The 144,179-nt window shown below is 39.2% G+C and overlaps 1 protein-coding gene and 1 non-coding gene across 3 annotated transcripts; both read right to left on the bottom strand.

The window, feature by feature from the left end:
- Positions 1-37,868: 37,868 nt before the first annotated feature.
- Positions 37,869-103,289, bottom strand: Rb1cc1 (RB1 inducible coiled-coil 1). Of its 2 annotated transcripts, XM_032906458.1 has the most exons (24): positions 102,986-103,289; positions 82,811-82,917; positions 81,004-81,118; positions 77,350-77,476; positions 77,033-77,203; positions 73,499-73,701; positions 71,617-72,043; positions 65,115-65,285; positions 64,385-64,569; positions 64,012-64,198; positions 63,851-63,932; positions 63,698-63,759; positions 61,636-61,739; positions 61,271-61,397; positions 59,298-61,189; positions 50,683-50,848; positions 48,994-49,102; positions 48,666-48,906; positions 47,341-47,389; positions 46,387-46,434; positions 44,349-44,407; positions 42,639-42,775; positions 40,746-40,816; positions 37,869-39,943 (listed from the first exon to the last, which is right to left on the bottom strand). In XM_032906458.1, the coding sequence occupies exons 3-24, from the start codon at positions 81,072-81,074 to the stop codon at positions 39,866-39,868; spliced, it is 4,767 nt and encodes a 1,588-aa protein (XP_032762349.1). In that variant the 5' UTR covers positions 81,075-81,118; positions 82,811-82,917; positions 102,986-103,289; the 3' UTR covers positions 37,869-39,865. The 2 variants fall into 2 exon arrangements, with proteins under 2 accessions (XP_032762349.1, XP_032762357.1); XM_032906466.1 differs by lacking the exons at positions 77,033-77,203; positions 77,350-77,476; positions 81,004-81,118; positions 82,811-82,917; positions 102,986-103,289 and having other exon boundaries at positions 73,554-73,663.
- Positions 93,160-93,299, bottom strand: LOC116890465. Its single transcript, XR_004386656.1, has one exon. It is a non-coding gene; the product is annotated as a small nucleolar RNA SNORA8 (small nucleolar RNA).
- Positions 103,290-144,179: the final 40,890 nt, after the last annotated feature.

The following is a 144,179-nucleotide window of genomic DNA, read 5'->3' as shown; positions in this document are numbered from 1 at the left end:
ACACACATACGTGACTGTAACTTCACTGTCAACCAGAAAGCTAGCAGAGATGCAGATGAGTGCATACTGTTCTGGCTTCTCCTCCTTCTGGTGTGGCACTGAGCCAAAATGCAGAGCTATTGTCACAAGAAGAGTAGGCCTTAGACAGACTCCACGGTAGGCAAATAGATAGGAAGAGGAGGGCCATGGCTAGGTACTAAACGTGAATTTTCAAGAAGGCTAGTTTCTTTCTCACCCTCCTAACTTGAGACAAAGCCTGCCTGACTGCTTAAAACAGAGCATTGCAGGTTTTTGTCTCTCACCAGAAAGCTCAACAAGTTAAAGGCTTACTCAAGACTGTTACAGTCCTAAGTTCTGACAATTTTGGGCTAATCAATCATTCTAGCTTCCTTCAAGCTGATGAACCCTAAATGAGGGGAGGACAACTCATCGGGGACTTTAGAGCCCCAGCCATGGAGGTTATTTTGGCTTTTCTAGTGCCCCATCTGCTTTGCAGAGTATCTTTTTCTCTGTGTGCCTAGATGGGTGTGTGTGTGTGTGTGTGTGTGTGTGTGTGTGTGTGTGTGTGGTGTTGTTGTTGTTGCTGTTGTTGTTGTTGTTGTTGCTGTTGTTGTTTCCTCATTCCCAATAAATGCCTTTCTTGAATTTCTGATTCTGTCTGTGGTGTCTGGGATTTCTCTGTTGCCACCATTTATGCTCCAGCTTTTTACCCCTGCCTTTTAATTCTTTAAAAATTTATTTATTTATTTTATGTACAGCATTCTGCCTGCATATGTGACTGCAGGCCAGAAGAGGGCACCAGATCTCATTACAGATGATTGTGAGCCACCATGTGGTTGCTGGGAATTGAACTCATGACCTCTGGAAGAGCAGTCAGTGCTCTTAACCACTGAGCCATCTCTCCAGCCCAACCTTTTAATTCTTTAACTGGCAGAGAAATCCAATCAAAACCTCTGGATGTATGAATGCTGCCCAGCCTCTCCCTCCTTCCATCCTGCTGTCCAGAGGCTACTCATTTGTTATCCACCCCTTATCTTTATTTCTTTTTTAGAAATATCCCATAAATAGAATCATATAGTATGTCACCTTTTGCTATTTTCCCCTTTCAATCAACAGAATGGTTTTAGAGTGGGTCTAGGTTACATTTATCAATCATTTTCTTCTGTTTTTAAAGCTTCTGAATATGAGTCCATGGTATGAATAAATGTACCTATTTCATTAACTGCTCTGCTAAATATATTATGGTGGTTTTAATAGTGTCTCTAAATATTCATGTACAGATTTTTTTGAACTGAATTTTTCATTTCTCTAGTATAAACATCCTTAAGTGTAGTTGCTAGATATTTCTATACCATTAGCTTCTAAATGAATGAGACTCAGACTATGATTTATTAATCAAGCTATGACACAATTACTGGAGGAATTACCCTTAATCTCTTTTTTCTAGCACTAGACTATTAATTCCCTAACTGTACTTCCCAAGTATTTCAGTTTTGCGTTCTCCTGGGTTATTTCTATTCCATCAGAATGTCCTCAGGGCCCATTGCACTTCAGGTTCCTGGTCCATCACATCTAATGGAGACCTTCTGTTCTCTCCATCTTCCCTCTCCTACCCTCCTTTCTCCTTCTTCTCCTCTTTCTTTCTCCTCAGGGTCCATTTGTAGTTTTTCAACAACTAAATGCTGAACGTGTTTGTTAAGCTTTTCCTCTATATATCTATTTATGATATTCACTGTATATGGCAATGTACTTTTAATTTTGCTTTCAGAATGCTAATTGCAGATAGATAAAAATACAACTGCCTTTTGTATTCTGATATGGTGCCTTGTGTTTCCACTAAACAAGTTCCAGTTTTCTGTGGTTCTTGGTTTCTTGGGATTTATCTATGGTCATAGTCCCATCATGTACAAACTAAAATAATTTTATTTTTCCTGCTGATCTATGTCTTATATATACATTTCTTGTGTGTATCTGTGTAGTTTATATACATGCTGAGCTGTGTAAATGCACATGTCTGGGGGACTCTGGGTTTGTTCCTCAGAAGCTGTTCACATTGATTTTTTGAGACAGGGTTTTTAGTGGCCTATAGGTTGCCTATTACTCCAGGTTGTCTGCACCATGAGCCTTGGAACTAGGATGTGGGAACACACAAGCCTCTTACATAGGATCTAAGACTGAGCTTGGTTTCTCTTGCTCATAAGTAGTTTACTGGCTGAATTGTATAAGGAGCCTTAGAAATCCTTTTATAAATTTTTTCTTTTCTTTTTGTTTTTACTTTTAAAAAGCTTTTTTGCCTCTTTTTTATTGGATACTTTTATTTATATTTCAAATTTCCCCTTTACTGGTTTCCCATCCATAAACCCCCTATACCATCTCCTCTCTCACCTGGGGATCCATCCCATATGCTGCTAACAAACCCAGTCACTATTGCTGATGCCAAGAAGTGCTTGTTGTCAGGAGACAGATATGGATGTCTCCTGAGATGTTCTGCCAGAGCCCTACTGATACAGATGAGGATACTTGCAACTAACCATTGGGACTGAGCATGGGACCACAGTGGATGAGTTAGAGAAAAGACTGAAAGAGCTGAAGGGCTTTGCAACCCTATAGGAAGAACAACAATATCAACCAACCAGACCACACCAGAGCTCCCAGGGATTAAACCACCAACCAAAGAATACACATGGGAGGGACCCATGACTCCAGCCACATATGTAGCAGAGGATGGCATTGTCCAGCATCAATAGGAGGAAAAACCCTTGGTCCTGTGAAAGCTCATTTCCCAAATGTAGGAGAATACCAGGGCGTTGAGGTGGGAGTGGGTGGGTGGGAGTGGGAACATCCTCATAGAAGCAGGGAGAGGAAGGAGGGGTTATGGGAGAAAGGGAAAGGGGAATAACATTTGAAGTGTAAATACATAAACTATCCAAAAAAATAAAATTTAACAAAAAGAATGTTGAGAGAAGTGCAGAAGACAGAGGTCTGGCTTATGACTTTTAGAGGGAAGCAAAGATTCTACAGGCCATTTTATGTGAGGAATCCGTGGTTCTTGTTAGCTGGAACTGAAGAATCAACTCTGATTACAAAGATACCAGAACTATTAAATTGCTTTACTAGAATACTTATGCTGGTTGACTGGAGCTGAGAATTTAGTGGTGATTAAAAGAGACCAGCATCATTAGGGTGAAATCTTCTGGGAAGTGTTTCCTGAAAGTCAGCACATAGAAGCTGTGTTCCAGAAGCAACCAGCTGTCAGCTGAAATTGACATGTAAAAGTCACCAAGGTGGTACTTTTAAATGCATGAAAAGTCGAGGAGAGCAGCTGAGGCTTACCACTGTGAGAGACCAGAAGAAGCCATTAGTGAAGGTGCAGTCCCAGTAGCAGTTGGAGGCCTAGAGCTAAAGGGGTTACACAATGAAGTTGAGGTTTAGCACCATGAAGAGAGCCTATGAGAGGCTATTGGGGAAAGTACAGCCCAGTTGTATCAAGGGACTCCAACAGTTTTGGAGATGCCAGAACCATGGGATGATCACAAGGACCAGCAGCAGCAGTGGAATGAAGCCAGCTTGTGCCTAGAAGACAAGCTCTGTATGCTGCAGTGGGCAGAACTGGAAAAGTGATTCAGGCTCCTTGGAGGAACCTAGACCATGAGTGAATCCCAGATTATTAGACATTGAATTACTTATACTTTTGGAGTTTGGTTTTGCTTTGTTTAGATTGTGACTGTACGCTGGTTCTTCCTGCTTGATTAAGAAATTTAATATAATTTTGTATGGTTTGGCTTAGTTTGGTTTTTGGAGACAGGGTTTCTTTATGTTGCCCTGGCTTACCTGGAACTAGCTCTGGAGACTGGGCTGGCCTAGAACTTACAGAGATGTTCCTGCCTCTGCCTCCCGAGTGCTAATTTTGATTTTTGTAGAAGCCCATAGTTGAAAGACTAAACTTTTACAAGAGATTTTGGATTTTTAGGAAGATAGAATATCTTAAAGTGACTGAAATTTTAATGTGCTTGAATTTATAATAACTGGTACTTTTTAAATTATTTTAGTGTGAGATCTTAGGGATGGATAAGAAAGGAAGAATTGTGGCTTAGCGGTGATATGTTGGTGTGTCAAGGTGACAAAAGGTCAGTTGTACTGGGTTTGTGTCAATTTGTTGCAAGGTAGAGTCATCAGAGTGGAATGAGCCTCAGTTGAGGAAATGCCTTCATGAGATCTAGTGGTGAGGCATTTTTCTCAATTAGTGATCAATAGGGGAGGGACCAGCCTATTTGTGTAATACCATTCCTGGGCTGGTGGTCCTGGGGTCTAAAAGAAAATGGACAGAACAAGTCAGTAAGTAGCACCATACCATGACCTCTGTATCAACTCCTGCCTCCAGAATCCTCCCCCGAGTTCCTGTCCTGATTTCCTTCAATGATGAACAGTGCTATGGAAGTGTAAGCCAAATACACTCTTTCCTTTCAAACTTGCTTCTTGGTCATGTTTTTGGCAGCAATAGAAATCTCGACTAAAGACACTTAGATTCATGGCCTATCTAGTTTCAGGTTGTTGGACAGTGTCAGACATGGGTTCCATCTCATAGTGCAGGCATTAATTCCAATAATTGTTGGTTACTTCCACAACTTTTATGCCATGATCACACCTGTGGGCAGGATACCATTGTAGATCACAGGTTTATTGTTAGATTGGTGTTCACCTTTCTCCTTTGGTAGTGTGCAGAGTACCTTCTATTACTATGAATACTAGTCAGTATGGGTGAAGACTCCAGCCAGGCTCAATTTTGACTTCCTAGTGTTCAATGAGTCAATTGGGTGTTCTCTTCAGCAATAGGACCATAGCATCAGTTTGTGAAGATCAACCAACAGCCTTGGCAATAGCCTGGTTTGTTTGTGGATTTCTATCAGGGGCCTTTGGTCACCACTCAGTCAGATGTAACCCATTCCCATTATAGTAAATTTTGTTTGATGATGAGAGATGTTTAATTGGGACTTCTTTCTCCCCTGTTATTTGAAGATTCCATTTAGATATCCTTCAAATATGCTTATATATATTTATTGGATATTTTTTATTTACATTTCAAATGCTATCCCCTTTCCCTCACCCAACCACCCACCCCTTCCCACCTCTCCGGCCTGACATTCTGGTACACTGGGGCATCGAGCCTTTGCAGGACCAAAGGCTTCTCCTCCCACTGATGCCCAACAAGGCCATCCTCTGATACATATTCAGCTGGAGCCATAAGTCTGTTCATGTATACTCTTTGGATGATGGTTTAGTTCTTAGGAGCTCTGGTATTGTTTTTTATATGGGGTTGCAAACCCTTCCAGCTCCTTCAATCTTTCTCTAACTCCTCCAATGGGGACTCCATTCTCAGTTCAATGGTTAGCTGCGAGTATTTGCCTCTGTATTTGTCATGCTCTGGCAGAGCCTCTCAGGAGACAGCTATATCAGGCTTCTGTCAGCATGCACTTCTTGGCATCAGCAATATTGGCTGGGTTTGGTGGCTGTATGTATATGGGCTGGATCCCCAGGTGGGGCAGGCTCTGAATGGCCTTTCCTTCAGTCTCTGCTTCAAACTTTGTTTCCATATTCCCTCCTATGAATATTTTTGTTCCCCCTTCTAAGAAGGACTGGAGCATCTACACTTTGTTCATCCTGCTTCTTGAGCTTCATGTGGTCTGTAAATTGTATCTTGGGTAATCTGAGCTTTGGGGCTAATATCCACTTATCAGTGAGTATATGCTTATATTTTAAGAAGACTTTACTATATTAGATTTCCATATGACCCCTAAAATAACCCTTAGTTTTGGCTTTCCCTCCCCACAGTCCCTGGTTTTTCCCTCTTTCCTCCTCATTTAGTCCTCTTGTTCCAGTCCAAAGTCCCCAGACCCCTGCTCTGTCCATTCATAATTATCTAACCTACTTTCTGTTTCTAGAGGCATCTTTCCTTCCACCCTAGTCCCTTACTCTGTACCTACATGCTGGGGGTGTAGTGCTCATAACCTGGTTATTGAAGACTTAACAACTAATATTCACACATAAGCAAAGACATACCATATTTGTTTTTTAGATCTGACTTACCTCACTTAGGTTATTTTTTCTAGTTTCATTAGTTTACCTGCAAATTTCATATTTTTGTGACAGCTGAGTAACATTCTGTTTTGTAAATGGGTCAGATTTACTTTATTGGTTCATCTATTAACAAATGTCTAGGCTATTTCCAATTTCAGGCTATTATGAATAGTGTAGCAGTGAGCTAGCTCAGTTGAGTGAGTGTCTCTATAATAGTATGTAAAATACCTTGGGTATATGCTTGAGAGTGGTATAGCTATATCTTGAGGTAGCTTCCTGAGAAATTGCCACACTGATTTTCACAGTGACTGTACAAATTTGCAACCTCACAAACAATGAACTACTGTTTCCTGACCCCAAATCCATCTCAGCATGAGCTGTCATTTGCTTTATTGCTTTTGATCAATCTACTAGTATTAAATGAAATCTTAAAGTAGTTTTGATTTGCATCTCCCTGATGGCTAAGGATGTTAAATGTATCTTTGTGAGTTTCTCAGCCATTTGTGTTTCCTCTATTGAACATTTTCTGTTTAGATTTGTACCCCGTTTTTAACTGGATTATTTACTTTCTTTATGTCCAGGCAATTTTAGATTTTTTTTATATTTTAGATGTTAATCTTCTATCAGACATGTAGTTGGTAAAAATATTTTTCTATTCTGTGGAATTCCACTTTTTTTCTAAATGGTGTTCTTTGCCAACACAAGGTTTTCATGAAATCCCATTTATTGATTGTTTGTAGTACCTGTGATAACAATGTTCTATTTAGGCAATCTCTTTTGGTTCCAAAGAGTTAAAGATTATTCTGAAATTTCTCTGTGATTATATTCACTGTATTTGCCCTCATGTTGAGGTTAGAGTTGAGTTTTCTGCAGTGTGAATAGTATGGATCTGTTGGCATTCTTCTATATCCAGTACAACCAGTACCACTAGCTAAAGATGCTGTCTCTCTTTCCAATGTGAATTCCTGGCTCAAAAATTAAAATGTTTTTGAACTATTCCTACATCTTTTGGATAAAGCCTACTTGATCATGGTGGATGATCTTTTGGATTTAGTGTATGTAGTTGGCTTTGTGTGTCAACTTGAAACAAGCTGGAGTTATCACAGAAAAGGAGCCTCCCTGGAGGAAATGCCTCCATGAGATCCAGCTTTAAGGCAGTTTCTTACTTAGTGATCAAGGGTGAGAGGAGCCCATTGTGGGTGGTGCCATCCCTGGGCTGGTAGTCCTGGGTTCTATAAGAAAGCAAGCTGAGCAAGCCAGGGGAAGCAAGCCAGTAAGCAGCATCCCTCCATGGCCTCTGCATCAGCTCCTGCCCAGGTTCCTGTCCTGGGTGGATTCCTGTCCTGATTTCCTTTGGTGATGAACAGAAATGTGGAAATGTAAGCTAAATAAATCCTTTCCTCCCCAACTTGTTTCTTGGTCATGATGCTTTGTGCAGGAATATAAACCCTGACTAAGATAGTGTGAAAGTATTTTATTGAGTATTTTTATATCTATATTCATAAGGAAAATTGATTTGTAATTCTTTGTTTTTGTTTGGGTATCAGGGTAAATATGGCTTCATAAAGAGAATTAGGCAGTGTTCCTTTTGTTTCTATTGTGTGGAATAATTTGAGGAGTATTGGTGGTAATTCTTCTCTGAAAGTCTGACAGAATTCTCTGCTAAAAACATCTGGCCCTGGGATTTTTATTGTTGGGAAACTTTTAATGATTGCTTCTATTTAACTAGGATTAGCTTTGTTTTAATTGATTATCTGAATTTGATATAACATTTATAAGTGGTGTGTATTGAGAGTCTTACCCATTTTCTCTTAGATTTTCCAGTTTGATGGTATAGATATTTTAAAAGTATTACGGTTTCTGAATTTTCTTGGTGTTTGTTATGACCCTGCTTTTATATCTAAATTTATTAATCTGGATCCTCTGTCTCCACCTTTTAGTTAACTTGGCTAAGGGTTTATCAATCAAAAAGTAAATTCTGTTGAATTGTTTTTATTATTTTTTGTTTGCTTTTGTTTTTATTAATTTCAGTCTTGACTTTATTTTTTGCCACGTTCTCTATTTTGATGTTCTTCTTTTTGCTCTAGAACTTCCAGGTGTGACATTATGTTACTCATATGAAATCTCTCCACTTTTTTTCATGTGGGCATACAGTTCTGTAATATCTGCTAGATCCATTTGATTTGTGACAATTAGCTCCAACATTGATCTGTTTAGTTCTTGTCAGAATGGCCTATCTACTAGTGAGCATAGTGAGGACTGAAGTCATACACTATCATGGTTTGTGTCAATATGTGATTTTGGCTGGAGCAATGTTTCTTTTATGAACTGGAGTTCCCCTGTATTTGGAGTATAAATGTTTAGAATGACATCCTCTTGATGTTTTTTCCCTGGGTGCATATATATTATATTGTGTTTCATATCTTTTTTGATTAGTTTTACAGTCCATTTTATCAGATACTAAAATGCCTACACTGGCTTGCTCCTTGGGTCCATTTGCTTGGATTATTATTTTCCATTTTTTGTGCCTTGAGTGGATGTATTTGCTTGATGTTAATGCATATTTCTTGGATGCAGTAGAGGGATGGGTACTGTTTTCCAGCCCAATGTGTTAGTTTCCGTTTTTTTATTAAAAAAATTGAAACCACTGATGTTGAGAGTGTTTATTTGTTCCTATTATTTTGTTATAGTTTTGTTCTCCTCCTTCCCCCTTTTGATTTAGTGGTCTGGGATGATTTATTCTCTGGGTTTTCTTAGTTGTGGTTAACTTCTTTAACTTAATGTTTTCTTTCTAGCACCTTGTAGAGAGCTGGATTTGTAGCTAGATACTACTTAAATCAGATTTTATTCCAGAATGTTTTTCTTTCTCCATCTATTGTGATTGAAAGTTTTCCTGGCTATAGTTGTCTGGGATGGCATCTGTAGTCTCTTAAAGCTTATAGTCCTGGGTTCAGTCCTCAGCTCGGAAAAAAAAAAAAAACAAAAACAAAACAAAAAAAAAAAACATAAAGCTTATAGTCTCTCTTCCATCCCTGTATTCTGTTGATGAGGCTTACCTCCAAGGTTTTTGTTTGACTTTCTAAATTTTTCATTTCCCATTTTTCCTCAGTTTGGGTTTTCTTTAGTGATTCCATTTCCACTTTAATGTCTTGAACTATGTTTCTCATTTCATTCTACTGTTTGTGTTCTCATAGACTTCGTTAATGGATTCATTTATATCATCTTTACGGTCCTTGAGTATACTTAGGATAGCTGTTCTGAAGTTCTTGTCTTGGGCTTCAGCTACGTTACATTTTTCAGGACTTATTACAACAGTGCTGCTGGAGACATATTATACTGGCAGTTACTGATTGTATTTTATGTTAATGTGTAAGCATCTGGGTTTGAAATTATTGTGCTTCTACATAATAATATTCTGTCTTTTGACATGGTGTTTCATTCCTTTTTTTCTGATGCCCCCTCTGGATCTTAAGTGCGTGGTAGGTGTGGGTTGCTTGGTAGAAAATATGTTTGAATTCCTGTGAGGTGTGGCCAGTGGAGATCCAGGGTAGAATGTGTTTCTAGGCATTACTGACAGGAAGGTATGGGGGTGGGCTTGGAGAGAGGAGCTGAGAGGAGCCACAGAAAGGTAGAAAGCTGAACCTGCCAGCGATCTGTGAAATCCACATGGAGTGGAGTCATTGAGGAAGGATGGGCCCTTGCAATTGGTTTGCTACAGAGATGGAGATGAGATTGCAGAATTTGTGATAGAGGGCAAGAAGGAGAGTAAAAATTGACTACATGATTTCTAAGCTTCCCAAGTAGAGAATGCATTTGAGCATTAGCACAAATACCTGGCATGATGGGGTAAACAGGGTCCAAAGAAGATCTGAGGTTTCTCCAGCAAATGGAGGCAGAGAAGGACAACAGGGTTCTGCACGCGGTCTACTACCAGAGTGGGAATGAGACTGGGGAATCAGAGATAGAGGACAGGCAAGATTTTTTTCAATGTTTTTAACCGTGGTGTGTGTGTGTGTGTGTGTGTGTGTGTGTGTGTGTGTGTGTGTGTGTGCCTCATGTGTGCAGATGCTTGAGGAGGCCAGAAGTGTTGAGTCCCTGAAGCTGCAGGTGGTATGGATCATTTGATGTGGATGCTAGGAATCAAACCCAGGTCCTCTAGAAGAATGATATACACCACTGAACCATCTCTCTGACCCTTTGATTTTAAAAATAATTGGGTCTCATTGGACATCCCTTAAATTAGGCTGACCATAAACTTGTGGCAATCATCCTACTTACCATGTACCAGATTATTAGGTTTATGCAGCTGGCTTCCTCCCCGCTGTTGGCATCTACACTATGCAAACTGTACTGGTATAGAAGATATCCTCACTTAGGCCTACATTCTGGGAGGTGAGTGTTGAATCCTTCACCCTATGCATCGCTGTAGTAATGCTCTAGTTTCCTATGAGTTTTTATCATGCATGTGTGTTGAGTTTTGACAAATACTGTCAGAATCAACTGATATGACTATATTTTTTTAAATATATTGCTCACAATGCACGGTTTTTTGATACATTGCAGAATTGCTTTTGTTAACACTTAGTTAAGTGTGGAGTGCTCACAGATAAGCACTGGAGAAACCAGAAATGTTAATCAAGCATGGATGTCTCCTCAATAATGGAAATCTCTATCTGTTTTCCACCCAGAAGGCTGGAAATGGATGTTGTTAAAAACCTGGTAATATTTGTTATCTATATGGCCATACCACATTCAAATCCCTTGGAATGTTTATCCTAAACTCTTCCTTCCTAGACTTTTATCTTTAGCTTTGTTTCCCAGTCAATAAAATTTATCTTTAGGGGGAGATATTACATGTACTTTATTGCCTGATAACCTCCAAGTTATTTCTGTCAGAGGGCACACCAGATTCTGGGCCCTTACGCTACACAATCAATCCTTCTACATGCTAGAGGTCTCATGTACTTTGCAAAAGAATTTCAATGAAGTCATGCCTGAAGCTTCATTGTGCATGTGATCATCATATTTGTTATTGTACAACATCATGTACATGATTGTACATGTTTATTATCAGGAAACATTTTTTCAAAATTGTCTTGGACTTTAATACGTCTAAGATAAACTGGCTTGATGTCAGACTTCAGAAGTTTGAACCAGTGCTGGCTAAGTGCTGTCAAAATGAGTTTCCTTCTTACCTCATATGGATCATTTCACTGCTGGCTGTGACATTTGCAAGGACCTCACAGTTAAGAACATCATTATCTTGCCAGGCTTGGTAGGCCAGGCCTATAATCTTAGCACTCAAGAAGCAGCTGCACGGGCAGAGATAGAAGGATCATAAATTTGAAATATGCAGATAAGGATCCTCTCAAAACCCAAAACCAAACCAAATGAAAAAGAAATAACTATGAAACTATAAAAAACAAAAAAGATTAAGAATAATAGGGGGAAGAAATAAATCTTTGGATACTCATTAGGGACTCTTCATCATTCCTCCTATTCTTGAACCCTCTTCTTAGGGAGCCAAGGTAATACTGGTTTTATTACAAAATATGGAGGATATTAGGAATGATGCATTCTTGTCTATTTTTTGAAGAAATTATATTTCTCTCTTCTTAATTATTTTGTAAGATCTTGTAGCAACACTAACTGAGCTTAGATATTTCTTTATGCGAAACTCATTTCTTCACATATATTTCATTTCTATGTGACTCTTATGTGGATACATATACTTCAATGCTAGTGGAAAATTTAACTATTTGTTTTATACTGGGAGCATTGTGGTAGTTTATGTTTTTAAAGGAATTGCTCCATTAAATCTAAGTTGACAAGTTCATGGTCTAGAACTGTTCACAGCATTCCCTTATTGTCCCTTTAATGTCTTCAAAGTCTGTAGTGATAGCCCTGAGTTTCTATTATTTATGTTAGAATTTTCTCCTTTTCCAAGGTAAACATTTATCATAATTAATTTCTGCCTTAGCAATAATTTAGCTGCACCAGAATTCAATATGTATTTTCATTCAGTTCAGTGTGTTTTAATTTTTTTCCTTAAGACTTCCTATAAAAATTCTACACTGTAAATGATATTAGTCCCTTTTTATGTGGTCTTTAAGAATTATTACAACATGGGCAAGGAAATTATTTACACTCGGAGATACATATGAAATTAGAAAATGTATTACACTGTGGATTCTAGGAAGAGACAGCTATGCAGGAGCCCTATGGGAAAGGCTCTGAGGCTGAAGTCTCTACAAAGCAGGTGAGGAAACAGAGTGAGGAACCGGGGCAGATGTCTTTATTCCAGATCAAAGCGGGATATAGAAGCATAGTGCATACTGGGATTTTACCAGTGATTCTCAATGTCAATAGGCTTTAGGAAAATGTAAGAATTTGAGGCAGAAGTCATCTTGATTACACTGGTGATCTGGTCAGGATATGTATTCCTTCTACTTACATTAAGGTATGAAAGAAAAGTAAGTTGAAATTGATAATACAGCCTCATGCTCGTCTTGTAAGCTAATGATTAAAGCAATGGTTGCTTTTGTAGCCAGTGCTCATAGGTTTCGGATTGAAGAGAGAAAATAGAATATCATAAACTTTATTATCACTTATTGAAACCTACTACACTTGTAAGGGAGAGGGGGCTAAACTACTTTACATACAACACTTACTTTAGAATGAGAATTATTGTCTTCAGTGGGACCATACTCTGACAATCATGAGATTTTACCTAGACTCATCTCTGCCACTAGGAAACAGGTCCAGGCATATCTGAGAGTACCAGTTGGGCAGTAATGATGCCTGCTACCTAAATGTGTCCCCCAGAATTGTTGTTGTAAAAATATATAAAATTGAAAAGAGTAACAGTGTCTTTTACCCCGCTAGCTCTGTACCGCGGTGCCCCAAGATATCTGCTAGATGTCTTGGCGGAAACACAGCCCAGCCGCACACTTTCTTACACTCAAACCCTCACATAAAAGAACACACAACCCAATAATCTTAGATCCAATTGGTAAGATATAATTGCCCACTTAAACATACAAAGCCCGGTACTATCCATCCCTTGAGAACATTAATAACAACCTGTAAATACACAGAGCAGAATTTTAACATCACCTGCCATCTTCTCCTGCCATGGCTTCTCCCCTCTCTCCTTCTTCTCCTCTCTCCCTTAGTCTCCTCCTCTTCCTTCAAACTTCTCTCCCGCCCATCCTTCCTTCTCCTCCAATGACAGGCCTCCTTCTATCTTGTGCCTGCCTCACCTGTGACATCATCCTACAAGAATCTCCATTCTCTTTCACTTGTATATTTCCTCATCATCCTGCTGGAGGAGTTGAGATACCGGAAACATTCCTATTTCCTCAAACAACTTTCACTGAAAACATATCTCATCCATGAGGCGATGTTGCAGATGCTAGACTCTCAGTTGCGTTTCCTGATAGTTAATAATTGACACTGATGCCTTTTTACACATCTCTGCTATCATAATTCAAAATGCATATTTAAGGACTGTTTGTAAAGTGGCTTCAAGACCTTTTGAAGAAATTAAAATGAAAATATCTTAAAAGGTACTTCCTATTATCTAAAAATAGTAACTTATCTCTGAAAAGAGTATTCTTTTATTGTTAACCATTTACTGTTCCCACCAAGGGAACCCTTGGTTCTTAGCTTGCACCAATACTATTTTGGAAAGTTTAGTAGCAGGACCTCTCTTGGAAGAAGCAAGACATTGAGGAAAGGTCCTTTGATGTATCTTTGCCCGGACCTTTCCTATCTACAATAAGATGAAGATTCTCCTTTCCTATATGCTTGGGCTGATATGATATTCCTCCCAAGTACCTATATATGACCCCAAATCTTTCAGCAAAACAAAGCATTCCATCCATAGGTTTTATCAAGTATTTTAGTCAAAGCAATGCAATGCAAAAATAATTTGTATAACTTTATTGGTGATAAGATCATTTTAAATGAAAAGAAAGAATAAATCCATGAGAATGTGTCTATGAATACAAGCATGAATGAAAACCACCAGTCTATAACTTATATTCTAGAACAACCTTAGAATCATCAGGTATATAATTTTATTGAGTCAATGGTGATCGTTTAGACCATTTAAAATTCAACTTTTTGAAGGTGTTAAGTTTAATTGACAAAAACTTCCTTTCAGGCACATTACAAATAATCAGGCTTTCAAATTAATCGTTTCCAATGCTCTGTGAATATGCAGGTTACACAGAAATACATCATAATCCCTCTGCTACTAATCTATAGACATCTAAGGGCAACATGAATTATAAGTTAGATATAAAACATGCTGAAATGTGTACCCTTTGCCTGTACAAAGGAGGATCATGCAGGGTTCTGCTCTGACAGACCTTGCCAGCTAACAAGTCATGCCAGAGACATTGTGAATACCACATATGGTAAGCCCTCACCCTCAAAGCTGCCCTTCAAGCTGCTGGTTTAATGTTTCCATTTCCATTCAACAGGTAAAGAGACTGAATCATGGATCAAGTCACTGGCTCAAAGTCAGCACTGGTGAACAGCAGAAGCAGAATTTGTTCCTGGCAGGCTTCTTTCCACTTCGTGCTCTGAACACACTGTTCATAGCCTGCTAGTTCCCTTACCCAGCATTCATCTGTTTACTGAGCCTCATGATCTAAAGAAATCAGATTTTACCCGTTTTGCATGTTAGATGCCCCCATCCCCCAACGATGCTGTGGACCACACTTAAGAGATGTTGATTCTCTTGACTTTCCTTGTCTACAAAATGAGTAATTAGTTCTTTAGTGTGGCTGCACTCATTCTCACACAGCAGTTAAGATAATAAAGTACTCCTACTGTCTTAGTCAGGGTTCCTATTCCTGCACAAATATCATGACAAAGAAGCAAGTTGGGAAGGAAAGGGTTTATTCAGCTCACTTCCATGCTGTTCATCACCAAAGGAAGTCAGGACTGGAACTCAAGCAGGTCAGGAAGCAGGAGCTGATGCAGAGGTCGTGGAGGGATGTTACTTCCTGGCTTGCTTTCCCTGGTTTGCTCAGCTTGCTCTCTTATAGAACCCAAGACCACCAGTCCAGGAATGGCATCACCCACAAAGGGATGGGTCCTCCCCCTTGACCATTAGTTGAGAAAAAACCTTACAGCTGGTCCCATGGAGGTATTTCCTCAACTGAGGCTCCTTTCTCTATGATCAGCTTATGTCAAGTTGACCCACAAAACCAGCCTGTACACCTACTTTACAGCAAGCAGAGTAAGCTATTAGGCAGCAGTAGCCACAGAAGTGCCACCATTTTCTGGTCAGTGATTATCTGAGGCACAATACTAGGAACATACTCCTACAGCGTTCCTGTACTCAGCTGTCATGGTGCTGGAGCCTCCAAACCTCCAGGGGACACAAGTGCCCTTTGCTACAAATCACATACTAGTTAGTGTCTAGATGACAATTATAACCCAACTAGACAGGAGCTCAATTAGTGGTTTGTGTTTCCTGTGCTGAGATGCTCACGAGGCTAGCACTTTTTTTTTCTTTATGGAATGATTTATTAGTTTAAGACAATTAAAATTTTAAATCTTAGTATGCTGCTTTAGAATTGTTCAAAAATTATATAGAACGGGTGTAAGACACGCGTTCCTTTGGTGCTTTCGTTATTGCTTGTACAGAGCGCCCTTTCCTGGCATTAGCTATGAGGACTGACTTCAGCTTCCTGAAATGCTTTTCTGGGAGTTTCCTGGCTGCTGTAAGCTGGTCTCTGAGTGATAGATAGCAGAGCGCTTTTGTTTTCCAGATTTTTCCTACTTGATGGTGGCAATGAGTTTTGAATGTGAATTCAATAAGACAAGCTGAAAGGAGACAGGCAGGACAAAATTTCCAAAGATAGGAAACAGAAGAGGCTGCCTGGGGAGTCTCACTCAGGCTTCCCAGAGCCCTGCCTGCTGCAGGAATGAAAAGCCCTTGAGCTGTTCTAAAGCCTGTAAGTGCGGGTACTTGGAACCCTTGAAGAGACAGTTCCCAAAACTCTTCAATGACTATGATTGAACAACTCATGCAACACATACTAACTCAGATTGGACGAGACAGTAAACACCATTAACTTTATTACAACATGTGTCATTTTGCTCTCCAAGCAAAGGTCATGATATAACTCAGTTTCTATTTACCTGGTAGGTCAAACCTACTGTCTCCCCTATACTAGTGGAGAGCCTCACAGATGAGATGGGAAATGGGAAATAATAAAATAAAAACAGCTGAGGGGCAGGCAACAGGCTAAATACGAGTTACCAAGGGTTCTGGTAAATGCCAGTTACCAAAGTTTCCAAAGCCACAAGCAGAAAGTAGACTAAAGATGTTGCTGTAATAACTTCCGTGCATTAAAGCTGAAGTTCAGCCCAGATAATAGTTTTACACCCCTAAAGAGGATGGTGACTGTATCCTGTCTCATTCATAGCTCAGAGTAAGTTAATAGCTTTCTTACACAGGCTCACACAATGAAGCAAATAATTTCCTTTTAATCAATGGCTTAAAGCTGCCAAAGATAACAAAACATAGCACCAGATGTATTCCCACGTTGAACTTGTATTTGCTGAGCCTGACTGTAAACATCACCTCACGTTTTGTTTGCTTTAGTAATAAAAATGAGAAATGCTTCTTTGTTGTTGCACTTCTCTTGAGCTCACAGGCCTGAAGCTCCCTGGTTATCCTACACAGATTTTGGGGGTATCCTCAATGGAGACAGCCTTGCTGGCTCAGACAGGTCAATACTTCATTGAAATTCACTCTTTTCTAGAAACAAAACAACCCAAAACAAAAACAGACCAAAACAAAAAACCCAGTGGATCAGTGAGATGGCTCAGGGGAAAACTACTTGAAGCCTGAAGACCTGAATTCTAAGTTGGATTCTGGGGATGGATCTGCATGGTGGAAGGAGAGAACCAGCTCTCACAAGTTGTCCTCAAACCTTCGTTCATTCACCATGGTGTCATGCAGCTGCACATCCATGACTGTACATATCCGCACAAACTCACACCACAAACCAATAAATGTAATAAAAGTATAAAAATAATTTACAAAAACAGTTTCTAGGGTTTTTAGATTGCTTGAGGTCTTTGTATGCCTGTGGTGGGCAGTCTGCTCTCCTACCCCCAGCAGTTAGCTGGCCAAGCTGCTTGGGGACGGTCCCCTAAGGGCACAATTGCCTTTCCCCATGGAGTCAGGTACCCTGTGCTTGCTTGTGTGCTGTTTTGTGCCTCTGGACTCTTCTGCTGACCCCGTCCAATAATTTACTTCTCCAGCCTGGTAACTCTTCTGATAGACTCTTCTGATAGAGCCCTACTCCCAGACAGAGATTGTTTGTGGGGGAAGGGCAGGCATGAAGACCAGTATGGAGCCTGGGCCTCCAAGCTCTCTGGGCCTCTGTCCCTGTTTGGAAAACCCCACCCTTCCAGCCCTGGATCCTTTGTTCTGAATCAAAGCAGCACTCCCCTGCCCTGGCCATTTGATTGTGTTTGGTGATTTAAGGGCTGGTGCTGTGTCCCTCAAGCCCAACCTCCTCCTTGGAGGCCTCTTTTCAGTGACACTACCTGTGGCTCAAGTCTGGGCTGCTCCTAGTTCACTCCTGGGAGCCACCCCTCCTATTATGTCTGTACCTTGAAAGCTGCTGTTGCTTACGGAATTATATTTTTTTTCTTTGAAGAGTTTTAAGAAGTTGTAACACTTTGTATCTTGTCATGTAAAAGATAAATAAATATTCTAAATAGAAAAGAATTTTTTTGACCTACACATACATCGACTATGCTTATTTTCCTGATATCCTTGTGCGTACCTCTGACTATAAAAAGTGACACAGTTGCAGAACAGATTTCTTGTGTACTATTGAACATTTCGTTTGGTTGTTACACTTGTCAAAGACGAATACTGACATTGTTTTGCTACTAGGAGTGGCTCCTACAGTCTGATACATGCTAGGAAATCTTTTGGCCTCTGACTTATAACACCAGTCTTGGGTTTTTAAGTGGTGTCTCTGCATTTGGTGATCTTCCTGTTTCTACCTACTGTATGTTCAGATTCCATTCTGAGAGATAGAGTTTTAAACTAGCTCAAAACTCAGCAACAGGATCTGACTCAGGAAGACTGGTACAGACTCACTGACCCTCCACATGTGACCGGATGTGGGTAAATGAGTAATGGGTTCTGTTCTGCCCCTGTGATGTTTGTTCAAGCCCCCATTGTGCCCTACAGATAATGTTCCAGCCATTGTGTCCTGCAGATAATATTCCTGGAAACCTGGCCCAAGCCTAACCAGATGTGTGTCAGATGCAGATGCCTCGTCAACTCTTACAAACATTTACCCTAAAGGGACAACAATCAAGATCTGTTCTCAGGAGAATGCTTGACCTTTCCCATGATTTAAACCCTAGAGTCTTAAGAACAATCCTGTGACTTTGAGAGTTTCCCCTTGTGACATTTTTGGTATTTCCTTTTGACATCCACTCATCCCCTGGAGCTTATGACTTCTTCCTTTAAAATGCCCTTCTCCCAGCCACTTGGGGTCGACACCTCTGTCTCCTGCATGGGATACGTGTCGGCCTGGAGATCTCCATAATACACCTCGCCTTTGCATATTTCATCAAGATGGTCTCTCTGTGTCTGGGGTGCACGATTTCCCGAGACTTGAGTAAGGGTCTCCCTTTGGGGATCTTTCAATTCCAGCAACATCATACCTGGCTTAAAGTACATTTTTTCATATCCACCTATTTTTAACATTAATTAATTCTGTGGCCATCTTGTCTTTTAAGGTTTACAATTCCTATTTTCAGTTCACTTGGGCATTATTTTGGAGTACGAACAAGGAAAGGAGCAAACTTGGTTTATTTTGAGAAGTAATACAATGTCTTCCCATCTGAGCTGAGGCAGTAGGTAGATTTCCCTAACTTGCACTCTATGCCCTGTGGGAATAGAGTGAATCAAACTCCTCCCCTTTGATGTGCTATAGACTTAGGTGGTACTTCAGCCTGAGCCAGAGGGAACAGATGAGAGCCTGCAGTCAAGAGGTGGAGAACAGTAGTGCTAGGGCCCTGTGTCCTACTCTATGGTGCTCCTGGAAAGATGGAGGAGGACCTGGCTTTAAAACTTCAAAATAAGGGGCAGGAGAGATAACTCAGTAATTAATAATCTTTACTGCTCTTCCACAGAACCAGAATTCAGTTCTCAGCACTCATGGCTGGGAGCTCACAGTCCCCTGTAACTGCCACGCTGTGGGAGCCAACACATTCTTTTGGCCTCACAGGGACCTTTACACACATGTGCATAAGCACACACTAAAAACAGAATAATACTATGTCCCACGCGCGACCTCTCGCCGGCAAGAAACACTCGGGGACATAGAAATCCTTGCTGTGACCAAACTTTTATTTTAATCTTAAGGAGAAGCCTCGCCGCGCCAACATGGTGCGCTTATATACACCCTAGTGCGGCGCATCCACACCTGATTGGTTGCTCACCCATGATCTCATAAGGCACGCCCCGGAGTGGGCAAGGACCTGGCACGAAGGCACTCTTGCACATGCGCACACAGATAACTTCCTGAAAGGGAGTCGGCTGGCGCGGCGAAGGCTAGCGCCATCTTGTAATGGCGGAGGCTATCCTGGCCTTCCACGTGGGGCGCAGTGGAAGCCAGCGCCATCTAGTGGTGGTGAATGTTATTGCGGCCCTCTACATCTCACCCTTATAATTTATATTATTTTATAACAGTCATGATCACCCTATCGCGTGCAATGAGGAAACCTCAGCGATGTGGAAGGGCTGATCAAAGGATCAATGAGTCTCTCTCATCCCAGTGCAATGGATCCACAGATCCATGGGGTGTAAGAGCAGAGAACTCAGATACCGACTAATTCCTGAGCATAGATAACCAAATTCCACGGGAGGCCCCTTGTTCAATGGCCACAAGTGCTTGAGTGATAACGGCCTTGTCACGTTTCTGTTGAGATCTGAGTTTGCAAACCAACCATAGTATGAACACTAATCCACAGCATAGGGCTGCACCAAACAGAGCCACTCCCGATAAGTAATGGGCACCTCATTTGGTCCTCCTCAGCTGTTACCACCAAGGGCCGTAGTCAAGCCGCTCCTAATAATAAAATTTAGAATTCCCAATCGTTAGCAACTACTCCAGAAAGTTCACCCACTGTGCTTGTCTAACAATAGATTGGGGGAGGATATTCCAGACACTGCAGACACAATGTCTGTAGTAGTAATGGCTGCTACAATAGCAGCTTAAAGTGTCAAGGTCTTTTCTAGGACAGTTTAGGATCAGCCATTCTTCTCTGGAACAACCAGCAGGCAATGGAACCATTTCTGAGATCTGTACAACCAGGACAGAGTTCCCCAGTCCACAGCAGCTTTACGCAGGTGGCTTTCTTGTGAAGCTACAGTATGTAAAATGACAACACCAGTTACCAGTTAAGGCAGCAAGAGTCACCAGGGAAATGAAGGGGGCAGCAACGGCTGGAGTCCAGTCTTCTCCAGCAAGCAGCAGTGCAGAGAGGGTCAGAGAGCAGGCCACAGTGGGACGGGACACACGCAGCGGTAACACTGACTGCAGCAACGGCAAAATCTCTGGGATGACAAAAGGTGAAGGGGAATCATCTATCTTCCTCTCAGGGCAGAGGAATGACTCCAGGGACCCGAACCAAGAGAGCTGAATCTTTATGCAACCAGGATCAGCAAGTCTCAGCAACCACTCAGGCAGCTGGCACACTCTTGTAGCATCCTGTAGAAAAAAACACAAACATTCCCTCTTCCCATATAAAAATATCTGGACAGGATCATGTCAATATGTGGATCTCTCTATTTCACCCAGGCAGAAGTATGCCTAGTTGTAGGGTGCCATAAACTTTGGCATCCAAAATTTTAAAATTGAAATAAAAGGAGCATTATTTAGCATACAGGGATAACTCCCCCTTTTTATTTATTAAGATATAGTAAAGATATTATTTATTAAGGTAAGTCCTCAAGGATTAAATTGAGGACACTGAGCACTTGTATTTATAAATTGACTTGTATACCAAATTATTGTCTCCAGCATTATTATTTTGGATATATAAAGAATGAGATTTTTTGACTAATTGTTCTTATGTAAGGCCTACAATCTGTCTGGTATCATTGTCCTCCCTTGTTAAGGAGCCCAGGCAATCCAGTTTGAGTTCTTAATGTCCTATAAAGTTAACAGTATTTAGTGTTCTTAACCACTAAGCCATCTCTCCAGCACCTCACAAACTTTATTTACCTAAACATAAGCATTAATTAGAAATGTCAAATCCTGTAAACAAGGTCCAGATTTAGCCTTATTTAGAAATCTCTGAGTTGGCAGGGTGAAGCTGGGCGTTGAAAGTAAGCAAATGGAGTCTTCCTCTTTTCGTGAGGGTGTGTTATCAACTCCATTACCATTTTCAAAGTTAGGTATGAGCCTAAGGTTAAATTAGTTGTCTGAGCCAGAGCACTGAAAGGACAGTGAGTTGTCAGACATTCACACTGAAATCACTCATTGATTTTAAGTAGAAAACCTGTCTCTAATAAAGCATTAAGTAATTGAAATCAATTGTAAACCACAAGCCACACATTGGCTATCAGTATATGAATTGAAAGTTTGATTTAAAAACAGTGGCTAAACTACGGAATTTAATAATCTGTGTTGAAGCAATAGAAACTCAAGAGAATAAACAAGTGATGTAATCATACATGTAGCCTTTTCATTAGATGAACCACCTATAAATACAGTAAGCGCATTTCCTATGGGTTGTATGTACAAATATACAGGAAGTACAAAAGCATGTAAAGAGTAAAATTATCAATTTTGTCTGAAAAATTTGTATATGTAATAGGCCAAATATCAGTATTTTGTAATAACCAATTAACTGTTGTTTGGAATAAGATATGTTCTACCAGGTTTCTTTTCAAAATACTTCTATGACTCCAGTCTACAACTCTGTACTAACACAGCTGAAGCTTTATCTCCAATGTGCATAACAAAGAACTAAGTCCTCTGGTAGGGTGAGGTACTTAGCCAATTAACATATCCTTAGAAGCTTAAAATTAGCTTCAAATATTCTTTTCTGGAGTAGTGTAACAGCTACTCCCCAAATATTAAAGCTCATTTTGAGAGCAAAGGTTTGTAGTAAAAATTTCCATATACATTGAAAGATTTAAGTTCTAACTTCTTACACTGAAGAAGCAACAAAATTACATAATATTATTATTAGCCATTTTTAATGATATCACTCTATGGGCTCTCTAAAACTGTAAGCAAGCTCACGAAATGAAAACTCAAAATCAATCCTCTAAATCTATCTTGAAATGGCAGTTGGAGTAAGTAAACTGGCTGTAATGTTCTCACAAGTTCCAAAACCTCATCAATCCTTCGTAAATCTTGTAACAATCTCTACCTGTTTGATTTTTCCTTAATTAAAAATAAGTTTGAGTTAGTCAATGTAACACTGGCAATCCTAAATCACAATCCTTAAATTCTCTTTGTAACACCAGAGCACAACCACAAGGTCACCTGAGTTCTGAGTACGTGACTAGGCAGCTGTCCTTAGGGCAGTGGAAATTAGCATCAAAATACAGTAACTTCAGGGCAAACCACAACTTTGGAAAGCAAAACTCAACCTCCAACAAACAATCTAGTCTCCAAGGCACCCCAAGTCTATCTTTTATGTTACAAAGTTTGACTGTCAATTCTTACATTTGAACGCACAATGGTGCGGTCTCCAATACCTCAACAAAGAGACATTGTCCTAAATTCTTTTAGAAGCCTGGTTTCTAGGATAAGAATTCCATAAAAATATTATCTCAATTTAGACCTGTTTCCCTAGGTTGGCCCATGTCACATGTTATCTAGAATGACTTCATCTAAATTACCAGCTTTATGTCAACTTTTGTTACCAATATTATACCTTTTTAACCATATCCAATAACTAAAAAGCCAACAATCTATGACCAAGGCAAATAGAGCATATATACACATTTAAAACCAATGAGAAACAAAATTGAAGTGGCTACATATATCTTAATGTTTACACCAAACACCATTTTTACCTTTTAGCTATGATTTTAAGAGAAGCACCTTGTCACCTGTTGAGTCAAGTAATAAGTCAGGGATTTTTCTAAGAGAAACAGCTATCAACTCTTATACCAAAGAAGCTGAGAAGCTGTTGGCGCCTTTAAGATCAGCTCGTGTAGACGCTTAGCCTCTGGGCAGCTTCTCCAGCTAACCTAGACACCTGGCTACAGGCACAGGGCTCAAAAGGCCTGATTGAAACTGTTTTTTATTCATTTGTTCCTTTTTGAAACGAGTTAAAACCAAGTCAAGGTGTGAACGACCGGCAGATAAAGTTTTTACCATTTTTTCTTTTGAACATGAAACATAAAACATTTAAACAACGAGAAACAAAAACCACAGACATACACTGACAGACATGGGGACATCCTGGTGCACCAGGGACAGACAATAGACAAAGAGGGAAAAAATCATATGGTGTTCACGGTGACTATCCACTCGAGTGGAGTCAATATGGACGATGGATTGTCTCAATTCCTGGACTAGTCCACCAACGTGTTGAAACCCAATTCCTGTAAGATACTGAGATATATTATCTGAGCAGCACGACTGACATTCGCCAATGGTATGGAAGTGAAACACAGTCCTGAGTATTTCCACTCACAACCCAATTACATTAACTCCATCAAGCCGTGCATGGACATTGAGATGTCCTTTTGTTTGATTCTCCTGAATAAATTTTCAGGCAGTCTGCTTCTATCAAATCTGATCAGTATGAATCTGCAAAGCTGTCGCGTCGGCGCACGGACGCCGCGGCATCCTGAGAGCCGGCGCCGGAGCTTAAGCACACCTTTTACAGGCACAAAGACAAAATTTTTCTCCCAAAATGCTGTGTTCCTTTTATCTCCTCCCTTCTCACCCGGGGCGTTCTTTCCCCAACCTTTCATCTCTGGTGGTGGTAAGACTGCAGAGGGGCCTGGTGCTTGAGATCGATCAGTATCATTTCTTCGTTGCAACCTTTCACTACGCTCTGTTTCTGACACGCTGCCGCCTTGCCCTTCCCCCAACACTCTCCGCTTCACTTTTACAGCTGGGCAGTTCCCACGAGACCTCTGATGTTGTCTGGCAGTAACTAGAAACCCAAAGGCTAATAGAAACAACCCTAGGGCGGCCAGAACAACCATCGAGGCTCCTGCCGCGTCCAGCAGAGGAGTGAGTTGGAACAGATCAAGGCTAAACATGGTCTCTCAGAGTCTAACCCGCATCCCAGCTTCTGGATTTCTTCCGTGAAACAGAGGCTCCCCTTGGCGCAGGCGATGATGAGGCTTTTGTTCCGGGTTTTGGCACCAAATGTCCCACGTGCGACCTCTCGCCTGCAAGAAACACGCAGGGACATAGAAATCCTTGCTGTGACCAAACTTTTATTTTAATCTTAAGGAGAAGCCTCGCTGCGCCAACATGGTGCACTTATATACACCCTAGCGTGGCGCATCCACACCTGATTGGTTGCTCACCCATGATCTCATAAGGCACACCCTGGAGTGGGCAAGGACCTGGCACGAAGGCACTCTTGCACATGCGCACACAGATAACTTCCTGAAAGGGAGTTGGCTGGCGTGGTGAAGGCTAGCGCCATCTTGTAATGGCGGAGGCTATCCTGGCCTTCCACGTGGGGCGCAGTGGAAGCCAGCGCCATCTAGTGGTGGCGAATGTTATTGCGGCCCTCTACAATACTACAAAACTAAAATTTCAAAACAAGCTAGTCACTGTGGTATATATCTATAGCTCTAGTACTCAAACGGCAAAAACAGGAATGTCATGAGTTTAAGGCTTGTCTCTAAATAAAGAAACAAAAACATTCCACTATATAATGACCCTGGCCTAGGCTTCAGCTATGCTATATGCTGCATTATTTTAATTTGGATTTTTAAAAACAACTAATGATCCCTTTGAGCAATAAGTCTTTTGCAGGGATGAAGTGTTCGTCCCCAAAGACCCGCAAAGACCCATGTACTGAAGTGTTTGGAACCCTTTCAAAGTCCCTCCTAGGTAGAGGAGAGGTCACTGGGAACAGTCGTTGAGCACTGTACTCTGCTGTAGATGCCTATCCCTGTTTTCTGTCTGCTGGGGTGAGCAGTTCCTGCCTTGTGCCCTAATCACCATGGTCTTCTCCTGTACTGCAGATCTAGATTCAAGAGCCAATGAATCTGAAGTCAGGAACTAAAACAATTCAGCCTATGAGATGCTTTGCTCTGGTGAATCTGAAGTCAGGAACTAAAATTCAGCCTTTGAGATGTTTTGCTCTGGCAGTTGATTACAACAATATAAAGGTAATTAACACCACTTATGATCAACCTCTTTGAGCTTCTGCAAACACATATGGGAAAAAACATGGTAAATCTGCTACAAAAGTTGGTGGAGGTCCTCGCAGTGGTAGAAAAGAGATAGCCAAAATAATTTGGAATAAAAAATCCTTAAAGTACTAAATCAAACAATATCAAGAGAAACCTGGGGACATATAAGCTTGTTAACAATACATTTGCAGAGTGGGACATGATTAGAGACAAAGGCATATAGATACTTATGGGAAAATAATCCATATGAACTGGACTCAATAAAATAGAAATGGCCACCAGGAAAACATTCAATGTATAAGGCTTCTACATAGATGCAAAAGGAAAGCAGAATACAATCCCAAGAACTGTAGTTCTCTTGGGAAAATAAAGTCAAAGTAACAGTAAATCACATGCTTAAAATATATTCAATGTATTTTCTACAGCAAAGCAAAATAAATACAAAGAGATAAAAAATATGTTAAATGCTATGAATAGGAAGAAAATAGGGGTAGAATTTACATATAATGTATATACTTGCAGATAAATACTAGAGAGATAGTCTTTTGAAACAAGGTCTCAGACTGTCCCAGTTGGTCTTGAACTAGTTATATAAAGTTGAGGATGACCTTGAACTTCTGATCTTATGCTTACACCTTTTCGTGTGTGGATTCTAGACATTTACCACCCCACTGCTTATGGACTACTTGGTCCAGGTCTTTGTGCATGTTAGCTAAGCACTCTACCAACTGAGCTACATTCCCAACCCCAGAAAAGAAATAAAGGTAAAAGGATCACATATAACAAAACTAAATGGTAACTATGTGAAAAAGATAAAATAATTGTGAACAAAATCCACCTGACAATAAAGTCTCAAATATATTTGTCAGTACTGTGAGTCAAATATGTAAATGAAATTTAATTTATTGATCTTTTTAATATACGTGTCAATTTTTGCTCTGTGTAAGAGGTTTTTTTTCCACACATAGGATGGTATTTTCCTGTTTTCTTCTAAACACTTTGTTTTCCTTTTCACATTTACTTCTACAATACATTTCATATACATTTTTATGTGTTTCAGAGAAATTTTGTGGCTGCAGTACACTCAAGGCTGAGAGAAATGGGATTTAAAAAACAAACTGTATATATTAAGTTGTTGCCTTGGAGTCTATTTTTCTTTCTATTATTATTATTATTATTATTATTATTATTATTATTATTATTATTATTATTATATCTCTTTTTACAGTCCAGTCCTCCTTATCTCCCTCCCAGTCTACCCTGTGACAGTTCCTCATCCCATTCCTCCTCCCCCTTCTCTGAGAGGATGTCCCTACCGTCCCCTACCCCCACTCCAGCAAACCTCCCCACTCCTTGGGGCCTCAAGTCTCTCAAGCGGGGTTAGGTACTTCTTCTCTCACTGAGGCCAGAACAAGTAGTCCTCTGCTGTATAAGTGTTGGGAGCCTCATATCTGCTGGTGTATGCTGCCTGGTTGGTGGCTCAGTGTCTAAGAAATATCTGGGGTCCAGATAGTTGAGACTGCTGATCTTCCTATGGGGTCACCCTCCTCCTCAGCTTCTTCCAGTCTTTCCCTGATTCAACCACAGGGGTACTGGCTTCAGTCTATTGGTTGGGTTTAAGTATCTACATCTGACCATTTCAGCTGCTTGTTGGGCCTCTCAGAGGACAGCCATGCTTGGTCCTGTCTGTAAGCACACCATAGCATAAGTAATAGTGTAGGCCTTGGAGCATCCTCTTGAGCTAGATCCCAATTTGGACTGGTCACTGGACCTCCTTTTCCTCAGTCTCTCCTCCATTTTTGTCCCTGCAGTTCTTTTAGACAGGAACAATTCTGGGTCAGAGCTTTTGAGAGGGATAACAACCCAACCCTCCACTTGGTGCCCTGTCTTTCTGCTGGAGGTGGACTCTACGAGTTCCCTCTCCCCACTGTTGGGCATTTCATTTAAGGTCCCTCCCTTTGAGACCTGAGAGACTCACCTCCCAGGTCTCTGGTACATTCTAGAGGGTCCTCCCACTTCCTACCTCCCCGAGGTTGCCTGTTTCCATTTCTTCTGCTGTCCCTCAGGGCTTCACTCCTGCCGCTTTCCATACCTGATCATGTTTTCCTTTTCTTTCCCCTGTCCCCTCTCCTACTCAGGTCTCTCTCTCCCTCTGCCTCCCATAATTGTTTTCTTCTCCCTCTCAAGTGGGATTGAGGCATCCTCACTTAGGCTCTTCATCTTAGCCTTCTTGAGGTCTGCAGATTATATCCTGGGTATTGTATACTTTTTTGGCTAAGACCCACTTATTAGTGAGTACATACCATTTATGTCCTTTGGGTATGAGTTGCCTCATTCAGGATAATATTTTCTAGTTCCATTCATTTGCCTGTAAAACTCATGGTGTCCTTGTTGTTAATAGCCAAAGAGTAGTCCATTGTGTAAATGAGCCACATTCACATTTTCTCTATCCATTCTTCCATTGTGAGACTTCTGGGTTGTTTCCAGCTTCTGGCTATCACAAACAAGGCTGATATGAACATAGTAGAACATGTGTCCCTATGGCATGGTGGGGCATCTTTTGGGCATATGCCTAAGAGCAGTATAGCTGAGTCTTCATGTAGATCCATTTCCAATTTTCTGAGAACCTCCAGACTGATTTCCAGAATGGTTGTAACAGTTTGCAATCCCACCAACAATGGAGGAGTGTTCCTCTTTCTCCACATCCTCACCAACATGTGTTGTCACCTGAGTTTTTTATCTTAGCCATTCTGATTGGTGTGAGGTGGAATCTCAGGGTTGTTTTGATTTGCATTTCCCTAATGACTAAGGAGTTGGAACATTTTTTAAGTGCTTCTCAGCCATAACATAACAGAGATTCCTCTGTTATGAATTCTCTGTTTAGTTCTATACCTCATTTTTAAATTGGGTTGTTTGGATTTTTTGGAAGTTAGCTTTTTAAGTTCTTTACATATTTTTTATATTAGCCCTCTATGGGAAGTGTGGTTAGTGAAGATATTTTTCCCAATCTGTAGGTTGCCATTTTGTCCTATTGACTATGTCCTTTGCCTTACAGTAGCTTTACAGTTTCATGAGGTCCCATTTATCAATTCTTGATCTTAGAGCCTGAGCCATTGGAGTTCTCTTTAGGAAATTTCCATACAACCCACCCCACCTTGCCAATGAGTTTGAGGCTTTTTCCCATTTTCTCTTCTATTAGATTCAGTCTATCTGGTTTTATGTTGGTCCTTGACAACTTGGACTTGAGCTTTGGGCAAGGTGACAAATATGTATCTATTTTTATTTTTTCTACATACTGACTGCCAGTTAGACCAGCACCATTTACTGAAGATTTTTTTTTTCATTGTATATTTTTGGCTTCTTTGTCAAAGATGAAGTGTCCGTAAGTATGTTTTTTTTATAAGGATTCCCGGGAATCTTGCTGTACACAGGGCAACATATCACCAGTGTGTCTGCTCCTCTGAACTTCACAGTCTAAAGGTCTTCCAGGAGTCTTGCTCCACGCAGGGCAACAGGTAATGGGCCCTTTCAAACAACCATGGCAGTTGGGAATCCTGAGGACCCATCACTCTCCCAAGCTACCACTCCCTGAACTCCACTCCCCTTCAGGCCATCTTCTGCCTGGGCAGATCACCAGCTTGTCTGCTCCGATGAAGACCCAACAGGCTGAAGGCCTCCCCAGAGGCCATTTTTAAAGCAATTCTATTAAGTAGATACTCTGTTCCTTACAGCAGGTTCTGCAAAAGACACTGGAATTTTTATAAGAAACAAGTCTTGAGATTTTTCAAGGAAGTCTAGGACATGTTGATGATGAAGTTGGGTAATGGGCACCAGTGCTACAGGATCACTGATAAGCCTGAGCAAGTATTGGATCCTAACGTGAACAGGAAATGGATGACTGCAGGATCTAGTCACACTCAGCTTCTGAGTGGCCTAAAGTGTATGTCCCAGGCATTAGACACCAGCTTTTTTGTGTTCTGCTGGCAATGTATAAATGGTTTACCTTGCTTGCCCTTGTCCAGAATGTTCCTTAAAGAAAAATATATATTCCTTTCAAGTGCAACGGCTGGTTAAAAAACTCGTTTCTTGAATATCTATTAGCTTTGAAAGTGTAGACTTTATCTGAGCAGGTCAGATCGTGGAAAAGATATTGCTACTCCCCATAACCCATGGGCCATGTCCTTTCCAAGGTATGACTTAATCATGAAAATCACTGTCAATTCTAGTAACACCCGCTTTGGTTTGACACTACAGTGAACTTTGTAGGTTTCTTTTCTTTCTTTCTTTTCTGTAGGTGTTCATGTGTACTTGTGTACATAGGTGGCATGCATTAATGTGAACATGCACATGGAGGCTGAAGAGCCATCATGTCCTCCTTAGCTGCTTCCTACTTTATTTTTAAACAGGTCTCTTACTGAAGCCGGTCTCTTACTGATTCAGCTACTCAGGCTGCCATATAACTTCAGGGATGCTATAGTCGCTGGGATTACAGGTATTTGCTGCTGTGCCTGTTTTTGTTGTTTTGTTTTGTTTTAACATGGGTGTTTGAGATCTGAACTCAGTTCCTCATAGGTGGCAAACACTGTACCAACTGAACCATGTCCCCAGACCCTTTCTTATGGACTTGTCTATTTGCAAGTTTTAACAATGGAGTCTGTGTACCCTAGGTTGAATTTGAACATGGCTATCTACCTGCTTCAACCTCCAGAGTGCTGGGATCACAGGGAGATGCTACCTCTCCTGGTTTTCAGTAATCTTGAATATGTGATCTTCCATCTCGCAGTTGTATTTGGGACTCAGGTGGAATAAATGTTTTACATTTTCCTGCACGTGAGCACTAAAGTCACTTTAATGTCAGCCATTATTTAATGGAAATTTTCTGAACATCATTCTAATATGCTTCTACTGTCACTTTCTGTACTTATAAAATAGAAATGATGTGAGCTATCAGGTACGCTTGCCTGTTAAAAGTGCTCACAGTTGAGGATATGTGTAATTAACCTGGGCCACTTCCAATTCCATGTGGTTTTATTATATTTAAAAATATGGATGAGTAACATACACAGAAAGTCACAGGCACCCCCTCCAGCTGGAAAAAAATGAAAACACTTTGGGAAAAGTAACTTGTAAACTGGAGAAACATTCCAAGGATGTGGCTTCTAAAAGAATGAGCAGCCTAGTCAAGACCAAGGCTTATCAGAGACACAATACATCTATTTATCATCTTAAGACCCTGGACAGTTGAAAATGGGCAGCAAACAAGAAAGGGGTCAAAGAAGGGCTCTAGGAAAGCGCACAGAAAGAAGGCTACAGTGAATCAGACTAAACAGTCCTAAGACTGAGCCAAGGTCAAATGTTTCTCCCACTGGTTGCCACAGCCAGCCAGCCTTTGCCTTGATTTCTTGCTTTCCAGGCACCACTCCCCTTCTCCTTCAAAATATTTCCATTAAATCTTTAAAAAGTTAATGAAAATGTAGTTTGGTCATACTTCTTTCCCACAAGATCTACTCCCACTTTTCTATCAACTCAACTTCCTGTCCTTTCATTTGTAAGAAAACATATAGAGTCATGTGAGCATGGTGGTGTATATCTTTAAGCCCAGCACTCTGAAGGCAGTGACAGACAGATCTGTATAGTGAGCAGGCAGAGGTATGTAAAAAGACCAAGTATCAAACAAACAAAACAAAAACTTATGGAGTCCAATTGTGCTGCCCAAATAATTTTGAGTCTGGGGCCTGCCCTGAAAGGTGGCCAGACTCCAAGTGGTTACACCTTTAGAGAAAACCAATTTCTTCTCTAAGCAGTTACCAACTGCCAATAGCTTTTCAGCTAGGGGGATTTCATGCCCACTTTTGCCATCCATGCTGGGATTTTCGTCTGAATTGATCTTACATGTCCATATATTGTTACAATAGCTGTGAATTCACATGTGTCAGCGGTCCTGCTGTGTCCATAGTCATCCACCACCCTTGACTCTTTTAACTCGCTCTTCTCCAAAGATACCTTGGGCTTGTGATAAATAGATGCCTCATTTATGGCTGAGTACTCTGAAAACACTCTCTCTCTCTCTCTCTCTCTCTCTCTCTCTCTCTCTCTCTCTCTCTCTCTCTCTCTCCAGATAAGCAGTTGTCTCTGTCAACTGCCATATACTACACATGATGCTTCTCTGATGAAGGCTGAGGGGTATACTAATTTATGGGTATAGTGAAACCATCAAAAAATTGTTATAATCCTATTCCATTTAGTAGAATAATACTAGTAGATTCTCCCTAGGCCTATAACCTATCTAGCCACAGGCTCTTAGCATCAATACCAATACCTGGTGTTGGCTCCATCTTGTGGAGTAGGGTTTGAATCCAATCTAAAAGTATCTGGTTACTTTCATATCTCCATGCTTTCAGTTTATATATTTTAACAGGACACTCATTTTTTTAAATAGTTCACAGTTCAAAACCAGGTGGGATTGATAAGTACTGTTCTTCTCTGGTAGTGTTTATAACACCTTCCAGGACCAAGAAAACTAGCCAGTAAGGATGAAGTTTCAGGTCAGGACCAGCTTGATTTCTCCATGGTCTATGACTTAAACACATGATATCTTCAGCAACAAGGTCTTTCTGTCAATTTCTAGACAGTAACCAAGAACGACTTGACAACTTTTTGACAATTCTGCTTATTGGAGGAAGGTCTTGTGCACTGTGGATTCAGATTCGAATTTCAGTGCCCTGAGATGTAATTATAGTTCCACAGGCATTGTCATATTGAAAAATTTCCTGTATTAATTAATGTGGTGTAAAGCATGCTCCCCAATCATCTATGGTTTGTTAATAAAAGGCTGAACAGCCAGTGACTGAGCAGAGAAGATGGGAAGGCTAGACTTCCCATCCCAGCCAGGGGTCCAGACAAGAAGAGCCAGGAGTTGGCCACAGGGCAAGTAAGGGTCCAGAAGGGCCATGAGGCAGGTAGAGGAAGATGAAGGTCTCCACGAGGCCGGGCTGAGTAGGAGTTGCCAAGGGAGTTCTGCATGAGGACACATAGTTACAGCAAAGCAAGCCAAGGAGTGACTAAATACAAGTAAGTTGGGGCATGTGGCTGGAAAGTAGCTAGATAAGCATAGAGGGTTAGGAAAATCAGTCATTGTATGTAAAAGTTGTTGAATGAATATTTCAATAGGTCTCAGAATCAATTATTTAGGAACTAGCCAGGTTAGGAAAAAACTGCCACGTTTAACATCATCCATTATCTACTTTCCAACAGGAATACAGAATTCATTAGTATTTTTCATTTGGCAACCTACTACTTACAACAAGTATCTTTTTGGCTTGGCCTGCATCTATGAAAAGATCACAAATTAAAACTACAGATTCATGAAAGTATTCAGAAAACCAAACATTTGTAGGTTACGATAGCTCTTTCTATAAAAATGACTATTTCTTGAATTCAGCCATGCCCTTTCAACCTATCCCACATACAGCAATGTTACATGCTAAACCTGAAATATCCTCTGCAGGATCATAAGCCCAGATACGTTGGGAGAGTTCTGTAGACTTTGTGAAGTAGAAATGAGCTGAAGGTGATGGGTCCTTGGAGGAAAGTTCTCAGGGATATGCTATTCCTGTCCCTTTTGTGCTTCACTCTGCTTCTTGTTCAACCTAATGTGAACAACCACACTAACATACTCTTGCGTTCATGATCTGAATTTCTCCTATCATGAAGACAGGAGCCAAAAGGATTCTGTCAGGCATTCTGTTAGAGCATTACAAAAGGTTAATCAACCTGCCCAACTCTCGATGTTCTGGCCTAAGAACTGTAGCTAGTTTATGATGTGAGATTTTAATGGTCTCAGTAGACAATGGTTAAGCTGACTTTTGTGGCAGTGAGGGGTATGATTATTTCTAGTCACCACTGATTAGTGTGGAGGTCTGTTGGCAAAACAGAACTGGAAGATGATCTGCTACTCCCAGCCCACGTGGGCTTATTAGGACCAGAGTGATGATTGAATGCATGATCAAATGCAAAGTGCATTTCTGAATGCTCTAAGTTAGAAGGGCACTGTTACTTCTAAACATCTCCCTGTGTTTACAAATATGTGCCTGGCTTTCATGACTATAAAGCAAGTCCTCTGGTGGAGGTTTTCAGAAGATGAAATGACCAATGTCAAGTTTCACAGGAAGCTGCTCTCACCTCCTTGACTGAGGCTAAATTGAAACACTCATGAGAATGTGGTGCTTCTATGAAATAGCTGTTAAGTAGACAAAGGCAGAAGGGGAAAAGTATGGCTTCTTATTAGAAAACTCAACATTCTTTAAAGGCCATATGACACCTCTGGAAGCTATACTGAAACAGGTTGCATAGGGAGCTAACCATGTAATCTGTGATGAGAGAAGATGCTGGGAATGTAGACACTTTATGCTTGTGAGACAGGCTATACATTTTCAGAAGAGCTGTGGTTAAGAACATAAGCATGCATGCTCATTTCCTAGGCTAGTTAAGGTCATACTCACTGGCAGAGCAGAATTCCAGAGAGATTACAAGTGACACCAACAACACGAACTCTCCAGATCTACTGGAATTAGATGATGACATTTCTAAAGCAGTTAAGGAGAATTACAACATCATTTTGGAATCAGATTCTCAGAAGCCTTTTTTTAAGGTGCCACAAAATCAGAGTTCTGAAATAAAACCCAACATTCATAAAACAAAACAAAACAAAAAACCTGTCAAGGGCTCTGAAATCCACCAGGAACTTCTAAATAGTAAAAATGGAAGTTGAGTGCAACTTCACGGATTAACAACATACTGACACAAAGTGGTGATGTGTGTAAAAGATTCAGCAGTGTTGCCATGGGGTACAATTTCTGCATAGCAAGGCAGCCATGGCTGCATTTTAACAAGACACATGTAACTGCTTAGATTTGAAGATGAGTGAAGGGTGGAACCTGAATTAATCTTAAGGGTTGCTACTCTTTTCTTAACATTGGAAATGACATTGCTAGTAAGCTTTAAGATAGGAATGAAAGAAACTGGTATTGCTTACTCTAAATGGCTGCCAAGTCTGAGACACCCAAGAAGTATGTAAACCAAATAGCTTAGAGTTGACTGTTTGGTCTCTTTACCACTATGTTAAGAACTGCTTGAAAGAATTTCCATCTCACCCATAAAGATTATAAACTGTACTTCTTAAAAATTTTGGCTAAAGACAATGTACCAAGGGTATGAGGAACATAAGAGCTACCAGTTAGTAGAATTAATTTCTTGCTTCCTAGTTTTTAAATAATTATTAAGGTAGCTACATTTATGAAAATTAAGCATTACCACCTTCGGTTGGCTTTAGTCCACATGCACCCACATTATTTCTGCTTCATTTCTGTGGTGCTGAGGACCAAACCCAAGTTCTCACTATGAGCAACAGTTCAATGAAGATATATCCCCAGTTACATATTTTTAAAATCTCATGTATATCTGTAAACCTACACCTTAAAGGACAAAGCTATTTTAGACCTTTTAAAAAGGACTGTAATTTTACTACTTTTTACTCTAGGTATCCATGAATATTAACTGTGTTGTTGACTTTGATTTTGACCCGAAGTATGTGGTAGAAGGTTCTGACCTTTGTTGTCACTCTTACTAGGATGTTGCTATCTTTTTGTGATAATCAGTTCTTAAAAGGCATTCCTAACTGTAATCTGTGAGGACATGGCCATATGGACTAGTCAGTCCCAGCCATTGACACATATCTAATACTGAAGCTCCAATATCCAGGTCTGGATGAAAAAAAAAATCCAGAACATATTGCTTTAATAGAGAACAGACTATTAGTAGATGTCAAAAAGGTTGAGAAAATGCTATTGGAGAAGGCAAATGTGGAGATTTATGGTTAAAAACAGCAAAAACAATTGGCCACAGTAGCAAAACTGCCACCTTTGATAAGGCTGCCAAGGCATGTGCAAGGCACGTTAGTTGGCTTATTTTAACTGTTTTAGTGAAGCAAGAGAAGACAGAGAGCAAACAAATACTAAAATGTTCAAGTTGTGAGAGTAACAGCTAAAATAAAGTACTACTCAGGAACCAATGAGTTGGGCTTAGCCAACTGAAGACTTTGAGTACCGATGTTATATGTTCATGACCAACATAAGCCTTTGTGAAGTCCTCTGCTAAGATGTCACTACTCTGAGCTAGAAAAAGTGACACCTACAATTGTTTCCTCATACTACACTATCACTCCTGTGTTACGATTTATCTAATATAATGGTAAAAAGCTTTTTCACCATGAACAAGACATGGATGCCCACTTTCACATCTACTTGACAAAGTATTGATGTTCTAGAGGGCAACCAAAGAAGAAGTGGCACTATAGTGGCAGGTGACATGACAGCCTTAACAACCTCCATCCCCACCCCACAGTCAAGCAAATAGTTAAGTTTCAGAATATAAGAGTAACACATGAAAATTAGTGAAGTGTGACAAAACAGTGGCATTAGACAGCACGGAAACACCTAGGAGTGTCCAAGGAAGCACTAGCGTACTAAACTGTAAAACACTTTCAGGCTAACAAGATGGAAAAATCCTCCTCTATGACCGAACGAATACAATACTATTGCTCCCCATTGATGACATTCTTAATATGGTCACTATTAAAATCCTAACGGTGGACCTAATAGTGCTTCACCACTAAATAAATGTAATAAACATGTCAAAAACTTGTCAGCTCGACACAAGCTAGAATAAGCTGGGAAGAGGAACTTCAATTGAGAAGTTTCCATTGGTTTGTCTTTAGGAAAGCCCTGTGGGGCTTTTCCTTGAGTACTGATTGACGGGCCCAGACTGTAGGAGTGGTAACACCTCTGGGTAGGTAGCCCTGAGTTGTATCATAAAGCAGGACAAGCAAGCCATGGGGTGCAAGCCATGGGGTGCAAGCCATGGGGGACAAGCCAGTATGTGGCATTATGCTGTAATCTCTCCTTTAGTTCCTGCCTTTACTGTTATGGAGTGTGACCTGAGAGTTATAAGGTACAATAAACCCTTTCCTCCCTGTGCTACTTTTGGTTATGGTGTTTTATCATAGCAAAAGAACAAAAATGTTGCTGGGTTTGTAGGATATTGCTATGACAGACATGACCATGTTTTTGGTAAAATTGTGAAAGGACCTTGGAATTCTGGCCTAGAAAATCCATTGAATTGTGTGGTGGTTTAAATATGCTTGGCCCAGGGAGTGGCACTATTAGTAGTGACCTTCTTGGAGTAGGTGTGGCCTTGTTAGAGGAAGTGTGTCACTGTGGATCTGAGCTTAGTAGAACTCTTAGCTCCTCCTGCACCATGCCTGCCTAGAAGAAGTCATGCTACCACCTTGATAATAGACTAAATCTCTTAACCTTCCCCAATTAAATGTTGTCCTTCTAAGCGTTGCCTTGGTCATGGAGTCTGTTCACAGCAGTAAAACCCTAAGACAAGTAGAGCCTAATGGGTTGTTGTGAGAGCTTAGAAGATAAGTTATGGTGTGAACAGTACAGATGATGGGGTCTTAGCTTGTTAAGTTTTAGAGGGAAACTTGAATCTGTAGTGCTCAAGCAGCTGGCACTAAGAATCAGCTGAGTGACTAACAAGTGAATAGCTGCACTAACATGAAATTTTTGCTGCTACAATTGATACTGGTTGGCCAGGGATGAAGAATCAGATGTGAAAGAGGCCAGCATCATGGAGTCAAAAATCTTCTGATAAGTGTTTCCTCAGGGTCACCATACAGAAGCTGTGACTCAGAGGGGCCGATAATATAACATAATTGAATGTGGTAATGTACAAGACAGTTCAAATATGAACTCTGAGCTGTTATCATCACGGACATCTGAAACTGTAGGCCAAACAACAGCCTTTCTTCTACAGGTTGCCTTGGTTTTATCACAGCCAATAGATTTTACTATCTTGTTCGTAAATGTAAAGAAACAAGTAAAGCTCAGACTCTTGAACTCTTGCAACAGGAATATATTAAAGAGACAGGGAAACATAATGAAGGGGACATAGAAATTCACGTTAGTCAGGCATGGTGGGACAGGCCTTTATTCCCAGCACTTGGCAGGAGTAGGTAGATTTTTGAATTTGAGGCCAGCCTGGTCTACAGAGAGTTATAGGTAAGAGACCCTATCTCCAAAAAAAAAAAAAAAAAAAAAAAAAAATCAGAATAGAAAAAAACTACATATAATTTAGTGTGACACGACAAAACTACAAAACATTATGGTTACAATATATTTTTTAAAACACAATTTTTATACCTTATTCACTTTTTCAAAACAATAAAATATTAATTTTAGTTCTGTATACTGTTTTCTTTGAGACAACACAGGGTCTTCTCTTGCTTCAAATGCTTGAGTGCTGGATTTATAGGCGTGAGCCAGGCATATATAATTTTATTATCAAATTACCACTGTCACAATAAACATATGTAACATAAGCATTCTTAAAAAGTTGACAGTAAAAACCTTCAGATGTTGCCTTTCCCTGTTGCTCAAGTACTCCTGCCTCAGCCTTTTGTGATACTGGAACCATATGTGGCCCCTATAAAGCTACATTTTTGTCCCCCTCAAGACTATACTGAAAAAAGAAACCTTTACAGCAATTAACGTTTGTTGAGTATTGAACACGTTCCTAAAAATTATTTGCACTGAAAGTGTAAACTATATCACAAAGGTTCCATTACCCTGTTTTAAGTATCAGTCAAATAATCGTTTATGGAACTTTAAGTCATATCTAACCAAGTCCGAAAGTCAGACATTCTAGCTGCAAAGTTCATATTGCTTTTAATTGTGTAAAACCAAGAACTCAATGAATTTAGGTTTTTGGAAATGTTTTGTTTTCCTTCTAACAAAATCATTTTAGTTCTTACTTGCTTGAAACGTTATGTCTGAACACTGCTAGATGAATATGAAAGCACTATGTAACAAAAACAATTAACGACCACAACATTAAAGCTCAGTATTAACAAAAGAGATTTAGTGTGTCAGAACACAAAATAATTCCACGCATTAAACCATATATTAAATCTGAAGAGCACCAATTAAGAATAAAGTCATTTGTTACACTTGTAGTCTATATATAAAGATGTAATTGAAGGATTGAATAGAAACGTAATTAATGAATTGTTCGTTTATTCATTAATATGTTGTTGAATTAGGTATTCTATACACTATATTTATGCCATTTTTGTTCTACTAGATTACATATTTATAAAAATATCCAACTTATTTTTATGAAGAAATTAAATATTTCTGAAAAAGAATCATTTTATTACTGTTCTCTAACAATAACCCTGAAGAAACTCCTTTCCAATCAATAGCTACGTCAACATCTTTGTTCAGTGCCAGCTTCTAAACCTTGAGTTTACATGGTTCTGTTCCACAGAACACCACTTCACCCTGTTACATAGGATACAAACAACATTTTTGTAATAAACAAGTTTCTCTCTGATACAGAACACTTTTTTCACCTTTCCCAGCAATCACGCAATATATTAAAAATGTAACCTTCAAAAGGCACACGCATTTACACTTTCAATTCTTTATTGTCTTAAAATTATACAGGTCCTTTACAATACAGAATTTTGTTATTTAAATGACCTCTAAATGTTAATGTACAATGAATATCTTCTTCTGAAGCTCAACCATGAATTACGAGTTCATCAATATGATTATTTTAAACAGTCCTAAGATGCTGAGAGGTCTGAGACCTGTACTTGAAAAGATCAGTGGTACAGACTTTTCCTCCCTGGAGACCGGATGATCTGTGTGAAAAGTGCTTTTGAAGATTGCTCATTATGTATGGTCGATCTTAAAGTCAGTCAAATTACACTTTTTTTTTTTTGAAACATTAAAGGGTATTTTTTTTAAAAATGAACAAATTTTCTTTAGCAGTCTTCTGAGGCAAACTCAAAATTACGATTATCTGCATGCAATAACACTCCTCTTTAAATAGTTTGGAAGGATTTATACATTTTATAAAGAACATGTTAAAGAGTGCAAGGACTCTTAAAATCACAAGAGGACAAATGCTGGTAACAACACTGGTAACTACTCAGCTAATGTTTATTAACAGGCAATTAATGAGGCTAGTCACAAGCCACAGTTCAGGCTCTGCCCTTGGAAACATCTACTTTGGTCCGCATTTCTAGTTATTTGGGTGGAAACAAAACAAAACCATTTTGATTCAGCCAAGAATTTAATAAATTTATTGTTCCTAAGATGTAGTCACTTAAAAGGTAAGTGTAGTTCACCAATGAAGTATGTTGTCATGTTTACTTTTGTAAAAAAGGATGGCCAGTTGTTTTTGGAGTGGTTTATCAGCACTGAAGGACAAATCAGAAAATGGTATCAGATGTAGAGACTTTTTCTGTGGCTATACTTTCTTATTCCATGACACAGCTTTCACTCTGTAAAACTTTGTCCCCAAAGGAACTTTAAATCTGTTTTGTGCCTAAGAAGGAAAGGGAAAAAAAAAGGAGTCACTGAATGACTGAACCAAATTAAACAAGCACCATTCTACCATACGGTTTACTGCTAGAGTATTGCTAGAGTATTGGAGACGGGTTGAGGGAGAGTCTCTACTTTGTACCAAACTATAAACATAGGCTCCTGACTAGTGAGAATATATTAGGTAACTCGTATTATCGAGTGTTGGGTGTAGGGAGGATGCTGTAGCTATCCTATCCCCTTCCCTCTAGATCACAGATCAGTCTTACTATACCCTGGATGGCCTGGCACTCATGATGCAGACAAGACTGGCTTCAAATTTGTAGCATCCCTCCTTCGCCTGACTTACAAAGGCTGTAATATATTCATAGCCCGAGATGGCCTGGAACTATATGGATCTTCTGTCTCTGCCTTGGTTTCAAGTGCTTTGGCTAGAGGTATACTACCAACCCTGGCTTGTCAGTTTCATTCTAGCCTCCAAATAAAAACTAGAGTGCATCTTTCATCAATGGTGTAGCATATAAAAATGAGCACAGACCAACTGTACAAGTAAAGTTCATTGCTGCTTCTAGTTATACAGTGTGCTTTCAATGTAAGTTACACTGGTTGTTCTCCTTTATAGGTGAATGGACTGTTGGCAATCTACCTCTTCTATCTAAAGATGATAGCAATATTTACTAGGTTTCTGTCTTAAACTCAATTTAATAAAATTATAAAGCTCTAAGTGAACAAAAATCAGAAAATATTACTAACCACTTCCATATAATAAAATTCCTAGGTTTACCATTATGGGGTATAGCTCTTACCTTTTTGGCTTGACAGTATTCCTTTTCCATTACTTTTCCAAGGACCCAGGGTCTTCTAGATGCACCTGAAGCTAATAAATAAATTGTTAATATACATTCAATGTTCATTCATGAAAAAAAAGAACTTCAGAATCAAAACAATAGTGATATTCTCAAAAGGATGTTTAAGTAATTTAAAACCAGTTAAGAATCACTGAACCAAAATTTTTGTTTATTGACGAAAAAAATCTATGATGTGTTCCAATATATAAATACGTGTGCTTTTTAAAATGCACATTATTCAAGGAACACCAGTAATCTAAGCAGGAGTCACGAACCAATAACTAACTCAACACTGCCACCTACTGAAGGAACTATAACTTGCGACCTCCAGACAGGAATGGCAGCCCTTCAGTGTGTGTAAGAACCACAGTGCCTACCCTAGCACAGCAACACCAACACAACTCAGTGAGCAATTAATAATAAAAACCAAATGAAGTGTAGAAGTGCAGAGACTGAGAACAGCCAAGACTAGAATACTAATGAGAAGACAAGCACTTTGTTTTCAAATTCACTATAATAGCAGTGCACATTTTCAAGTGTACATGTTTAGAAATACACATAAAAAATACAAATAGGGGAAAATGTTAACAGGTCAATCAGGGTAAATAGGTGGGTGGTTTTTTTTTTTTTTTTTTTTTTGCCTTATGAATCTTCATAGTTCTGAATGATCATTTTCATCTACGAATATAAAGAGCTGAGGTACAACTTGAGACACAAGACATTAGGGTTGATCCCCAAACTGTGAGAAACAAAATCCCCCAGGTAAATACAAGGAAACAAGTGCAACAAGAACAAGGCCAAAGGGCAGGAAGATGAATCCCAGCACAGTGTTCCATGCCTGGAAACAGAGCAGTGGGTACAGGGGAGATGAGTCATGAGTTCAAGATCAACCTCAGATGCCTGACAGTTTGTGACCAGTATGGGATATATGAGACTACGTCAACATTCCAAAAAATACAATAAAAAATGCTGCCTATTTCCTAAATTTCAAGGTGAAAACAAATTATCTTCTCACTTTTCATGATTATGTAACTGCTGTCCCTAAATAGGTCATCCACCAAAAGCCATGATGGAGTAGTCAAGTGACACTGCCCTAGCCCAAGGATGGGGATTTATGTACAAGTCAGTCCATATAAGAACATCAGATCATGTGGGGAAACTGACTTTCCTTTTCTTTTCTTTGTTATTTGAACAGGATTTCTCTTTGTAATCCTGGTTGTCCTGGAACTCCGAGGTCTAGCCGTATCTGCTGAGACTGAGTACTAGAATTAAAGGCATGCCGTGTTCCACCACACTTGGCTTGGTAAACGGATTTTCTAAGCAGTTCTATTTAGTCTAAGAATCCCAGAATAACCATTTTCTTCTCTTTGAACTCTTTAATGAACCAAAAACTAATAGGTATTGTTGAATAAAGAAAGCTCAGTTTCTACAAAACAAAACTCCATAAAACAATAATGATGATGATGAATCAATGAACAAATGAACAAGGTAGGAAAACAAATCATAAATAGTACAGGGAAGGCACTACACCTAAACTAGTTATTTGACAAACACTGGCAATATCTTTGAACAAAAAAAAAGCATATACTAATTGTCAAAGAAATGAACACCAAAATTCTGACAGAAATATTGCAATTACTAGGTTATATCATGTTTGAATATATATGCAGTCTGAGCAGTTAATCTACTGTAGAATACTATATTCAAACTTAGAATTATCAATTAAGTCCATAAAAATATGTGGCTAGTGTAGATTTCATTTTAAAAAAGGCAGATTTTCCTAATGACTTAACTTGGGTATAGAATACACAACAGGAAGGATGCGTTTTTTAGAAATGTGTGTGCACTTACCTCCCTCACCTGGTTTGAGATCCAGGGCAGGAAGAGACTCTGAATGCAGAAAATACAAAGTAGGACTAACAGTAAACAACACATAATTGTCATGCCGCTCATCTAGGATGATGAGAACCAAATCTCCCACCTGAAAACTAAGAAGAGGTAGGTTATTGTCCTAGAGAGCGCTAATCACGTGACACAAACTTGAGAGTCAGCTGGCTCAGTGTCTGTGGGTTCTATACTCTCTGCTTGCGTGGGGAAGGAAAAATACCTAGTCATAAGTTAATTTTTTTCTCTAATCTTTCATTCCTGGAATTTCAATTCTTCGATGTGTTACTCTTTATTTCAAAAGAAATACAAATACACACATGTGCTGAATCAGGCCGTAGAAAGGCACAATACAGATCTATTTAAATAGCAGGTGAAGAAATAGTTACAACTACCTATGAGCGTCTATCTCTCAAACTATGCTCAAAACATTTACAGGTTCTGAAGATCAGCCTCAGATTTAGTTACCAAAGTAATTTTATGTGCTAGGTTCTCCAGCTGACAAAGTCAACTAACTATGAAACCTTTTTCCCTTCCCTTTTTTGAGACAGGGTCTTGCTACGTGGAATAGGCTGGCCTTTGACTTGAAATCATCTTTTGTCTTTACTTTCTCAGCACTGGGATTCTAGTGGAAGCACAGTCTAGGAAGTTTTAAATGCAGCTACAATGATGTGGTAAGCAGCGTTTTGACTGAACACCAAACCTAATATATTAAAAGGAGGTAAAGGATCTTTTGCGGCTGTAATGCTAATAAGCTCGTCTCTAATCTTCCAAAGACTACTGATTTGATACAGAGCTGGTGTTAAGCTGACAGCTATCCTGCCACTTCATCAGTTAGAAAAGATAAAACTGAGATGCTAGGGCCAGAACAAGGATATCTGAGATTCATAAAAAACACAAGACAAATAAAACAAAACAAAGAAAAACTCTTCAAACCAATTAACAATGAAGATCTACTATAAATAAAAATAAGGGTCCTCACAAATACTTAATCTAGAAGTCAAGTCCTGTGATTCACCCCTTTAACCTAACATTTGAGCCAGCAAGGCAGGAAAGTGGTGTGTGGCAGGCCAGAATGGGCTATACGGTAAGACTCTTGTCTTAAGAAAAGTAAAGAAGTGTGTAAAGCTCAAGACTTTTTGCACAACAGGGTTCCCTGAGCTGCTATGGTGCTTTTCTTTATTATTCCAAAGCTCCTACCTACCAAACAACCCCAGGGGAGACAACTACTTCTGACTTAATTTGGTCAAGGAAAGCTAAAACTGTTTTGACTGATAAAAATTTCAAATTATATTCTGAATTTATAGCACATAAGAACATAAAATGGAGAAACAAAGGACAGCAGCTTAAAATCAACATCTTCCATTTTGAAGTGAGGATGAAAAAACTAAGGATGTTTTCAGAATGGACACTGAGCTGAAATGTTAGCCAGTGTCAGGAAAAGCTTCCTGAGTTTTTGTGTGAATGATAGAATCCTAATGGGATAGCTCAGAACACAGTCCCCAAAGCTCCAGGAAAACAGTGAAAAACCTTGCTTTCCAATGAGTTTTTATCTTATCATTATGCACAAGGTATTGGCTTAATGAGTGTGGATCTAATAATCATTGTGACTACAACACATTTTCATTAATTCAACAATTTGACACAAAATGCACAAAATAAGAATGAGATACTTACTCTCTAATGGCTATTTTTTCAGAATGCCTTGAAGATACTGAGGACAAGCTCTGAGACATCTGAGACAAAAAAAAAAAAAGTGGAATCATGCATTAGCTGCACACACAGTACCATGCCCCCCAGAAAGGTCTGCTGTTACTGTTTTAATCTGTGCTTAAGCTGAGGAGGCCACACGAATGTACGTTCATTAATTCAACACTGAAATCTAAATTTGTGTGCTAAATTCCATCCACTCCATTCCAAACACTATCTGGTACAAAGGTAAGGAATCGGAAACAGAATTATCTGACTAAGAAGGCCTAATAGCTTTCAGAGATTTGGTAAAATTACCCAGGAAAGTGACATATGTCCTACCAGTGAAGTTAAGCCACTTTTAACACATATTCAATTTTATTCAGATTTTCTAAAAGCTCACTCTATAAAAAGCATCTAAGCTTGGAGAAAAACATGTCCATGTGTGGGAATGCACACTTCTCTGGATATCAGGTCTAGCTGTATGTGCTAGTTCTCTGGGTCACATGGGAGCTCCTCTACTTCTCTGGTTACTACTATTCTAGGTGCTAGAACAAAGCAGTTTTAAAATCTTTAACTTCCCTATATAAAAACAAAACAACAAAATATTAGTAAAAACCTCAGCCAAATAAGGCTTATATTTCCTTGGGGACTCTCCATAAAAACAATGTATTCAGTGCTGTCATCTGGAATAGGCCACTCTTCTTTAAAGCCTTCTTAGTAATACTATAGTATACAACATCTAATTGTTGTTGTTTGTGTGAAGGCAAAGGAGGGAAGCAAGAGGCTGGCAATAAATAGTGGCATGTGCTTGGCTGGAATCACCACACTCTAGAGGTAGGACTGTGCATTCCATGCCAACTGAACACCCTGTCTCAAAACAAACAAACAAACAAACAAACAAACAAGAAAACAGAGAGGGGATAAACAGAGAGGGGATGCTTCACTGCTACTGTTTGTAATGTGGTGAATCATGTTGACTGTAATATATGGGTATCTGCGTTAAAAGTATTTCTCCTTTTTTTTAAAATCACTGAACATAAGCCTGAAACTATGTCTCCTTTAAAATATGCAATTAGCAGAAAGTAACTATTTTAGGTGCTAGGAATTCAATCTGACTTAGAGGAAAATTAAGTAATTGCTCTATTGAAACATTATTGCCTCTAAAGTGGGCTGCTGGAAGAATTTTTAAAAAGACACAAGTCAGGACAGAGTAGTTGTCTTCGCTGTCAAGATGCATGAGAGTAAATGTTAATTTTCAACAGATTACAAAGCACTCCCAACTCATTGAAGTAAACACACAAAGATTACATGCATAAATATGGAATCCCAAGAAATGGTAGTTCCTTAATAATAAAGACTATTCACTTTCATTTTTTCCTAAGTATCAAAGTAAGGTAGTCAGTCTCCTTTGTTAAATTCTTGTACAATACACTATTTTCAAGTCAAGAAAAACAAGATACGGGTTAGAGAGGTGGCACAGTGGTTAAAAACAATTGCTGCTCTGACTGAGGACTGGGGTTCGGTTCTAACATCCATGTGATGGGTCAATTATCCACATGGACTTACAATTTACACATAAAGTTAAGCAGGCAAAACATTTTTACACACAAAATAAATCTATTAAAAGGGGGGGGCAGGTGATTCTACAATCAATCAAAATGGAAGCCCTGACTAGATTCCATCACTTGATGGAATCCAGTGATGGCCAATGTACAAAATGGCTTAAAAACACTAGTATGAATAAATTACACACATTCTGGGCTGGAACGATGACACAGCAGATTAAAAAGCAGATGCCACCAAGCCTGATGACCTGAGTTCAATCCCCACGCCCACATGGTGGGAAAAAACTTATTTTGTCCTCCAATTTCCATAGTGATACCATGGTGGCACACATGCTCCCTTCTCTGATTAGTAAATGTAAAAACAAAATTAGAAAAGGATATATCCCTCAGGTGCATGATGCCTATACCAAAATACAAAGTAAATTTTTAAAAAAGAGACATAACCAAAAAACTCTTACCAATCTTTGATTTAACCTCTTGTTTTCTTCTTCTTTCAATTGCAATGTCTACAAGGAGAAAGCAGACCTGTGGTTCATCCTTGAATGGTTATTAGCAAGGTTCTCATCTTCAAAGAGAGTGCATGCCTGGAGAGTCTCTAACTGTTCTGATCACTAACCATTTTAGTCAGAATGAGAATACTGTCCTAAAACTTGATTTCAAATCTTGTCATTAGCTGTATAATTTATAAACACAATAAATGCTGCATTTATCCCACCCAAATTTGCTAGTTTGGAGGTGGAATCGGCATTTGCAACATATTGTTACATCCTGTGTGATCCTAAAGTGTTAACCACAGACCAAGAAGGGAATGGCTAACAGGTTTGAGTTAAACTAGACAGTTTGGCTCTGGATTACTTTCACACATCTGAGCTGGTATACAACAGAGACACTGGTAAACATCATCACGACCCAAAGAATGAAACTAGCCACTGAGGGCTCATTCTGTTTTCAAAGTACTTTTAATTCATAAAAATTGTCAAATATTTATCTTTTTATTTCTGGTTGAGTATATGATCCATGTGTGTGTTTCTGGGGTATATGATTTTGTATGCAACTTCATTACTTCAATCTTCACTTTTTTTATATTCTTGCTTATCTTTAAAAAATCTACTTTTGTTTTTAAAATAAACTTGCTGAAATTCTTATTGCTATTATATTACTGTTTTCTGAACTGTTAAGTAAAATTTTATAAAATAGATCTTTTTTTGCCTTCTAGAGATGTCAAGCACTGAAGAAGTTACATAGTGAGACCTAATCCTACTAGGAACACAAATGACAGGCCTTCTAAAACTAACCATAAAAAGACTTAATTCATAAATGCAAATCAAAATGCAATGTGTTTAAAATAAAAGGCATTTAAATCTTGTCCCCAGGTCATCATAGTAAACAAGTACTGCACAGAGTCTGCTCACCCGTTCTAGGAGCATGATCCTCTGCTTCTCTTCAGATAGCATATTTTCTCTAAAAGTGAGAGAATGGTGGTTTTTAAGGTTTAAGCACTTTCATGGAATGTACGTTCTGAATTGTACATTCATCAACAAGATTGTAGAAGCTTATCTGGGCATGGTGCTACATGCCTCTAATCCCAGCACTTGGGAGGCAGAGGCAGGCAGATCTCGGAGTTCAAGGCCAGCCTTGATAACTTGATAACTAGTAGAGTAAGAACTTGTACTAACTTTTCAAAGGTAGCACATATTTATCAGAACGGCTGATACTCTGTATTCAAACTTAGACACTTCCTAAAACTATAAACATAACTTTGAATGTTTTTATGTAGAGATAATTTCTACAAAATGCATACTTTCTCAGATATTAAACATTCTTTTCCCTACCTGAATTAATTTTGAAAGAAAAGTATGAGGTTATATAGCTCCCTTAGAATATTACATTGATTATACTTGGTTTTAGATCCTATTGTTTAATCTAGAAAAGTCCAATTTCTCCTTATATACCAGTATTTATACTCTTCTTAGAGGCATCAATAGCTATACATATAAATAAAGATGTGTTAAAAATTTCCAATTGTACAAACTCACCTTTTTGTTAAAAGTTGGGGAAATTGATTGTCATTTCTTTTGTGTGTGTGTGTCTATGCATGCGCTCATATGAATGTGTGCATATGTGTGAAAACCAGGTCAACATCAGGAGTGTTGGATGAGACTATTTGCTACCTTTGTGAGTTTTCTCACTGACCCCGGAGCTCATTAGTTCTGCTCCAATAGCTGGCCAATGAGCTCTGAGGATCTGCCTGCTTCTGTTCCCCACCCCACCAATATAGGTCGAAGATATTAGATGCATGTTTTTATACCTTATACTGAGCTTTCTATATTGTTTCTATATTGTCTATATTCTAAACTGCCTCTCCTGTTCATAGAAGATAGCTGGGTTTATTTCCCCCAGAGGTCAATTTTCCACTCTGGATTAATTTCTGTCATTTATGAGTTTTAATTACCACATTCTCTTAGCATGTCTCTACATTGTCTTTTAAAATTACTTTTATATGAGCTGAAAACAATTAATAAAGGTAAAAATACTTCCTTTCTTTAAAATTTTGACTTTTTTGACAGCCTCAGCTAAATTGTTGAAGTTGGCTTTGATCCCACTGTTGCCCAAGTTGAGCTTTAACTTGTGATCATCCTGCTGAGATTACAGACCCATGACACCAGGGTCAGGCCCAGTGTGGCGCTGTTGAATATAAAAGCCTCTGATGAACTGAGTGGAAACTAAGCCTACTTACTGGACAGACATCATGCTAGTCTCCATTGCTGAATCCACTCTTCCCTCGTCCGTCGTCTCCATGGCTGATCGCTCTGGCTCACCTGGGAGCTCAGGTGCACAAGCGCCATAAAGCTCTGGGGCTGCAAGCACGGGTGCTGAGGGAAGGACACTGCTGGTGCGCAGTTTACTCACTTCCTCTTCAAGCTTCTTCTTCTCTTCAAGCAAACGAGCTCGGTCCTCAGAAAGCGACTCTATCAAATCTAAGATCCCAAATTCAAAGACGCACGCATTACTTACTGAAAACATTTCAAAGGATTTTTAAAAGCATATTGTAAGATAACACTAACCTTTATCCCGCTCTTGCTGCTGCATTGTACTTTTTAGCTTATCGCTAAGATCATTTATTATGTTTTCTTTTCTCATTTTCTCTCTTGTTAAGACTGTGTTAAAATTGGTCTGAAACAATAGTAATAGTCAATTAATTGCACACACTTAGGAGCCAATGCTATGGAAACAAGATTGAGAAGTATTCTTTTCTGGGGGACATTTAGAGAGTCACATGACTAAGTAAAAATGGTATGTATTCCAGTAAAGGTTATTATTTTCTTTATTTGAACTCAATATCTTGAAAACAAATCTTATTTTCTCCTTGTCTGTACTGTCAGAAGAAAGGTATTAGCAAATGCTTGAGATTTTAGGGAAGGAAGTTAAATGATGAACGGTTTAAATAGAGTGCCGTTGTATACATGACTTTTTCTTTGGGAAACTTACTTTCCTCTGCAATCTTGGATCTTTGGCTAGCTCTTGATTACTATACTCCTGTGTGATTATCTTTCTCTCTCTTATTTGGACATGTACAATGCCCTCCTGGCCTCTTTAGCAACTATACTTATTACTCCCAGGTTTCACCCATTCTCATTGCACGAAGTTCATATATCTAATTGCCTAGAGGGATCTGAAAGACAACTGGCAATTTTAATTGCATTTTAATTAACAAAGGAGATTAAATTTGTTAAACATTTCATTTATATTCATTAAACATATCCATTTATTAAAATATAACAAATACATAAGTGAGAAAATGATCTAACCTGATTCTTTTATCTGCTTAATTAACATTTACCCAAAACCTTTTGGAAATCCACTAATGGCAACAGATTTTTATTTGGTTTGTTTGTTTTAGATTTACTTATAATGTGTATATCGTTCTGCCTACATGTATATTTGCGAGTCAGAAGAGAGCACCAGAGTTATGAGCCACCATGTGGTTGCTGGGAATTGAACTCAGGACCTCTGGAAGAACAGCCAGTGCTCTTAACCTCTGAGCCATCTCTCCAGCTGGAGAGAGCTTTAACAGGAAAACCATTTGACAGTTTCAGACAAAATTCTAACAGCAAAGAACAAACTAAAAGTTTCAGGATACCAAGAACATTTGAAGAGCACTTTCTTTGAAGAAAAAAGGGAATGTTACCAATATAACTTACAATGTTTACAAATTAACTTACTTAATTTGTTTACAATGGGAAATCAGCATATAAAAGCACATTAACCATTATTTATTTTCATGAACTGTGCTATTTCTGTAATGTGAAATAGATTATGATAATCACAATTTATAATAAGCAAACTAGACTAGAACCTTATGATAACTCAGGTAGTTGTTAGCTTCCCAGTTTTGAATCCATTAATTCAGCCCCTAATTCATTTTGGGAATTTGAAATTGAGTATATATTATAAAAGAGCACAGTGAGAACTGCAGAGAAAGAGCCCAATTGCATGTGAAGTAAGTTGTGCCAAGGATGCTGCAGTTCTCAAAGGCAGATTTCACATCTATGCAAGTTGATAATTCTTACACAAACTAACTACATTCACGTGACATTGTTACAAGATTTCTTTTTAAAATAAATGCTTTTGTCATGAGAAGAGTCAAACAAACACTGAGATGGTCAACTAATGGAAACACAAGCCACAAGCACCCTGGACTGCAGAGCCCTAGTTAGGCCAGCGTCTCTCCAGCGTCCTCGGACCTCACACACCTGCTGTTCAGCAATCAGAGAGGTGCGCACATTCTGCATTTCCTCATTCTTTCTCTTCTCCTGTTCTTCAAGTTGTTCTAGAAACTTAGCTTTTTCTTCCTGAAGTTTCTCTTGAAGTTCAGCAACTAAGCTTGAAGAATCTTCTCTGGCTGATTCAAAGGCGGGACTTAAAAAAACAGTAACAGATATAATCAAAATATATTAAATATTACACTTAGGTTATTTACCTCCTAGAAACCCAAGAAAATGAGAAGTGTATTTCTGTATGAAGCCTGTCTTTCTAACTGAAAATAAACTATGACTATGTAATATCTGAAGTAACACGGCTGATGACAGCAACAAATGTGGCGTAATCGGGGCTTCCACCAGCACCTAGGAAACCAATGTTCTTGTTAGGCACTTCAAGATTCAGCTTTTCTATCCCTATAAACTGAAGAAGAAACATACCTGATGACTTCTTAGAAAAAAGTTTTACTTTACGTAAGATAAGAGTTTGGCTCAATTTGACGCCTAATGGCAAGTAACATGAAGCTAAAACAGAAAATCTATGTATTCTGAAACTGATTCACTTCAGTCAACTCTTACCAATCTCTTAGCAAGGCAGCACAGATAAGAATGGCCAAGTGAATCATAAGATAGCCCAGGTGAATGATTACACACTGGTTAGTAATCGTCAATCTTTTTTCTTATTGGTTATTTTGTTTATTTACATTTCAAATGTCCCTCTTCCCAGTCTACCATCCACAACACCCCCCTATTCCCGTCCCCTTCCCCCTTGCCTCTATGAGGGTGCTCTCTCTCCTACCCACCCATTCCTGCCTCACTGCTCTAGCATTCCCGTACTCTGGGGCATCAAGCTGCCACAGGACTAGGGGCTTCCTATTCTACAAAACAGAAACAGAAGGAACACTCCCTAATTCGTTCTATAAAGCCAGTTACGCTGATATCTAAACCACGCAAAGCCTCAACAAAGAACTTCTATTTCCCTTATGATTATTGATGCCAAGATAATAAAATTCTCATAAACCAAATCCAAGAACACATCAAAACGATCATCCATCATGATCAAGGAGGCTTCATCAGGGATGCAGGGATGGTTCAATATATGGAAATATATCAACGTAATCCACTATGTAAACAAACTCAAAGGGAAAAAAAAAAGCCACATGATCATCTCATTAGATGCTGAGAAAGCATTTGACAAAATACAACACCCCTTCATGTTAAAAGTAATGGAGAGATCAGAAATTCAAGGTTCATAACAAAACATAATAAAAGCAATATACAGCAAACTATCAGCCAACATCAAATTAAATGGAGAGAAACTTGAGGTAATCCCTCTAATATCAGCGACTAGACAAGGCTGCCCACTCTCTCCCTACTTATTCAATATAGTATTTGAAGTTTCAGCCATAGCAATTAGACAGCAAAAGGAGGTCAAAGGGATACAAATAGGAAAGGAAGAAGCCAAAATATCACTATTGGCAGATGATATGATAGTATACATAAGCAAACCCAAAATTCTACCAGAAAACTCTCTCGCGGCTTATAAACAACTCCAACAAAGTGGCTGGATATAAAATTAACTCAAACAATCAATAGCCTCCTCTACTCAAAGGATAAACAGGCTAAGAAAAAAATTAAAGAAACAATAACCTTCACAAAGTCACAAATAATATAAAATATCTTGGTGTGACTCTAACTAAACAAGTGAAAGATTTCTATGACAAAAACTTCAAGTCTCTGAAGAAAAAAAATGGAAGGAGACCTCACAAGACAGAAAGATCTCCCATGCTCGGATTAACATAGTAAAAATGTCCACCTTACCAAAATTGAAATCAATTTAGCAATTCTGCAATCCCATCAAAATTCCAACTCAATTCTTCAGTGATTCTGAAGAGCAATTTTCAAACTCATCCAGACAACCACCACCACCACCACCACCACCACCACCACCACCACCACCACCACCACCACCACCACCACCCCACCCCCAGGATAGGGTAAAACTATTCTCAACAATAACTTCTGGGAGAATCACCATCCCTGAGCATAAGCTAAACTACAGAGCAATGGTGATAAAAACTGCATGGTATTTGTATAGACAAAAACAGGGAGATCAATGGAATAGAACTGAAGACACAGTAATAAACGCACACCTATGGTCACTTCATCTTTGACAAAGAAGCCAAAGCTATCCAGTGGAAAAAAAGGCAGCATTTCCAACAAATGGTGCTTGTTCAACTGGCAGTCAGTATGCAATCTTAAATCTTAATTTGCTTTCAACCTTTTAAAGATTCCTAAAATACTGCTTTCTCAAGTACTGAAACAAGCCATGCATGGTTCATCCCTGCACTCGAGTTTCTGCAAGCTTTCTTACCCATACCAGCATGGGTTTAATATAGTATCTGGTGACCCTGGGCCACATGACAAGTGGTAAAACATACTACAACAAAATAGAGGCTATTGTGTCATTATTAGAAAATGAACTTCCAGTGTGCATTTGGTTGATTTTAAAAGATACTGAAATGTTTTTGAAATAGAGGTGCAATTACAAACAGGGTTTTTAGTTAAAAAGTTTATGCTTTTAATGTTCATGCCTAGTTTTCTATTATAATTATGGTGGCAATGTACAATTAATACTATAGCAACTGAAATTATGAAGATCACTGGAAATCTTTTATCCATACATCCGAACTTATGGATAAAGCTAAGCTAAACTTGAACACTCAGACAAATCTTCCTCCATAAGCACTTCAACAAACAGTCTGATTTATGACTTCGTACAGATAGGTTGTAATCTTCTATTTCATATAACACAGCATTAAAAAGTGAAGGGTTTATTTAGTTTCTCCTTGGGGCTCAAAGAAATGTTGCTGTGCAAATTAAAGCTTATCAAAGCAAGTATGCACGGCTGCATACAGGAAGTGTTAATGAGAAACACAAAGGCTTCAGGGCTGTGACAATAGATAAAACGAGGCCTAGGCAGCCTGTGATGAGAGGTAATCCTAATCAGCTAGTACAGTTACTGAAGAACTACCCTGACAGCTGAGGTCCATGGCAGTAATTTATAGTAGGCCATAGCCACATTAGATAATCAAGAGAGACACTGTACAGAATATACGTAAGTGAGGCTGCAGCCCAATTCCAATTTTACTGTAAAGCAAATGTTTCTAAATGTTATATGATGGGAAAGAATATGTAGCAATTAAGTATAGTATCATTCAAATTTTGAGACTTTGTGTGTACACAAAGGCAAATACCTATCATTTCTAATTTATTTTTTCTCTCTGTATCACTGTACACTGTGACTGGGGATGAATGCTGCGCTGAGATGACATGAGTAGAAGAGATAGTTCTGGTAAGCAAGCATACACAGCTATCACAGTCACTCTCTCTGAAAAGAGCCTATGATCCACTGACCCAAAAAAGAGTACCTACATGATTACCACAGGTATACTGCACAGTGACACAAAGGCTAAAGGGGGAAAATAAAGCCTAAGGCCTGAGACGGAAGAATTAACACTGTAATGGAACAGTAACAGTTGATATAACACCTTCTGTTCAGTTTTCTTTTTCTAGACTACTACTTCCTGGCTTTGGGGAAGCACAAGAGTTGTGAACTGGAAAAGGAATGGTTGTGGTGATAAAAGGACAGATACACTGACATTCAAACTTAAATGCATACTGGCTAAGATTCTGAAGTGGTTCTGTTTAAGAGCAACTAGAATGAGCTTAGTTATAACTTAACTGAAGTGGTGAAGTAAAACACCAGTAGATTAGGGCATTCCATAGCAAATTTTATGAAGGGACCAATGAAAGGTAGGGTTTTGGGGCATGCTTCAGCTGTCTTTTTAAATACTAAAGAGCTTCCATTCCATACAACAAAGGAGTCTTCTTTTTCAGATGTATTGGTATCGCTTGGAAGCAGTTCCATTCTCAAAACTCAGCTCCTTTACAAATCCTGTCACAGAATTCAGCTGCTTCCAGACCTACTGTGACTTTTAAACTAGGTATACAAGTAAGTTAAAAATCTAACCAAAGGATGTTTGTTTGCATTCTTCAATTACTCAAATTTATTTTGGTAAAAACACAAAAAGAAAGGGTGGAGAATATACCTAATATGGGGGACATAAGCTATTAGAATAGGAACAATAGCCCAAATCTGTTATGGTACAAACAATGAAAGGGTTAACATAATCATCTCTGTTCTTACTATTCAACTTTGGCCAAAAGCAGTAGCTGAAAACAAATCCATGAATGTGCGTGGTGGGCTGTATTAAAGCTGTGGCAGAAGCTCCCACGCTGCTGCAGGACCAATGTCTCAAGTCATACAATGGATGCCTGGCAGCGCAGATATGATGAACTCTTTATATACTGCTTCTATGCACAAATATCTAAGGCAAAGATTAACTCTTGTAATAAAATATAAACGTGCCCTCTCAAGATAGTCCATCATACTATACTCACCCTACAAGTCAGGAGAGATAGGATTATCTACTTGGTGGATGAAATAAGGCAAATGAAGTAGTCACTGTGTTAGAAAGCAAGGGCACTTTACCTCCATTACAAGAGGGATCGTGGCCCATAATGCTCCTGAAACTAAGGAGAAGAGGGGAAGCTAGGGGTGCGCATACGTAACTAGAGAGACAATACACACATTACAAAGTGTGGACAGATTCCTAGACTCCAGCCTGCCAATCCAAGCTATAAACCATCTGCTAATTTTGTTAGAATATGGTTAGCAGGCATTAAACATCTACACTTCAAATCTTGATTACAAGCTGACCTTGCTGCACAGATGTCAGAGCAGTTTACTATGACAAAAGGTTTTGTACTTCATTGTCTTTGAAGAATTATGTAATCAATGCTCCCTACCCCCAACTAGTTGGCAAAGACGCTGGTCTTCCCCCTATTCTGAACATCACACTGATCTATCACATTTAAAGGCAATGGCTGGCTAATTCACTTGTAGGGTGAATATAGAATTTTAAGATATCTTGATGGGGCAAGACATATGCATGGCACAAAGCTTATGAATATTTGGAGTTAGTCAGCAGTGCCTGTGTCCCCTCTAAAAGGGAAAAAGGGAAGAGGTATTGCTGGGCAAGCCTCTACATCTTGAAAGTAACACGTCTCCGCCTGTGTATGTTGTTTTGGGTCATTTACCAAAAACTTTTAAGACTGTCTACTTGTTCAAATTACAAAGCAAAAACCACTCTTTTATAAGGTCTAGATTAGCATATAAGCTTTTTAACCCTTAGACCAACATTCGAGCAGATATTTGAAGTATGGCTAACAGATGAATGATGCATAGAAATACTGCATACTCTAGGATAACCATAAGACCCTAGAGATTGGGAGTCAGTATTTTCCTTTTTGCAGAGTTATCATCAAGTACTCTATTTCTTGTACAGACTAAAAACCTTACCACAATAATCTTCTAAATTACTATGTGAGGCCATGACTGTTTTGTATAAAGTACTGTCTATAGTAGTTACTTTTCTGTTGCTGTGATAAAACATTATGAGCAAGACATTAGACTCATAGTATAAGAGTGACATTTTTGCATGGATGAAGTATAAAGTCCAAATGTAATAGTGCTCTGAACCTAAGACCATTCTGTGACCATTGTCACATAACAATAGCAGAACTTGAAATTGGTGCAAGTATTATTTCCAAAGAAAAGCAACAGAAATGTGGTCTATGCTTATTTAGAAGTGATTTACTTCTACAGGAAGTAATTCTTGGAGGTTAGTGAGATGGCTCAGTGGGTAAAGTACTTGCCACACAAGCATGCTGATTTAAGCTGGAATTCCAGAAACTACATAAAACCACGTGTGGCAGCATAGCATACCTCTGTAATCCAGCATGCTACTAGTAACACGGCAGGGAGAGACAGAGACTCCTAGAGTCCTGAAGGATAACTATTCTGAGTATTCAGTAGTGAATGTTAACAAAAGAGGCCCTGTGTCAAAGTGGAAATCACGGCTGCCCTATGATCTCCATGCATGGCATAATACACATATGACCCTTTCCCCAAGCATTTTTTAAATTAGTTATCACATTGGCCATTGCTGCCCCCCCCCTCCATTGGACTGAACCAATAAGTAAAAATGTTATATGCTACATAGCTGGTGTAATTGCATACTGTCTAATAGAATAAAGGAAAACAGTTTGCCTGGGATGCCTCTAGGCATTACCATGTCTAGTAAGGGAACAAAAAAAAACAAAACAAAACAAAAAAAAAAAACCAAACAAAACAAAAAAACAAAAACAAAAACAAAAAACTAATGAAGAACTATACCACCTAAGAATGTGGATGTAGCTCAGTGGTGTACTTGCCTAGCATGTACAAAGCTCTGGGTTTAGACAGACAGACACGCACATACATACACACACACACACACACACACACACACACACACTTTTTAAAAAGTTAAAGTAAAAACCTATGACAACTGTATTATAAAAGTAAATGTAAAGTCTCCTTACAAAGATTTCAATCTGTCACCAGATAAAGCACTGGCTAACGTAATGAACAAATGGAGTAGATAACAGAAGAAGCTACATATATTTATCAGTTGCAATGGTAATTAGAGAAATAAAGGCTAGTGATTAAATCTAACCACATTTTCTTTAATGTTTCTTAAGGTTTTATAAACCCTTCTTCTACTCTGATGGTTTATGAAGTAAGGTACAATAATGGTAGTTATTCTCAATTTCTTTCAGCTTTTAACCTGTAGAATGGCAATCACTGTAACAAAACAAAAAAGAAAAGGAACAAATGTTCAATCAAGGAAGGGTAAAAAACATCAATTTGAGTCTTACCTTTGAAAACAGAGAGGATAAGGAAATCTTAGGCATGTGTGGGACAAAAGTTACATCATGTGAAACAAATATATTAATTGAAGTGTCTTTATTTGGACATCCAATATGAATAAAGGAATATCGACATCTGACTACTATGTTTAAAACAGGGTACAATGCTAGACTGCTCTCTCCCATAACACTGCTACCAACTCTTTTGTAATCTCATATATTCTTCAAGGCAGAGATTCTACATTTCCCAAAATCCCTTGAAGAGCTTCAAATGTGCAATAAAAGAACACCTGCAAGGTTTGGATGACAGAAGAGAGGCCCAGTCCTATTCTCCAGAAGTGGTTGTAGCCGGTTGTGGCACAGAAACTTTCTGACAAGTAACTGAAAACAACTCATTTTATGTTGTAGATTTAAGCCAATGTTCGCTGCTTTTAAGAGGTTCTTTAGTACTGTGGCAGCTTCCCAGTGAGCCATGGAGAATCAACTTTGATGGTTACTTCAGAGGATGTCTTGATCTTTAAGAGAGCTTGACAAAGTTTCACTAAACATTAGTCAGTCTTTTCTAGACTCCAAAGACAAGTGTTCTTGTCAAGCTTGCACTGCTCAGCTGTAGCATGAAGTCTGTACGTCAGTTTGGAGAAAACTTCCCACTCCTGCAATCTGATCTCTCTCAATACTGGATCAAATTCTTCATCTCCTACTCTTGGTTTCTCATCACTCTAGCTTGCTATCAGCAAGAATCTTGGAAGGTCAACTGGAAAGGCTAAAATTTCCTTTCATTTCATTGCTTTTTTGATCTGTTACTGATCCTGATCCTGTTACCCAGAATAAACTTGCACTAGTCCATGCTAAACTAAGTAAGAACTAAACTCAAGTTTTATAGTACAGCTACTTCAATAATTCTAATATATTCTATTACCAGTTTACCATCCAGTTCTTTAATGGGCTTTTTCACAGTCATTACACTGTTTTGACTTTTTGTCTTCAAAGATTTATTTCCACAAGTCTATTAAACCCTCTTACCTCCCATAAATACAAAAAGAGCTAGTCTAAAATCAGCATTACAATACTGGCAGAAACATACATACACATACACACATACATGCACGCATGCACGCTAACAATACAATACTCACATTGAGAACTAATGATAGGACTAAAAGACAGATTTACCATACTGTGTAAAATCCCACCACAAAATGGAAATACTAAACCCATCTGTGGTAACAAAACAAACAAAAAAAGACATTAAAAATATAAGAAGAAACACATAAGCAAGAAATCTAGAATTTAAAAGAATTAGCTTTCCAACCAGAGAAAACAAAAATGAAATTGTAGTGTCCAGAAAGCAATATTGAGGACCATTCTGCATATTCTCATAAAAAATCTAAAACTCTCATAAAACTCTAAAAAATTATATAGGAAAAGAAAAGCAATTTCAACTGAAAAATTTAGTAAAAAGTACAAATCACATGTTTCAAAAACATTTTTCTGAAAACAATTTGTGTTTCCTTTTTAAGACAAAGTCTAGCCTAAAATTAGTTCACTCTGTAGCCCAGGCTTGACTCCATAGCAATCCTCCTGTCTCAGACTCCCAAGTACTTGGATTATAGGCATAAGCTCCAACGATAGTAAATTTATGTAATGTTATTTTCATGTTTGTGATAAATAGTATTCTACAGGTAAAAATTCCTCAGTTCCTCTACTTAATTATAGAAAAATCAACAAATCAAGATATTATACTTAACACATACATCTGAAATAGTAAATTACATTCTAAGCTTAATACTTACCTTTTAGCTATTTGATTCTCAAGATGTTTAACTTTTTCTAATAACTCTTTCTCAACAAGTTCTCTCTCCTGCTTAAATTCATCTAGTGCAGTTTGAATGGCTTCATCTTTTTCAAAGTTAAGCTTCTGAATTAACTGTTCTTTGTCTTGTTCGTGGTTCATGGCCAATCTTTCCTTGTCTTTCTCAAGGTTCTGTATAAGAGCTTTATACTTCTCTTCTTGTTGGGTTATTTTTTCATCTTTCTGTTTTTCAAGAGCACTCAGTTCTGAGTTCAATTTAGTCTGCAATTCAACTATTTGTTCTTTCAGTTTTTTTTCTATTTCAAATGCTTGGTGATGCAAAGCTGTAACACTGTCTAATTCAGCCTTAAGTATATTAGATTCTTCCTCATGTCTACTGATTAACTCTGAAATGCACTGATCTTTTTCAATTGTCATTAAAGATCTTAACTCTGATAAACCCACCTGATAACTCTCACTATTATCATGAATTTTTTGGTTTAATTTACTTATTTCTGTTCTTAAGTTTTCGGTTTCTTGTTCAAGTAGAGACTTCAGTGTTTCCTTCTGCTGTGTTCTGCTCTCTTCCAGCAAGATCTTTATTTCATCTGTTTCTGCTTCCTTCAGTGCAAGTTCAACCTCTAACTTACATCTCACGTCTGACAAGTCAGAAACCCTGACCTTCAATTCCTGCAGCTGCTGCTCTTTCTCCTGAACAGCTGAGGCATGAGATTCTAGCATCTGGTCAATTTTTTGCTGATTTTCCTTTTTTAATTTCTCCAAAGATACTTTGTGGTCTGTTATAACTTTCTCAAACTCCTCTGTGTGCCTGATGTGCAGTGTGTCTTCTAATTCCTTCAAGTGATTTTGTTCTAGGCACTGAAATTCAGCTCTCAATGACTCTATTTTTTCATCATGCAGCTTTTTCAGGTCTTCTAACACTGTTTCTCGTGACTGCTTCAGTTCTTTAATTTCACTGTTTTGAGTATGCATTATATTTTCCATCTCTAACAACTTCTGATCCTTCTCATGCTGCATGCAGACAATAGCATCCTTTTCATGCTTAATTATCGCAAATTCACTGTCTTTATTTTGTAAAGCCTCCTCAAGGGATACTAAATCTTCTTTCAATTTTAAAATTTTATTTACATTTTCTTCACTGTCTTTTTCTAGAGTATTAAGTTTACATTCATACTCAATTTTTAAAGACTGGAGTTCTTGCTGATGTTTTTCCTTTAGTGTTATTTCTAGGGAACATTTTACTTTGTCAATAATATTTCTTATTTCTACAGCTGTACATTTTAAATAATTTGATAAGTCGCATTGTTCTTTCTGTACAAATGTTCTGAAGTGGCACAGATCATCCTTGATGGTTTGTATACTGATGTGAGAGTCTTGGGCAGCAACTCTGCATTTCTCGAGCTGGACATGTAGCGCAGCGCGATCCCCAAAGCCCTCGTTTCCACGTGTGCTTGTGTCCTGCATGCGCCTACTATCTATTGCATTGATGACTGAAGAGTAAAGCGACTCCACCATCATTTCTGGACTTTGTGGATCACTTATAGGGTTCGGAGACGATAAATTTTCTTCTATCACAAACTCATTCACAGCAGACATAAAATCTGACTCAGGGCTTTCTGCTAATGAATCCAAGTCTATAGAAGCTTGGTGAACTGTTTGCTCTGTGTTTGGATGGGAGATGGTTTCAAAGTCAAATGTATGAGCATCGATGCTATCCGGAGACAGTTCTTCTAAGGGACACACTGCCGGACATAGAGTATCCTGAACAGTTAGTGGAGGAGGAGTTTTTGGTGAGGTAGTAGTTGTAATGCCTGTTGTACTTTCTATTCTTGGAGAAGCAGCTGACTGTGGAGATGCCTGACTTGTGGATACCTAAAACACAAAGTGAAAGTCTCAAAAATCTGTAACAGTGCAAACATCTTATATTAATAAATATATTTAAAATTCATTTGCCTTTTGTTCATTCAGCAGATCTGTAATGGTCTGTGACATTTCATCCAAACTTTGTGCTGCTTTTACCAAATTATGTAGGGCAAGTACATGCTGGTGTAGAGGTTCAAAGTCACAAAGTAAAGGAACCCTGAAAAAGAATGATAGATTTTTAGTTTCTAACAAAAACTGCAAAGAAATTATTTCACTCTGTTAAAAACAATGAACAACCTGGCCAGTCCTTCTTAAGCAAGGACAGGCAAACTGAAAGAAGCTTGTACAGTCATTAAAAACATCCAGTGTAACAAGTTAGGGAAGCCACAAGAAAACAAATCATAGCGTTCATCATTTTAAGGTCAGTTCTAGTCAAAAGTAGTCATGGCTGTTACCTGAGGAATGGCTGCACTTCTGAAGGACAAAATGATTGAAGAAACTGTAAATCTTTTAATGATATATCTGGAAGTTCACAGTCAAATTTTCGAGGCTTCTGAGTCTATAAATGGAAATTTATAAGAGGAAGTCTATAAATGGAATTTATTTTTGATGATGTCTTGCAACAATTAAATCCACTCGAAGAGACTGACAAACATATCAAATGATCATCTCACAATTACAAGAGAATAATAATAAAACTAAACAAAAGACCGTGCAAACATGACAGAGCACGCTAGCTCTATGCAGCTTTAATCGTCTGGAAACTGAGTTCTTGGTGGTAACCAGCAGGCTTGTTCTTTAGCACCATTCTATAGACATCCTAGTATCTCACCAACACTAAATGGCGCCATGTTACACCGGGAGACGCTATTCTCCAATCTTCCCTGGACTTGAGAATGGTCACGAGAGGTCTCTCTACAGTAAACTTTGTTGATGTACCTTAGGAAGATTTTTTTTCTTTTCTCATTTTGAAGAATTCAAACTTTAATTCTAGATGAAAAACGGACTGTAAAGATCTACTAACTGTTTTCTTATAATACTGGCCAGAATTGGTATCTTTTAAAAGTAACTCCAATTATCTTAACCACTAGTCAAGAAGATTTAAGCATGTCAGGATAATCTTCATAAAACAGGTTCACTGACAAATGAGTATGTGAATGCTAATTATAACTGTGCATTCTGAAGAAGTACTGCCATGCAGAAAAATGTTTGAAATTGATGTCTTAATATGGTGGGGGGGGGGACACAGCATTTCCTAAATTTCTTTGATCATGAAACATGTTTCTTTCCATTTAAATAATTAATAAGCCCGGCTAACTGCCCTTAAATATATCGAGTGATATTTTCATGTTTAATTTAAAGGAAGATTTACTGAAGATTTAAGCTATTGACTCAAATAATGTAGTGGCATGGAGACAATGGGATGAAATGACAACAGACAGCAGAAAGACTACAAAAAGATACAATGAAAAGCAGAAACAAACAAACAAACAAACAAACAAACAAAAAACAACTGCATTGCCACTGATGATGCCTGCCTACTCTGAGCTCTTGGAGAATAAAACAGTGGTGAAGTACTCACGCCTTGGTAGTAAGCTCGCTAACTGAAGACCTGCTCAACAGAAAGAGACCATGTCTGGTACTGGAAACCTAACTACTACTCAGTCCTAGTGATATCAGGATTATTATAGGAGAACATAGAACCACGGATTCACTAATAACATAATCCCTCACAGCAATCTTCAAATATCTGTCCTTATACCTACATACACGCATACATTCTCACCCTTCATCTGCTCTTTTGCAATAAGGACTACAGAAAACTAAAACTGAAGGATACCTCTATAAATACTTCAGCACTAAAGACTCAGTGGAAAGAGGGGACAGAAAGATTGTAGGAGACAAGGGATCAGGGACTTCTAGTAACATCAGAAGCTATACCCACACATATCACCAACATGACCACCTGAACATGAGTTAAACAAGACAGACACTAACAAAACACCAAGATGCATGGGGGAAAGCCCACAATGCCTCAACCCTACATAAAGAACTACAGACAACTGAGTAAAGCTGGGAGCAGGAGAGGTGACCTTTCCCAGAGTTGGGCACACTAATCAATTGTCCAGTGACAAATGGTCAACTCTGAAAATATGCATTCATGTAGGTAGCATTATATGAACTCAGATTATGCCTAAGAATATTTATGTACACACATATATGCATATAATACCAACGGCTTTTTAAAAGTCCATGATTTGAGATTAGAAGGTGTATATAGGAGATTTTAGTGGTAAGAAAGGGAAGGGACAAACACTGTAATTAAAATATAATCTCAAACAAAAAATTATTAACACATATTAAAAAAGCTTACACCAGATAACCCTTAAAGCCAGAACATTTTATGGTAATTCAATCCTATCACTCACAACTTCTTCTGTTTCTGATAAATGCCTCTAATACTAAAAAAATGAGGCTTTATAATGTAGAATTTAGTCTTGGTTAGAAAATACATACACAAAATGAGGAAGGCCAGGAGTCCAGTCCCTTAAACAGACGATTTCTTAAAAAGGACTTCCCTGTACAAAGAAACCAGGAACATAATTATTTTAGAAATTACTTAAAGGTCAAAAAATAAAGAAAGAAAAGGGTAAATAAATGAATACTTACTAAATAATTTCCCAAAGGATTCCCTTTTTGACTTTTCAGCTTCATACAATTGTTTTCCATCTTTGACTAAAGCACCGGCCCACTTAGAAGAGGAACATTCATGTTAATAAATATACCAATTATGAGTATTAGTGCATAATTAAATAATTAGAATTGCTTACCTCTCTGTAGTGTTTAATGAACATTTTTCTCCTTACAACCTCAACAACAGCTAGGCAGTACATCTGAGGAACTGTACTGAGAGCCTCAACAATTCTGACTCTTTCTAACAGCTCTATTACAAGGCGGAGTAGCGCTTGCAGTTTTTCTCCATCTTGATCAGCATGAAGCATCACAAAACAACACCACCTACAGATAAAGAATCATTTTTCTCAACAGCTCCAATATTTGCTAAAAGTCATCTTGTAGGTAAGCTATAAAGACCAAGGCTCTATAAAGTCCAACCCCAAGGTTAGTCAATATGCATTTCAATGTAATCATTAGGGGGAAATTACTGTTATTCCTGGGAAGATTAAAATATGAAGAATTTCTTACTTCAGTCTGACATGCAGATTGTTTGCTAGCTCTTGTTTGGCAGTGGTACACTTCTGTTTAATGTCCAACAGTTTTCTGTGGTTTTGCAACATAATCATTAGCTGATTTGCATGACTCAGGCACAGATCAGGTAGCACAGACGCATCCTTCAAGTTTTCTGCTCTCATCTGATTAGCTAAAAATCCCTTTGGGAAGGAAAAGTTTTAAGAATGTTTAATTTTGTTACATAAATGACATAAGCTGTCAAGTAAGAGAAAAATGGACAACGACCTACTTTTCATTTAGATTTCTAAAATTTCTATCTCATATTAACGGGAGAAAACAAAAGAAATAGCCATTCTAAGGACAGAAAGCCAATTTACAATAATCTGTACCTTGAAAGCTTTATTAAAATAATTAACCCAAACACAAGCCAAAAGCAAACAAATTCTTTGAAATGTCAGGGAAACACAAAATCTAAGCTATCTTAGACTTTTATAATATTTGTGTTTTCTTATTAAAAATAAGCACATGAAACATCAACATCACAAGGAATAAAAATGTAACAACCACCAGAAGACACAGCACAGCAGGAAGACGCCCTGGGCTACCCGGGAAAACTGCAGTCCACAAAATACGGAAGGACTGGAAGGGAGAGGGTGAAGGGAATGAGAGGAGAGGGATGGTGGCACAAAATGAAATTCAGCTATTTGGTTCTGGGACTGGAATCAAGTGGTGCTGAACACAATACCTGAGCAAGCTCTTTCTGTTCATTCACCAGCCTGCTACAGCTAGCAATCATCTGGTCCAAGGCATACAGCCGGTCTTCAAGTCCTTTAATGGCTTTCATATTCTGATTATCAAGTTTGGCAATAGTTTGATGGCATTCTAACATAAACGGTTGAATAATCTTTGGGTCAAGCTAAATGAGAAGGAAACATATGTGAGTAGAATCTTCTGGAAATAGTTTTAACTATATTTCACAGTAACTGCATACATACAGAGTCAGATACAAAAGAGATAGAAAATGATACAAAAAAACAATGCACCAGGAATCAAGTTATACTTCCAAAGAAAGGTTGATAGAATGAACCTCATGCTAAACAACTGGTGTTAAACAAACCACAATACAAAAATCAAGAGCATAATTTCAGGAATCACAAATCTCAATCAATGCTCTAATTTGAACAAGACTCAGTATCCCTAAGAATATGTTTATGTTATTTTCAAAGTGATCAAGGTCATATAAAGTGGAGCAAATGACAAACCCATTCTTTTGCTGGTAACTCATCAATTCATCTTCTCTCAAAGCATCTTCCATAGCCAGGTACGTTGGCATATGTTTATAATTCAGAACTCAGGACACAAGGTAGAAAGACCAAAAGTTCAGGCCAGCATAGTTAACTCAGCAAGGGTTAAAAGAATTAAAAGAGTTGAAAAGGCAATGTTTTTCTTCTCAGCTGGGACAGAACGCTTAATTTAAACTTTCTACTGCAAGGAAATGGCTTGATCAATAAGGTTTCTTAATCTTTAATCTTTCCTGTTCTCTGACTTTTTATTTCTACCTGTTTGTAGTGTAAAATTTAATTATATGATGCATTTGAGGGTGATTGTTTTCTAGTAAACTGTCTGGTCACAGGTATTAAATGACCTTGTTTCATTAAAGGCTCCTAGAACTGTGGCATAATATACTACCTTTGTTTATCTCTTCATCCTCAGGTTCCGCTGCTTCCTTCACAGATCCCTCCTCAGATATGGATTACTCTGTATGGTTTTAGCATTCATTAAGCATTAACATTTATTTATTTATTTTGAGGCAGAGTCTCATTCAAGGAACTCACACTACATTGCCCAGGCTAGTCTCAAGTTTTCAGTGTTGGGATTACATGTGGGAACTGTCACCAATAACTTGAAAGAACATTTTATTTCTTTATCACTATTGATATTGTAGTACTAGTAACTAAACCTAGAGCCTTGGTGAGTAAAAAGACATGAGTAAAAGGAATGCCCTCTCTCCTTACACAGTGAGTCCTGGGGATTAAGATGAGGTTTTAGGCTTTTACCCACTGAGTCATCTTGCCAGATCCTAAGCTCAAGTTTTAATGAAGAAAAACTAGCACAGCTTTTCAAGCCTCAGAAGGCACTAGGAATACCTGCCAATATAAACACATGGGTATCAACCAAGTGATTTCTTCAACTATGTTTATTTTGTGTTTGTGCAAACACATGTAAATGGATACACGTGTGTGGGCATGAATGTGAGCCCTCAAAAGCCATGACACACAGATCATGCAGGTCAAAGGACAACTTGTGAGAGTTAATTCCCTCCTGAGGCCATCTAAGACCCAAACATCAGATTTAAGATATCCTTTACCCACTGAGTTATCTCATTGATCAAGGTCTTTTTGGCTATTCTTTTGATGTGTAAAGGAAGAATTTGACTAGGCTCTTTAAATGAGGTTAGAGGAAGGTAAAACAGGAAGACAATTCAAATGATGTGAACAGTGGTCAGAAAGAGAAAAACAATAGATTTATCTTGAATTTAACATAATTCCTAAAAACCTTACTGTAATAAAAATTTATTTAATATTTTATGGACGATTTTATTTCATTTTCCCAAAGATAATAAAAACTACAACTTCCAGGTAATGTTTTTATTGATATTAATCATACTAATAAGTTTCCACCATCAGCATTTATTGCTATATTAATCTTTACTCATGAGTGAAGTTATAAAACCAACTCTCTAATATTCTCTATTCCTAACTATACAACCATCAAGCAAACTGCCCTCCCTCTATATAGAGCTAATCATCCAATAAATAGAACAGGGCACACATTTACTCCCAGCATGTGAGAATCAGAATTTCAAGGCAAGGACTATATAATGAATCCCTGACTTAGAGAGACAGAAAGACAGACAAATAAAGTGCCTTGAAAGATATACTAGAAATACTAAGGATCAATAAACTCTGAAAAGTATAAAGTGAGCTAAGTATAAACATGCAACCCACGTATACAAGCATAAAACCTCTACATTTGTGAAACAGAAGTCTACAAAAAATCAACAATTATAGAATCTTATGTATAAATTAAAACTGTGTTGCAAACAAAACAACTACAAAAATTATTATCTAGCAGTCAATACAAATATAAAACTAGGGATTCAAATTTATAAACACAAGAGTAATTCACAAGTGTCAGAAATTACAAACATTAAATCTAAAAAGAAAACCCTTATGTTGCAACTCATTTCCTGAAGCAGTTGCTGAAGTTCAGAGCTGGAAACATACATTATGAAACAACAAAATTGGACTAATCTATAAAACTAAGGGCTTTAATATACAGCAAACCAGTTGCTAACATTAAACTAAATGGAGAGAAACTTGAAGCAATCCCACTAAAATCAGGGACTAGACAAGGCTGCCCACTATCTCCCTACTTATTCAATATAGTTCTTGAAGTTCTAGCCAGAGCAATCAGACAACAAAAGGAGGTCAAGGGGATACAGATCGGAAAAGAAGAAGTCAAAATATCACTATTTGCAGATGATATGATAGTATATTTAAGTGATCCCAAAAGTTCCACCAGAGAACTACTAAAGCTGATAAACAACTTCAGCAAAGTGGCTGGGTATAAAATTAACTCAAATAAATCAGTAGCCTTCCTCTACACAAAAGAGAAACAAGCCGAGAAAGAAATTAGGGAAACGACACCCTTCATAATAGACCCAAATAATATAAAGTACCTCGGTGTGACTTTAACAAGCAAGTAAAAGATCTGTACAATAAGAACTTCAAGACTCTGAAGAAAGAAATTGAAGAAGACCTCAGAAGGTGGAAAGATCTCCCATGCTCATGGATTGGCAGGATTAATATAGTAAAAATGGCCATTTTACCAAAAGCGATCTACAGATTCAATGCAATCCCCATCAAAATACCAATCCAATTCTTCAAAGAGTTAGACAGAACAATTTGCAAATTCATCTGGAATAACAAAAAACCCAGGATAGCTAAAACTATCCTCAAGGATAAAAAGGACTTCAGGGGAATCTTATCCCTGAACTCAAGCAGTATTACAGAGCAATAGTGATAAAAAACTGCATGGTATTGGTACAGAGACAGACAGATAGACCAATGGAACAGAATTGAAGACCCAGAAATGAACCCACACACCTATGGGCACTTGATTTTTTGACAAAGGAGCCAAAACCATCCAATGGAAAAAAAAAAGATAGCATTTTCAGCAAATGGTGCTGGTTCAACTGGAGGTCAACATGTAGAAGAATGCAGATCGATCCATGCTTATCACCCTATACATAGTTTAAGTCCAAGTGGATCAAGGACCTCCACATCAAACCAGATACACTCAAACTAATAGAAGAAAAACTAGGGCAGCATCTCGAACACATGGGCACTGGAAAAAATTTCCTGAACAAAACACCAACGGCTTATGCTCTAAGATCAAGAATCGACAAATGGGATCTCATAAAACTGCAAAGCTTCTGTAAGGCAAAAGGACACTGTGGTTAGGACAAAACGGCAACCAACAGATTGGGAAAAGATCTTTACCAATCCTACAACAGATAGAGGCCTTATATCCAAAATATACAAAGAACTCAAGAAGTTAGACAAGAGGGAGACAAATAACCCTATTAAAAAATGGGGTTCAGAGCTAAACAAAGAATTCACAGCTGAGGAATGCGAATGGCTGAGAAACACCCTAAAAGAAATGTTCAACATCTTTAGTCATAAAAAGGAAATGCAAATCAAAACAACCCTGAGATTTCACCTCACACCAGTGAGAAGGGCTAAGATCAAAATCTCAGGTGACAGCAAATGCTGGCGAGGATGTGGAGAAAGAGGAACACTCCTCCATTGTTGGTGGGATTGCAGACTGGTACAACCATTCTGGAAATCAGTCTGGAGGTTCCTCAGAAAATTGGACATTGAACTGCCTGAGGATCCAGCTATACCTCTCCTGGGCATATACCCAAAAGATGCCCCAACATATAAAAAAGACACGTGCTCCACTATGTTCATCGCAGCCTTATTTATAATAGCCAGAAGCTGGAAAGAACCCAGATGCCCTTCAACAGAGGAATGGATACAGAAAAATGTGGTACATCTCCACAATGGAATATTATTCAGCTATCAAAAACAACGACTTTATGAAATTCGTAGGCAAATGGTTGGAACTGGAAAATATCATCCTGAGTGAGCTAACCCAATCACAGAAAGACATACATGGTATGCACTCATTGATAAGTGGCTATTAGCCCAAATGCCTGAATTACCCTAGATGCCTAGAACAAATGAAACTCAAGACGGATGATCAAAATGTGAATGCTTCACTCCTTCTTTAAAAGGGGAACAAGAATACCCTTGGCAGGGAATAGAGAGGCAAAGATTAAAACAGAGACAGAAGGAACACCCATTCAGAGCCTGCCCCACATGTGGCCCATACATATACAGCCACCCAATTAGACAAGATGGATGAAGCAAAGAAGTGCAGGCAGACAGGAGCCGGATGTAGATCGATCCTGAGAGACACAGCCAGAATACAGCAAATACAGAGGCGAATGCCAGCAGCAAACCACTGAACTGAGAACAGGACCCCCGTTGAAGGAATCAGAGAAAGAACTGGAAGGGCTTGAAGGGGCTTGAGACCCCGTATGAACAACAATGCCAAGCAACCAGAGCTTCCAGGGACTAAGCTACTACCTAAAGACTATACATGGACTGACCCTGGACTCTGACCTCATAGGTAGCAATGAATATCCTAGTAAGTTCACCAGTGGAAGGGGAAGCCCTGGGTCCTGCTAAGACTGAACCCCCAGTGAACGTGATTGTTGGGGGGAGGGCGGCAATGGGGGGAAGATGGGGAGGGGAACACCCATAAAGAAGGGAAGGGGGAGGGGTTAGAGGGATGTTGGCCTGTAAACCGGGAAAGGGAATAACACTCGAAATGTAAATAAGAAATACTCAAGTTAAAAAAAAAAAAAAAAAAAAAACAAAAAAAAAAAAAAAAAAAAAAAAAAAACTAAGGGCTTTAAATAGAATTTAAAAAAAAACATCAAATTAAGCACCTTTTGCTTATTATATTGCTGGCAAACAAAACTACTGCTATGAGATAAACAGTACTAATTGAGAGATTAAAAAACAAAGTATCTCTTGGTGGATTTGTTAGCGAGTCCTATACAGTCCCAGGTACTCAAAAGGTTGAGGCAGAAGGACTGTAAAAGGACTTAACTGGACCACACAGTTGAGTTCAAAGTCAGTCTGGATAAGTTAGTAAAACTGCCTATATAGTGCAGGGGATACAACAGTAGTGGAACACTTCCTAGCAAGTATCAGGTTTTATACAAAATTATTCTAAATTCCAGCACAGCAATGATACCAGTTATTAGAACTATTATATGTTATATGGTTGATTATGCAATCATAAATGGAAGTTTTAGTTACTAAGATATTAGTATTTAAGCAGAAATACTTGTCTCGCTTTCATTTTTTTGGCAATTTTTGCTGAATCGAGTGCCTTAAAGTGAATTAAATAATTACCTATCAGATGTTATCAAAGACAAAGATATTAAGAAGCCAAGATCTTCCGGGTCTCATTTTACTTACAACTTAAACAATGTAGGCATGTGCTGTTCTAGGTATCCTAGACTAAATATTCAGGTATTTCATTTTATTGAAGACCGAATGAATCAAGGACTAAATCTGTTTTCAAATTAAGTACCCCTATAAGCAAAGTCCTTTATATTCTGACAACTGAAATCTTCAAAGCATTAAGTATTTTGTGTCACTAAAGCGATTTCCTTTCTGATGCAAATGTTTTCTATCAACTTACAGAGCAAATATGAAGAGAATATGAATATGAATATCTCATGTTTACTTCTAGAATTGTAACTGAAAGCCCAATGTCTTACTGATAACTTCTTAAGGAGATGGAATAATTACTATTCTCATATAGGAAGGTGCTTACTGTGAAAAGACCACTTTCCAAATTATGGAAATGTTCAATAATATAATTTAATTGGTAGTGATTCATCCTTGAATCACTCAAAATGTATTTATGAAAACTCTTCAAACTGCACTAAAAATTTACCATCTCAAATAATCTTCCCAAGTTTATAATCAACTCAAGAACATGATTACAAGTAATTTGATCCAATCTCAAGTTCTAATGCAAGTTCTGCTATTAATCATCCCCCCATAACACACACACACACACACACACACACAACTTACCCTGCTCATAGAATCAAAGCACTTCCTGACCAGAGATTCCACATCATTAGGTCTATCTTGAACATTTATCCAGTCTAACAAAGAAACATTAAAAAAAGGCAGATCACTGTCTTTAGCATCTACTGGAGCGTCTTCTTGCTGGACAGTACTTTGACAAGATTCCCGAAGTTCTTTGCCTTGTTCAGCATCGGTGACATCTGGAGCTACATGCTCCACTGACTTGTGAAATGAGGTTAACAAGGATGTGTTAGTTGTTCTAGGCATATCAGGAGAGAGCACCAGTTCAGTAGATCTTTTCAATTCAGCTTTCTCTGAGCCTTCATGTTCATTTAAAGAATCCGGTCTTCCCAAACATTCCCTGTAACTATGTCTGGTTAGGCACTCCAACAGTGGAATCTTGGCCATTACTGAAACCGCAGTTCCTAAACTTAATATATAAAACATGAGTCAGTAAAACAAGTGTGTTCATCCAATGAAATCACACTGCACTTCAAAACACCAGCCTTACCACTGCTCCGAGTCTTATTCACATATAAGCTTATTTATTAGCCAGATAAAAATACAGCTTAGTAGAGAGGTGACCACTAAAATTAAAATACCAATTTACACAAAGCTAGCTACATTATACTGAAGTAGACACTGACTTTCAAACTTGTTTCAAAGACAACCTATTTATTAAAAACCATAAAAATTTATTAAGATTGACCATAGCAGTCCCTCACAATGTAACTGCCTTTAACACAATCAAATATACTTAATATATTGAAAATACAGGATTAAATTAAGAATTCTAACCTTAGAATAACTCTTATACTAACCACATCAGGCAAACAGACTGAGTGGGTTAAGCTACTGAAGGGTATGGAGGAAAATACTTAATCTTTAAGCTGTCATAAAGCTGTACCTTTTAATATACAGGTCCTTCAAGTAAACTGATGTGGTTAGGGTTAGAGGACTCTCCCCAAAATAGGTACTTGGGAAGGTTATTGTAATAAACATTTAAAATGATCCTTTTTTAATTACCAATTATCCATTCTTTTTCCTACTAATTATTTCTTCCTAAGTCAACTAAGGACCAAAATTTGTCTTAAAATATTCAATCTACAATATTAAAAACTGAAGAAAAGAAGGAGTCATGGGGGTTGGGGTACAAAATTGCTTGTCTGAAATAGGAAATGATGAGGGTTGAGTTACCAGCATCACTTAAAAAAAAATTGTAAAATTTGAAGAAGGAAAAGTATATACATACTATCACCTCTAAGGTAAATTCAAAGTAGAGGGGAAAAAAACAAAACCAAAAACCTACTACAAAATCTGGAGAGTACATATACTAGCATGCACTCATAATTATTATTCTAAGGTTTAAGTATTGCTCATTTGCATATTAATTATAGATTATTTTAGTACTTTCCTTCTAAAGCACAGCAGTACTTGTTGATTTATATGTAAAGGACCTATACTAATTTTCCATGTCTGTGAGTTCTGGTCTTCCTGTCCCCCATTTACATTTTCTCAACTGGACGAAAGCTAGGAAGAGATTCTTAGATAGATGGACCAAAAGAAACCGAGAACAAAGCCAGAAGCACAACTAAAGTGTGACTGTAAAAAAGGGTGCGATGGCTGAGTGGGTAACAAGAACGGCCTCAATCCCACAGCCAAGGGAGAGAACCAACATCAAAACCTTATCCTAGCTTTTCCATAAGCACTATGAAGCACACATCCCTGTACTTACACACACTACAATAATGATAATTATAATAACAAAAATGCTTTAAGAGACTCTTAAAAATAATCATTTAAATAGTGTCCTCCAGCCAACATCCAGTGACTAAAAAAACTACTGATAAAGGCATGGTAAACATCCACTTAATGATAAACATACTGAGTAAGTTTTAACTTGATGTCTTCTATGGATTGCAGATAATCAGAATAAATACTTTCAAACTTGAAAAGGAGTTTTTGGTATGAAGTTGAACAGTCCTCCAGATTGGCCATGATTGCAGCCCAGCCTTGGTGCTGAAGATGTTCGTCATGGACAAGGCCTTCACAGAAAGAGCAAAGCTTCTTGGCAACTTCATACATTTCCTGTTTGAAATGGAAAATAAAGAAGCAAAGGTCTGTGTGTATATTTGCATACATATGCATTTTCAAACAGTTTTTCTAACATGAAAGATTGAAAATGCATTATCAGATTATAGGATAATATAACACATCTTCAAACTGTAAGACAGGAGTCCTCAATTATAAAAAATATTGTGTGTATGTGTGTACGTATGCTATGTGTATGTTGTACATGTATGAACATGAAAGCTTTAAGAAGATGCTGGGTGTCCTACCACTTTCCACTTTATTCCTTTGAATTGAAGTCTGCGCCTAGAGCTGGGCTGGTGGCCAGCAAGCCTCAGTGACACTTCTGTCTACTGGTTCCCTAGCACTGGGATTAGCACATGCCATCATCCCCAGCTTTTTGTACAGGTATTGGAGGTGCAACTCTTCATGCTTCACCAGCAAGGTTTTCACCAACTGAACCACTCTGCAGCCCTAAGAGCTGAATGGTTATTTTTAAAAATAGATGACTGGAATTCAATTATAAAGAATGAAGTATCAAGTACAAACTAATAAAAAGCAATGTGGGAGATTTCTGAATGAGAGAAGTTGCCTGTCACAAGAGATTCTGCTCCTGTGGAAAATAAATAACATCCCACTGTTCGACGGAACTCTGTCAGCAGCTCAGACACTTAGGGAGGTACAAAGAGAATATGGAGATAAATTAAGAATGGAATTTTCCAAAGGCTAGAAAATAATGAAGTAGAAAAATAGCAAATGTAAAATATAACTATGTAAAAACAAATAATCTAGAGGAGAAAGAGAAAAAGAGAGAGTTACAAATCTCACAAAACACTATGAAAAAAATTAATCAGATTTTACTGTGGGCCACCATGGTGGTGTACTCTTGTAACACTAGCATTAGAGTTGCAAATGTATGAGGAACAGATAATATACACATTGTATGTTGGGAGAAGTGACAGAAAGAGCAAGTTACTATTATAAAACATAGCACTGCAGAGAGGATATGTCAGTGGAAGAGTGTGCCAGAGAACTGCCCCCACAAAAATACAATGTAGGTTATCGCTCACTGTTCTTGGTTGTCAGTGAAAATTTGCAGTAGGACCCTACAGCTGAAGACAGCTCACATATTCATCAGAAAATGAAGAAAAGATAGTACTGACCAGGAAGCTTATTCTCTGATGACTGACTGCCTCTCACAGTATTAGAAGTTGCTATTCAAGCAACTAGTGTAGAGGGGATAGGGGACATCAACATTCTTACCCAGCTGAAACTCTGAACTGCTATGATTACTGGGTATGAATATTGATCTTGTAAGATCAACGCAAATGTAGATGCAAAGTGTTACTAGAGTAATCATTCACTTTCTGATTTAGGGCTTGTTCCATAGAGAAAGCACACGCATGCCTGTGAAACACCATGCCTGGTGAATAATCTATGGTTGGAAGCTCACAAGACCCAGGTGAACCTACTATTATTGTGCAAAAGGAAGAAAGTGAGTATCAGTGGACAAACACTCAGGAATCATACACGGCGTTTGCTTACCCATAGCTGAATCAATACATAATAAAATTAGAAATGAGGGAATATAAAAGGACAAAATAAAGATATTCAAATGACAGTTGTGTGGTGGTGATTTTTTTTTTTTTTTTTTAAGCTCACTTGGTAGATAGAAGCAGGTTGATGTCTAAATTGGGGCCAGTCTGGTCTACAGAGGGAGTTCCAGGACAAACAGGGCTAAACAGAGAAACCCTGTATCATGACACACACACACACACACACACACACACACACACACGCTGCCACACTTTGCGCATACGCACACACTGCATTACACGCACCCCTTTGTATTACACAGGGTCTCTCTGTGTGTAGCCTGACTGTTTTGGAACTTGAAACTTGCTTTGTAATCCAGGCTGGCCTTGAACTCACAGAAATCGATCTGTCACTGCCTTCTGAGTACTGGGATTAAATCAAATGTGCTGCTGTGCTACCGCCCAGCTCACAGTGTGACCCTTATACGTGAGTATAATCCCACTGAAATGTCTCCTTCTGTTCAAGCTTTTGTTGATTTACACTTTATCACCACATCCTCTAATAAGGTAAAAATTATATTAAATATTTAATGTCACACTTTCTCGGGAGACCAAGAGGCTTATGCGAGAAGATGATGCCATCACCAAGAGGATCTCAGCTGACTCAAGCACTACCAAGTCTTTTATTATGACGATGACAACAGCAACAAAATGGACTCAGCAATCCTGGGTTAAGTCACTTCCTACTACCAGCCAGTAGCAGAGCCAGAATGCTTGTGGACAAGAAGAAAAGCATCTTTTAAGTCCATGACTAATTAATGTACAGACAAATATCAAAGGTTAACCCACTCCAAGAAAACCAAACAAACGTCTGTGGCTCCGCATTAGGCTGAATAGCAGCCTCCTCAGCATTCATTCCCTTCTGCTTCCCATCAACCAACGTGCCTTTGACTGTAAGGGCAAAGTGTTCTCACCGCTGTTTTCCTGCTACAAGCATCTTTTGTCCAGTATTACATAACACATCAATATGAGTTCCTAAGTTTTACTAACCAACACTGACACTTTTCTAAATGTTACTTGTTACAACAAAATACAGACTGTGTTACTTCACAGGTCCTAAGAAACATTTTTCTTCCTTATCTAAAACTAAACACAGCAACTTCTTGACAGCTTGGAGTCAATGACACTTCAGTAAAGCAGTGGTTAACTAATCCATTAAAGACTGTTCTAAACTAATAATGTGACTATCACCATCGCGGGGAGATGCTTGCCACCTCATATTTAAGACAAGCTTCTCACACTATCTAGTAACGCAAAGGACCAAAATTTTAAAACTTGGTTTATTAACTATAAAATATAAATTTTTTATTAATTTCAATTGTGTGTATGTACGTAATAAATAAGTACAGGTTCTGTGGAAGTTAGAAACATCAGATACCTGAGAGCTAGAGTTTCAGACAGCTGTGCATCGACCAAAATGGATCCTGGGATCCAAACCTTAGGTCCTCTGGAAAGACAATGCATGCTCTTAAACTATGATCTACCTAACCTTATCTCCAACCCTCAACCCTACACTTAAGTAGAAGAGAATTTTATAACGAAACTACTAAGCAGACGGGTTAATCCCTGAAACTATATTGAGAACCTAGTGCCATTATATTCTTTGACAGGTGCACATACGATAAAAAACAAAAACTGTAAGAGGAGAAAGAGCTGGGAATTTCTCATGTTACCTATGCATAATTTTGACTTCTTTGCTATCTAGACTTGAATGCTTTTAGAAGCATTTAGTTAAAGTATTGTTTATATCATACCACTGCAAGCTGTGTCCTTGAAGCGACAGTGTGGAAAACTGCAGGCATCATAAGAGACTCTTCGACTTTTATTTCCATGTCATTTTCTGTTGAAAAGGTGGTTTTAGGAATAGCAGGTGCACGGTCACATAAGATCATTTCTTTATTAAAAAGAAAAATTGGATTTGTGTCCTATATCAAAAAAATGCAGAAATGATAGAAATATAAGTGTTATAAATGGTACACTTGTATACTGCCCTTAATTAATATAAAAACAGAGTCCCTATTCCCATCTGCTAAGAAAGCAGAATACACAGTCCAGGGTCTTTGACACCTACCGTCCCAGCGCTGTAAGTGCACACTCTTCGATCTGCAGTCATGCATTCTCCTCCATTGACAACTAGCACCTGGTGCTGAACAGCAATCTTGTATTTGCTTTGAATGGCATGCTTCAGATCAGCCACACTTAGAAAAACAAAATCCAGTTATTTACATGTTTGTAACACCTTTGTAAAAGCACTTCATAAACACCCCCCCCATAATAAGACTACTAATTTCATTCTAAGGTTTTTCTCAAATAACAGTAGTAAAAGTTTCCTATTTTTAAATTGGATACCACCATCAACTGGCTGGCCGTGAATTAAATGCCTATGTTTTTCATATCTAAAAGTGAACCCATAAAATATAGGCAGGATACACAGTTACTTTTTTGGGTTTTGCATAATGGTAAAAGGTATAAATTAACATACATGTATGTTTAAGCTGACATCTATTTTGGTAAAACTCCTCAGAACACAGGATGTGTGATTAAGATTTTCACACTACATTATAGAAAGTACATTAAATCTAAATCACATGAAAACTGCTTCAAAAAATAAAATTCCTATAGCCACTTGCTAAAATCTGTGATCCTAGAAGGATCCTAGGCACTTGAACTTAATGAGAAATCATTCTTTTAGAAGTAAAACTGTATCAATAAAAAATGAATGTATTTAAAACACAAGTTCATAATAGCTGGGTGGATAAACTGCCCACTATACAAGCAAAAGGACTTGAGTTTAAATCCCCAGGACTCATATAAAGGCAGTGTGTTGGTCAAGTCTGTAACCCAAGCACCAGGGTAGCAAGGAGACATGCAGATCCCCTAAGCCGCTGGGATGCATTGGCTAGGCAGGGTAGCCAAATCAGAAAGCTGTAGGTTCAATGAAAGTTCCTATCTCAGTAGGAGAAAAAAGGATGGGGGTGATAGAGCAAGACATGACACATCTATACACATGACCAACATTCATAAGCCTGCACCATGAATGAATAAAATAAAACAAAAATCACAAAGTAACCCCTTAGTGGCATTTGTGCGTTTATGTCTATTTGGTGTATATACTGGCACGTTCATCTGTGCCTGCATGTGGACACGAGAGGTTAATGCTGAGTGTCCTTCTCCATTGCTTTCCACAATGTTTCGAGATGGGATTTCCCACTGAATCTATAGCTCGCTATTTGGCTAGATTGAATTGACAGCAAGCCCTGCGGATTCATCTGTCTCTGCATGCTGCTGCTTCCCTTCCTACCCTGCTGGGGTTACAGGCACACAATGAAACATCACACATTGAAACACTGGGTTTATACATGGGCATTGGGAATCCAAACTCAAGTCCTCATGCTTGCATAAGCAAAATCTTCCAAGGCTAACTCTTCAGCTCCTTTAGTGCCATTTTTAAAAAGCTTTTTATTGGCATTTATTAATTATACATATTAATTGTATATCATAATTAATATTTCATTAAACATTTTCACAAATTTTATTTTCACTCTTTTCCTCTTATCTTCCTTCTACTCTCATTAGTCTCCTTTCTCTTTCCAGTTATTTCCTACCTTTCTTCTACTCTCATGCTAAAACTTCCTTTTTAAGGTTTAATTAGAGTTACTTCAAGAGCTTGGGGTTATATACAGACGTATAAGCAACTTACCACTGGAGCCACTACTAAAGAAAATATCTCTCTGCCCCAGAACTCACGAACTAACTACAGATTCTTGGAGAGAGTAGAACTAACTTAGTACCATTTTTTAAACATTTTTTTTTAAAGATTTATTTTAAATTATATGACTACTCTGTAGCTGTATTCAGACACACCCGAAGAGGACATCAGATCTCAGTAGAGATGGTTGTGAGCCACCATGTGGTACTGGGAATTGACCTCAGGACCTCTGGAAGAACAGTCAGTGCTCTTAACCACTGAGCCATCTCTCCAGCCCCCATTAGTTCCATTTAAAAGTAAAAAACCAACAAACATGAAAAACAACAACAAAAACCCTCTTTAGTTTGTGTGTGAGAGCTTTTCAGGTGCATGCACAGATATGCATGCATGCATGGTATGCTTCCTGCCCAGAGGAACTGGAATTTCACAACAGGAGGTTGTGAGTCACCATGTTGGTTCTGCAAACACGCCCTACCTCCTGTGCAAGAGTAGCAGCGCTCTTAACAGATGAGCATCTTTCCAGCTATCTTCCTGCTCTCTTCTAAATAAAAGTTACTCAAAGTGTCTGTAATAACTTCAGTAGGAGACTATTCTGCAATGCTATCAAACCGCCACAATAAACAGCCTTGAGGGTGGTATGTACCTACTTGTTCTTCTCCCTAGGAGAACTTTTTTCCTTGCCCTGAGAACAAACCTTTGTACTTTATAAGCTTATGAGAATATTCAAATATTTGATATCCTGGCCAAAATAGAAAATGACTAGAAATGAGCTTCACTAAATTACAAAAGAATAGTCCATTTAGTTTATTCTCACATTAATAAGCAAAACAAGCCCATTGATTTAATTCATATAAGAATTAAAAACTACAAATGGACAAGATGGCTCAGTGGATAAAGGATACTGTTAAGCTTGATAACCTGAATTTAATCCCAAGGATCTAGATGGAAAAGAGAACCCAGCTGCATGAATTGTCCTCTGGTTTCCTCATATGTACTTTTGCATGTGCAAGTGTACACATAAACACACACAAATAAAATGTAGTACAAAATTAACGAAAACAGCAAAGTGACTCTACTGCTCTAATAAACCTAGCTTAGAACTACCCTTTTTTAAAACTGTGAATTACAGTCATGCAAAACCACAAACCACTATTTCCTGAATTTAATTTTAGCATTTAATAATAAACTATGTATGATGAGTAGGAAAATGATACCGAGGTTTCAGATTTACAACATGACTACTGTTTGTTCTGAGACCCAGGTATCACTACGTATCCCTGACTCATGAAACGCAGATGCCCGTCTGCCTCCAAAGTGAGTGCTGGAACAAAACGTGTTTAACATTCCCAGCTGGCTAGTTTTTTCACATAGATTGGTTATTTTTTTAAAAATTAGACTTATTGATTTTATTATTTTTATGTGTATTGCGCACTGCATATGGGCCTGGTGTCACAGAAGTTAGAAGAGGGCACTGGATTCCCTGAAATTGAAGATACAGATAGTTGTGAGCTATCATATAGGTGCTAAGACTCAAACTTTGTTCTCTTCATAATGAAGCGACAAGTGCTCTTTAGTTGCTAAGCCAACGCCCTAGCCCCCCGTTGTTTTAAAAACAGGGTTTTAAAAATGTTTGTATGTGTATTCAAATATCTATATGTGTATTCATATGTGTGTGGGTACATGTGCATGCACATGAGGTTACATGAAAGCTTCCTTAGGAAGTGTTATCCTTGGGAAGAAGATTTACCTCCTTGAAGACTGTATCATTGTCTTGAATTTCAACAAATTCAGCTACACTGTCTATCCAGAGGGATCTTCCCAAACTTCGCTTACAAGAGTACATCATAACAACTGTCATTCCTATGTGGGCTTTGGGCATTAAACTCAGACTGTTCTTGTAAGTGTTTTTATTGATTCTGTCATCCCCACCATGGTAGAATATTTTCTTAAAATTAGGTAATTTTTTTTTCATTAAGTCAAGTTGGAAAAGCAAAGGATAAGTGAAATATAACTCACGTTTGCACAGTTAGCTCAGTGTCAAATGTCAGAGTGGTTCCAGTGTTAACCAGAAACACATATAACTTCATGATGATCTTTCTGGAATCTGACACCTCACCCTCCAATGTGGTTCCTAAGTGAAAAAAACAAAGGGAATTATTCAAGAATAAGATTGATCACTATGAAAAAACAACTTTGCTATACAACAAAAAATAAAGTGTGTGTTGATTTTAAGATAGCTAAATTGGATCATGCAAACAACTTATGTTTTGTTTTGTTTTATTTTGAATAAGACTAGTGAAAAGCGCAAGAGTCCTACACTGGACAGATAGCTTTTGTATAGGAAAAAGAGGCATACCACTAGAAAAATGTGTATAATTTTTCATGTTTTCTACACCCTGAATAAAAAATTGAGGAGGGGGGTGTGTAATTCACCAGAATAATTGATTTGCATGCAATATGCAAAAGGTTCTAGATTTAATCCTCAACAGAAAATTAAACAACATAAAACAATATATATGTGTGTATTAAGAGAAGGGAGCAGTTACATACTTGCAAAACCAGTACTCAGGAGGCTGAGGCAGGAAGATGGCTTGGAGTTCAAAGTCAGGCTAGGCTACATATTAATTAAGTTCCAGGCCAGCCTAAGAAGCAGTGATTTTAATCTCAAAAACAAAAAACTCCAAAGGCACCGCTTCCTGTTTCTGGGAGCATATAAAATACAATTGGTCACTATCGGGCTGAGAAGATGGCTCAGCAGGTCAAAGTACTTGCTACTTAACCAAGAGGATATGAGTTCAAATCCCAAGGACCCATGTAAAACAGCAGGGCAGGTGACAGGGAAACTGTTAACACTGTGAAAGGAAAACACTGAAAGCTCACTGGGACTTGCAGGTCCCCAACCTAGCTCCACGTTTTAAAAAGGATTTTGTCTCAAGAAAAAAGGTAGAGGAGACAAAGAGCAAAGTGACATCCAACTCTTGCCTCCATTCCAGGATACAGGAATGAATATATATATAATGAACTGTGTGCACATCCCTCCCCAGAGACAGACAACAGCTATTAATTTCAAGTTAAATACACCACACACACACACACACACACACACACACACACACACACCCCTCTACACACCCCTTCCTCCTTGGTTGCTGCTTAATCTGTATTCTGTCTCTGTAATGAACTAGATCATTCTACAAAAAAACCTTAACCTTTTTCCTACCCACAAAAGCCGGCAGCCAGGGACTGGACAAATGGCCCAGTGGTTATGAACATTGCAGCTCTTATAGGACCCAGGTTCAATTCCCAGCACTCACATGGTGACTCACAACTGTCAGTAATTTTACTTCCAGGAGATCTGATGTTCTCTTCTAGCCCCTAAATGCATCAGGTACAGACATACATGCAGGCAACCACTTATACACAGAAATAAAAATAAACATATCCTTAAAAACAAAAGCAAAAGATCACCCTCTACCACTAACTAGAAACTGGATGGATCTCAAAATGAAATTATATAAAGCTACTATGCCATCAACCTGTTCAATTTAAAAAGTCATTTGTGAGCATTTCATAATCAATAAAGTACCACAACTGTACTTTAAGACCTTTGTTATTTTTTCCATCATTATTTTATTGTATTTGTTTTTAACAAGCAGCAGGTAGAAATCCTATGAAATTGATGAAATTAACCTCTTAGATTAGAATGGTTTATGTCCTTCCCTTCTGAATCATAAAATTTTCATGTACAAAAAGGTAAATAAAAGGTAAAACTTTGATGTCGATGGAACAAAAACACACTTATGAAGGTTTAAGTATGACTTACCGCCAGGTACAGTGAAGAGAACTACTTTTCTGCTAAGATTACAAGTGTCTTATATGTGCTTGCTTGGTATTGGCAACTGAGTGGCATTACTGGTGAAACTCAGAGAACTGGAAAAGAGAAATTTCAAAGACATATAGAGAAATCAATGCCAACACTGATAACAATAACAACATAATGTTAATCATTATTTTCCTTTAAAACTGCCATCTATAATAATAGCTCTCTACCTAGAACAGTTTTTCCACCTGAACATTCACTTAATGCACAACGATGATGCAGCCCTATAATGCTCCACTAAAGACAAAAGTCACCACATTATCACCAATGCTTCACAGCCTGCAGTACTAATGCCTAACAAAATGTACCCCTTCAAGACTACATGATATTTACTTATTAGCCTCAAGAGTTTAATCTCACAGAATACATTTCTTGTCTTCAGAATTCTTTCTTCTTTTTTAATTAAATATTTTTAATTGGATATTTTTTATTTATATTTCAAATGTTATTCCCTTTCCTGGTTTCCCAGCCATAAGGCCCCTATCCCATTCTCCTCCCCTTTTTCTATAAGGGTGTTTCCCCTCCCAAACCATCCCCATTCCTGCTCGCCCCCAACATTCCCCTGTACTGGGGAGTCCAGCCTTGGCAGGACCAAGGGCCTTTCCTCCCATTGGTGCCCAACAAGGCCATCCTCTGCTACATATGCAGTTGGAGCCATGGATCTGTTCATGTATACTCTTTGGGTAGTGGTTTAGTCCCTGGGAGCTCTGGTTGGTTGTTGTTCTTATGGTGTCTCAAGCCCCACAGCTCCTTCAATCCTTTCTCTAATTCCTCCAAAGGGACCGACTCAGTTCAATGGTTTGCTGCTAGCATTCGCCTCTGTATTTGACATGATTTGGCTGAGCCTCTCAGGAGAGCTATATCAGGCTCCTGAAATCATGTATTTCTTGGCTTCACAGCTATTATCTAGTTTTGGTGGCTGTATATGCATATATGGACTGTATCACTAGGTGGCAGGGCAGGCTCTGAATGGCCATTCCTTCAGTCTTTGCTACAAACTTTGTCTCCATATCCCCTCCTATGAATATTTTTGTTCCTCCTTTTAAAAAGGACTAAAGTATTCCTTACTTTCTTTTGTCATTCTTCTTGAGTTGATGTGGTCTATGGACAGTATCTTGGGTAATTTGAGCTTTTGGGCTAATACCACTTATCAGTGGATGGTTTTAACTCCTTTGGTAAAGGTCAACTGACCATGGGTGTGTGAGTTCATTTCTGGGTCTTCAATTCTATTCCACTGATCTATCTGCCTTTCTCTGTACCAATACCATACAGTTTTTATCACTATTGCTCTGCAATACTGCTTGAGGTAAGGGATGGTGATTCCCCGAGAGGTTTATTGTTGAGGATAGTTTTTGCTATCCTGGTTGTTATTCCAAATAAATTTGCAAATTGCTCTTTCTAACTCTATGAAGAATTGAGTTGGAATTTTGATGCGCATTGCGTTGAGTCTGTAGATTGCTTTCAGCAAGATGGGCATTTTTACTATATTAATCCTGCCAATCCATGAGCATGGGAGGTCTTTCCATCTTCTGAGATCTTCTTCAATTTCTTTCTGCAAAGACTTGAAGTTCTTGTCATACAGAATTTTCACTTGCTTGGTGAGAGGCACAACAAGATATTTTATTTTATTTGTGACTATTGTGAAGGGTGTCATTTCCCTAATTTCTTTCTCAACTGTTTATCCTTTGAATAGAGGAAGGCTACTAATTTAGTTGAGTTAATTTTATACCCAGCTACTTTGCTGAAGTTGTTTATCAGGCTAACTTGTTCTTTGGTGGAACTTTTGGGGCCACTTAAATATACTATCATGTCATCTGCAAATAGTGATATTTTTACTTCCTTTCCAATTTGTATTCCTTTGACCTCCTTTTGTCTGATTGCTCTGGCTAGGACTTTGAGTACTATATTGAAAAAGTAGGGAGAGAGTGGGCAGCCTTGTCTAGTCCCTGATTTTAGTAAGGTTGTTTCAAGTTCTCGCCATTTAGTTTGATGTTAGCTACTTGTTTGCTGCATATAGCTTTTACTATGTTTAGGTATGGGCCTTGAATTCCTGATCTTTCAAAGACTTTTACAATGAAGGGCTTTTGAATTTGGTCAAATGCTTTCTCAGCATCTAATGAAATGACCATGTTTTTCTTTGCATTTCTTTACATAATGGATTGCTTACATGGATTTCCATATACTGAAACATCCCTGCATCCCTGGGATGAAGCCTACTGGATCATGATGATCATTTTGATGTATTCTTGGATTCTGTTTGCGAAAATGTTATTGAGTATATTTGCGTCAATAGTCATACAGGAAATTGGCCTGAAGTTCTCTTTCTTTGTTGGGTCTTTGTGTGGTTTAGGTATAAGGGTAATTGTGGCTTCATAGAAGGAATTGGGTAGTGTTCCTTCTGTTTCTATTTTGTGGAATAGTTTAGACAGTATTAGTATGAGGTCTTCTATGAAGGTCTGATCGAATTCTGCACTAAGCCCATCTGGTCCTGGGCTTATTTTAGTTGGGAGACTTTTATTTTAGTTGGGAGACTTTTAAGAACTGCTTCTATTTCTTTGGAAATTATGGGACTGTTTAAATCGCTTATCTGATCCTGATTTAACATTGGTACCTGGTATCTGTCTAAAAAATTGTCCATTTCCTCCAGATTGTCCAGTTTTGTTGAATATAGGCTTATATAGTGGGATCTGATAATTATTTTAATCTCCTCAGATTCTGTTGTTATGTCTCCCTTTTCATATCTGATTTTGCTAATTTGGATACACTCTCTGTGCCCTCTGGTTAGTCTGCCCAAGGGTTTATCTATCTTGTTGATTTTCTCAAAGAACCAACTCCTGGTTTTGCTGATTATCTGTATAGTTCCTTTTGTTTCTACTTTGTTGATTTCAGCCCTGGGTTTGATTATTTCCTGCCTTCTACTTGTCTTGTATGTATTTGCTTCTTTTTATTTTGGAGCTTTTAGGTATGCTGTCAAGCTGCTGACATATCCTCCCTCCTGTTTCTTTTTGCAGGCACTCAAAGCTATGAGTTTTCCTCTTAGCACAGCTTTCCTTGTGTCCCATAAGTTTGGGTATGTTGTGCCTTCAGTTTCACTAAATTCTAAAGAGCCTTTAATTTCTTTCTTTCTTCCTTGACCAAGTTATCATTGAGTAGAGCATTGTTCAACGTCCATGTATTTGTTGGCTTTCTGTCTTTGTTGTTGTTGTTGAAGACCAGCCTTACTCTGTGGTGATCTGATAGGATGCATGGAATTATTTCTGTCTTCCTGCATCTGTTGAGGCCTGTTTTTGAGACAAGTTATATGGTCAATTTTAGAGAAGGTACCATGAGGTGCTGAGAAGGTATATTCTTTTGTTTATGATGAAATGTTCTATAAATATGTTAAATTCATTTGGTTCAATGATTTCTGTTAGCTTCTCTATGTCTCTGTTTAGTTTGTTTTCATGATCTGTCCATTGAAGAGAGTAGGGTGCTGAAATCTCCTATGTTCTGTAAGGTGCAATGTGTGATTTGAGCTTTAGTAAGGTTTCTTTTATGAATGTTAAGTGACCTTGCATTTGGAGCATATTTAGGATTCAAAGTTCACCTTGGTGGATTTTTTTCCTTTGATGAATATGAAGTGTCTTTCCTTACCTTTTTTGAGAACTTTTGGTTGAAAGTCGATTTTATTCAATATTAGAATGGGTACTCCAGCTTGTTTCTTAGGACCATTTGTTTGGAAAAATGTTTTCCAGCCTTTTATTCTGAGGTAGTGTCTGTCTTTGACACTGAAGTGTGTTTCCTGCATGCTGCAAAATACTGGGTCCTCTTTAAGTATCCAGTCTTAGTCTATGTCTTTTTATTGGCGAATTGAGTCCATTGATATTAAGGAACAGTGATTGTTGTTTCCTGTTACTTTTGCGGTTAGAGGTGAAATTATGTTTTTGTGTCTCTCTTCTTTTGGGTTAGTTGAAATTAGATTACTTTCTTGCTTTTTCTAGGGTGTAGTTTCCCCACTTGTGTTGGAGTTTCCCACCTATTATCCTTTGTAGGGCTGGATTTGCAGAAAGATATTGTGTAAATTTGGTTTTGTCATGGAATATCTTGGTTTCTCATCTATGTTAATTGAGAGTTTTGCTGGATATAGTAGCTTTGGCTGGCATTTGTGTTCTCTTAGTCTCTGTATGACATCTGCCCAGGATCTTCGGGCTTTCATAGTCTCTGCTGAGAAGTCTGGTGTAATTCTGATAGGTCTCCCTTTATATGTTACTTGACCTTTTTCCTTTACTACTTTTAATATTCTTTCTTTGTTTTGTACATTTGGTGTTTTCACTATTATGTGACAGAAGGAGTTTCTTTTCTGGTTCAATCCATTTGAGTTCTGCAGCCTTCTTGTAGGTTTATGGGCATCTCTTTCTTTAGGTTAGGGAAGTTTTCTTCTATAATTTAGTTGAAGATATTTACTGGCCCTTTAAGTTGGGAATATTGGCTCTCTTCTATACCTATTATCCTTATGTTAGATCTTCTCATTGTGTCCTTGTATTTCCTGGATGTTTGGGGCTAGGAGCTTTTTGCATTTTACATTATCTTTGATGGTTGTGTCGATCAACGTTTTCCGTGGTATCTTCTGCCTCTGAAATTCTCTTCTATCTCTTGTATTCTGTTGGTGATGCTTGCAGCTATAACTCTGATTTTTTTTCCTATCTCCAGGGTTGTCTCCCTTTGTGCTTTCTTTATTGTTTCTATTTCCATTTTTAGATCCTGGATGGTTTTGTTCAATTCCTTCACTGTTTGTGTTTTCCTATAATTCCTTAAGGGATTTTTGTGTTTCCTCTTTAAGGGCTTCTACTTTTTTACCTGTGTTGTCCTGTATTTCTTTAAGGGAGTTATTTATGTCCTTCTTAAAGTCCTCTATCATCATGAGATGTAATTTTAAATCTAAATCTTGCTTTTCCGGTGTATTAGAATATCCAGTATTTGCTTTGTTGGGAAAACTGGACTCTGAGGATGTCAAGTAGTCTTAGTTTCTTTTACTTAGGTTCTTGTGCCTGCATCTAGCCATCGGGTTGTCTCTGGTGTTAGCTTATCTTGTTGTCTCTGACAGTGGCTTGACCCTCCTGTAAACCTGTGTGTCAGCCCTCCTGTAGACCTGTTTTCTTTCAGCTGGATCTGGGAACAGACAGCTCCTCCTGCGTTTGTGTGTCCTAAAGCTTCAGGCGGGACGCTTGGAGCAGAAGAGTTGTTCTTACTTGCTCTCAAGTGTGTAAGTGCTCCAGGAGAATGGCTTTCACCTCTGGGCTCAGATAGAAACTGGAAGGTATTCAGGGGGCACTAGGTAGGTTCCTCTTGGTTCAGGAATATGGGCAGAAGTTGTTGTCTCCTCTGAGCTCTCAGGATTTTCTGCACTTCTGAGAGACCAGCTCTCTCCCACAAGGGATTTGGGTAGAGAGAGTTATGGGACTGGTTCAGTTCAGTTCTGAGTGCAGGCAGCAACCAGAAGGTCCCTGACTGCTCCTATGTTCTTGTATCCAGAGAGCACTAGGCCGGTTCCTCCTGGGCCAGGAATGTGAGCAGGAGTGGTGGTCTCCCTTGAGCTCTCAGGATTGTCTGCACTTCTGAGAGTTCAGCTTTCTCCACCACAGGATTTGGGTAGAGAGGCCAGAATTATTTTAAAAGACTAGTTTTTGAGAAGTAAAATTGCAACATCAAAACACTCAATTTTTTTTTTTTGGTTTGTTTGATGTTGAGAAATAGTCTCATTATTCAGTCCAAAATGGCATAAAACTTGCCTCATACTCCGAGTGCTGGGATTACAGTGACATATCACTATTGCTTACTTGAAATATTCAAGTATTTCAGTTACTAGAGTGTATTACAAACATGCTGCTTTTACCAAACCATATTCCTCAGGCCATACATCCCATTTACACTCTTACCATATCCTTCCCTGTAGTAATTCATTTCTTTATATTCCATGTCATCTTTGACAGCCAATAAGTTTGCTACTCATTCACAGATTCCCTAATATAGTGGTTTCAATAGTTATAGCCCCTACAGTCTCTTCTTTTTGAATGCTTGGCCCATAGGCATTGGCACTATTGGGAGATGTGGTCTTGTTGGAGTGGGTGTGGTCTAGTTGGTTTAAGTGTGTCACTCTGGTGGGGTGGGCTTAAAGGTGTCCTATGCTCAAGCTATGCCCAGTGTGGGAGTCTCCTTCTGCTGACTACAGATTAAGATGTAGAAATCTGGGCTCCCCAGCACCATGTCTGCCTGCAAGCTTCCATGCTTCCTGTCATGATGATAATGTCCTAATCCTCTGAAACTATAAGTCAGCCCCAATGAAATGCTTTCCTTTATAAAAGTTGCCTTGGTCATGGTCCCTCTTCACAGCAATAAAAAAACAAAACAAACAAAAATAAACCCAAAAAACTAACTAAGATACCCACCAAACACATCAGGCAGTATATCAAAGTATAAGGACGCAATGACCAGGATAAACATAGCCTCTAAAGTACTATAAACTTCAATCACTAGGAAAAAAAAATAAACTTGACTGTTAAGGGCCATCTTAATTAAAGATTAGGCATGGTTTTACACACACACACACACACACACACACACACACACACACACACAAAACCACACATACACTTACATGCATAAAATATGAGGTAGGTGTGTGTGTGTGTGTGTGTGTGTGTGTGTGTGTGTGTGTGTGTGTGTGTGTGTCAGGCATTTGCTATTTAGCTCAAGTCTAGAAGCTACTAAAGATATGTTGAGAAGCATAACCTGAGCTATTTAGATACGGAAGTCTGTGCTTTCATTCATTGATTGGCAGCTTTGCAGAGTCCTTTAGGATGGCTACTGTGAATTCCAAGATTGGCAACTTTACTCAGAAGCTCCCTCTTGAATTTGCACACTCATTCTCACACCAAATAACTGCAGCTAAGAAAGTGCTGCCCAAGAACAACAGAGAAACCAAGCCATATAAGGTTCCACCTATATTTGTCGCCTAAAAAAATGTCAGTGGACAGATTTTGGCCACAAATGCTTTTATTCAGCCACAAATCCAAGAACATGATATAGAGAGTAGCAATCACTGCTCTCGCCTAGAGACTGCTCACTTTCTGAATTACTTTCTCAAGTACAATCATTATACTAAATAGCTTTATATACATTGCCTCATTTAACACAAAATGTAATATAATATTACTGTTTTTTCTATTTGCAAATGAAGAATCAGAAGGTACTTAGTCTGTTTAGAGTTAGAAATGCAACAAATAAAAATTCCAGGGGTTAAACCCAAATCAGTTTGCTATATAATTTCAAATAAATAGCAGCTCAGACTAGGAAAGTTGGCACTTACACACTTGCAATTCCAGGACTGCAAGGTCTTATATTCAATATCTAATACTATTAAAAAACAAAACAGCATTTTCAGAGAAAAAAATGCATAATAAAGAAGTAAAAGATGGGCTGGAAATGGAGCTCAGTTGTAGAATTCTGGTCAATGTCCTAGTTCAACTACAGGGGTATAGGGATTACTCTGAAAATGTTAATACCAACAGCATATATAACCCTTTCCAGGAAATGTATTTTTTCACAGCATCAATAAAAGCAATGCAGCAAAATAGCTTTATGTATCTTTGTAGTGAAGAACCATCCTCAACTAAAAAGAGGTCTGATTTCTGTCCTCACCATCTATCGAATAATCTCTAGGCCCCCTGGGATTTCACATCTAAAGGGCTTCAAATAACCAATGACTCTACAGGTCTTGAAGACCTCCTAACACCAGGAAGTATTACAGGCTGAAGATGACAGCAAGACAGAATCCAATCTGGATTCCTTCCAAATTCTAATTTCTACTTACTGTCCCCTTTTTTTTTGGGGGAATCTCACAGCAACAAGTAAATGTCCGTAGCTGCTTAGAAGAGAAAGGAAAGAAAAAGGCCATGCGATTTAAGCTGATCAAGCATGGAGGTCAGCCACAAGGCAGACAAGTAGCCATAGAACCAAGTAGGAAGCTTTAGAAAAGTGAACTCCAAAATGCTAAGGGAAAGCATGCTTAAAACATGACAGAAAAGGGAAAGGTATGGGTTCTTGAGTAATTCAGAAAGTGAGCAGGCAGACTTCTGAAGCTGCAGGGCTTCGGCTCTATAAGCAACAGCCTGATTTTAGTTACATATAGGGCTTTCCTAAGTCTGTGAGCTATTCCACTTGGGGGATGGGGGGGGGGGTGGGGGGTGGGAGGTTGGGGGGGGTAGGTGTTCATCAGGGTTGAGGTGAGGCCTGCAAATCACCATGCTTGCAGTCTGTGTCCAGAGTAGAGGCTGTCTTCAGAGCCTTTTTCTAACTCTGTAATTGAGAACTCACTGAACACTCAACATTGTGGTTTCTAAGGGGCTATTAGAAGTTGCTGAATTTAAAAAGTCTAAAGCAGAAAAAAAAAAAAAAAAAAGAATCACCTTAGAATATCTTAATGTGCCATAGGGCAAGAAAAAAAAAAAAAAAAAAAAGCAAGCGGGGGGTGGGGGTTTAGCCCAGGGGGTAGAGCACTTGCCTACAAGGACAAAACATAAAAAAAAAAAAAAAAAAAAAAAAAAAAAAAAAAAAAAAAAAAAAAAAAAAAACAAAAAAAACAAATAACTAAATAACATCAAATCTGTAAAACTCATGTGTCTATAACAATACCTTATACAGAGGCTAGTGAGGTAGCTAAGCAGGTAAAAGCACCTGATAACCTGAGATTAATCCCCAGGATTCAAGTTGTGAAGAGAATTAACTCCCAACCAGTTGTTCCCTGACTCCCACAGGCTTTAAGTTATGTCTTTCTGACCATACACACAAAACAAATAAATCAATTTAAATATTAAAATAAAACACTTTGGTGAACGTGTTTCAGAACCCATTATAAAACTGGAGAAAGAAAAATTAAGCTCTTACCTTTCTACATGCAATGTGCTTTAAGAAATATGGCCCTAGTCAATAACACAGTGAAGGACACCCACAGTGAGACAGATGGAATACTATGAACTATATTTCATAGTATACTCAAATAATTTAACTGGATACACTTATCATTTCCTGTCTACCTCCCAAAATTAAGATTTTTATACTGATCAGCAATACAGTAAATGCAGAATAGATAAAAAACTAATCACTGTATGACAGCACTCAACTAAATACAGGATAGGATGATGATCATTCCCTAGAGCACTGCAGTTTCTTCAACAAATTGTTTCCAAAATAAAAGAAGTTAAAATAAATTTAAAAATAATTGTATGTATACACTTTTTGGTATTAAACAAAACAAAACAAGGGGCTGTAGATATGGCTCTGTGTTTAAGAGCCCTGTCTGCTCTTCCAAATGTCCCGAGTTCAATTCCCAGCAACCGCATGGTGGCTCACAACCATCTGTAATGGGATCTGATGTCCCTGGATATAAGTATACATAAAACAAATAAAATGATTCAAAGAAAGAAAACCACAAATAAATAAAATAAAATAAAAAGCAACTAATAAAAGCCAATTTTTAAATGAGTATTGTAATCTAAGCCGAAGTTAGGTACTAGATATTAAGAATTTTAAGCTGCAAGTTTTTCCGCCATGGAATGCTTGCTCAGCATGCATATTATCTTTTCGTTTGAACCCCAGCACAAACCCCCACCATCCAAAGGTTTTCTAAAGTTTTTATTTGATTGGAGACTGGAGAGGTTGCTTGGGGTTAAGAGTTCCGACTGCTGGTTTTCCAGGGCACCTCAGCTCAGTTCCTAGCACCACATTTAGTGGTGGCCCTAACGAAGCTCTAGACAGATCCACCGCCTCTGGTCTCCACAAGAACTAGCACACATACCCTGGATATACACACTATTAAAATAATATTTGTAAACATGCTTGTTGGGTTGAAAATGGTACTATTTTAAGACAAAATAAGCTGAAAAACTAATGTGTAAAATGATACTTGATTTAAACTATTAGTCCAATGAAAACAAATGGTGAAAAAAAGAAAACAAGTAAAAAAGGGTTAGCCGAACTGAACTGTGTTGAAAGATAAATTGAATGTTGAATAGTACCCCCAATGAGTGAGGCTACTATGTTCATTTGTAAATTTCCACAATAAAACATTATAAACAGTAGTAAATCATTTTAATCATATTCAACTTTTATAATAAAAGTATCAATATATCATAAATAATTATAAGCTTTCTAGAAAACCACTGGTTATTTGTTAGGGTAAACAGAAATTTTATAAACTTAGACTTCCTTTAGTTTAGTAATAATACTAGAAAATCCTTACATTTTTTTTTCTTTAAAACTGCATCCATAGAAATACCAGGTTTAATAAGCACAAAGTCAAGAAAATCAACAGTGCTAGATATTGAATTTCTATAGCACCATCCTTGAAACATTCTAGCAAGAGGGAACTGCTGAGCACAGATGCCCATACAGTACAATAAAGATCCTTCTTAAGGAAATCACAGCCAGGCCTGGGGTGCTGCTTTCCTTTAATCTCAGCAAATTCTCTACAAGTTCAAGGCAATCCTGGTCTACATAGTGAGTTCCAGGACAGCCAGAAATACACAAAGACCCTGTCTTAATCCCTCCCAGCAAAAAGAAAGCCATTTTCTAATGTGTTTAAAATATATTATCATTATCATTAATAATAAATGTAGGTTACTCATTCTTTTGGTGTAAATATTGTGGGAAAACATGGGATAGCTAAAGAGCACGGAAAACGTAAGCGCAGCCAGGTGTGATGACTCACGCCTATAATCTCAACAATGGGGAGAGTGAAGCAGGAGGACTGCTGGAAATTCCAGGTCAACCTAGGACACAATTTTCTGCTGTTCCCTAATTAATAACATAATCATAGATATATAGAGAAAATGTTCACGGCATTGCTTAGAGAAAAAAAATGATACTGTTAAGTATTAGATTAGCAACAGTCTTTCAAAACAGTAAGCTTTTTATGGAAACATTATTTTCTAGTTATATTTGTATTTTTTGTTGTTTTGAGACAGGGTCTGACTTTGAACTTGTGATCTCTCCCTATACCAGCCTCAGGAACACAGAATTAGACATGTGCCACTATGCCTGTTACCTGATTACATTATGTCCCCAGTCAACATAAAAACTGACTGCTAAGTGAAAAGCTTTAATAGATCTGGTTCAAATCCCTCTCCCATTATTTCTAGGCTGAACAATGAGAAAAGTATTCTAACTTCCAGCTTTCTTCTCAAAAGCAGAGAACATATTCCTTACAGTACCAAATAAGAAGAAAAGGGAAAAGTCTAGCTAAAGCAAGATGGGAACTGAAGGAAGTTACTAAGATGCAATATTGGTATCCTAGGCAGTCTTCTATGGCCAGGTTTTTGTTTCTTGTTTCTGTTAAAAAATAAAATAAATGAAATGAAATGAAACGAAACGAAAAAATAATAACCGCAATATAAAAGCAAAGCTTACAAAGAGTTCTAGGTTCCCGTCCCTACCGACAGGACAAAAAATTATATAGGTAGAAGTTTCCATCAATAAATTGGTCTTTTGTTTGTTTACTTGTTTTTCAACTAGGCCAAAGGAATGATTTCTCAAAAGCAAATCCATCTTCTAAAAGCCTAGAAAGACTAGGTCTGCTATGGAACCGGAAGTACAGAATTGGGATAGTGTCTGTACATTAAGCATATATATTAAGTATGACCTACATAATCCCCCCTATTCAAAATGAACAAAAACTAATCCTTTCCCATACCAATTGGCCATCTTTACTCATGCTGATGTACCAGAACCTCCCAAAACCAGGCATGGTGGTATATGCCTTTGAGCCCAGCAGAGGCAGGTGAATTTCCATGAATTTGAGGACAGTCTGGTCTACATAGTGAGTTCTAGGCTTAGCTAAGGCTACACACAGCAAGACCCTGTCTCAAACTAATCTGTTTCAATTCTCTAAGACTGAACTTACTCATTTTCTTTCCTGTAAGATCTCAATGAGAATCAAGTTCTTAAATTATGTATGGCTGAGCCTATGTCAGGTCTTAACACACTATTTGTAGCCAATCCAAGAAGATAAGCAAATAGTAATGCCTATACAAACGGACTTTCAACACCCTGTACACAAGGCAGGGTATAAGCAATAAATATACTTTACTAAAAACAAATGGTAATAACTGATACACTAGTTATCTCAGCCACCTCTAAGCACATTATATACAAATCTAATTTCCACTGCGCATCAACACCTAACTAACTTGAGGTATTTAAGATTGTTCTCATCCTTAGGTAATACCCAGCTTTCTAGTTTTAAAATTAAAAATCAGACACAAAGAAAATGAATTATTTTGCCTGGTTAGTACATAACCCTACTCAAGAGTCTACAAAGTAGTGTCCTCAAGCCGGCTGCAGGGAAGCAAACGAAATGGGAACTACCTGATTGAATGACTTTAAAACAAAAATGTGGGGGAGGCAAACTCAATGGCAGTAACACTCTGAGGGGACTGGAAATATACATTCGCATTCAGCCACAGATCAAGATTACCAAGCTTCTGCCACAGATGTTCTCTTCCATCACAGAACCTCTTTCTAAAGCTACCATTTTCACAGACCCTTCCTTCTTTCTGTCTTGGTGCTCACCCTACCAACTCTTTAACAAGCATTTCTGGGCTACGCGTGTAGTGCAGAGATAAAAATAGTCATCTTGGGCTGGAGAGATGGCTCAGTGGTTAAGAGCACCCGACTGCTCTTCCAGAGGTCATGAGTTCAATTCCCAGCAACCACATGGTGGCTCACAACCATCTGTAATGGGATCCAATGCCCTCTTCTGGTGTGCCTGAAGACAGCGACAGTGTACTCACATAGATAAAATAAATTAAAAAAAAAAAAAAAGTCATCTTTTTTCTTTATTCTTGGGGAAATGATCCTATGGATACCCAGATCTCAGTAGCAAGTCCTGTATTTAAATGGTGTAATGTTCACTGACACACAGCCTATGTCCTGTATTTAAATGGTGTAATGTTCACTGACAGACTGCCTGTGTGCTGTACTTAAATGGTGTAATATTCACTGACAGACAGCCTATGTCCTGTATTTAAATGGTGTAATGTTCACCTGACACACAGCCTCTGTGTTTTAATCTACTACAGTGTAGATGTAAACAGTAACTAGAGGGCTGGAGAGATGGCTCAGCGGCTAAGAGCACTGACTGTTTTTCCAGAGGTCCTGAGTTCAATTCCGTGCAACCACATGGTGGCTCATAACCATCTGTACTAGGCATCCAACGCCCTCTTCTGGTGTGTCTGAAGGGAGCAATGGTGTATGCATATACATCAAATAAACAAACAAACAAACAAACAGTAGCTAGAATGAATTGCTGAGGAAATTATAGGTGGAAGACTTTGAGTGTAGATAGTAATAATGTACTTGATTGCCTACTACTATTTATCTCAGTTCTCAACTCTCAGTACTCAACTCTCAGTACTTTTTCCTAAGCTCTGAGAGTTCAAGTATGTACTACCATACCTACTTGTTTTTTATAAAAACTTATTTACCTGCTTTTTTGTGAGCACAACACAGGCATGCCATGTGCCTTCAGAGGGCAGAAGCTATGTCAGATCCCCTTGAATTGGAGTCACAGAATTGGAGCCTTCATATAGGTGCTCGGAATCACCTGAGTATCCTCTAGAAATATAACAAGTGCTCTTAACTGATGAGCCATCTCTTCAGCACCCCAACTCCCAACTCCTACTATTTATTGACCACCTGCCTAAGTATTACCATTAGTTTCTAGTCAATGAGACAAACTTAATACATATTTCACTGAGACAACACTAGAGAGAAATATCAAACATGTCAGTCATGCTCAAACCTAGTGAGAAAGATACACTACATGGTTGATGCTGTGAAGAGCTTGCCCAGATGAGCACAGAGCAATCTCTGGGTTCACCCCAAACACTGTCTAAGCCAGGTGTAGTAATGCATACTCCACTAATCTCAACCCCTGGGAACTGGAGACAGGATCATCCACCATAACGTCAAAGGCTATTGTCACCTACACAGTGAATTTAAGGCCGAGCTGAGCTACATGAGACCCTATCTAAAACTTTTTTTTAAAAAAGATATATTTATTATATGTAAACACATTCACTGTCAATCTTTTCAGTCACACCAGAAGAGGGCATCAGATCCCATCACAGATGACTGCGAGCCACCACGTGGTTGCTGGGAATTGAACTCAGGGCCTCTGGAAGAGCAGTCAGTGCTCTTAACCACTGAGCCATCTCTCCAGCCCCAAGACCCTGTCTAAAACAAAAACAAAAAGCCAAGACCTTATAAACTGCTGAGCTACACATCCAAACCCAGCCAAAAAGTCCAATTTTCAATTTGATGCTTTTCCTTTAAATCTTTCCCTTCATTTTATTGTATACAAAACTATCATTCCCCTGGTATCCAAACTCATCTCTGTTTAAATTCTGTCCATCTTTTCTTTTAGAACAGAACTCCTAATCTTTCATGGCAGAACCTTTAGACTGCAAATGCTCTATTCTTTTTACTTTCTATTCCACTCCTTCAACACTCCTATCAGCTGGCCTCAAATTCTGCTTGTCGTCGTTGTCCCTGCCTTCTCTGAAGCTACCTTTCATGTGCTATAATGTTTAGTTAAGCACTGCTTTCTTCAAAGCAGGCTTTTCTTCCTTCTCATTGAACCACTCTGCAAAATAATGTGGAAAGACCATTCCAGAGAGTGACAGCCTACAGGGTCCCACTTACTTCCTTTAGGTGGCAACCCCACTACAGATGGGAACTTGAAAACTCTGACATATAATTAACCTAGAAAGGTAATGTTTGGAACAAAATTTATCTCAATTAAGATTCTACCTACTCCACTGGGACTCAATAACTTTAGCATCTCAGTTTATGATCTACAAACTGAAAATGATACACTTACAGAGTTGGTAAGGAGAGCAATAATGTGAATGAGAATCCTTTACAGTGCCCAGGAGTGTATTTAAAAAAAAATATATCACTAAAAGTGGTGGGTATTACGCTTCAATGTTTAATAGCTTCATAATTAACCCCAGTTCCTTTTTCCTGAAATATCATCAAAGGATCCCACACATCAAGAAAACTATACCAACACTTTGCATTTTCAGGCCAGGTAAAAAAATCTCTCCTCCAATCTTTGTTTATCTGAATTTTAAATGTTAGGTGTGGTCCTAACATTGTTTCTGAGCTGGGTGTGTAGCCCAGCAATTTATGTCGCCTTTTCCATTTACAGTTGGCTATAAATGATACAAGGAAGAGACGGATAGATTAGCCATCTATCTTTGAAAGAACTTTGTTCTTTCAAAGTTCCCAGCATCCATATGGCAACTCCAAATTCTCCACAACTCCAAATCCAATGCCATACAAAATAATCTACAAAAATTTAAAATTTTAAATTAAAAATGATTCCACTGTATTTATATGGAATATATGGGTGATGGTTGACTTCCATGTCTATATAAAATAACCAGAATCATCTCAGAAAAAAAAATGCATCTGGCTCTGTCAAGTGTGGTGATAGACACCTGCACACCTTTAATCCCAGTCCTAAGGAGGCACAGGTAGTAAAATCTAGAGATGATGGCAGCCTGGTCTATATAACAGGTTCCAAGCCAGCTGTCTAGCCAACTTTTCAACTGAGGTAATTAAAAATTTCATCCCGAAAAATTACCACTGTGATAATAAGGCCCACTGCACTAGCCATAACACCAACTTTCTATAATACTAAAACCTCAGAATTAGCTTTCTTACATTTCAAGGTTTTCAGAACTAAACACTGACTGGACTCCCAGTACTTGGGGTGGGTGTGGAAGTAGGGGAGATCTAAATAAGCCAGGCATGGTACTAGGTGCTAGGAATATAAATAACTTTCAAGTTGTTTTCAAGTTTAATAGAGCACAAGATCTGGATGTTACTAAAGAAAGCAAACTAAAGGTCTTATGGAGAAAAGCAATTTGAAATAATTTTATCTTGTTTCCAATTCTGCAAACTACAATTCTTAGCAATTCTACCACTTTGAGTAATGACTGGTTTCTGCTTCAATGAAAATAAAATTCACCACAAAAGCCATATGGGTGGCTCAAACTAAGAACTGGGTATCAGTCTTTGCAAATCAGATATACCCCATATACAACCACCAGGAGAAAACAGAGAGTAGCACAGGCATCTTCTTCACACTGTACAACCTGTTTCATAAAGGTTCCTATCTAAGTGTGTGCTTTCTTTAACACTAGATAAGCATGCTCAGGTAAGCCTTACACGGAGATAACTAATACAACATGCTCGTGACCAAAACAGAGCAGATATACTTCTACATAAGAAATGGAATAGAATAGGCACATGCATATATATAATCTAGTTTTATAAAAATGAGGTCAGCCAGGGCTACATAGGTAAAAGTGTCTGTGACTGTCTCTTTTCTTCCTTCTACAGACAGTAAACAAACAAACAAACAAACAAATACATGTGTGAACATGAATGCAGGTACTGAAAGAGACCAACAGATGGTGTTGGATCTCCTAGAGTTGGAGTCACAGCTGGTTGTGAGCAATCTAATGTGGGTGCTGGAACTGAATTGGGGTCCTCTGGAGGAATGAGTGCTCTTAACTGTTGATACATTTCCAGCCCCCAGAGTTTTAAAGATTACATTTATTGGGGCTGGAGAGATGGTTCAGCAGTTAGGAGCACTGTCTGCTCTTCCAGAGGTCCTGAGTTCAATTCCCGCAACCACATGGTGGCTCACAACCATCTGTAAAGGAATCCGATGTCCTCTTCTGGTGTGTCTGAAGACAGCTACAATGTACTCATAAAATAAATATTTAAAAAAAGATTACATTTATTTTATGAGTATATTTGTCACAGTTCATGTGAAGATTAAAGAACAAGTAATGATATTCAGTTTTATTCTCACCACATACTAGCATGTGTACCTTACCTGAACTGCATAATATGGAAATTACTGGACATTAGAGCATTAACATATTACCATTCTGGCATCATATCTAATCATCAAAACATATAAAATCCATGACTTTAGAGAACATTTTCTTTTTTTTAATATTTATTTATTATATGTAAGTACACTGTTGCTGTCTTCAGACACACCAGAAGAGGACATCAGATCTCATTACAGATGGTTGTGAGCCACCATGTGGTTGCTGGGATTTGAACTTGGGACCTCTGGAAGAGCAGTCAGTGCTCTTAACCACTGAGCCATCTTCCCAGCCCTAGAGAACATTTTCTAGTTGTATATTTTACTTTACAGTGTATACCAACTAAACCCAAATCACATATATAATACTGAATTAGCTTTTACTCTATCAAACCAAGTCTATAAACATAGGCTTCTTTATAGGGCAGTATCAAGAAAGCATTCTCAAATGTCATTTGCTGCAAAGTCACCAAGGGCCATGGAAAGAACAGAAAAGTAGTGAATTATAATCTGGACATGTATTCTGTGGGCAGTGACTGATCAACTTTTGTATATGGCTAGTGAAGGAAAAACTGATGTCGATATTCTTAAATTAGTAACAAGATGAAAACATCACTACTACATCAATGTTTTCATGAACAATAACATGAGAATTCAACCCAGCAAAATCTGTAATCTTGAGGGCCCTCATTAAACACCTAAGAAAGCCGAAACTACTCATAAAAGGCTGCTTGTGAGCATTCAAGTTCTGCACACACTTGCAGGCTCACTAGACTCAACTTTACAGAAGGGTGAGAGGAAGAGTAATGCTCTTAGGACCTTCAAGAATGACCAGCTTTAGAATAAGCAAATTAGGTTTCCTAGGTCCATAATACAGAAATACTAGAGAAATGTGCTCAGTAATATTATGTTCTTATCTAAAAAGTACATTGTTTAACCTAATACTCCACAGTCTGCTTCTCTAACCTCTTTTCTAAACCAGCAACTGATATTTGTCATTTTGCCTTCTTTAAAATGCCCAATGGTTGTCTAAACACACACGAAATGTGTGTTTCTCTAGCTTACTGTTATACACAAGTAAACTAGATAGGACCAATCCATATGTGAGGGATAGATTCCCGTCCAACTGTTCCCCAGACCTGCTGAATCTACGGACACTCAACTCTGTGTTTTACACATGCAACCACAGTTTTACTTTTTTTTTTTTTTTTAAACTACTGTGTCATAAAACTTGAATGTCTCCGGAATGTCTCTTCCTACTACTACCCCTCACTTCAGGGCATTCTGTCTTTAGGAACCTTTTTCATGGAATATGCCTCCAATCACAGCCTTCCATAGTTCCTATTTCTTCTCCCCCTCATCCCTCAAAAAGGATCCTTTTGTTTCTTAAATTCTCTTGGGTCTTGACTCAAGACAGTAAGACACCTTATCCAAAGTTTCAAACCCACCCTCCAATACAGACACACATTTCTTAACCTTTCTGGCTTGCTTAAATATCCACTTATGTTCTCACTTTTCTTCTGAATAATAAAGACTTGAGTTTGTCTGCTGCTTAATACTTACCAACACATCACTAATGAATACTTGCCAAAACTTAGCAAAACTCTGAGATGTGTCAGGTATAACAGGTCTTAACAAAAGGGGGTCAGGAGCTGAAGGCCAACCTGAGCTACACAAGGTGTACCTCTAACCAAAGCTCTCCTAATCAGGTAGTCTTGGAAACACTTTTTTCCTCAGGTCTAAGAGTGAATCAGGAGTAATGCTTTACAGAGCATGCAGAAAGCTCTAGGATTTATTCCTAGCAGTACATACTAACAAGGCAAAAAACAAAAACATACAGTCGGGGAGAAATCACTTCTTTTATCTTATGTCCTTTGGTTTTTATGGATTTATGTGTAAACTCAATCTGCTGTGCATTCTAACCCTGATGTTTGTCATAAAGAGCCAAAACAAAAAACACTAACCAATTACATTAATAGATTTATCAATGTAAATGCTACGTTACGTGCCTGACACACCCATGCCATAAGTATGTAAATACCATTTTTGTTGTTTTTTCTTTTTTCAAGACGTATTCTCACTATGTTTCCCAAGACTACCTTAACTTACTGTGTAATACAAATAGCCTAAAGCCATCTTTCTGTCTCAGTCTCCTGGAATGCTGAGATGAATAGAGCAGCTATGTTCTAACCCTAGGCTAACGTTTAAAACAGAGATAAACACTAAAAAACATGACAAAAACCTAATTGGAAAGTGATGATATTTGTGCCATACTTTGTAATATAATATTTCTCGCATAGCAGCAATCCACTTGTCCAGTAATCCCAAAACACAAAAAACAAAAACAACAACAACAACAACAACAACAACAAACCCACCTACTGAAATACAGTAACATGAGCACACACAAGCTGGTGCATTTTTAGGCTGCTTCTAAACTGCTAGCTTTGCAAACCCTCAGATAATTAAATCTCATCAGTCATTTACAGAAAATGGTTAGCAAAATGGACAGTTTTTAACGCTCATAATAGACTTGTCAACATCCCCACCCAACTGAATGTCTTGCAGGGACTTTATCAATAAGTGAGTGCACGAGTGTTCTGTAGCATCAGGCCTATACCAACCAGTTCATGGAATGATCACACTTTAAAGACTCATGACGGAAAGGACAGGATTACGAAACCATAAGCAGTCACCACAGCACATCCACCACTCTAGAGAAAGTATAGACACCACGTTCGGAAGCTGTCATTTGTACCAAGTTTTGGAACCCGCATAAACCCCCTACTCCAAATCCATTCGTGGGGCGAGCGAGGCTGAGTCATTCCAAGGAGTAACTTTACACCGATGCTTGCACTCCGGGGTCGGGACAAAGACATCACCTCTAGGTTCCTCCCCTCTGGGCACTCCGGCCCTGGCCCAAACCCTCTCCGGTTTCCCAGGCCGGACACTCCAGTGCGCCAGCCTTGGAGACAGAGGCCGCAATTCAGGCCTCCGGTGAGCACCAGCGCCCTGTGGCTCCCGCGATCCTGTCAGCAGCCAGCCGGCCTCACGGTCCCCGTAGGGCTGGCGCGGTGACCCTCCGAACCGGCGTCGACGGACGCTCGGGCGATCCCGTCAGGTGCTGAGAAGCCCGGCCAAGCCCGCCGCCAGATGGAAGCAGGGAAGGCACTTACCCGGCAGCGCCTCCTCCGCCCGCGGCAGCAACACAGCCGGCGGACCCCCGCACCATCTTCTGCCGCCGCCCTGGCCTCGGCGGCGGCTACCAACCGCCCCTGTGGCGCCGCCAACCGACACAACCGTCGGCGCCCGGCCGCCGAGCACCCGGCTAAGCCCGGAGGTCCGGCGGGATGGGAGTAGGGCGCAGCCGCTGCTCCGGCCCCTCGGCTCCGCGCGGGTACTCGAGTCCGCGGGCCGAGGAACTGGGAGCTTGGCAGGGTTGGGTCGCGGCCGCCGTGGGGTTTGTTATTGTCGACTCGGCCTTTCCGCCGCAGAGCACGCCGGGAAACAGCCTGCCGGGGGAGGGGAGACCCAGGCGTCTGCGCAGATCCGGAAGTCATTGGGCCTCCCGGACGGGCGCGGCTCGGCCAGCGAGCGATGTCTCTGGCTAGTGACATGTCTGTCCTTCCCTGACCCTGGAAGGTATTTCGGTGCTTGCCGTGGACGGCCTCAAGGTGAGCGTGACCTTCTGGCCGGGGCAGACCGACCCCGCCAAACCTGGAGCAGTCCCAGCAGGGGAGCGGGAGGCTGAAGAGTGAACCCCAGTACAGCTCTGGGGCCCCGGTCGGCCGCCGGGAGGTCAGCCGACTGTCACCTGGGCCACCCGTACGGCTACCGCCTGGTTGGCAGGCAACTCGGAAAGTATGCCTGGCATCTTTGCAAGGGTGGGGCAGCACAAAGTCAGACCAGGTAAGAGAGACGTCCAAAAGAGAAGAACCGAAGCAAAGTGTACTGGACTTTAATCGGCACGACCGTACAATACGGAGTTCGATATGGGTCAACAGCATCAAGATTAGATAAGAGAATGTCAGCTTGGGAGAATATTGCATTTGTATTCAGGCTCAGGCAAGGACTTGAAGCTACAAAACTTGAGTATTAAAATTTGATGAGCAGATGTTACATGCAGACTAATCAATTATGTGAAATAAACACGTACTAAATTACTATATCCAGGAATATCTGAAAGAGGTAAAAGTTTAGGAATGGTCTCTCTAAGCCAACCATGAGTGGTTCCTAACAATGTGAGACATGAGGAGTATTAAACTAATCGAGATCTGCAGCTCTTTATTGTGAAATACACTAGGAAACATTTGCTGCGTTTCAGAGTTGTTTGGAGAGGAGCTTTTGTTTATCTCACTTTCTTTTTAACTCTGCACTTCTGCTATATCCCCGGAAAAAATGTTGTCTTCATGGTTTTTGACCTCACTCATACATATTGAGTATTCTTTCCAAACTGGAATTTTAGTACATTACACCAGCAAAGGGGGGGGGGGACTCAATTATTGTGCACCAGGAAAGTAGTGAATTGGCAAGACTAAAACAAGAAAAACTGTTGCTACATTAGCACATTTAAGCTATGCCTCAGTCTAGCTAGAAACTTCGAAAAACAAAGCTGGCCTGGAGGTGCAGCCCATACCTTTAATCCCTTCACTCAGAGGGGGAGGCCTGGTCTACAGAGTGAGCTCCAGGACTGCCAAGGCTACACAGGTAAAGGAAAAATCAGGGCTAGTGAGATGACCCAAAGGTCATCTCCTGACTACCAAAACTAACCACCTCAGTTTCATCCTAGGACTGACATCGTAGACGAGAACCATACTTGAAGTTCATACACACTAAAAGAGCACTAAAGAGCTTCGTTTCCTCACAGTTAATCAGTGGCATTGATCAGGAGAGATACACTCCAGTTTCAAATATTAAAGCACCACATATCTCATGATGTCCCTGACTTCTTTGGGAAACTGTTATGACAAATGTCTGTTACTTTATACTCCGATGTGAATGTTCAAAATCTATATGCATCTCAAACTATTCACTAAGACTAAAGTGAAAATGTGATATGAGTTCTGCTAAATAAACTTGAGTACACAGAAGATAAATGTTACTGATCATGCATGTCCATGAGTTTTCTGTCACAAGCTATTTTTCCCCCTTCTCTATAATCATCGAGAACAAACTCTTCCTGCATCACCACGTGAAGCATCATAATCCACTTTGATGTTTGGCTTCTGGGCTTTTCTCAATGAAACTACAGACAGATGTAAGGACCTTAGAATTATCTTTCATAGAGAGTGCTGAAATATTTAAACTTAACTGATGCATGGGCCATTCTTCATTCCTCCTTCCTGGGTTATCTCTTTCCTGTTGCTTATAATCCCCCATCCATTTTACTGGATTCTTTTCCCGATTCTCAATTAGAATACACTGGGTGATGCAAAGATTAGGTTCTTTGTAAGATAAGAAGAGTTCTCATTCTTGGCCTCCACTAAACTTTTTTAAAGTTAGTATCTGTCAGTGTTTCAGTGAACTTTAAGGGAAGGAGAATAAGTAAAGGTGCATCCTACCAAGAACAGAGCTGACGCCATTCCTCCACATGGTGTGTGCACACACATAAAATCGATCAATTGAATTGATAAATATAATTTTTAAAGTGATTTTTTTCTTTTAGAAGTGTGGAGGGATTATGCAGTCTATCTGAGTACTTCAAATCACTTGAGTTTTTAAATCTTTTTCTCAATTTTAATCTGTCTCCTAGTCTTTACTTGACACATCTGTAACTCTTGATCTTTTAAATGTCTAACATGCTGATTGTAAGCTCCCCTTTAAATTTTAACCCTGCTGCCTGACTAATGATATCCATTTAGTACTAACATTTGCACCTTGTTACTTGCAACTTGCTCAAGCCCCGTGCTTCTGGCTGGCCTTGTATCACCCTTCATTATTTTTCTATCAAAAACCATACAATTATGTCTCTCTCCCTCCTAAGGATTTTTCAGTGGTTTTGTTTTGTAGATGGATAAAATTTGTACATACCACAACAAATCTTGTCTGAATTGGGATTAGGTACCAACTCATCTCACACTATACTTGATTAAATTCTCCTCTTCCTATAAATCTTTAAGTTGGATGAATTTTTTAAAGTTATAGGATTCTGAAGAAATTGACAAAATTATAGGTCATTTACAGAACTCAATAAACTGTAAATATTAAATATCACTAAAAACTAAATTTTAATATTTAAGGCCAAGTAAGTTTCTGTGAAATATTCTTGCCCTCGGATGTCTCAAAGGCCACAAGTAGTAATACAGGGGCCACTCAAACAAAACTGCACGGATCGCTGAGCACTTGAGAAGTAGAGGAAGATTAGGATCCTTAGCTACACAGACATTTAAAGACAAGACTATGGTATACCTGTTACATGTTGTAAAACAAACTGCAACAAGTTTCTATGGCATCTCTTAACAAAAATTCCTTAAGGATACTGGGAAACACCTAAATTTTTTCAGCTCTGCCTAATTTGAAATTCAGTTCAAAACATGTATTTGTTATTTCTTAAACTTAGTGCTATTACCCTAATTTAAGGTAATGTTGAATAGCATTATACTTTAAAGTATAAATTGATCAGTTATGCTGGAAGGACAGAGCCAGGTCAATGGTGAAGATGACTTAATGGTCTTGCAGAAGACCATTTGGTTCCCAGTACCCACCTAGTCACTGACAGATATCTCTAACTCCACTTCCAGAGCATGAGGTACCAACCTGACCTCTTTGGGAACCAGGCGTGTGTATAGTTCAGGCAAAGCGCTCTATACAGAATACAGAATACAGTATACTCTATACAGTAATACAGAATACTTTTTAAAAGATCGTAAGTCAGTTGTCAGGCACTCTTGAACATGCTAGGGGCACTGTTCATGAGAAGGGTCTTCTCTGTTTTCAGTACTGTTCATAGACCTTATAGCTGATCTGTGTAGTTGCTCTGTTGGTGTTCATAGGTGTTATTAGTGATTGTGATAGTTAACTTGAGTGACTTCGAGGACAGTAATGAATCTGAAGAGCTAGTAACTAATGTCACATGCTGCAGAACATACAAGAAAGATTTGAGTTAACAAAGTAAGACAAGGCTTTTTCACATTTGAAAGAGATAGTATTCCTAAGATTATAAAACATTCTTATATTAATTATCTCAATTATCTCAAAACTTACCAAAACGTCCAGAAGTAGAGCCAGTACTTTGTGGAATATTTTCAATGATAAATTAGTCCTTCATGTATACAGAACTAACTCCAGATGTCCAGTGATAGTTGGGCTTTTAATAACATACATTACAATATACATTTTTAGTTGAGATGGAGGGTGTAGCTCAGTAATACAATGGATGCTAGAAAGGCCTTGAATTTCATCCTACTACCTAAATTCATAAAACAGCTGGATGAAGTAATGCATACTTCTAATCTTAGCACATAGAAGCTAAGGTAGGATGACTGAGGCCACCCTGACTAAATAACACCATGACATGACCAAATACTTACAAATCTCTATCTATATCAAAGAAACATAGGGAAAAAAATACCTGTTGCTTCTGAGGCAGTAATATTTTCTATTCTTTATTCCTCCAATTCTAATATTGGCCCACCATTGCTTTTTATCATTCTCTAAATGGCTTGAAAGTCGACCATTTGACTCAATAACAGGAGTCAGATCTTGAGACGTGTACTATTTTGACTTCATACTTATGGCAATGCTTGACATGTTTATTTTTATTGAAAATACTAAAATGTTCTTAGATTTGTATCCCTTGGATTTTCCATTACAATTCTACTTAGCTGTTTTAGCTAATCCAGATTTTATCACTTTCCCTCAGTTTTACAGGTGACAGACTGATTCTTGAAGACTGAGCTTCTGAATCAGTACACTTCACTTAGTGTTCTTTAGCTTGTAACTTAACAGGGCTGGAGTTTAAAACCAAATGGTGAGTTCTAAGGCCATAGTCATAGTACACAATGCTGCCCCTCTAGCATCAGTTCAAATTAAGGTTAAAAAGGTATGAACTTGGAAGTTTTAGCAGTAAGCTAAGGTTTTCAATGAAAGTACTGTTTGTTTTGTGGGCATAGGGTAGGGGATAGCTCAGTTAATTCTTTGTTGTAAAGGACCATCCCTGTGAATGTTAGAATTTTTTAAAATTTATTTTGTTCTGTTTGGGTATCCTATCTGCATGTATGACCATGCACCAAGTGCATGCCTCATGCTTAGAGGTCCGAAGAGGGCACCGGAGCCTCTGATGTTAGAATTACAGAAAGCCGTGAGTGCTGGGACCTGAACATGCTCTTTGTCAGAGCAGCCAAGTGCTCTAGATGGCTGAGTCCAGACCCCACTCCAGCCCCATGGTTTAGGATTTTTGATATCTCTGACTTCCATCACCTGGTACCAGTGGCACTCTGGCACTCCTAGCCATAACTTTTGGTTTCAGACCCCAGGACAAGGGGCTGAGATGCATATTTTACATACCAAAGCAGACCTAGCTTCCAGGTTCTCCCAGCATCCTTCAGTCCCTATCTAACATACCCCATCCCTGACCTTGAACTTTCCAGCCTAGGAGCTGGGCTGCTCCTCTGCCAGAGACTTCCCTATATAATCCAGAATTTGTGGACCACACCCCTGGCTGTGCTCCTTCTCTTCCCCTCCCTTCCCATAAATCTGCTTATGTACACTTTGGCTAGAATTGACTCATTTCACTGGTGGAGAAATAACTTAATACCAACTTAAAAATGCCTCTCCAGACACCCCAGTTCGGGATTAACAACACTAGCAACTGGAGCATTATCTGTACCATGCCACATCATACAGTTACTGAAAATTGTTTTTCAGGAAAACATTAGAAGACATGGAGTCAGACTACTGTAAATCACATTTTTTATATTAATCTCTGGAAATCAGTTAACTGTGCATGAGGATCCTAAAATCTTGCCACTCATTCCCTATTCATATAAAACTTCACCCATGCTATCTTAAAAAATAAAATTCTAAAGATTTCTAAAAAGATTTTATTTCTAAAACAATCTAAAATGATATAAACATGAGGTAGTGGTATGATTAAAAAATAAAAGTAATGGAATTTCTCAAAACTTCTTTGCCTCACTTTGGATTTTCAAGACAGTGTTTCCCTGTGTAGCCTTGGATGTTCTAGAACTCAACTCTGTGGACTGGCTGACTTTGAACTCAGATATCTGCCTGCCTCTGAAAGAGCTAGAGTTGGGCCCAATCTGGGGCCAGTAGGAAAATTCCCACCACAAACCTTCGAGCACAAGGACCCTTCCCTTCCAGGAAGTAAAAAGCTGGTTTAGATCCTGGAACAGCTGCAAGGCAAACTCGCACAAAGCTACCTGTGGCTTCCAACCCCCGCCCCCCCACCCCCACTCCTGTGGAAAAGTCTTAAACAATACTCTGAGTCTAAAAGCTGTTTTGATCCACCAAATGTGCATAGTACCCTCCCTAGTTACCATTGTTCAAAGTCTGCCACAGTTGTTTTAATTCTGCTTCAATTGTTTACAAGGTATATAACTCCCTGTTAGAGTGCTGTGAACTGTGCTCAGGGTTGGCTCCCCTTGAAGTGGGACAACCCCAACATGTCAGAATGATTAAACTCCTCTTGCTTTTACATCAATCAACACCTCTGATTCTCATTTAAGAGCTGGGAGAGGTTCAATTCCGACCTCATAACTCTGCCTTTTGATTGCCGGAATTAAAGGCTAGTGCCACTACCTCCAGCAATCAAAACTCTTAAGTAAAATACAAAGGGATTTTTTTTCTTATATGTACCTATTCTATATCTTTTAAACTGTACCTCTTTATATCTTTTAAACTGTGTGTCTTTTGTAACCTATAATAAAATTAAGGTGACTTTCTAGTTTCCTGAACTCATTTTTTTTTAGTAGCATTTGTTTTCAATCTTATGTCCTCCCTTTTGTTTTAGTCAGGCTGCATCTGTACATATGTTTATGAGAAGGCACCTTGTAGGAGTCAGTTCTCTCCTTCAAACATGGGTTCTAGAAATTGAGCTCAGGTCATCAGGCTGGGCAGCATGCACATTTACTCTCTGAGCCATCTTACTTGACAAACCTTCCATATATTTTTAAGGTGACTTACTAAGGAATGTTAAACTGAATAGCTGCAAACCTGGGTTCTCAGTTTTACCTTTCTCCCACCCTCCAAACTTTAGTGTCCTCAAATCCCTAGGCCCTTCAAATCCCAAATCCCCTATCTACCCTTTCCCAAGATTTCTTAATTCATCAGAGAACATTCTCACATTTTGGCCATAAAGTCTTCACTCCTAGTTAAATCTGTTGTCATGGGCTGGAGAGATGGCTCAGCGGTTAAGAGCACTGACTGTTCTTCCAGAGGTCCTGAGTTCAAATCCCAGCAACCACATGGTGGCTCACAACCATCTATAATCAGACTTAGCACCCTCTTCTGGCCTGCAGGCAGAAAGCTGTACGAGGTATACATAATAAATAAGTAAATATTTAAAAAAAAAATCTGTTGTCATGCCAGTCCTTATTCTGTATGTTGTGTTCATGGAACAGGACTTTAAATCTAGCCCATTTTACATCCCATTCAGTTTTTCTATAAAACCACTTGGTAAGTGCTGTGAACTGAATTTACCAGAGAAAAGCCAGAATTTTGTTAAGATGTAGGGGATTCATTAGAGACTTTCTGATTGTGGAGAGCTGGGATAGCACAACTTCAGAGCTAAATTATCTTGGGCTAACAATCCTCTTAGTAAAACTATTCATTGCTAACTTCAGTATGACTTAACAGTCTTGTGACATACGTGGCATGATTTGTAATGTATTATTCCAACAGATTGCTCACTTCCTTCAACCTAAACTCAAAGAATGACATCAGATAACAAACATCTCAGACCTATAGTGAAGGCTGTTCCTACTGTACTATAATACCAATGTTTCCATCAATTTGAAAAAATACCTTGATTTGTGTCTTTCCCAGCTGTTCTGGAACGCCATTTGTAGACCAGACTAGCTTTAAGTTCAGAGATCATCCTGCTTCTTCCTTAAGAATATTGTTGTTAAAGACATTTGCTACCATATCTGGCTTGACTTTCTTAAACAACAAAATCCTCACAAAACTATTACTATATTAGAACATATTATTCAGATAAACTGAATGACCAGTGGTATCGTCATCCATATTTGGCTACATACAACCTTTTTTTTTTTTTTTTTTTTTTACAGTAGGATATAGTACATGATTATATGCTTTGCAGGTGTTTTCTTTTTAATAACAGATGCCGGGTTTTAGCTCAGTGATAGTGCGTAAGGCACTGGATTTGATCTTGTTTTATAAAATATTAGTAGATACTGAAAATTAACATGTAATATGGTTAGCCATAACTTTTAGGCAGATGTAAAAATGTAAATAGGGGCTAGAGAGAAGACTTAGCAATTAAAGGCACTTGCAGCGTTGACAGAGGACCCATACAGATGCTTATAACCATCTGTAACTCTAGTTTGAGGGATCCAGTGCGTTCTTATAGCTTCTATGAGCATGAGGCACATTCATGGTTCAAACATAAAATAAAAATAGATCTTAAAAAATATTGCGGGGTTGGGGATTTAGCTCAGCGGTAGAGCGCTTGCCTAGCAAGTGCAAGGCCCTGGGTTTGGTCCCCAGCTCCGAAAAAAAGAAAAAGGAAAAAGAAAAGAAAAAAAATATTGCCAGTTATGGTGGTATACCACTTTAATCCTGCACTTACAAGGCAGAGTGGGTGAATCTGTGAATTCAAGTCTGTCCTGGTCTATGCAGGGAATTCTAGAACAAGCAGGGTTTCTTAGACGCTGTCTCTGACATCCTAAGTATTAAGAATAGGATAGCACTTGCTTTTAATCTTAGAAGTCTTGAGTTTGAGGCTATCTTAGTCTATAGGGTTACATAGTAAGAACTCTCAAAAAGCACGAAGTATTGAATAGTTTAATTTTTTGGTTTTATAATCTGTTTTAGATTCCCTTTAAATTTAGACTGCATTTAAACAAATTGTTTAAAATGTGTCCATTCTGAATGTTACACACTAATTACACCACTAACAAGACAGGAATTCTAGGGAGATCTTTATACATGTATGTATTTTGCATAATGCTAGGAATGAAACCCAGGACCTTTAGTCAGTGCTTAAAGCATCTTCCTACTGAGCTCCACTCTCGGCTCCCTTTCAGGGAGAGTATTAATGCAAGCACTTCTGGGAACCTCCCGACCTCTAGCCATGGATGGATCACACCCTCTTAAGCTGCATACCACAAGGAAATTCAGGTCTACTCCCAAAGCTTTCTGAATTTTTATAGATTTGGTCTGAGAGTAAATTGAATTTATCTGCCCTAAACTTATTTAGAAAATGCGTATGTAGCTTACAAATATAGCTAATAAGTTAGGTGACATATAGGAGCTGGGAAAAGTGGAGTCCATTTACATTTGGACTGTGAGCAAAGTCTCCTTTTTGTTTGTTTAGTTGTTTTCTTGTATTAAGACAAATTTTTTTTTTTTTTTTGGTTCTTTTTTTCCGGAGCTGGGGACCGAACCCAGGGCCTTCCGCTTCCTAGGCAAGCGCTCTACCACTGAGCTAAATCCCCAACCCCTAAGACAAATTTTTAATGCCAGAGGTACATTTGGGAAGCAGAAAAGGCAGATGAATCTCTCAATTAGAGGCCAGCCTAGTCTATATAGAGGCTCTAGGCTAGCAGTATTAGTCAGGGTTCTCTTCAGACACAGAATATAATTATTAGAATGACTTACAGGATGCAGATCAACAAACCCAACAATGGTAAGCTATGAATAGAAAGTTCTTGAATCCAGTAGTTGCTCAGTCCCATAAGTCTGTTGTCTCAGCTGGTCTTCTGTATATGCTGGAATCCCGGAGAAGTAAGGTCCAATGCCAGAAAAGGAAAGGATGTCCTAGCAAGGTAAGGGGAAACAGTGGAAGAACAAACCTTTCTTCTTCCATTGTTTTTTTACAGACTTCCAGCAAATGGTGTGGCCCAGACTACAGGTGTCTCTTCCCACCTAATGTCTGAATTAAAAGCTTGTGTCTTCCCAACACAAGTTATGGATGATAAGCCTCTCTTCATCAAGTTGAAAACCAACAGTAGCGATCCAGGCTACCCCTTGTCACTTGACACATCTTCTTATATCATATCATATCTCCTTATGTCATGGTTAATATCCAAATAAAACAATAGCCAGGTCATAATAATACCTAAACATAATATAACTATCCCATGTACAGTTGCAAATATGCATTACATATTTTAAAATAAATCTTTTTTTTAATTTATTTATTTAATGTATATGAGTACACTGTCTCTGTCTTCAGACACACCAGAGGAGGGCATCGAGGGCATCGGATCTCATTACAGATGGTTGTGAGCCACCATGTGGTTGCTGGGATTTGAACTCAGGACCTCTGGAAGAGCAGTCGGTGCTCTTAACCACTGAGCCATCTCTCCAGCCCGCATTACATATTTAACCAGGTCATAATTACCACTAACATAACTCATTCAACCACAAGGACAAAATAAATTTAGAATAGGTGGCATTATCCCTTAAGGGACGTCCTATTAGTATTCTCTTAATTCATGCTACAACATAGGATAAAAAACAATCTAAAGAAAGCACAAATATCTGTACAAATCCATTTTAAATAAAATACAGCAGAAGCACTCATGTCAATTACAAGCTGCATTTTTGCAACTAGTCATGTGGCCCTAGATGGGATTTCTAACTGCCTCCCTCTACTATCCATTCCTAATTCTTTCCACCCTCTGTAAGGACCTCAGCAGGTCTTGGCCCTTTTCCTAGAGAAGTGACCCATATCTTGATTACTGATGAGTCTGTGCTGCCCTTTGTCGTCCTGCCTGGATTAGGCTGTTGTGGTTTCCCGTTGACTTCAGTCAAAGGACACAGTAGTACCAAGAGATGCCCTAAAGGATATCCTGTACTCCAGACATGATGCTTCTGACCTCCCTTGTGGAGAAGCAACCCAATTTCCCCATGGTAATCTGGTTCTATTACCCCTCCTAACACTGTTATTCTTTACTTAGCCTATTGGTTTAAGGACATTAGACGCCTAAAATGAGCAGGGGACATCAGAGCCTGCAGGTCTATGAAATATTCGTTGTAGCTCCTGGCAGGAACACTCTCCACTTTGGAAGCAAAACTTCCAGGCCAGCAGAACTTAGGGTTGTGAGAACAACCTAAGGGAGAGAGTGAGAGGAACTATTTGCTTTTCAACCCCTTGATTCCTGGACCCATGGATTGTGGCTATAGGAGAAACTACTATGTATTGGGTTTACCTTCTGGAAAACCCCGCCCCAGCCCTCCAGGCTGCTGCCACCTAATTAGCACCATTACTGCCTTCAAAGGGCCATTCTATCTTTCTAATAAGCCAGCTGCTTCAGAATGATGGAGAATGTGGTAAGATGTTCCAGCCTCAAAATCTGCATCAAGATCTAGTCACAACTGTGCTCTCCACTTCCAGACTGTCGTTCCATCCACATGTAGTCACACTGACAACTAAACAATAGCCATCACACCAGCCAAGGCTGCATAGTATGGCTGTCTCAGAAAACAACAGAAAAAGAAAGCATTTATATATCATGTGTGTGCATATGAGAACAACTTGTGGGATTGGTTCTCTCTCTACACTTCATGGGTTCTGATGATTAAACTCAGGTCCTCAGCAGGCAATTTATGGAGCCATTTACTGCTGTTTAGGTTTCTCTCTAAAAGAAAAACCCAAACTAACCTCAAACTCTTGGTTTTCTATCTCTGTTTCTTGGTTGCTGAGATTACAGGTTTGTACCCCAAATTCTCCTTAAAATCATATTGGGAACACCTAAATTTGTGTCACCTGATTCTGTACATTGTAAGGAAGATTATACAGTTCTGACTGTGTACTAAGTATCCATACAAAGTCCGTTCTTATTTCTAAAAGGTCAAGTAACACTGACTCACTCAAGAACATGGATTCAGGTTGCTTCAGGGGAATGATTTCTAAAAAAAGTATTTATAGTTCCAAAACAAAAGAAAGTCCTAACTCAAGGCATTTTCCAAATAAATGGGTAACAACATCCAGTTAGTTGGGTTACTGGACAGTGTAGAAATCTCTTTTGTAGGTCGTCACTGTTACTAATGGCATTCAGCTTTTGGGGTAGTGAAAGCCTGGGGGCAATGAATGTCTATTATGTGAGCTAAAGTTTGCCATGGATAATTTCATTGTGGACCTGCAACATTTCAACTCTCCACAATCACAGAAGTTGTAATCAATCAGTGAGCCTTATACAATCTTTAACAGGTGTGCTTCTTTTCTAAAAAAAAAAAAAAAAGTACAAATTCCCCAGTACATCCTACTATGCACTCAGTACTTGAAAAATGAAACTAACCCCATCAGTTTTTTTAAAAATCTGTGATGTTTGTATATGTTTGAGTTTAAACACCGACTTACACCTAAAACAGTATTTTAAAAATAACTTTTGAAATATTTCTTAATTTTTTTACCCATTTATATTCATGTGTTGGAGCCTTTGTTTTCTCCCATCTTGGATTCCAGAGCTTTGGAAGCTGACAAAAGACAAGTTTTATGCAAATGCTTCTTTTCTTTGCATCTATGATGTTCCCAATAATAATTTTACCATCTCATTTTAAGATTACCTTTTTAAAATAATGAGCGTCAACATTAATAATCTCAGCCAGCATTCATTAAATTGCAGGGGTTAGTTTTATTTTTTATTATGTACTTATTTATTTATTTTTATTTTTACACTCCAGATTTTATTTCCTCCCGGCCCCTGCACTCCCCCCTCCCTGTCTCCACAAGGATGTCCCCACCCACCCCACCAGACCTCTGAACTTCCTGAGGCCTCCAGTGCTATGCAGGCTGCTGAGGGGAAAAGTCATCAGGCCTTACTCAGCTGTGGGTCCTACAGGGTATATTACTGACCAGACAGGTAACGTGCCCACTTGTGTAGTAGTGGAAAATCTGTTGTGAGTATAACCAATGACTTTCTGCTTAGTTTGCAGGCCTGTCCCCAGGAGAGAATTTACATCTGGTATTAGAAACCTGACTGGAGCCCATGGCTGGGAGCTCATATACCCTAGCATGGAAACTATAGCTTTTTTTGCTAAGTGAACATGATACACCTGACAAATTCCAGTCTAAATAATTGTGTTTATTTCCCATAGATAATGTGGTTATCAGTGTTGATCAGAGAAGCTTTTTTTTTTCTTTTGCAATGACCAATGGTGACTGCAGACTCACAAGGGACCAAAGTACTAAATATAAATGAGTGATGGATATTCAGCCATAAGTGAGGCCTCTGTATCACCCCCTTAAGGAATATTTCATAATAGAGAATGGAAAGAGCCGGAAATTAAGGGGTGGAAGATGTTGTGACACGCTGTCTTCTAGGCATGACATGCCAACAGTACTTTGCACCCCTGTGATCTCGTGCATGGAAGAGCAGTTCCACCACCAGAGAAGTGTCATCAACAAAATGGCACAAGTTCCGGGCATGGTGGAACATGCCTTTAATCTCAGCATTTGGGAGGCAGAGAGGTAGACAGATCTCTGTGCCAGCCTGGAATATATGGTAAGTTCATGACAGCCAGGACTATGTAGAGAGACCCTGACTCAAAAACACCGATGATGATGATGATGATGGTGATGATGATGATATATGCAAATGCTTATAAAATACAATTCACAACAGCTAAAATGTGGAAGATCCATGTAGGCTAGCTAATGAATGGGTGACCAAATATAATTATATGTTCAAACAACAGATGATATGTGATAGAAGAATTTAAGCAGGGGATCGCAGAGATGACTCAGTGGATTAAGAACACATACTGGGGTTGGGGGCAGGCTGGATTGATGGTTCATTCAGTGGTTAAGAGCACTGACTGCTCTCCAGAGATCCTGAGTTCAATTCCCAGCAACCACATGGTAGCTCACAACCATCTGTAATGGAATCCAATGTGATGTGTCTGAAGAGAGCAACAGTGTATATTTATTCATATACATAAAACAAACAAAGTTCAAAAAGAACACATACTGTTGCAAGCAGAGGTCCCAAGTTCTGTTCCTAGAACCTACTATACCAGGCTGCACACCAGCACCTGTAACTGCAGTTCTAGGAGATCTGACACCCTCTTCTACTCCATGGCCACCTGTATACACATACTCACACAGAGATTTACAGGATTCCCTAGAGAAACAGAACTGATATTTTTAGAAGAGATAGGCTCTAATGCCAGTGAAGCAAGCTTGTTCCACATGCTATTATATAGACTGCCACCAGAAAGTGTGGCCCAGATTTAAGATGGGTTTTCCTACTTCAAATCATCCAGACTAAAAGACAAAAACTTTCACAGGTGTACCCAGCAACCAGCAACTGTGGTTTTATTCCAGACATAATCAAGTTGATAACCAATACTCATCACATGTATATGCACACAATTTTAAATGCTTGTGTTTTTTAAAGAATGTAACAAGCCAGGCAATGACACACGCCTTTAATACCAGTACTTCAGAAGCAGAGGCAAGTGGTTATCTATGAACTCAAGGCCAGCCTGGTCTTCAGAAGATATTCTAGGAAAACCAGGTCTTCTTCACTCTGTCTCTCTCATACACACACACATCATGCGCATGTGCGCACACTCGAAAACACACACACACACACACACACAGAGAGAGAGAGAGAGAGAGAGAGAGAGAGAACTAATTGGCAAAGTACTCTCCTAGCATGCAAAAACCCTGGAGTCAGAGGCCAGCACTATACAACCCAGACATAGGCCAACCTATAATCCTAATACTTAAAAGAGGTGCATACAGGAGGTTCAGAAGGTCGAGCTTGTCCTTGCCTACTTAGTAGTTAGAAGACAACCTGGGATATTGTGTCCTTGTTTTAAAAACAGAAGGCCATTCCATTCCTAGGCATGCCTAAGAAACCTAAAACCTTCAGGTATTCACAGTAAGCATTTAGGATTTCAAGTTCCAGGGCAGGCTGAACTATGTAGTGATACCCGGTATCAAACAAGAACTAGATGGTTGATGGTAGCACATACCTTTAATCCTAGCACTCAGGAAGCAGGGGCAGTTGAATCCAGTTTGAAGCCAGGCTGGTCTACTGAGTTCCAGGACAGTGTAGACCACACAGAGAAACCTTGCCTTGGGGAAAACAAAAACAAACCAAGCTCAGGACACTTGCTGTTCTTGCAGAGGATCTGGTTCTCAGCATTCGCTTCCTCTTCTGGCCTCTGCAAGCTACAGCGTATACAATGCAGGCAAACACCCATTCACATAAAATAAAAATAATAAATAATAGTAGGTTGGCAAGATCCCTCAGTGGGTCAAGATTCTTGCCACCATGTCTGGTTGCCTGAGTTTAGTCCGCAGGAGCCACATGGTGGAAGGAAATCTGACAGCCACAGGTCTTGTCATTTACACACACACACACACACACACACACACACACACACACACACACACACACACACATACTAAATGAGCATAATGAAGAAAATAAACAGTTCAATGAACTAGTTTCAGAGTCTATAATGAAAACTTGAAAAGAAGAAATTAAGCTTTTCCTTTTACGTGAAATGTGCTTCCGGATAATGCACTATCTAATGACACACACCACAGTTACATTGGTAAAACACCAACAATGGTGCAGATGAACTACGGGACCACAGTTGGACCCATGAGACCACATGATGGAAAGAGCTAACTCTGGCCTTCATTCATGCAGCTACGTAAAAAATAAGGTAAGTATAAAGTTTTTTTGGTTTTGTCTTTGGTTTTTGAGACAGGGTTTCCCTGGCTATTCTGGAACTTACTGTGAAAACCAGGCTGACCTTGAATTCAGAGATCCAACCGCCCGTGGGCTTAAAGATGTGAACCACTACAGCCTTCCTCATTTTACTCTTGGTAAGTTTATCTGAAGTCTTACGTGGTTGTCCCACACATACAAGGACTCCGTTATGTGTGGTGATATGTAGAGTACACTCACAAGGCTGTGTGTTGGGTTGAGCACTTTAAACCTAGAGTTTAATAGCATATTCAGTATAACGATGGTAAACCATGACTGTAAAGTGGCCAAGCCACAAACTGAGAAAGGTCAGTTTTATCATTCTGTGTGCTGATGCCCCTCAGAACTGCAACATTTTCCTAAACATCTTCTGACCATCTTAGCCTAGCTTCAGAGTATCTATTCACATACTAAATAACTACGGTTCTATACATTTCCCCCATAATCTTGAACTGTGTTTAAATTTACTGGGAAAAGTTTGAATTGTATAATATCAACCAAAACCAATAAAATATTGCTGATTCTTCTCATCAGTTTTCATTTTTAAAGGTTTATTTATTATGTATAAGTACATTGTACGTGATTGTTATCAGTCATACAGCAAGCCAAACTAGAAACAAACAAAGCCATTGCTCTGTAAACTGTCAAGTCTTTAAATTCACAGCTATGGAAATCTTGGAATGTATTGATTGTAGTGGGGGTCGGATATAGACCACTTTGCCTCAGGATTTTTAACACATGATATGTTCTCTTGCCCCAGGCGCAAAACACATCATGACACAAATACTAAGTAATGCCAGTATGCAGTTCTTAAACGAAACTACCTCTTTGTCAAGATATATGGACTTAAACTTGAACTTTATGGGCCTGGTAGGTCACTTTCACAGAGCAACCTAGCCAGATGTATTAACTCTGCATAAATATAGCTGGGTGTGGTGGCTGTTAGGGAACTGTGACTATTTTTTTTTATTCAAAAAATGGCTCACAGGGCACTATTTACATTAAAGAAGAAAAACCAGTCTTGATATAGTTTCTTTGACTTGACTAGTGTTTATTTTTTGTTTTTTGTTTTTTTTTTTAAGTTATGAATCAAAAGAGTAACCAGAGTCCAAGAACAATAATAGGTTATACAGGGCTTTGGAATGTGGCTTAGTGCTACAACACTTGTCTAACATATTAGAGGCCCTAGATTCAAGCCACCATTGGAAACAAAAACAATAGACTCTTCCCTCTCAACCTGTCCATTCTAGCCTTTAAACAACAGCCACAGACAGATGAACTTTCTGGAGAACACCAGCTGTGCTATGACTACTTCCCTCTGGCATTGCAGTTCCTAAGGATACCAACCACAGTCTGCCACATGTCCACACCATGACACCCGGCATGCCCTGCATTCAGCGTCTTACTGATTCATGATTAGTTCACTCAACAAAGACCTGTCATGGATCAGACACTCTAGCAGGTGTCTTTGTATAACTAATTACAGCTATGCTATGCATGCTTTTCCTCACCGCATAGCATACTGGAACACTGGAGTCTGCCTTGTTCACCTCCTACAACAAGCCTCGATGGAGCTCTTAAAACACGTTGTTGAGATTAACCTTAACTGTCTGTCCTTCAGAAGGTGAATGTATAAACCATAATACATTAACACAATTGAACACCACTCTATAATAAATAGAAAGACACAAACCAGACCCACATGTGTTATTATGGATATGTAGAAAACATATTTAAGTGAAAAGTTAAGCACTTAACAAGATGATGTATTAGAAAAAATGAAAAAGTCAGGCACTATAGTTTTTATTTGTTTTATTGAGCTTTTTATTTATTTTTTATTTTTATTTCCTTTAATTTTAGATTTATTTATTTGTTATATATAAGTACACTGTAGCTGTCGTCAGACACAGCAGAAGAGGGCATCAGATCCCATTGAAGATGGTCATGAGCTACCATGTGGCTGCTGGGAATTGAACTCAGAACCTTTGGAAGAGCAGTCAGTGCTCTTAAACGCTGAGCCATCTCTCCAGCCCCTGAATTTTTTTGGGGGGGGCAAGGGGGTTGAGAGCATACAAATACTGCGTCCTGAAGGGTGAAGACTTTGGCAGTTGATTACAATATTAAAATTAAAAATAGCAGATCTAGTTTATCCTACACAAGTATTTGCATGCACAGTAAATAGCATGAATAATAGCAGTTAATGCAATATTGTTTTAGGGTAAAAGGCTATCTATTACTAGTAGACTCGCTAAATTGTACATAAATCTTCTGCATCCAGGACAGACACACACACACACAGAATTTATACAATGTATATAATTTAATTAACTCTAAGATACTTCTAAAAACAGAAGTGCTGTAAACTTTGCTTATTTCCAGGAAGTTACTCTGGCACCTGGGGCAAACTTTTGGAGGGAAAAAAACTTTTCACTCTGTCCTGGAAACGTTTGAGCCTTGAAGCACAGTCCATCAGAAACTTTTAATAAATCATCACAAAGGATCTCTGGATGAAGGGAGGGCATGAGGTGGGGCACTGGGTTGGGAGTATGGAGCAATGTCGCCTCTCACAAAGCTAGATTCTCAAGATGAGTAGCAGTAGATGAGAAACTTCTCATCTGGACCTTGCTACAGTTCTCTTGCCTTCTCTAAATGTCCTTAGGTTGCTGTGGTCTTAATTTAGATGCAGTGAAAACTGCAGAGACCAAGAGCTGAAGCTGACTCTGGGCTCTACCCATGCCTAATAGCAGATGAATGATCTCCCCTCCCCCCCCAAAAGTACCTAACTTTGCTGGGCATGGTTGTACACACCTTTAATCCCAGCACTCAGAGGCAGTCGAATCTGTGTGTGGTCTAAAGATCGACAGCCAAGGTTTGTTCCACAGAGAAACCCTGTCTCCAAAACAAAAACAAAACAGCACCTAACTTTCTGTATGCCTTAGTCTCTCCACCTCTAAAATGTGAGTGTGCTATGAACAATATTTATAAAGAGTTGAATGGAGCACCTGGTGTGTAGTAGGTGCTTTATTAACATCGCCTATTGCTAGTTAAAGACCCTTTTCTCTTCCAAATACATGACTTACCTCAGCCTGTGCTGCTCGAAAACTCTGTACTTCCTGCCCCCAAACTGTCAATCCAGGAACGTTTTGTTCGGTTTGTTTTGTTGGGGAGCGGGGTGTCTAGTCTACCAACTGCGTGTCAGTTTTTGTTGTCTGGACCTTCAGATTGACATTTGTATGTTCCGCCTATGCTCATTTTCATTCTGTTTTTGTACTTGAATTTTTAAGATTTTTTTTTTATTTCATATGCATGAATGTTTTTCTTGCTTATGGCATACCATGTGCCTATTGCATCCTCTGGAATTGGTAAATAAACCAGGGTCCTCTGCAAGAGCAGCAAGTGCTGTTGACCACTGAGCCATCACCCTGGCCTATTTTTATTCCTACGCTATTTTTTGCTCGTCTGTTTGTTTTCTGAGTCAGGGTTAGTCCATATAGCCCCATTCTGGCTTCCAGTTCGTGATCTCCAGGACTCAGCCTTTGCAGTGATGTGGTCAAAGGCATTAGTCAGTACACCCAGCTACTGGTCTGCCTTTATCTGAACACTGATCCTATCCTCCATCGTAAACTAGAAGTGCCTGAGGCATCTGCATTTTCAAAGACGCCCTTACCAGCTAATGGCACAAAGCAATGAAACAGTTTCTAAAAACGAAGATCTTGGGGTTGGGGAAATAGTGACAATGGATGGCACACACTCATAACTCACTATTTGAGAGACAAAATTAGGGGTATCACATGGTTGAGGCCACTGTGGTCTACCTGGCTTCAAAAAAAGATTTTGAATTCTTTTATATAAGTTATTTTTTATCAATCATTTATCTGATTTTGTCTTAAACCACTGTCTTGCTGTCTTACCAATGGAATTGGAATTCTGTCCCCTAAAAATAGAAAGAGAACTGTATTAGGTGTCACCTACTCTTGTAACAAAAACTACAATATGATTTGTGAACAAATGCATTGTTTCTTTCTTCCCTTCTGCCACTTTTCTCCCTTTTTTGCCTTTTTCTCTCATCTCACCATGTCCTATGGAACATAAGCAAAACTGTCGTTATGCAATTGTATCGAGGATGAAACCTCTAGGCGTGGTCTGATCTACCTACTGGCAACTTCTTAAATTTGAAATGGTATCATTCATTTAAGATGTTGGGGTTCAGGAGTAACCCCACAAACCACACAAACAGATCTTTGTCAGACAGGGATAGTTTATTGAATCTATATCCTAAGACTGATTAATCAGGGTGGCAGCTCTCAGCTGTTTCAGACAGCATTAGGTGCTGAAGATGTAACTCAGATGTAGAGTCCATACATACCATGGGTGGGTTGTATATTTGGTTCCCAGCACCCATTCTTCCAGCTACCCAAATATGGTCTGTCAGATTACAGACATGTTGCCTGGAAAGTCTGGCACAGTTATTGGAGAGCTTGTCTGGCACTCATGGAAGCCTGGATCCGGTCCCTCACACAACATAAGTCTGGTACATTGGCACAGGTCTTTCAACCCAGCATTTCTAGAAAATTGAGACCAAAGGATCTGAGTTTTGAGGCTAGGCTGGTCTACATTAAGTTCTAGGCCAGAAAGACACCACAGTGAGATTCTGTATCAAAAAGATAAAAGATTATAGAGATCTGCCCAGATGTGATGGTGTGTCCTTAAAGACGGGAGGATCAGACATTCAACATCAGCTTTGGTTTCTAAACCAGATTCTGATCTCAAAAAACAAACGAAACCAGGAGAGGGACAAAGAGGTCTAACACACTGTGTAACACTAGAAGTCACTGTAAGATAGACATTTCCAACACTATCTGAAAATATCGAGCTAATGTTATTCACAAGATTTATTTTTGCTTATTTTTGTCATCCCACAAACCACACAAACACCGATCTCAGTCAGACAGGCATTTATTGAATGCACAGTCTAAGACTGATCAATCAGGGCCATAGCTCAGAATTTGGGGACTGAGGTTACAACCCCTAACATTTTTCTATGTCAGGTGTATAAGGGCAAAACCTGCGAAAATCATGACGAGCTCATATGCAAATGCAAGCATAGCATGATACATGGTTGTTGACCTTTAATTTGATGGGTCCTACATGACTTATAGTTATGGAAGTTCATAACATATAGAACATAGCAGGGTATGTAGTTAGCATGACCCTGCTCTGAGTTAAGTTACTTTTCTGTGTCAATGACTGACAGGCATATTACAGCTACAATTTGAAATAGCTGGTGGGGATGGAACAAAATGACTACAGTTACGCTAGTGGGGCAGACCCCTCAATCTGAATGCTTGCTTATTCATGAGACTATTTTTAACCATCCTACATTTTTTACTTGCCTGTATTCCATTTAAACATTTTTACATTGTCTGGTTGTAGTTCAACTAAAAAGAAAACTTATTTAAGATTGTAGAAAGCCTTGCCTTAAAGTAGTTTTTGCTTGAAGTGTCTTCAGAATCGTTTTTCCAGCAAAAATGTAATACAATTTCATAGTTCAGTAGATAAAAGCAGACTTGGAATTAGAAAACATGAATTATTAAATTTACTGAATGTGGGCAGTTGCTTATAGATCTTCACTCTTGATCCTGCTCACATTTCTGAATTCTAACTCAAAAATCATAATTTTTCCATTCTACCTATATCCCCCTACATACACTAAATAAATAAATGTTTTTAAAAGACTTGTGGCACTGGAGAGATGGCTCATAGGTTTAAGAATGCATGCCGTTCAGCAAACCACTGAACTGAGAACGGGACACCCGTTGAAGGAATCAGAGAAAGGACTGAAAGAGCTTGAAGGGACTTGAGACCCCATATGAACAACAATGCCAAGCAACCAGAGCTTCCAGGGACTAAGCCACTACCTAAAGACTATACATGGACTGACCCTGGACTCTGACCTCATAGGTAGCAATGAATATCCTAGTAAGATCACCAGTGGAAGGGGAAGCCCTGGGTCCTGCCAAGACTGAACCCCCAGTGAACGGGATTGTTGGGGGGGGGTAATGGGGGGAGGATGGGGAGGGGAACACCCATATAGAAGGGGAGGGGGGTGTTGACCCGGAAACCAGGAAGGGGAATAAAAATTGAAATGTAAATAAGAAATACTCAAGTTAATAAAGATGGAAAAAAAAAAAAAAGAATGCATGGTGTTCCTGCAGAAGACTAGATTCTAGTTCTCTGCACCCACACCAGACATCTTATAACTGTAACAACAGCTCTGGGAGAATGCAGTCCTTCTGGTCTTTGATTACCCATTCCCATACACATACTTTTTGAATTTTTTTAAAGTATTCATATTATGCGTTTGATAAGGAGACTATCTTTCAGACCAACGCTTTTCACTGTATTCAGGAACTATGGCAGAACATAAGTCAAATAGGGCTGGAGACAAGGCTCTGGGTTGCAGCAGATACCATGTTCAAGGCCCTTGATTAGATGTCCTGAACAAATATATTAAACAAACAAACAAACAAAAAGATGATCATGGAAACTCATGAAACAAAGGACTGCACTCATCCTAAAGGGAACACATAGCCACTTATTCTAAGGCAAATGTGATCATGCCCTGTGAGCATAAAGTTGCCTCAAAACAAACAAACAAACAAACAAACAAACAAAAACATGATCTAGTGTGAAAGTAGTTACATGAACTTAAAAATCAAACAAACACTAAAGTTTATGTAACCACACTCACTTTGTACGAAGTCCTGGCTGACCCCGGAACTCACAGTATAGATAAGGGTACTAGGATTACAAGTGGCCTGTCACATCTATCAGAGATTTATATGTGTTCTGGGGATCCCAGCTCCATTCCCCAATCTTATGTGAGTCATTCCCCAGCCTTTAGAGGGGTTCTAGTTAGTCAGTCCTGAAGAACCTGAAACAGGTATGTCTCCCTTTGGGGGATGTTTGTTATTTAATGTTGGCCTACAGTCCTGTAACAGGCACTTTAAATCATTGACTTCTTACTTGGACTAACAGAATGAACTGAAAGCAAGATAGAAGCTTGGCACCTACCTCCACCTTAATTTTGTGTCTGTGTCATTCTGGCTCCAGCTTAGCTTGCATAGGCATGTTAGCCATTCCAGGAGTGTCTGTTTACACAGCCAGTCCAACTCCTTCAAGGCTGAAGGGGCAGACTTCTCATTTTCCTACACCTGAATTCACCTTAGATTCCAGGAACAGCAAGACCTCATAGGGCAGACCACAGGCAGATAAGGGTAATTATGGAAGAATGTGAGGCTGCTGCTCATAGCTTAAGTGATCAACTTGCAGGAACAAGATTGTTTCAAGTCAGGACTTCTTCAGCGCACCTTTCCCAGTCAGGACTGAAATGCAGATCAAAAGGCAACACTGTGACCATGACTTCTAATACCTATACATCTCATCCTGTTCCCCGGGACCTGTAGTTACTACATTTAAACCTAAAGGTCATATCAGAACCTCCCAAAGAGGAACTTGGGGGTCCTTGAAATTTATTTGTTCCTTTTCCCAACATGTTGGTTAAATCTCTCTCTGCTTTTTATCTCTTTAATTGGAGAGTTGGTGCGGAGGCCAAACTGCGAGCTTGTTGAGACCGGGGCCTTTGTCCTTCCATTTTGATTACAGTTCCAGCACTATTACAGGAGTAGCACACCAGGGGAGGAATCCAGGCCAGCCTAAGTGTACAGTGAGCCTCAGCCTCAACCATGGGAGAGGGATGCCTAACATACTTGTGACTACTGGACTCAATTTCCAGCATCTTAAATTTTAAAAAAAGAGCATTAATTTCTATATTGTAACTCACCCACATACATCATTCCAGCACTTAGGAAACTGAGGCAGGAGGATTTCCAAGAGTTCCAGGCTAGCTGGGCTATACTACATTATGTTACACATATATAATATATTAAGACATTGCTATAATAGTAGGTTTGTATTTAAATCCAACTTTGCCTTTTTAGCTGGGTGGTATTGGGCAAAGTATTAAACCGTTTGTTTGACTTTGAAAAATGAAATCTAGGGTTGGGGATTTAGCTCAGTGGTAGGGCGCTGCCTAGCAAGTGCAAGGCCCTGGGTTCGGTCCCCAGCTCCAAAAAAAAAAAAAAGAAAAGAAAAAAAAAAAAAAAAAAGAAAAAAAAAAAAAAAATGAAATCTGATCAAAACATTGTAAAAAATTCTCAAAGAGCTAATAAATTTTAAAAATTGAAAGTACAGAAAAGGAAAAGATGTACCAGAGGTGGGGCCTGGTGGCACACACCAGAGTCAGGAGTTCAAGGTCATTCCATATATATATATTTTTTAAGGAATATATACATATAGGTAATTAAGGAATATATATACACATATATATATTTAAGGAATATATATATTTAAGGAATATATATATATATATATTTATGGGTAATTAAGATATATATATATATAGTCAGAGGACAGCACAGGCTACAGAATGTCAAGTATCGAGGCCAAAAGAACAATTGGTGTGTCTGTTAGTTACTTCTCTGTCGCTGCGATAAAACAACATGGGTTATAGTCCTCAATGTCTAAGAATCTGTCATGGCCAGTAAGCACAGCAGCAAGTGGCAGCAAGTGGCAGGGTTGCAGAATGAAGCAGAGTTCAAACAGAGAATGCTATTCAGCATCCTCACACTTATATTTTGTCCAGAGAAGCCAATGCATATGTCCGCACAAAATAGAACGTAGTCCTCAAAGCTTTACTCACTATAGTCAGTGTCACGATGAGGGTCTAGCTCAAGTGGCAGATCATCTTCCCTATACATGCAAGGCCTTGCGTCCATTCCTGGCACAAACGAAAAGGAACAATGTCTATCAATACATAAGCAAGCCAATCAAGGCAGACAGACTCCTATAGATTTGGAACTATCACTGGTCCAATCCACAGATTCTGGCAATGAAGCCTTAGCACCCCATAAGCACTAAAGAGTAAAAGAAGGCAGGCCAAAAGGGTTCTGTTCATTCTATACCCATCTCTATGTGAAAGATTATATAATATTTCACTCTGTTTCTATAACACTCTAGGAAAGGAAAATTCATAACTAGAGAAGATACCGTGGGTTCTAGGGACAGACGAGATCCTGACTTCAAGGGAACCTTCTTGAGTGAAGGCAAGATATAATAGATTTTGGAGGTAGAGAGAGGTGAAGGCTCAACCTGTAGTCCAGCATGGCCTTGAACTTTAGGTAATTCTTCAGCTATAGTGCTGGGATTACTGGCATACCTTTCCACAATGGGTTTTAAGTACCAAGAATTGAACTCAGGGTGGTCTTCTACACCAGGCAATCAATCTCTCAGCTGAGCTTAACTTAAGCCCCAGTCTTATTGGTAGTCTTTTATATGGTAATTTTGGCGGTAATTACATAGCTTCATATACTTGTCAAGATACAATTTATACATCTGAAATTATATATTTTAACTTTAGCAGGTGTTGTGATACTTGCCTGTAATCTCTAATATCAGGGGGAGAGATTAGATAGAATGAGTTTTAGGCCAGGCTGGATACAAGACATCTAGTCTCAAAAAACAAAAGAAAGAAATATATCCAGCTTGGTGGTAACAGTCTGTAATCCAAACCTCCCCAAAACTGAGGACAGCCTCGGAAATTACACACACACACACACACACACACACACACACACACACACACACATAATCTCAAAAAAATTGGCTTTATTTCTTGTAAATTGTATCTGACCAGATAACACTTCCATAGACTTTCTGATGAAAACAACAAGATACAGAGAGAGTCAAATAGGGACTTGAGATTACAGGAACCTTGAAAGCTAATCTACAGACTACCTACTCTGATGCATTCTAGTGAATAATCGCCGTGCTTACCAAGGATGGAGCAGGATGCACTTATGTCTCCTCACCACTTGTCAGCATTAAGTCATGGGATAAAGAAGGATAAGGGAAAGAATCTATGAAGTATCACAAGAACTATAAGGAGACTATGACAATGAAGTTAATTTTTTAAAGATTTATTTATTTATTATATATAAGTGCACTGTAGCTGTCTTCAGACACACCAGAGAGGACATCAGATCTCATTTATAGATGGTTGTGAGCCACCATGTGGTTGCTGGGAATTGAATTCAGGACTTCTAGAGGAACATTCAGTGCTTTTAACCACTGAGCCACCTCTCTAGCCCTTAAAACTAATTTTTTAAAAATAAAGTAAATATAGGAAATTGAAATGCAGGGGGTTGGGGATTTACACAAAGCGAAGGCCCTGGGTTGTCCCCAGCTCCAAAAAAAAAAAAAGAAAAAAAAAAAAAAAAAAAAAAAAAGGAAATTGAAATGCTACACAAAGTTGTGAGCAGTTGGTTCCATCTGGCTAGGATTTGTCACATAAAGCAGTAGAAACACCTTTCCTCCAAATGCTCTTTATTTTGAGGCAGCATCTTACTCTTTGACGCAGGTTGGCAAGGAAGTCATTATGTGACTCAGGTCGGCTGCAAATTTAAGGCAGACCGTTTGTTTTGACTCAACTCCCCAATTTCTGAGATTGCAAGTGCATGCCATTGTGAGCGCTTAGTAACTGTTGTTGTGAGTTGGAAAGTAGCTTGTTTCCCAACAGATCACTCCAGGCTAGCCCAATCCCTCAAGAGGTTCTTTATTGAATGGGGCTGGGAGGAGCGGGGGAGGATGAGGAAGAGAAGAATAGAAAGGGGTCAGGGTCTCTGTCTTTTATCTGGGCCGTGAAGTCGATGTCAGGTAATAACATGCACCACCATGCACAGACATACTCCGGGAGTGTGTGGAAGTTCCGATGGCAACAGGTGCCAAGAGCTCCTTGTCGCCTAGAGATGACGTCATCGCTGGCGTGGAGGCTGACTGTAAACTGCTTCTGATGCTAACAGTTGTGTTTGGTGACCAAACAAAAAGGAAGTGTAATAGCTAATCATCTTGTCATCTTGTCATAACTCCCCCATAGGACTCTGCAGTGTTGGCTTTGCAAATAAATTTACAAATGAGACATTTGTCGATCCCACCGAGCAAGAATGAGGACCACCACCCAAATTAAGGACAATTAATTAACTATGCATAGGATTTGACTCTCCAAAGTGGGATTTGAGAGACCGGTGAGGGTAAATTTTTAGGGCCTGTTTTTATAGGGAAAAGGGTGTTTTTAGAGGAATTTGGCAGTATAAGGATTTGGCAAGCAAACTGCAGAAACTGACAACAGGTATGATTATTTGACAGATCATTTTGGCAGAACATCTATAGGTATCTCAAGATTCCTTGGCTGGGCATCTTATGAGGGCAGAGTTCAGGATATGTTCAAATTATGACTTAAACTCCATAAGTGGGAAGCATGTCAGATTCTAGAAATAGTTTAAAGAATGATCAAATTTGTGTTTTACCGTAAAGAGAAACAAAATGGCTTCCAACCTTAAGATGGAGTCAGGCTGGTCCATCATTCCCTCTTGTTTTATGTGTTCCCTTCAAATTCTTGATCAGGAACTCTCATTTCTGTTTCATGGGCTGACAATACCAGCAGAGGGTAGGTATTTTATCACTTTCTATATAGCAGTAGACAAAATCTGTAATGCATCAGAAGACACATGGCCTGATTATGTAATAGTGGGCCTGGAGCCCCAGAAATGATAGTGGTTAGCCAGGGAGACAAGTTGAAGAGAGATTGGTGCCAAGTATTTCCTCCTTGGAAATCTAAGTATTTGGTTTTAAGATCATTTCTTACCACAGCTATTGTTTCTTGAATTACTCCTGATTGGTTAGCATAGAAACAGCAAGTTTCCCCCAGGGCCACACACCCTTCTTTGTTTCATAAAGAACAAGATGAGACCTCTCCTGTTTTGGAATACTACGCTGGCCAAAGCATCTAATTGTTCTAATCTAGAGACTGACTTTTTGAAGAAGCCCAAGTCCCGTTTAATTTGGGCATTTAGGGTTTTGATCTCTTGGTCTTGTAGGACTAGTGTTGATGTTCCCAGGGCTGCAGAAGCAGCTATTCCTGTACCCACTACAAAATATTATTACAATGGAAGCCACCCTCGTGGCTCTGGGATGGTCTGATGTCATAGCTAGATGTAAGTGGCCAGAATCCCTATCATAAATATAAATTTGAGGAATATGAGGGAAAATACAAAAAATAAAGGATGTGTCTTGTGTACAATGGAGGAGACTCCACCAGTACAGGCCTACCAGATATCTGTACAGGCAGGAAGAAATAGTTGTTTGTTCTCCATGCCAGTGACTGGTTGCATACAATGGTCACACAATTAGCCAAATAAAGATATGCCAAGTGATCTGATGCATTGAAGATAATGCATAGTACCTGTCCTATTCATTGCTTAGGGTTAATTGAGCTGGGACCAAGGACAAGTATCAGCAATAACTTGTGGTAATGCTATAAAAGATTGGTTATAAGCCATCCCCCATAATAAGGGGGCTTTTGATTCAGACAAAGCCAACAATTTTGTGTTAGGTTAGGTGTAGAATGATTGAGGAAGAAAAAGGCTACTGAGCGCATAGTCAAGAGGGGAACTTCCATTGGGAGAGTAGCTGTGGGTATTGGAGGCCTTTCATTTTAAATGAGGGTAAGATGTATGGAAATGTATGTGGAGTCATGAATAAGAGTAGAAGTTCCAATGGGTCTGACAGTAGTCAGCAAGTCTTTAGGATGTGTGCCTGCTGTGGTAGGTTGTGGGTGTGATGGGAGAATCTGGGATAATGGGAAAAGATTTTTATTGGTGCCTATAGGTATCAGTTTGCTTATGGCTTGCTTCTGGTTGAAATTATTTTCTTTGAATTGTAATGAGGGTCCAGAGGTATAAATCTAAGACCCCAGGTTCATGAAGTATTCCAGGGGAGTCTTAGGGTTTCTATGGCTGCAACAAAACTTCATGAATAAAAAGCAAATTGGGGAGGAAAGGGTTTATTTGGCTTATACTTCTACATCGCCATTTATCACCAAAGGAAGTCAGGACAGGAACTCAAGCAGGGCAGGAACCTGGAGGCAGGAGCTGATGTAGAGGCCATGAAACGGTGCTGCCTACCAACTTGCTTGCTCTTGGCTTGCTCAGCATGCTTTTTTATAGCACCCAGACCACCAGCCATCCCAGGGATGGCATCACTCACAAGAAGGCTGGGCCTCCTTCATTGATCATTAATTGAGAAAATGCCTTTCAGCTCGATCTTATGGAGGCGTTTCCTCCACTGAAGCTCCTTTTTCTCTGATGACTCTAACATGTATATTCCACATTTTGTTCATAAAGTTTACACATTGCATGACTCTTGTTCAGAATTAGGGTTTTAGGTAAGTAGGGTTTTTATATTATGACTATAAGTAAAATGGGGGCTGAGAGATGGTCAGTGGTTAAGAGCATGGAATATCCAGAGGTCCTGAGTTCAAAAGCAACCACATCAACCATCTTTGGAATTGATGCCCTGTCCCAATGCTTATATATAATAAATAAATAAACCTTAAAAAAAAAAGATAAAATTTGGATTTATCCCAGTGGCAATAGTTATATAGCTCCAGGAAGTATAAAAATACTCACATTCACTGTCTTTGGCCTAAGAGCAAGCTCCATTAGCTGGACTGGCATAAATTTGGGTAACTTATAGGCTTTTTTCTTGATTCAAATCACTACAACACCAAGTAACCGTATGTTGTATTTTGGGACAGGCATTATATATAGCGACTTGATTCATGCCAAACTCATAAATAGGCCAAGAATTAACGGTAGGACCTAGATTGAATAGCTTATCAAAGTCAGTGCTCAGCTTGGGTTGGTCCTGAGTCCTTACAGTTCTGTTGTCACAGTTCCATTGGGGTGGCTTGTGGGGATTCTCATAGCTTAAGGGAATGAATATAATCCAACAAGTTAGGACTATCAATGTGGTATACATAACAATAAAAGAAAATAGGAACAGAATAGTAACATTAAACCTTATAGATCTTGAGGGCCACATTCAGTCACTGTCTTACTTCAAATGGCCCATTTCTTTTTCTCAAGGGTCCTCAGGTACATTCCTGAGATGTAAGTGATGAATCCAGGTTAAAAATGCCAGCAATCTTTTTTTCTTTTATTGGATTTTTTAAATTTACATTTTAAATGTTATCCCCTTTCCCGATTTCCCCCTCCAGAAACCCACTATCCCATCCTCCCCTCCTATGACAGTGCTCCCCCACCCACCCACGGCCACTCCCTCCCACCTCCCTGTCCTGACATCCCCCTACACTGGGGCATCAAGTGACAGGACCAAGGACCTCTCCTCCCATTGATGCCCAACAAGGCCATCTCGTGCTACATATGCAGATGGAGCCATAGGTCCATCCCTGTGTTCTCTTGGGTTGGTGGTTTAGTCCCTGGGAGCTCTGGGGGTTTCTGTTTGGTTGATATTGTTGTTGTTCTTATAGGATTGCAAACTCCTTCAGCTATTTCAGTCCTTTCTCTAACTCCTCCACTGGGGACCCTGTACTCAGTTCAAAGGTTGGCTGTGAGCCTCTGTATTTGTCATGCTCTGGCAGGGCCTCTCAGAAGGCAGCTGTGTCAGGCTCCTGTCAGCAAGCACTTCTTGGCATCTGCAATATTGTCTGGGTTTGGCGTCTGTATATGGGATGGATCCCCAGGTGGGGCAGTCTCTGGATGGCCTTTCCTTCCATCTCTGCTCCACACATTGTTTCCATATTTCCTCCTGTATTTTTGTTCCCCCTTCTAAGAAGGTCCAAAGTATCCACACTTTGGTCTTCTTTCTTCTTGAGCTTCATGTGGTTTGTGAGTTGAATCTTGAAATACCAACAGTCTTATCAGCAGTGGGGAACTGAAGACTCATGATATAAGGTTCTTTCCATCTGGGTTCAAGCTGGTCCGTTTTGAACTGGTGGATTAAAACAGCATCACTGAGCTGGAAGTCAGGTGAACAGTACCCAACAGGCTGAGCAGTCTGGACCTGAGGAAAGATCTTATCCAAAGTTAATTATAATCCTCTTAAGGATTCAGAGAATGGAATTGGGCAATGTGACAACAGTTTTCTGTGGACCTGAGGGACTATGGAGGTGGTTGCCCATAGATTATCTCATATGTACTGAATTTCTCTCATTTTAGGGCACAGCAAGCCCTCAGGAGGGCATAAGGCAAGAGGTCAACTTGTATAAAGAATATATTTAGTTTATTTTTTATAGCTCTATTCACCCTTTTACCTTTCCTGAGCTTTGAGGATGATACATACAATGTAAGTTCTAATTTATGTTAAGAGCAGTGGTTCTCAACCTTCCTGATTATGCAACCTTTTAATATGGTTCCTCACATTGTGGTGAACCCAACCATAAAATTATTTCCATTGCTACTTCATAAGTTTGCTGTTATGAATCATAATGTAAATATCTATGTTTCCCAATGATCTCAGATGACCCCTGTGAAAAGATCATCTGACCCCTGTAGATTGAGAACTACTAACCTAGAGTAATATCCTTGGTAACCTGATCTACATAGTTATTGCCTTATGCCTGTGGGCTATTTTCTTTTCATGCCGTGGCCTATGTATATTATTAGCCAGTTTGGTGGGTAGCCAGATGCTCTCCAAAAGGTGTATAATCTCCTGATTATTTTGTATTTTTTTCTTCTGATATTAAACAGCTTCTTTGTTTGTATATCTGTCCATGGACATGAGCTGTAGCAAAGCATATTGACTATCTATAGAAAAGTTTATTTTCTTTCTTTCAGCCCATTTTAGTGTCTGAGTCAAGGAACTATTTCCACTCCTTGGGCACAGATGTGTCACTGGGTAGGGCCATACCCAGTGATTTCTTATTGGTCTGTAAAACTACCATTGCCCCTGCACACTTGATTCCTACTTTGGTAAAATTGCTGCCATCAGTGTAGAATGAGATAACAAATCTTTTTAAGTTCCTACTTCATTTTAGAGATCCTGACTAAGTTTGAATTCAGGTAAATTAACAAGTTAGTACCTAGTTTCTAAGGCTAGTACATTAGTTTCTAAGTTATCCTCCGACAAAACCCGAGCCTAACTCCAGTCTTTAGGCTAATCCTCAACAAGACCAGTGTCTCCAGGTTATTATTCCAACAAACCTGCACCCCCAGGTTACAAGCCCACCTCCTAACAACTACCAAGTGCAGAGGGTGGCAGAAATTAAGTTTATGATATGAATCCCAGCACCAGTTAAGGCCACAGTCATTCTCCAATTAGATGCTTGCGCCCATACTCCCTGCTTACTGCTTAATATAAAGTCTTCCCTCAATAGACATTTTGGGCTCCCCCACAACCAAAACTGTCCTGCGTGATGGTGGTGCATTGAGCAGGCACAGGCTAGCTCAGATTGAATAAAGATCCTGCTGTGAGTTGCATCAGATTGGTTCCTGTGTGTGTTTTGTGGGCTCTCTAAACTTCTTTGGCATTACAGAGATCTGCATCTCTGTCAATAAAAGAGATATCTATCAGGTATGGTTGAGCACCTTGGATGACATCCAATGTTTCAAGGCAGTTATGGACAGTTTCCTCATGGGTGTCATCTGGCAGCAGGGTGGCAGGGTTGATGGTCAAAGATTTGTTAAAAGCCAATCTGTCTTTGTCTAAATGGAGAGCTTGGTATTGAGTCAAACAGTCCATTGACATCTACCAGTTAACTGCATCCCTGACCAGGAACTCTGCTGCATGTGGGGCCATTATAGTTAGAGTTTGTTCCAATATAAGTTGTCTGATTCTTTCACAGGATTATGGTAGCCACTATGGTCCACTGGCAGGGTGGTTATCCTAAGGCCACTGGATCCAGGCTTTTTGAAATATAGGATGTCTAGCCTTTTCCAGGGACCCATGGTTTGAGTCTGGACTCCTTTGGTAATGCCCTTCCTTTCATGATGGAAGGGCTTGGTAACATCGGGGAGAGGTCTAATATAGGGTCTGCACAAGAGTCTCCTTTAAGTCCTTAAAAGCCTATGCATGCTTCTCCATTCATTCCAAGGAAGTGTTGCCTCTCACAGAGGCTGAATATAGAGGTCGGGCAATCTAAGCAAGCCAGAGTATCCAGTGACAGCAATATCCAGTGGCCTCCAAGATTTCCCTAATTTTCTTCTTTGTGTTTGGGGCAGGGTTTATTATAGCCTCTATTCAGGCCTTTGACAACAGTCTTTTTCCTTCTTTTAATTCATACCCCATATAGGTAGCCTGTGGAGTATAAATCTGAGCTTTTATTTTGGAGGCCTGGGAGCCTAATTGATCTAGAGTTCTAAGAGACCTTGAGTAGCCCTAAATAAGCCTCTTTATCCACATACTGGAGTAAGGTATCCTTTGGATACTCACTGAGAAACAGGTTGAGTCCTGGTTAAGAGCCTCATCAAAGATTCCCTGAGATAATTGTGTCTGAGTCAGTTATCCCAACATTCATGAGGCCAAAGATGTCACCATGAGGAGCTGGGGGTGGGGAGTGAGAAAGAGTGTGCACGCAGAGAGAGAAGAGAAGGAGAGCAAGGAGACTAAAATGTCTGGATTGGGTAGGGAAGAGCCTCTTGGGAAAGGGCAGCCCAGTCCCTGATCTGGAAAGCTCAGGGTTGGGGCCATGGTATGCCAGAAAGGAATTAAGCGATGCTAGGAGAACCTGAGGTCAGGCTTGCATTTATATGTAAAATGTACACCTCAGTCCTTGTCCAGGGGTACAACCAAACTATTCCAAGTTTATGGTCCACCCATTAAATGCAAAGATGGGCTGACTTAATTCTGACAGAGGAATGGATAAAAATGCATCTTTTAAATCAAGCACAGTATAGACCTCATGTTCAGGTGGTCACATTCTGAGCAAACTGAAGGGATTGGAAACAGTTGGGTGGTAAGTTTCTTTCTTTTCATAAGTAGGTTTCTTTTATTTTATATGTGTGAATGTTATGCCTGTTCGTATGTGTGTGTGTGTGTGTGTGTGTGTGTGTGTGTGTGTATGCATCATGTGTATTTTGAAGAGCAGAGCAGAGGAAATATATCCCCTGGGATTGGAATTAGACCTGGTACATGGAGTTGTGAACTACCATGTGGGTGCCGAGGATTGAACCTGTGTCCTCTGAAAGAGCAACCAGTGTTCTTAGCCATTAAGCCATCTTCGCAGCCCCAGGTGAAAAGTTTGTATCTCCCTGTTAATATCCCTTAATTTTTCTACCAGTATATAGTCTTGGGTTCCTGGTTTTTGAACTGGTAATAAAGAGTGGTTCACGTTGACTGGCATGGATTGACTATTCCTGCCTCGACCAAGTATCTGATGTGGGTCATTTCCCTTCCCTGGCCTTGGAATTTATAGGGTACTGTTTAACCTTGTGCCCTAGAAATCAGTTGTACTATTATCAGGGACACATGTTTGGCCAGGCCAGGAGGATTATCTTCAGCCCAGACAGTAAGAACATCTTTTATCAAAATCTCCTTTAGTTCCTTGTCTGGATCTAGGGTTGGGCCTTGGAGGAGGATATATTCCTTTCTTAAGGGGAAGGTGACAGTCAGGGCTGTGACTAAATTCCCTATTTGTATCTTAGGCTTCTCGCCTGAACCTTAAAACAAATTGCATGGAACTTACTCAGATCTCTCCCCGGCAAAGGAAACAGACATTCAGGAATAACAAGAGAATGAGTCACAGTTCCCAAATCCATAGTCAGTTTTGTAGTCTAATTGTTGTTTTAAATTTCTTCTGTCGCCCCTTGCACTTCCATTGTTCTTTTTGTTAAGCAGTCTCAAGGGTTTCAGTAACACCATATATGCTGCTCCTCCATCTACAAGGAGTTTTCAGGTAAGCAACTGTGGTTACCATAGTTTACCAGGGGCCTAACTGAAGGAGCCATGGCCTCTTTTCTTCCAGAGTCAGGACTGGTTTTGGTTAAGGAAGGCTCATCTGTTGTTGGAAGTGCCACAAGCATGTGGTGCCGATTCATTTTCTTTATAGAAAACCTTCGCTGTCTCTATTGTCAAACACTCCTTGGATTATTTCTAATAATTTTGACCTATTCTTCCTTGCAAACTCACCCATCTTTTGTATTTTTTTCCATACATCTGAGGCTGACTGGGTTACAAAGGCCAGGTTAAGTGTTTTTCAGATTTGCTGAGTCCTCCAGATCTATAGTAGTATATAGCCAATATGATTCCTGAAAGCACTCAAGAAACACCGAGTTCTTCTGAGCGCTATTTTTTTTTTAAAGATTTATTTATTTATTATATATAAGCCTATTTTACACCAGAAGAGGGCATCGGATCTCTTTACAGATGGTTTGAGCCACCATGTGGTTTGAATTAATCCAGTTGGGGCTCTAACCACTGAGCCATCTCTCCAGCCCCGCTTATTTTATAACCTATTTTAGAAGGATTAGGTTTGTAATCCTGAGGCCGTCCAGTAGAGCCTGGTGACATTCACTGGATGACTTTCTGTCCCACAGTCCTAACCTGGTTTCCTTCTGGACAGAGCCTTGTCAATTGCTTCCATTCTCAGGTCATTGTCAAGAGTGTATAATTTGGGCAGTATCTTGGCTGCTTCTGCTAGGATTCTCTCTCTTTCTTTTTATAGTGAGTGAGAAGAATTTGTTGGCAGTAATTTCAGGTGGCTTTCCAATTGTAAAGATCTGTGACACTAAATGGAACATACAGGTATAATCCTTTCCGGGCCCAGCAGAGAGGAAGGATAGGGCCTACAGTCCTTCTGCTTCTGCTTTGGGCCTAGAAATGGAAACAGAAGCTGCAGGTCGGCAGGGGAGGGTACTGAATTGGGGGTTTCATCTGCTTCAGAAGTAAGAGTGGAAACAGTAGCCACAGGCCTACCTGGGGAAAACACTGAAGCTGCAGGCTGCTGGTGGCAGTGGTAGAGTGGTAGTGGTGGTGGTGGTGGTGGTGGTGGTGTGGTGTGTGTGTGTGTGTGTGTGTGTGTGTGTGTGTGTGTGTGTGTGTGTGTGTGTGTGTGTGGGGGAGTGCAAAGACTTGATGGAAGGTATGGGGAGGAGAAAAGATGGGAGGTGGCTACAGGGTTGGGAGTGAGGCCAAGGAGTAGTCCAGTGGGATTATTGCCCTAGAGGCTGGGGAGTTGGAGAAGGAGGAGGAGAAGCCAATGGGCTCCAGAGAGGTGGGAGGATAAAGAGGAATGTATGGAAGGAGGAAGGAAAGGGTCCTCCTGAGAGTCCTATAGGACAGGATTTTTGAAGGAATTTTGGTTCTCTGTCAGTGGTCTCGAGGGAGTCTTCTTTGCCACCTTGTCCATTCAGACCTTCATCCATGGGGGCAAATTAGATGTTGCTTCTGCACAAGGTAGGATATACTATATTTGGTCCAGGTGGCTAGGCATGCAAGGGGAAGGGGGAGCGAGGGCAGGGCATTGGCCATGGCCCAGGCCACCTGGGAGCTGAATGTGCCCTCCGGGGACCAGTCATTCCAGAAGGTAGGCCATTCCAGCTTACAACAGGATCGGAAGTGATAGGATAATCATAAACCTGCTTAATTACAGGAATGTAAAGTTTGTCAAGAGCACTTAAAGGGTTTGTAAAAGTTTGTAAAAAGACACTTTAAAAGGAGTGTAAGGCTTACTGGTCTTGTTACCCATTCTGTCCACCTGCCCAGTTACCCCAAGCTCAAATTACAGAAAGCTAACAGAAGGAAACAGCAAGGAAGAAATACAAATAAAAAAAAAAATGAATACAGGAAATCAAGAAATAGACACCAACAAAACAAACAAAACAAAAAAATCGAACCAAACTGAAACTAAAAATAAAACAACAAACAAAAACCAAAATAAGACAGGCAGAGCAATGTCTTACTTGTGTCCTAGACAGGATTTGATGTACCTTATCAGGTATCTTCTGTCCCCAGACAGGCAAGATCCCACCAGAGCAGTGTCACATGCTATAGGAGGAAATGCCTTCCTATGACATATGCCTTGTGGATGGAGAATTTCTCAGGTGCTTGCTGATCTCTTTTGTCTCCCCTGTTCACCTCAGTAGTTCATGGAACCAAGAGTGAGCCCCTGGGCTTTGGAATTTCCTCAAGTGTGCACCCTAAGGAAAGTAGCCCTTTGAGTCCCTGAGTCTGGGTTAGGGATCTAATTTCACTGGGGCCTCCAAGAATGTTGATCCCACCAAGCAAGAATAAAGACTACCACCAAAAGTAAGGCTAATTAAGCAAGCTTTATTTACTATATATACGCTGGACTCTCCAAAGCGGGGTTTGAGAGACCAGTGAGGGTGAACTTATTTTGGCCTCCTCTTAAAAAGTGCAAAAGGGATTTTCAGAAGAATTTTGTAGCATAAGGACTTGGCAAGCACGTTACAGAAGCAGGCATCAGGTAAGATTATTTGACAAACATTTCGGAAGAACATCTCAAGATACCTCAAGATGCCTTGACAAAATATCTTAATCTTATCAGGGCACAGTTCAGGGTATGTTCAAAGTGTGAGTAAAACTCCATAGGGTGGAGAATGGGAAACTTGTCAAATTCCAGAAATAGGTTAATGTGTGGTCAAACTTGAGTTTTACAGTAAACAAAAATGAACTCTTTCTGACCTAACAAAATGGCATCCAAAGTTTAAGATAGAATTGGGATGGTCCATCAGTTCTTAACTGTATTTCATAACACAATAAAAAGCCTGGGGATTCACACAGTCCTGAACATTCAAAGCACCTACAGGTATTATTGAGAGCAAAAATTCCCACCCCAGAACATTTATTTCAGTGCACAAACTCTTTCCCTTTTCGGTTGGGGTGTCTTGAGTAGGAGAGTGTTGCCTCATTTGGGAGACTAACGATCAACCACAATAACAACGAAAAGACAATTTATATCCTAAAAAAGACTTTAGCAATTTAGGCAAACCCTCCCAAAGAAAAGGTAACTTCCCCATGTCCAGGTTTGTGCAATAAAAGGTTTAACCATTTTAATATAAATATGATGGGGTAATTTAAGACTCAGTTGAAGGCTTATCAGAAGGCCAAGAAGATTTAGCTATCACATTTAAATAAATGTGTTTTTGTATTTGAAAATTATTTTCTGATGGAATAATACTTAAAAGAGAAACTTTATTCTATTTGTTTGCTTGTTTATTTGGTTGTTTTTATTGTTTCTAGAATCTGCTGGATATCAGAAATTGGAATGAAACAGAACACACAATGCAAAATCCTAGATCTGTATACCATACATGCTTTTATCTTTTCTCAGCACTCCCAAGGATCAACATGAGACAGGTGGCTCTCCCCCGTGTCTCTAAACTGTTCACCTAATTTCTCCTCCCCACTCTCTCCAGAAAACCTTCTCTCAGTGTCTCTAAAAACCAACTTTCTCCTTCACTCTCTCAAAGTTCCATGGGCCTGGCCACTGTCCAACTGTCCTCTCCCCAAATTCACACTTTTCCTCTGCCCAAATCTAGCGCATTTTGCCTTTATTCCACAAATCAGAGAGAACCCAAGGCAAACCACAACAACAGAAAACCAACTCTTGGTAGAAAACCAAGTTACCCTTCACAAGTAATATGGCCCTGCCACAAGTGCCCAAATTCACACTCCCACAAATCACACACACGCACGCACACAAGTGTAAAAACAACAAATAAAACTAAATTAGAAAAAATATAGCTTAAAATGCATGGCAATTGGTAAACACACATAGCCAAATAGAACAAGAGAAAGTCTTACCCCTTTTAATAAGGTACTAATAAGAAGAAGGGAACCATCTTTGTTGTGTTAACATCTAATTTAAATTAAAAGGAACCACTTGTGGTGACAGTCACTTCTGTCTCTGGGGGAACCTAGAGTCATTTCAGAAAAGTCAGGTGTGGTGGTGCACACCTATAATCCCAGTCCTGCAGAGGTGAGACAACAAGGTCAGGAGTTGAAGGTCTGTCTTGGCTTAAATTCAGATCCAGAAAACTTAGCCCAGGAGATTGACATTGTGTAAGGAATTTATCAGATTCTGCAGTGGAATAAACCCAGATTGTTTTATGGACCATGCAAAAAGTCGTTGAGCCCTTCTACTGCTCCAGGCATTGCCAGGTACTAGTAAGTGGTGTTGTTTGTGATGGGGAATCTATTAAGTCATTATCCTTTGCTTTCTTTTCTTGTCCTTCGCCTCCCAGCCCTCAGGCTTTCCTGTGGCACAGACCGGCCTTGAACTTGCATTGTTAACTGGGGATTATCTTGCCCTACTTATCTTCCTTGCTCTACTTCCCAAGATAACTGCTGTGTGAAGTCAAGGGTTGTCCAAAAAGAAAAGAAAAACAAACAAAAAAAAAATCCCCAAACAAACAAACAAACAAACAAACAAACAAAAAACTCTCCAAGTCCCCAAGTCTTTGTTTTTTTTTTTCAATTGAAAATAGATTTTTCTCTCATACAATACATTCTGTCCTCAGTTCCCACCCCTCCACTTGCCCACCATTTTCCTTCAGGAAGTAGTAGGCCTCCAAGAGATAGCAATACAAGGCAAAAATCCTCAGACACTGCAGGCTGAACAGAACAATCTAATACGAAGAAATGAGTCCTGAGAACAGGCAGAAGTGTCAAACACTCCAGATCCCACTGTTGGAAATCTCACAAATACACTACTCTAACAGCCATAACATATACACAGAGGACCTGGTGTAGACCCATGCAGACTAGAGCTTGTCACTTCAGCCTATGGGTCCATGTGAACCCTGCTTAGTTGAATGGCGGGTCATGTTCTCCTGGTGTTTTCCATCCCATCTAACTCCTACAGTCTTTCCTCCCCTCTTCCATAGGGTTTCCTGAGTTCTGAGGGGAGGGACCCAGTAATACAGGCTTTTTCTCATAATGTGTGGCTGTGGGTCTCTGTACCTGCTTCCCTTTGCTGCCAGAGGAAGCCTCTTTGATGACTACTGGACAAGGATCAATCTATGAGTATAGTAGAAGATCATTAGGAATCAGTGTTATTGTTATTATTATTATTATTATTATTATTATTACTATTATTATTGCCAGTCCTTTTTGGCTCTATCCTAAGTCTCTGGGATGGCCACCCAGATAGAGTTGGACAGGGGCGCCCTCTGCTGGCATGGGTTTTAAGTTAAACCACTCATTGGTTGGCCACTCTCAAAGTTCTGAGTCACTAGCCCCAGCACATTTTGCAGGCAGGACAGATTGTATATTGTATATATGGCTGGGTAGGTGTTCAGGTTTCTTCTTCAGTAGTCTGCAGAGTACCTTCCTATACTAGAAACTAAAACATAGGGGTGAAGTTTCCATTCAGGCACCAGTTCAACCTCTCTGCATTCAATGAGCTGTGTGGATGTTGTCCTATGTAATGGGACTCTTCTGTCAGCCTAGTGTCACCCTTGGTTTTGGGGGGATGTCCACAGGAGCCCCTTGAACCACAAACTTTGACTCAGGATCATTATCTGGCTAGTCACCAGTTCTTTATTGTATGTAAGGCCCTATGGTATAGTTCTATATTTACAGTAGGCACTAATGAATATCTCTTCTATGGAGGGTTTTGTGTTATGCAAAAAGGTCGTAGAACTGGGATTCAAAGCCTGTGTGTTGCACTGGAAGCTACTACAGGGTTGGAACCTTCCACAGGAGTTGACCTTTCCAAATCTTCCCTCATCTATAAAAAGAGGTAAAGCTAGGCATGACAATGCATGCTAATATTCCTAGCACTTGAGAGGTAGAGGATAGAGGTTCAAGGTCATCTCAGTCAAAGTTCCAGATCATCTGAAACCCTATCCCCCTTCCAAAAAAAACCCCAAATAAATAAGTGAAAGAAACCACAACAAAAAAGGATGATAAAGATACCCATTTCATAAAGCTGTGTGTTACTCGGAATACCACTACAGAGCTAATCTCTTGAAAAACATATTCTGTTAATGCTAGTAGCTATTAGTGATTAATCATTAGTCTACAGAAATCTTCTCCAAAGAAAGGGCCAGACCTTCCTTCCTTCACTTGTCAGCCACTCAGCTTTTACTAAGGACTGGTTATGGAAGACCTTATATACCTCTGAGGTGTGTCCACAGTTCCCTAAACTTGAATTTGATATATTCATTCTACTAACAAAATAATTTAAAATTATTTATTTATATTTTCCTACTGCTTCACTATCATTTTTTTTAATCAGAACTTTTGAAAATGAAAGTTGTCTTCTACATCTCCTGTATTTTCCTATATTTTCTTAGGTTTTATTTTTTCTGTTGTTGTTTGTTTTGTGGTGGTCTTTGTTTAAAATGGAGTCTCTTGTCCCTCTTGATATCTTTTAACTATTCCTGAAAGCTGGGTAGGATGCATTTAGTTTAAGCTTGATTAATTTTGGTAAGAATGTGTGACCATGAGGTTGTATGCTTCCTAATTCATCAGTGCTGGAGTCACGTAACCCGGATGCTCCCAATAGCAATGATGTCACATTTGATGACTTTGTGCTATGCAAAATGGGGCTCAGCCATAATCCCAGCACTTAGCTATGTAGAAGGATGGAGAGTTTGAGGCTAGCCTGGGTACATCC

The sequence above is a fragment of the Rattus rattus genome, chromosome 1 (genome assembly GCF_011064425.1).
Source record: "Rattus rattus isolate New Zealand chromosome 1, Rrattus_CSIRO_v1, whole genome shotgun sequence".
NCBI classification, from domain to species: domain Eukaryota; kingdom Metazoa; phylum Chordata; class Mammalia; order Rodentia; family Muridae; genus Rattus; species Rattus rattus.
Note: the sequence above shows the minus strand (reverse complement) of the source record. Positions and strands in the feature narration are given on the sequence as shown.

What these genes read in the sequence shown, in the direction of transcription:
- Rb1cc1 (XM_032906458.1), bottom strand. Translation starts at nt 81,074, where the DNA reads ATGAAGTTATATGTGTTTCTGGTTAACACTGGAACCACTCTGACATTT. An exon ending in ACTAGCATGATGTCTGTCCA is followed by an intron (nt 47,390 to 48,665) that starts GTAAGTAGGCTT and finishes TCTCACTTTTAG; the next exon opens with AGAAAATATGCTATCTGAAG. An exon ending in AGAGGTTAAATCAAAGATTG is followed by an intron (nt 44,408 to 46,386) that starts GTAAGAGTTTTT and finishes TTTTTGTCTCAG; the next exon opens with ATGTCTCAGAGCTTGTCCTC.